Below are 123,789 nucleotides of genomic sequence, written 5' to 3' on the forward strand. Positions count from 1 at the left end.
TTCTATAGTATGTTGACCGATCAAGACCAGTCTATCCCAACATCACCAAGTAGGGATTTAAGGAGATCTCCGAGACATATCAAATCGCCGTGTTTACCGTCTTATCAATCAACAGAACAGACACATCTTTGTGACACTACAGTCACAACCTCTCGAAAAAGACAACATTATGACCAGATCTATAATAACCGCATCCAACATAAGGAAGATACTTCCGCCAAATTTTCAACTGATGCATTACAGAAGAAAAATGCTTTACATATGGAATCACCTATACCGAAAGTTACATCGATCTCGAATCCGGTGTATGCAGCAAGTCCCGATACACAGAGATGTAGCTCCACAAAAGTAGGATCTTCTTCAAGTATATGTTCTAGCATAAAACTTATGGATAATCCCAGCTGTAGCCCAAGTCATCAAACACCAAAGCATTCTGCTTCCGTACCTTACGAATGCGCACCACGTTCAAGCTTTGACGATATAGACCTCTGGTTTTACAAACAAAACCCGCCGCTCTCTAATATGCAAAGCACGCCATCCCGTGCAACATTTCACAGTCGTTTGACCGAGAACGACAACCAGCAATACAACATGCATATCCTGACATCACAAAGTAAGACCGCCCGAAGATCTCCGCGACATACCAAAACGTCATGTTTGCCTTCTTACCAATCTGCTGAACAGACTCACCAAGATGCAAATCCAAACGAAAATCATTCAACTGCAACTAATTGCCGGACAAATTTGACACAAGAAAATAGTCACCATGACAAACGCAGCAGAACCATACTTTATTTTGAGGTAATCCTCTCTGTGTTTAACTTCAAAGTACTTAAATTCTTAATTTCTACTTACTGCTGAAAATGTTTAGCCTTAAAAATGTATACTTAACATCAGCTTACTGAAGTATATTAAATTACTGTCGGTACTGTGTGATATCAATTTGCAATAAGTATAATGTTATAACAGTATTTCAAGATGTTAGCTATGGTTAATTAATAATAATATGATGAATACGTATATAGACGTTTCGGCTTTTTATAGTTTACTAAAATTCGAAAATTTTAGAAAAAAGGCTTCAGAAGGTTTCCAGCGTAAATAACCTTGAGATTGAAGTCTAAATTACTATTGCAATCGAATAAGTCGACTTTTACATTTAGATTTATTAACCACTAAGCATTCTATTGGCCAAATTTCATAAACTGCGACCGTTACACATTGTCATTTCTTTTAATAAGGAATCAAGTACAGACCAAATATCAACTGAGGAACAGAATGAAAAATATCCTATACTTGGTAAGCTGTCATCTATTAATTACAGAGTTCTCTTCATAACGCCTATTTTGAAAACAAGTAAAATCATTTCCGGACTGGGCTTTTACACGTTTATCTTATCTTACTGAATACACAAGTTTGAAATTCTTTTATTCTTGGTCACTTTTACCATTACGTCACTGTGCGTTAATCACTAATGTCTATATATTCAAATTAGTTAACAATTACAACCACATCTATTGAATGTATAGTTACAACAGTTGGATTTATTTTCATATTCTTGAAGACTTCGTGCATATCTCATAATCATAAATTTGTATACAAACATATTCTAAAACAAAACAATATAGAGAATAACGATTGAAATATTTCTCATTGCAATATACATGTAAATCCAAACTGTTAAAAGGTATTAACTTGCTTGTGTGTATCATATACGTATAACGTACAAGTCAATTTCAAAGACGAGGACAGATCATATTGGATTTTCAACTCGTTCGCAGATTAAATCAAGTGTCCATGAGGAGCATGTTCAAGGCATAATGTTGTATTTGTAGAATTAAAGTATTATATAGTAATGATAAGTGAAAGCGTATTCCTATAGGTGACCTGCACTCATGAATGCTTGTCAAACACCAGTCCTATGTTTGTTTATTTAAACGCAACGTGCATTATATAATTTCAGACGAAGACAGCGAACTAAAGATACATGTCATTCTTGAGTCGCTTATGTGGAATGATACAATTCCCGAAAATGGAGGACCAATCTTGTCCAGACAAATCCTAGCCGCGCTTGTGCCAGAAAGCACACTCGTCCATAGTTCAGTGGCAGGAAAGACGTGCAGACCGATAAACAAAACCATTTTATTACGAATAAAAGGTATGTTTGTATTATGATCCGTCGGAATCATAGTGTAGAAATTGGCTCTGTTTGTTTACACTAGTGTTACATTTTCGTAAAATGTCTTGATAAGTGTTTAAGAGTACAGCTTAAGTGTCTGCTTTGAAATGCAACGCGCCGCATATGTAATAGCCTTCAGATTTCTGTTTCATTAAATTTTATATTTTCGTGCGACTTCCGTGTTTGTTATTGCTACTGGTACTAAATGTTCTGTCTATTGGATACCGTTTTCTGTTTTTATAACAAGTTTTTTTTTTCATTTTTTTTTCATTTTGCAATTACCCTTTCAGTACGAATTGAGCATGTTAAATTTATATATCTCTTAATTTTTGAAATTTATTATTAAGTAGCTTAATCGAGAAATTGACCATGGAGAAAAAATGAGATATTAATAACTGCGTTGTGTGTGTTGCTACGTTTATCGTTATATTTGTACGATCTGGAATGTATCAAATACGTAGATTTTTAGGAGTTTTATTTGACAAAATATGCCCTTACTCTTCTACCTCTTTTTGTTTCGCTTTTAGGAGCAGTAAGATATGTTTACGGCAAAAGAAGAAGGGGGCGTAAAGAGTTCGAATCATTGTGGTCAAAATGTTTGACATCCATTGGACACATGTGTAAAACTCTGAGATCCAAACAGATAAAATCGGAAATCGACGGCACAAAGGTCAGCATCACAACAGGAAGCAATACTACGTTAAGTTCATAGTCTTTTAGATTAAATGTTTAAATTAAGGACAAGAAGCTATTTTCTTGGTTATATTCAGGAAAGAGAAATTAATGTGTTATATTCAGGAAAAAGAAATTAATGTGGAACTTGTTACAATTTTGTTTTTAATTGAAATTACCGATTACTTTTCAATTTGTTTAAAGTCTAGCCGTAAAACAGTTGTTTTCATTCTCGGCTGTATGGAGCATTGGTCGTATTTCGAGCATAAATTGATAGTTCAATTCAAGACTTAAATCAAAAGAAACTAAACTACTTAAGGGTTATTTTAAATTTAAAAAAAAAGAGCAAAATTTAACAGACGACTTCACTGTCCCGCTTATTTCATTCTATCGATACTTACATCTAAAACAATAAAAAAAATGGCAGTGGGGTAATTAATAAGTACAGATATTTTGTAATTATTTTTTTTTGCCATTACTTGAATAAGGATTGTTTCATTTATTCATGATTCATTTAGTCTTTAACTTGATTATCAGTGTGAAAGTTTGACTGGCACTCGCTAGATTTATGACTGGCCCCCTATGGTTCTGGGACGATCTGTGTATGAAAAGAATTGGAACCACTGCCTTACCCTTGCATGATCGTAAGAGGCGACTAATAGGGTCTTAACACTTGGTTTTGCTATAACTCTGTGATTCCAGCAGGTATGCAAATTTCGATTCCATACCTCATGTTTTCATTTCGATGTAAATGAAATATGAAATCAAAATTTGTAGTCCTGTTTGGCGCCATATAACCTATACTGTAATGGTGCGCCGTAAAACCCAAATAAATAAATAAATAGATCTATAACTGTATCTTTAATTTCCGCACAGTTGAAGGAAATGATGGCTATAATCATTTTGTTTTATAGGTTTTACTTATGCTAGAATAATTCTAGTGCAATAAGTTTATTTTCAACACAAAGCAATGTTGCAGAACTCTAATGTCTCACGTTAGAATGTAATAATTTTACTGCGCTTTAATACATATATACGACATATATACTACATGTATAATTCATTTTGCAGTATTTCTTGAGTATTAACTTCATCAGTAGTTTAATACTAAGTCTGTCTCAATAGACTGGTTTACATCGTTTGAACTCAAATTGTAAAAATATACACCAGTTGGTTCGAACAAAAATATCTAGAGGAAGCCTTTTTATTTCATAACTATTATGATTATCATTATTATTACTTTTTTATTTCATTATTATTATTATTATTATTATTATTATTATTGATGAAACACACGTCTTGGAAAAACAAGATGTTTTGCATTTCCTCATGGGCGGTGATGCGTTTCTATTTTAATGTCATTATAGGCACTGAACGTTACTAAATCATAAAAAAGAAATTTCCTGCTTTTGGTTGAGAGATGCAATTCATTGAAAAAAAAAATTAAAAAATAACTTGTAGATATTTTTAAAATTGTTCTGAAAATTTAGGTTTTTATAACTAAATTTCTTAATTTTGTTAAAGCAAAAATATAAATTTTAGCCGATGTAACCCAGTTGATGGGGCGATGGACAGACGGTTAAATTTTATACCTAAATTTGGATCTTTACATTACTGTCTAATGTTTAATTTTGATGAAATAAACTTATCAAGCAAATGTGCTTTTAGTAATAATATCAGTGACTTGAACTTTTTTCCAAACTGTTGCAGATTTTATTTATTTATTTGGGTTTTACGGCGCACCATCACAGTATAGGTTATATGGCGCCAAACAGGACTGCAAATTTAGGTTCCACATCTCATTTACATCGAAATAAAAACAGAAGATGGAAAAAAAAAAGCTGCAGATTTTAGCGGAAAAACCCTTTTTTGACAGTAAAAATTTGGGGTTTTATATAACTGAAGCTGACAACTGTTAAAAAAAAATATAACAATTTTTTTAAATTCAAACGTAAGTCAGAAAGAAAAGGGTTTGTTTATTGTATTAAAACAACCTCACGTATTATTTTTTTTTGAACGATATTGCTAATTAAAAACCACAAAATTTAGCTTTAAATTTGTTCCTGTAAACTGGGATTTAATGCAATTCTATAATGTTTGGCTATATTAAAAATGAAAAATCATCTTGGCTTTTTTAAAAAAGAGAAAACACAACGACTACATTTTTTTTTTTCTGTGACAAAACTAATCGATTTTTTTGAAACTAAATAAAACCAATTTATGATAACGAAAAGTAACAAGCAAAAGCATGAAATAACTTCTGTTTATTGTTTTAAATAGGGATTAGCAACATTGAGAGAATTCTATAAAAATATTATAAACTTCACACAAACAATGCCAAAGAACTAAAAAATGCGAAGGAAAGCATGCAGAAAAGCATAGGCAGTATCATTATAAAAGCCTATTTCTGGCAAATACATGAAAAAATCGAAAAAGAATTTTTGAAACAAATTTTAAGGCCGCAACCCTTCCCACAAATTACAGACAAAACTTCGGCTTAAAGTTAAATTTTTAAAAAAAAGCCCCAAACATAGAAAATATTAATCTTAAAACAGATACAAATTTTGATTCAAGGGCAAGGAGTTTACCGCCGTGAAAAAATGATTTTAGGAATCAACAGAAGACAAAAACATTTAAACGGAAATTCTTGTAAAAAGTCAAGGGTCCGAAGAATATTTGCAAGAAAAATTTTTAAAGAAAGGCGATTTCGTTATTGAGTAAAAGGTTTTTGCAAAAAATTCGTTTCGAAAATTTACAGAAAAACGCTGAAATGTATACAAAAAAAAACGACTGTCGTATTGTTTGAATTCTGGAAAGGAGAAAAATACGTATTGATGCTACCCTTTTATAAAAAAATATTCTCGCTTGAAAAATCATGTTCGACATCCCAAATCTAAAAATTGTTCCGTCCTTAAAAAAAATCAACCATGATAAAAACCGAGGATTGAATTTTGCAAACAAAGTAAAAAGAAGGCGAGAACTGTTTTGGAATTTTTTTTACTTTTAACCCAAAAAGGGTTATTTGATCACACAAAAAACGCCCCGGGGGTACGAGGATTTTTTCATATTTTAAAAAAATCTAAAGGGCCATTTAAACCCCGAAAGGTAAGGGAAACCAGGAGCGGTATTTTTAGCTTATGTTTAAAATATCGAAGGGGTTTCCAACCACCTTATATCCGAAACAAAAATTAAAGAACAACCGAACGTAAAATATGATAATGAACGCAAGATTTCTTATAAAAACCCGCCCAAAAATCCTGACAATATTGATAAAAATCCCAATTATGTTTGCCCTGGCAAAAAGGTTTAAAAAAAATTTTCAACACACTTAAACCACAAAGCAGGGACTGTCAGAAGAAACAGAGCAAGGCATGCGCGAAGAGAAAAAAAAGGCCCGTCAAAAAGAATTAATTTTAGGAAAAAATGAAATAATAATGACAGTAATTTTATTACTTTTATACAGTATTAATCTTCATTTTTTAAAAAATAAATTACGAGGGGCGTTCAGTAAAAAATGTTACCCGTGTGAAACCAACTGCTGTTTTATTTTTGAACAAATTTATTGGGAACAAAAAGTAAAAAACGAATAAAAAAAATCGGTACACAAATAAAGAAAAAATCATTTGAGTAGAGTACTCGGGTTTATTCCCCATAGTAAAAATAACTATAATTTAAATTTTTTTCCGGGGCCCGGGGTCTAAAAAAAGAGTAACTTGAAAATCACAAAGTTATATATTTTTTCTACGAGATACAGCAAACGTGATGAGTCGGGTTTTTTTTTTAACTAATCTTCTTTTTTTCTTTTTTGCAAAACAGCTAAAATTTCATTACTCGGGGTTGTTCCATCGGGAAGAGTCCGAAGTGATTAATCAAAGTTAAAACAAAGATTTTTTCGCACTTACGAATTAAAAAATTGGTATACCCTTAAAAATACAAGATTTTTTTTTTCAACGATGAACCCGCCCCTGCAAAAATTGAAGAGGCTTACGTACTAAACTTTGTCTTTTTTCGATAAAAATATACAAAACCCCATTTAATAGTGATCAATATGTTTTTTTTTGGGTTTTTAAAAATGATTATGTAAATCGATGATTTTTTCAACTTTTTAAACTGAAAACTGAACTGCGTTATATTTTAAAAATTTAAAATATCAAGAAAACATATTACAGTCCAACATTTTGGACATAAAATAATCCAGTATACCAGAGTACCCCTCACTCAAAGTTTTAACTTTTACTTTAACCCCGATTTTATCACTCTTGGGTTTTTTTTTCAAAAAATTTTACTAAATAATTTTCCGAAATTCGCTTTTTAAAAAAAGGTAAAGGAATTCTTTTTTGATACGGGGCTTTCTAAAACCATGAATCTTGGGTCACAAAAACATGTTCCAATAATATTTATAAAAAATTACAAACCGAAGAGAATGGTAGGCTTAGATAGCAAATAAATATTCAAAACCAAAAAAATAATTTATTTTTAATGTTTTTATTGTTTAAAACTTTTTTCAGAATGAAAAGAATTACCAAAGCGGGGACTTGGTACATTACCAATAATGCCCCTTCAAAAATAAGTCAGAACTGATTGACCACTCGAAACAAAATTGCCACGTTTAGACAAATATCAAAAAATTTCAATTAAAAATCGAACAATTGAAAAAAAATTGCCCTTTATATCTTAATCCCCAGTACTTGAAATTGTGCTAAAGTCGGGAAAGATGTAAACAGCATTCAAATTTTTTGGAAATACCATTAAATATTTAAGCAACTTTGTGGAAAGTAATGGCTTGATGCTTGCCATAAAACATTTTGTTAAACAAAAATTCAAAAAGGCTATAGTAATACTCTACAAAAAAGAGTAAAACGAAAAGAGGTACAGCGTATTAACGTAAAAACCTTGTAAACCGTAAGCTAAACGCTTTTTACAATAAAAAGGTAATTTACTTCATCCCTAAGACAATTGTAAATTGTGATTAACCACCCAAAAAGAAAAGCCAGCTTAGAAATATACAGAAAAGTTAAATTATTAATCGATACAATGAAAACAACTACTGGGGAAAAATTTTTCTTTATTCTCATCCGAGAAATTGTGCTCAAGTGTAGAAGATGTAACAAATTTTCAACAAAAGACCAGAAATATTTTAAGCTCCCAACACTTTTGAAAATAATTAGTTTATTTCCTAGTTAACCATTCCATAATAAAATAGCCTTTCTCAGAAAAATATCAACTACAGGGAAAATTTACTGAAAATAACACATTATGACGAATTTTAAAGAAAAGGCTCTGAGTAGAAATGATCCACTCAAGCCCCTAAACGGAAATTTTTTTTTTTTTTTGAATAAAAACATCAAAAATATTTTTTTTCCAACCGCGTTAGGGGTTAGAACTTTTTATATCAACATTAACACAAGGGGATTTTCACATAATCGTTTTGCATGTACAAGCTTTGATTTTTAAAAAAAAAATATAAAGAAATAAAAGGAAAAGTATCAACATTCACTAAGGTATTTTCACATTATCTGTTTTGTCAAGCTAACTTTGATTTAAAAAAAAAAATATAAAAGTTAGTTTGGGGACAGTATCATATTTTAAAACTTAAATTTTTTATGTAAACTGCTATTCTGTAATCCTACTTAACTTTTAAAATGTCAGTATTTAATAAAACATTTAAATTCATTATGTTAAAAGTATGAAAAAATGTTCATTTTTTTGGGAAAAATTTCAAAAGCATATACAATATAGGATCTACATGACATTTACTTTTTTTTCATCATAAAAAGAAAAAGTTCCCCAAATTTTTTTTCCCCGCTAAAGGGGCCGTGTTTTTTGGGTTTTTTATGCGTGTTTTTCTTTTTCACACATAACATTATGTACTTTTAAAAGCGGTTAACTATAGCAGGGAATGGTATAGGAAACAAATTAAAAAAAAATTTTTGTATAGCGAGTAACATCTTGCGGGGGCCTTTTTAACGAATATATAACATACTTCTGATTTTTTCACATAAATGCACGTTTAAAATACATGTATTTGCGAACCATGCTTTCAATAACTTTACTTTTAAATCAAAGGGGGAAAGGCACGGTGGTGCGTAATTTCATGTATAGTTTATGAAACCAAATACTTCTGTAAGTACTACAGTAAGTTACAGTGTGAATTAAACAAAATTGTTTTTACACATATTTTCTTTTTCAACTGTATATTATTTTTTTTCACTTTCGTATGTTTTTGTTCTTTGTCTTTATTGACTTGCTTTTTTCTGCTGTATATTTAATTTTTTTTACTTTTCGTAATGTTTTTTTTGTACTTCATTTTTGTACTTTGTATTTTTCCAGTTTCAGTTTTAAAAGGATAAATTCTATTACGGGCAATTCAAACACCAAAAAAAAACAATAAATTAACACACTACACCACGCCTTTTACAGAATTCATGTATTTCTTTTTTGATTTACAATTATTATGTTGTTTTTTTTTTTACTTAATTTTTGTACTTTGTATTTTGCCACTTCATGTTTTAAAGTGGGATAAGTTTTTTTACGGGCAATTCATTTCATTCCCAAAAAAAGCAAAATATTTTAAAACACTTACAAATTTTCCTTTTAAAATTCATGTTAAAACACGTGTTATTCCTTTGTGTAAAAAGGTCGAAAGGGTCCTTTTGCAGTCGGGCTATTTTTTGTTTAAATATTTTTAAAAATACTTTTAAAAATTCGGAAAGTGTCAAACAATTATCTAATGTGTTTCCTACTACTGTTTTACAGGTCACAGGTCAGGGACACACGAGAAAGTTGTTTTTTTTGCTCACCTGTCACGAAGTGACAAGGTGACAAAAGTGACCGCTTGATGTCCGTCTGCTCCCCTACGTCGTCCTCAAAAATTTGTAAAAAACTTCTTATGAAAACACGGGGGAGAATTACACCAAAATTCCAAAATGACCTTGGATACCCCCTTTCAAAATTGTTCAAAGAATTTAATTCCATGCAGAACTCGGTTGCCGTGGGAAACGAAAGGAAAAAAATTTTAAAAATTTTTCCAAAACCACAGGGCCCCGGGCTTTGATATCTGGGGTGTAGCACATCTGTGGGCCTCTACCAAAATTGTTCAATTATCCCCTAGGGTCAAATAGGCCCCGCCCCCGGGGGGCACAGGTTTTTTATAGTTTATTAGGGAAAACTTTGAAAATCTTCTATCAAAACCCCACTATTGTGACCCTTTATGTCCTCGTACTTCGTCCGTCAACAATTTGTAAAAAATCTTCTTTTTGAAAACCCTGGGGAAATACACCCCAAAATTCACAGAAAGACCTTTGGGTGACCCCCTTTCAAAATTGTTCAAAGAACTGAATTCCCTGTAAACTCGGTTGCCGTGAAAACGAAAGGGAAAAAATTTTAAAAAAAATTCTTGTCCAAAACCACAGGGCCTAGGGCTTTTATACGGTTGTACATCATTTTGGGTCCTCTACCAAAAAATTTTTTCAAATTATTCCCCTAGGGCAAAAATGGCTCCGCCCCGGGGGCACATGGTTTTTAAGACTTAAATAGGGGAAACTTTTAAAAACTTTTTATACAAAACCACATGCCAGGGGTTTGGTTTTTGCATCATCTATGGTCCTCTACCACGATTTTCAAATTGTACCCCCAGGGTCAAAAATGGCCCCGCCCCCCGGGGGGCCCAAGTTTACATATACTTTATAGGAAAAAGCAAAAGGGGGGGGGGCCCCCAGGGTCAAATATGGCCCCCCCCCAGGGGTCCCAAGTTTTACATAACTTTTTAGGAAAAAAAAAATTTTAAAAAACTTCTTTTTAAAACCACAACACTTTAACCTTTTTATTTGGGTTTTTTTAGCTTTTCTTAGGTTTTCAACCCAAAATTGTTTCAAATTTTACCCCTTGGGGGAAAAAAGGCCCGCCCTGGGGGGCCCCAAAATTTTATAAACTTATAAAAAGGAAAAAGCTTTAAAAATCTCTTGTCTGAAAACCCTAAAAGACTTTTGATGTTTTTTGGGATAGCATTGTCTAGTAGTCCTCCTCCAAAATTGTTAAAATTTTGCCCCCGGATTAGAGGGGGCCCCCTCTTGGGCACTTAGTTATTTTTTGGGGTTTTAAAAGAAAAAAACTTTAAAAATCATCTGATCCTATTTCCAAGACCTTGACTTTCTGGTATATTTCTTGTTTTTTTTTTTAAAATACAGCCTTGACATTTTGAAACATACACAGTTTTTCGCATAAAAACGTAAAACTGAATTTTTATTTACCATAATAGACCTACTGACTTTCTTATATTTTACCATCAGTTTGATATTTGAAACTGTAGCTCATATACTCAGGTGAGCGATCCAGGCATATAACCCTTTGTTTATGGAAAAGCAAAAACCAATCCTAGACTTCTGCGCCAGGGTTCTGGGGCTCCCCTCTTTCGCTGGCCTGAGGTTCCCCTCGCAAGTTTTTCAATAATGTTTCCCGCTCTTTTAATTCTGCTAAATACCTGATTTTTTTTTTTTGCTAGGTCTCTAATTCAAAATGGGTTTCTGGAAAATAAAGTGCAAGTAGCCCCTCCGATCCATTTTCTTTTCCCTTTTCTTAGTGAGAGGAACACCTGGCGTTCCCCAAAATCCGATTTCTGTTTGGGTTTGGCCGCCATACCTCTTATCCTTGCAGGGGTCTGTGATGAATGACCGGTTTTTTCGTCGTTGTTTTAGTTGTGCGCCATGTCTTCACCTCGTACAATAGCACATACTTCACATCCTTATCTGTAGTGGAGGAGGAAGCTGACCTGTGCGTTCCCAGAAGTCCTGATTGCTGATTCGGTCTGGCCACCATACCCTCATTATCCTGCGCAGGTGTCTGTTGATGAATGACTGGATGTGTCTGTCTGTTGTTTTAGTTGTGCGCCATGTCTCCGACTCGTACAATAGCACATACTTAACATTTGAATTAAAGATTCAAAGCTTGGTCTTAGTAGCTATTTCTGCTGACCTCCACACCTGTTGAGGAGGCTGAAAGTTGTCCTTGCTTTGGCTATCTTGCCTTGATGTCTTCTTGGGCTCCCGCCTGTATCATTGACGTTGCTTCCTGAATAAGTAAAGATCCCACTTCTTCTATCTCTCCCTTTGCCAATCTTATGCTGTTGTCACTTTTGGCATTTATCCTCATAACTGTGGTCTTCTCCTTGTTTATTCCCAGTCCTACCTTTGATGCATTAGCTTCTTAAGTTGAAGTCTTGTCTTGCATCTGTTGTTGGGTGTGTGATGGGACAGCGAGGTTATCCGCAAAATCTAGATCCTCTAGACTAGTGCCACAGAGCCCACTGAATACCATTTCTCTTGTCTTTTGTTGATTCCTTCATTATCCAGTCAATGGCCAATAGAAACAGAAAAGGAGAAAGAAGACATCCTTGTCTAACTCCTGTCGTCTTGATGCTGAATTTTTCCGTGGTGGTCCTTCCATGCAGAACTTGCCATTCCTTCATAAGTGTTCCGTATGATGATAATGTACTTCCCTGGGATCCCATAGTGCTCCATCAATATCCATAGTGACTGTTTGTCTACACTGTCAAACGCCTTCTCAAAGTCTATAAAGTTGACATATAATGAGCTATTCCATTCCAGTGACTGCTCTATGATGATCCTCAGAGTGGCAATCTTGATCAGTGCAAGACCTCTCTTTCCTAAAACTTGCCTGCTCATCTATAAGAAGGCTATCAACAGTTTTCATTCTATCAAGTAGAATTCTGTTAAATACCTTCCCCGGGACAGATAGTAGCATTATCCCTCTGTAGTTCTTGCACTCACTCAGGTCTCCCTTCTTTGGTAACTTAAAAATGTACCCCTCTTCCTTCTAGTCATGCGGTATTTCTTCATCTTTCCACATCAATGACGATAAATTTCACAAAATCATATTTTAAAAAAAAATGTGTCAATGATCAATGTATTAAATACGATTAGAAGCTTCCCATTTATCCATCCGACAGACACTCACATAATTATAAGAATATTAAAGTGAATAAACAAACAGCAGCAAAACGAAATAATAATAATAAAATAACGTCATTATATGTAAAAAAAAAAACTGTAAAAATATAATTATTCTAATGATAATAAAATAACGGACATCATTATATAAAAAAACTGTAATAATATAGCACTGTACTGTAACATGAACAAATGTCGTTTTGTATTATTTTTGAATGTTTGTAATGTACTTGATTCCTTAATTTCAGCAGGTACCTTATTCCAAATATTAACGCTGAAGTACGAGAACGAATATGTAAGATCTTCTGAACTTGGTTCCAATACAGATGTGGCCAGTTTGGTATTCTCTGTATTACCATCTGGAGACACCCAGGTTATTTTGTGAACATCCTTGTGTGTGAATACTGATTCGCCGATGACTAAATTGTTCTCTGCACAAAAATCTGCTAGCATCTGGCCATTCTGGTTCATGGTACCTAATCCGCGTCTTCCCATGACTGCTGTATAACCTTGGTTGTCCTGCCTTATCTTTGCGTTGACCCCCCCCCCCCCCCCCCCCCATAAGAATGACCAGCTCTCTCTCTCATGTCTATCTTTTATCACTGTCTGAAGTCTATCATAAAAATCCTCCTTTACCTTCTCCTCTGCGTCGTTTGTTGGGGCATAACACATGATAGTGGCGAGTGTGATTCTCTTGTTGGATGTCCTGAATTTTGCGTATAAAGGTCTTTGCACAAAGTTCGATTCGAGTAATTACATGAAAAACGCTGAAATGTATACAAAAAATAACGAGCTGTCGTATTGTTTAGAATTCTGGTATTGTGGAGAAAAATACTGTATTGATGCTACCCGTGATTATGAAAAAAATATATCTCGCTTGATAAATCATGTTCGACATCCCAATCTCAAATTGTTCCGTCCTTTAAAAATCAACCATGATGAAAATCCGAGGATTGCAATGTTTGCAAACAAAGATATAAAAGAAGGCGAGGAACTGTTTTGGAATTATTTTTCTACTTTTAACCCTGCAAAGTGTATGTTAGATCACACAAAAAACGCACCCGGGGTACGATGGATATTTTCATATCTTACAAAATCTGGAAAGGTGACCATTTAAACACCGAAAGGTAATGGGGCAACCAGGAGCGGTATCTGTAGCTTATGTTTAAAATATCAGAAGAGGATTTCCAACCACCTTATATCCGTACACAAAATTAAAGATACAACCGAACGTAAAATGATGATAATGAACGCAAGAGTTCTTATGAAAACCTGTCCAAATCCTGACAATATTGATAAAAATACCAATTATGTTTGTCCTCTGTGCAAAAAGGAATTAAAATATTTACTAACACACTTAAACACAAAGCATGGACTGTCAGAAGAAGACAGAGCAAAGGTCATGCGCGAAGAGAGAAAAAGGCGCCGTCAAGAAAGAATTAATTTAGGAAAGAAGTGAAATATATAATGACAGTAATTTTATTACATGTTATACATGTATTAGAGTCGTTTCATATTTTAAAAATAGAATTACGAGGGGCGTTCAGTAAATAATGTTACTCCGTGTGTAGTTCCGTAACTGCTGTTTATTTTTGAACAAATTTATTGGGAACAAAATGTCAAACGAATAAAAAAAATCGGTACATTCAAAGTAAAGATAAAATCATTTGAGTGAGATGTACTCTGGTTTACTTCACCATAGTAAAAATAACTATAACTTAGATTTTTCCTGGGCGTCCAGGGTCTCAGAAAAATAGAGTAACTTGTAAAATCACAAAGTTATATAGTTTTTCTACGAGATACAGCAAACTGTGATGAGTCTGGGTTTGTTTTTAACTAATCATTGCGTTTTTCATTTTGCAAAACAGCTGAAATATCATTACTCGAGGTTGATTCCATCTGGAACGAGTCTCGAGAGTGATTAATCAAAGTTAAACAAAGATTGTTTCGCACTTACGAATTAAGAAATTGGTATGACCTTAAAATACAAGATTTTTTTTTTCAACGATGAACCTCGCGCCTGACAAAATTGAAGAGGCTTACTGTACTCAACTTTGTCATTTTTCGAGTAAAAATATACACACACCATTTAATAGTGATCAATATGTTTATTTTGGTTTTCAAATGATTATGTAAATCTGATGATTTTTTCAACTGTTTAAACTGAAAACTGAACTGCAGTTATAGTTGTAAAATAGTAATATCAAGAAAATGCATATTACAGTCTCAACATTTTGGACATAAAATAATCCAGTATACCAGAGTACACCTCACTCAAATGTTTATAACTTTTACTTTGAATCCACCGATTTGTATCACTCTTGTGGTTTTTGTTTCAAATAAGTTACTCAATAATGTGCCGAAATTCGCATTTTAAAAAAGGTAAAGGGAATTCTTTCTTAGATACGTGGCTTTCTAAAACCATGAATCTTAGGTCACAAAAACATGTTTCGCAATAATATAGTATAAAAAGTTACAAACCGAAGAGAATGGTATGGCTTAGATAGCAAATAAATATTCAAGAACTCAAAAAAATAAGTTTATTTTTAATGTTTTATATTGTTCTGAACTTTTTCAGAATGAAAAGAATTACGCAAGCGGGGACTTGGATACATTACCAATACATGTCCTTCAGCAAATAAGTCAGAACGTGATTGACCACTCGATAACAGAAATTGCCACGCTTAGACAAATATCAAAAAAGTTCAATTATGTAATCGATACAATTGAAAACAAATTGCCTCTTGTATATCTTAATCCCTCAGTACTTGAAATTGTGCTCAAGTCTGGAAGATGTAAACAGCATTCAAATGTGTTGGAAATACCAGTTAAATATTTAAGCAACGTTTGTGGAAAGTATAGTGGCTTGATGCTTGCCATAAAACATTTGTTAAACAAAAATCAAAAAGGCTATAGTAAGTACATTCTACATATAAAGAAGTACAACGAAATAGGATGGTACAGCGTAGTTAACGTAAAAACCTTGTAAACCGTAAGCTGAAACGCTCTTTACAATAAATAAGGTAGATTACTTCATACTAAGACAATTGTGAAATTGTGATTAACCACTCCATAAAAGAAATAGCCATGCTTAGAAATATATCAGAAAAGTTAAATTATGTAATCGATACAATTGAAAACAGACTTACTAGGGAATTTCTTTATTACTCAGTCCGAGAAATTGTGCTCAAGTGTAGAAGATGTATACTATATTCAACGTAAAGACCTAGAAATATTTTAAGCTCCAACACTTTTGACAATAATGTAGTTTATTTCCTAGTTAACCATTCCATAATAGAAATAGCCATGCTCAGAAAAATATCAGACATACATGTGCAAGTTACTGAAAATAACACATTATGTACGAATTTTAAAGAAAAGGCTCTGAGGTAGAAATGATCCACTCAAGTCCCTAAACGGGAAATTTTATTCTTTTTGATGAAAACTATCTAAAATATATTTTGTTTCTCAACCTGCGTTAGGGCTTAGGAACTTTTTTATATCAACAGTTATCACTAAGGTATTTTCACATTAAGTCTGTTTTGTCATGTACTAAGCTTTGATTTTAAAAAAAAGTATAAAAGTATAATTATGGTACAGTATCAACAGGTATCACTAAGGTATTTTCACATTAGTCTGTTTTGTCAAGTACTAAGCTTTGATTTAAAAAAAAAGTATAAAAGTATAGTTATGGTACAGTATCATATTTATAACTTAATTGTATATGTAAACATGCTATTCTGTAATCCTACTTAACTTTAAAATGTCAGTATTTAATAAATTCATTAATATTCTATTATGTTTAAGAAGTATGTAAACATGTTCATTTTTGGAAAAGTTACAAATGCATAGTACATATATAGGTATCTACATGTGATCAGTTTACTTTTACATCATACATGTAAATGTTTCCGCAAATTTTTATTCCCTGCTAAAGGAAGCCGTGTTTAGGTTTTGATGCGTGTTTTTCTTTTTCACACATATACATGTAGTGTACTTGTAACAGCGGTTAACTATAGCAGGGAATGGTATAGGAAACGAAATTAAAAAAATTTATGTATAGCGAGTAACATCTAGCTGGAGGCCTGTTTAACTGAATATAGTAACATACTGTCTGATTTTTGCACATAAATGTCACGTTAACATACATGTATTTGCAGAAGCCATAGCTTACAATAACTTTACTTTTAAACGTCAAAGGGTGAAAGGCACGGCTGGTGTCGTAATTTGCATGTATAGTTTATGAAACCATATACTTCATGTAAGGTACTACATGTAAGTTACATGTGTGAATTAAACAAATTGTTTTTACACATATTTTCTTTTTCAACTGTATATTATTCTTTTTGCACTTACGTATGTTTTTGTTCTTTGTACTTCATTTGTACTTGCTTCTTCTGCTGTATATTAATTCTTTTTACATTTACGTATATGTTGTTTTTTGTACTTCATTTTTGTACTTTGTATTTTGCCAGTTTCATGTTTTAAAGAGGTATAAGTTCTATTACGGGCAATTCATAACTATTCCAAAAATAACAATAATATTAACACACGTACACCTACGCCTTTTACAGAATTCATGTATTATTCTTTTTGCATTTACATATTAATTATGTTGTTTTTTTTTGTACTTAATTTTTGTACTTTGTATTTTGCCAGCTTCATGTTTTAAAGTGGTATAAGTTCTATTACGGGCAATTCATTACTATTCCAAAAATAGCAATAATATTAACACACTTACAAATTTGCCTTTTATAGAATTCATGTGTATACACGTGTTATTCCTTTGTGTAACAAGGTCGAAAGGGTCCTTTTGCAGTCGGTCTATTTTTGTCTAAATATTTTAACAATACTTTTAAAATTCTGGTAAAGTGTCAAACGTAATTATCTAATGTGTTCACTAGCTACTGTGTTATCAGGGTCACAGGTCAGGGACACACGAGAAAGTTGTTTTTAGCTCACCTGTCACGAAGTGACAAGGTGAGCTATTGTGACCGCTTGATGTCCGTCGTGCGTCGTACGTCGTCCGTCAACAATTTGTAAAAAATCTTCTTATTGAAAACTACTGGGCAGAATTACACCAAACTTCACAGAAATGATCCTTGGATGACCCCCTTTCAAAATTGTTCAAAGAATTGAATTCCATGCAGAACTCTGGTTGCCGTGGCAATCGAAAGGAAAAAGTTTAAAAATCTTGTCCAAAACCACAGGGCCTAGGGCTTTGATATCTGGTGTGTAGCATCATCTAGTGGTCCTCTACCAAAATTGTTCATATTATTCCCCTAGGGTCAAATATGGCCCCGCCCCGGGGGTCACATGGTTTATATAGATTTATATAGGGAAAGCTTTGAAAATCTTCTTATACAAAACCACACTATTGTGACCGCTTGATGTCCGTCGTGCGTCGTCCGTCAACAATTTGTAAAAAAACTTCTTATTGAAAACCACTGGGCAGAATTACACCAAACTTCACAGAAATGATCCTTGGGTGACCCCCTTTCAAAATTGTTCAAAGAATTGAATTCCATGTAGAACTCTGGTTGCCGTGGAAATCGAAAGGGAAAAGTTTAAAAATCTTCTTGTCCAAAACCACAGGGCCTAGGGCTTTGATATCTGGTGTGTAGCATCATCTGGTGGTCCTCTACCAAAATTGTTCAAATTATTCCCCTAGGGTCAAATATGGCTCCGCCCCGGGGGTCACATGGTTTATATAGACTTATATAGGGGAAACTTTGAAAATCTTCTTATACAAAACCACATGGCCTAGGGCTTTGGTGTGTAGCATCATCTAGTGGTCCTCTACCACGATTGTTCAAATTGTACCCCTAGGGTCAAATATGGCCCCGCCCCAGGGGTCCCAAGTTTTACATATACTTATATAGGAAAAATGTTCAAATTGTACCCCTAGGGTCAAATATGGCCCCGCCCCAGGGGTCCCAAGTTTTACATAGACTTATATAGGAAAAAAAGTTTAAAAATCTTCTTGTCTAAAACCACAACACTTAGACCTTTCATATTTGGTTTGTAGCATTGTCTTATGGTTTTCAACCAAACTTGTTCAAATTGTACCCCTTGGGTGAAAAGAGGCCCTGCCCTGGGGGTCCCAAATTTTATATAGACTTATATAGGAAAAAGCTTTAAAAATCTTCTTGTCTGAAACCATACGACTTTTGATGTTTGGTATGATGCATTGTCTAGTAGTCCTCCTCCAAAATTGTTAAAATTATGCCCCTGGGATTAAGAGGCCCCGCTCTAGGGTCACTTAGTTATTATGTGAGTTATATAGAAAAATACTTCAAAAATCATCTGATCCTATTTCCAAGACCTTGACTTACTGGTATACTTTCTTGTTTTTTTTTAAGATACAGCCTTGACATTTTGAAGACATACACAGTTTTGCGCATAAATCGTAAAACTGAATTTCATTGACCATGAATATGACCTACTGACTTTCTTATATTTTACCATCAGTTTGATATTTGAAACATGTAGCTCATATTACTCAGGTGAGCGATCCAGGGTCATCATAACCCTCTCGTTCATGGAAAAGCAAAACCAAATGCTCTAGACTTCTGCGCCAGGTGGTTCTGGGTCTCCCTCTCTTTCGCTGGCCTTGAGGATTCCATCGCAAGGCTTGTCAAGTAATGTTGCCCTCGTCTTTATAAGTTGCTGCTAAATGACCTGATTCTTTCTTTGCTAGGTCTCTAGATTCAAAATGTGTTTCTGGAAAGATAATAAAGTGCAAGTATGCCCAGTCCATATCCATTTTCTTTTCCTTATCTGTAGTGGAGGAGGAAGCTGACCTGTGCGTTCCCATAAGTCCTGATTGCTGATTCGGTTTGGCCGCCATACTCTCATTATCCTGCGCAGGCGTCTGTTGATGAATGACTGGATTTGTTTGTCTGTTGTTTTAGTTGTGCGCCATGTCTCCACCTCGTACAATAGCACATACTTCACATCCTTATCTGTAGTGGAGGAGGAAGCTGACCTGTGCGTTCCCATAAGTCCTGATTGCTGATTCGGTCTGGCCACCATACCCTCATTATCCTGCGCAGGTGTCTGTTGATGAATGACTGGATGTGTCTGTCTGTTGTTTTAGTTGTGCGCCATGTCTCCGACTCGTACAATAGCACATACTTAACATTTGAATTAAAGATTCAAAGCTTGGTCTTAGTAGCTATTTCTGCTGACCTCCACACCTTGTTGAGGAGGCTGAAAGTTGTCCTTGCTTTGGCTATTCTTGCCTTGATGTCTTCTTGGGCTCCCGCCTGTATCATTGACGTTGCTTCCTGAATAAGTAAAGATCCCACTTCTTCTATCTCTCCCTTTGCCAATCTTATGCTGTTGTCACTTTTGGCATTTATCCTCATAACTGTGGTCTTCTCCTTGTTTATTCCCAGTCCTACCTTTGATGCATTAGCTTCTTAAGTTGAAGTCTTGTCTTGCATCTGTTGTTGGGTGTGTGATGGGACAGCGAGGTTATCCGCAAAATCTAGATCCTCTAGACTAGTGCCACAGAGCCCACTGAATACCATTTCTCTTGTCTTTTGTTGATTCCTTCATTATCCAGTCAATGGCCAATAGAAACAGAAAAGGAGAAAGAAGACATCCTTGTCTAACTCCTGTCGTCTTGATGCTGAATTTTTCCGTGGTGGTCCTTCCATGCAGAACTTGCCATTCCTTCATAAGTGTTCCGTATGATGATAATGTACTTCCCTGGGATCCCATAGTGCTCCATCAATATCCATAGTGACTGTTTGTCTACACTGTCAAACGCCTTCTCAAAGTCTATAAAGTTGACATATAATGAGCTATTCCATTCCAGTGACTGCTCTATGATGATCCTCAGAGTGGCAATCTTGATCAGTGCAAGACCTCTCTTTCCTAAAACTTGCCTGCTCATCTATAAGAAGGCTATCAACAGTTTTCATTCTATCAAGTAGAATTCTGTTAAATACCTTCCCCGGGACAGATAGTAGCATTATCCCTCTGTAGTTCTTGCACTCACTCAGGTCTCCCTTCTTTGGTAACTTAAAAATGTACCCCTCTTCCTTCTAGTCATGCGGTATTTCTTCATCTTTCCACATCAATGACGATAAATTTCACAAAATCATATTTTAAAAAAAAATGTGTCAATGATCAATGTATTAAATACGATTAGAAGCTTCCCATTTATCCATCCGACAGACACTCACATAATTATAAGAATATTAAAGAGAATAAACAAACAACAGCAAAACAAAATAATAATAATAAAATAACGTCATTATATGTAAAAAAAAAAACTGTAAAAATATAATTATTCTAATGATAATAAAATAACGGACATCATTATATAAAAAAACTGTAATAATATAATTATTTTAAGCACTGTACTGTAACATGAACAAATGTCGTTTTGTATTATTTTTGAATGTTTGTAATGTACTTGATTCATTAATTTCAGCAGGTACCTTATTCCAAATATTAACGCTGAAGTACGAGAACGAATATGTAAGATCTTCTGAACTTGGTTCCAATACAGATGTGGCCAGTTTGGTATTCTCTGTATTACCATCTGGAGACACCCAGGTTATTTTGTGAACATCCTTGTGTGTGAATACTGATTCGCCGATGACTAAATTGTTCTCTGCACAAAAATCTGCTAGCATCTGGCCATTCTGGTTCATGGTACCTAATCCGCGTCTTCCCATGACTGCTGTATAACCTTGGTTGTCCTGCCTTATCTTTGCGTTGACCCCCCCCCCCCACCCCCCATAAGAATGACCAGCTCTCTCTCTCATGTCTATCTTTTATCACTGTCTGAAGTCTATCATAAAAATCCTCCTTTACCTTCTCCTCTGCGTCGTTTGTTGGGGCATAACACATGATAGTGGCGAGTGTGATTCTCTTGTTGGATGTCCTGAATTTTGCCATTAAGATCCTCGAGTTGATTGGTTCCCATCCAATGAGTGCTTGTGCTGCTTCTTTTGACATCACGATTCCGACTCCTTCTGTGTGTTGTGCGTTTGCCTCCTCGTGGCCTGAATAGATCAAGGTTTCCCCTGTTCCAAATCTTGTTTCCCCGGAGTTAATGCACCTGGTCTCACACAGCCCAAGCACCTGCAAATTATAACTTCTCATCTCCTTTGCTACATTTGCACTTCTACCTCCCTCGTACATAGTCCGCACGTTCAACGTGCCAAATCTCATCGCCTTCCTTGTCAAAAGGAGATTCTGTCTTGTAGCGTACCGAAGGCTTTGACTAGTTGACCCCATAGTTCATCTTTGAGAGGCTCCTTGACGCTGGTTACCATTTAAGTTTTCCTCGATTGTTAGCGTTCCTGTAATCGGTTGAATCCACAAACGGACGATTGGCCCCCCAGCTTCACCAGTGCCCTGTTACCAGCATTACCCGTTACCGCCTCCCACGGCGCGGACGTACGGCTGGACTTTGGGAAGACGCTTTTTTCAGTGACAATTTAATATTAAAGATCTGCGTCACTCCTTTTTTAACCTTAAAAGGCAGGACTTGAGCAGGTCTTTAAAGGCCCATCTAGACGGTACTCCTTGCTGTATAAACTTTGATCTATACATCAAAGTTAACCGTGTAGATGTGGTCTACTACACTGTTTTATAAACCTCTCTGGGAGTATACAGCAAGTTTTTTAGGGTAGAGCATGTTCTATTTCTGTAAACCTTGGCTGTGTCAATTTTGTTTATTTTATCAATTACATCGAATTAAAGCGGATTAAAGTGTTGTTGTATGACATTCCAGAAGTATTGAGAGTATGAAAGTGTACAATTAATGAATTTATTTGTGATTATATACAAAAATGTTGGCTAGTTGGAGCATCGCAGACAAAAATTAATTGAATATTATCATGGGGAAGAAGAATTATGGAATATAAGAAATCCTAATTATTCTAAGAAAGACTGCAGACAAAGAACACTTTTGATAAGGGGTGTGACTAATTCCAACAGTTCAAGAAATGAAGGTCTGTTCATGCGTATAAAGTTTTTAAATGCTGTCGGATCTTCAGCATCAATGCATGTAACAGTGCATTATATGCACCAAATTCATCCCTCCTGGCTATCCATGACCTCACCCATTGTCTTCCTATCAAATTATCCCTTCTAATTTTCTTAAGAGTAACACAAATTATTACTAAACAAACACACAACAAAAGGTCTTCTTCAAGCGTTTCCATTATGCAGAAGGAATGTTGGAGAGAAATTAAATAAAGGATAATGAGTTGCATAAACCATGATTTGCCGTGTAGATATACAAGGTGTACTCCTTAAAAAATGTACACCTCAGGTTTATACAGCAAGGAATACCGTCTAGATGGGCCTTAAGATTAAGTAGAGTTGTATTCACATGCTTTTAGGGTTGTTTTCCCATAAATTGTAACAAATGGAAGCAAAAAAAAATGCGATTATACATGTAGGTTTATTCAATACAATATGTCCACATATAATACATATTCCTATGTAGTAAGCCTCCTATGCATGGACCTTGTTGAAGAGGCTGAAAGCTGTCCTTGCTTTGGCTATTCTTGCCTTGATGTTTTCTTGGGCTCCCGCCTGTATCATTGACGATGCTTCCTGAATAAGCAAAGATCTCACTTCTTCTATCTCTCACTTTGTCAACCTAATGTTGTCGTCACTTTTGGCATTTATCCTCATAACTTAGGACTGGGAATTGGTCTTCTCCTTGTTTATTCCCAGTCCTATCTTTGATGCACTGGCTTCTAAAGTTGAAGTCTTGTCTTGCATCTGTTGTGGGTGTGTGATAGGAGAGCGAGGTCATCCGCAAAATGTAGATCCTCTAGACTAGTGCCAAAGGGTCCACTGAATACCATTTCTCTTGTCTTTTGTTGATTCCTTCATTATCCAGTCAATGGCCAATAGAAACAGTAAAGGAGAAAGAAGACATCCTTGTCTAACTTCTGTCTTGATGCTGAATTTTTCCGTGGTGGTCCCTCCATGCAGAACGTGACATGTTATTCCTTCATAAGTGTTCTGTATGATGTTAATTTACTTCCCTGGTATCCCATAGTACTCCATCAATTTCCATAGCGACTGTCTGTCTACACTGTCAAACGCCTTCTCATAGTCTATAAAGTTGACATATAATGAGCTATTCCATTCCAGTGACTGCTCTGTGATGATCCTCAGAGTGGCAATCTTGATCAGTGCAAGACCTCTCTTTCCTAAAACTTGCCTGCTCATCTCTAAGAAGGCTATCAACAGCAGCTTTCATTCTATCAAGTAGAATTCTGTATAATACCTTCCCCGGGACTGATAGTAGCATTATCCCTCTGTAGTTCTTGCACTCACTCAGGTCTCCCATCTTTTGTAACTTAAAAATGTACCCCTCTTCCTTCCCGTCATGCGATATTTCTTCATCTTCCCACATCATTTACGATAAAATTCACAAAATCATAATTAAAAGAAATTTATTTCTGAATCATATATTTGTAGGTACTTGAAATGATGAAAAACACTTACCATCTGAAGTAATTAAAGTAACTGAGCTGGTGTTTCAACACAACATTCCTCATCGTTTCTGCCGTTAACTCCAGGTTTTCGCACAAAATAATCCAACATCTGATCTTCTTCAACACTAGGACCTAAACGCACTTCATTGCATAATAAACCAGTTCCTCCTTTTCTAAAACTTTGTTCATCTGAGCACCAATTTTGGGGGGATGATCATGATTTTCAATGTCCCGTTTGAGATTCGCGAATAAAACGGAAAATGTGATGACGAGAATAACAAAAGTTAAGGCTAAAACAGCTGCCAAACCGATCATGTACCTCTTCAACTGACGAATTTGTCTTTTAATCCCCATTTGAGAATCCGCGTGTAGATTGTTCATTTTTCCATTATAAAATAACGGACATCATTATATGTAAAAAACTGTAATAATATAATTATTTTAAGCACTGTACTGTAACATGAACAAATGTCGTTTGATATTATGTTTGAATGTTGTAATGTACTTGATTCCTTAATTTCAGCAGGTATCTTATTCCAAATATTAACGCTGAAGTACGAGAACGAATCTGTAAGATCTTCTAAACTTGGTCCCAATACAGATGTGGTCAATTTGGTTCTCTGTATTTCCATCTGGAGACACCCAGGTTATCTTGTGAACATCCTTGTGTGGGATAACCGATATGCCAATGACTAAATTGTTCTCTGCATAAAAATCTGCTAGCATCTGGCCATTCTGGTACATGGTACCTAATCCGTGTCTTCCCATGACTGCTGTATAACCTTGGTTGTCCTGCCCTATCTTAGCGTTGAAATCCCCCAATAAGAATGACCACCGCTCTGTCATGTCTATCATTTATCACTGTCTGAAGTCTATCATAAAAATCCTCCTTTACCTTCTCCTCTGCGTCGTTTGTTGGGCCATAACACATGATGGTGGCGAGTGTGATTCTCTTGTTGGATGTCCTGAATTTTGCCATTAAGATCCTCGAGTTGATTGGTTCCCATCCAATGAGTGCTTGTGCTGCTTCTTTTGACATCACGATTCCGACTCCTTCTGTGTGTGGTGCGTCAGCCTCCTTGTGGCCTGAATAGATCAAGGTCTCCCCTGCGCCCAATCTAGTTTCCGAGGAGTTAATCAACCTGGTCTTACACAGCCCAAGCACCTGCAAATTATAACTTCTCATCCCCTTCGCTACATTTGCACTCCTACCTCCCTCGTACATAGTTCGCACGTTCCACGTGCCAAATCTCATCACCTTCCTTGTCAAAAGGAGATTCTGTCTTCTAGTGTACCGAAGGCTTCGACTAGTTGACCTCATATATATAGTTCCTCTTTGAGAGGCTCCTCGACGCTGTTTACCATTTAAGTTTTCCTCGATTGTTAGCGTTTCTGTAATCGGTTGAATCCACAGATTTATACATGTAGGTTTATTCAAGTGTGGCATTTGGTTAATCCAGCGAATTAATTTTTAAATATTAGACGCCCATTACATGAATTATGTCCGTTCTTTATGTGTAATAGTTACATGCTCTTAAAGACTGTCTTAGGTCCATGACGATTTTGTTCTTGTTTATATATAAAATAATTATATTTTTAATGTATTTAATTAAATGTGACAAACAAGCAGTTACCATAAGCACTTATATCGCTGTAACGTATCTTAAACACATAACTATAGCGAAACAAGAGGACCATGATGGTCCTGAATCACCTATCCCCACATGACCTAGTGTTGAACTAAGTATGACGTCGTTATTTCTAATATTTGACATAGTGACCAAGTTTTTGAGCACATGTGACTTAGATATCATCAAGATAAAAAATTCTGACCAATTTTCATGAAGATCCATTGAAAAATATGACCTCTAGAGGTCACAAGGTTTTTCTATTATTTGACCTAATGACCTAGTTTTTGAAGGCATGTGACCCACTTTTGAACTTGACCTAAATATCATCAAGGTGAACATTCTCACCAATTTTCATGAAGATCTCATGAAAAATATGGCCTCTAGAGAGGTCACAAGGTTTTTCTATTTTTCGACCTACTGACCTAGTTTTTGACCGCACATGACCCACTTTCGAACTTGACCTAGATATCATCAAGCTGAACACTCTCACCAATTTTCATGAAGATCCATTGAGAAATATGGCCTCTAGAGAGGTCACAAGGTTTTTCTAATTTTAGACCTATTGACCTAGTTTTTGACCGCACGTGACCCAGTTTCGAACTTGACCTAGATATCATCAAGATGAACATTCTGATCAATTTTCATGAAGATCTCTTGAAAAATATGGCCTCTAGAGAGGCCACAAGGTTTTTCTATTTTTAGATCTACTGACCTAGTTATTGATGCACATGACCCAGTTTCGAACTTGACCTAAATGTCATCAAGGTGAACATTCTGACTAATTTTCATAAAGATCCCATGAAAAATATGGCCTCTAGAGAGGTCACAAAGTTTTTCTGTTTTCAGACCTACTGACCTAGTTTTTGACCGCACGTGACCCAGTTTCGAACTTAACCTAGATAACATCAAGGTGAACATTCTGACCAATTTTCATGAAGATCCTTTGAGAAATATGGCCGCAAGAGAGGTCACAAGGTTTTTCTATTTTTAGACCTACTGACCTAGTTTTTGACCGGCCGTGACCCAGTTTCGAAGTTGACCTAGATATCATCAAGGTGAACATTCTGACCAATTTTCATGAAGATCCATTAAGAAATATGGCCTCTAGAGAGGTCACAAGGTTTTTCTATTTTTAGACCTACTGACCTAGTTTTTGACCCCACGTGACCCAGTTTCAAACTTGCCCTAGATATCATCAAGATGAACATTCTGACCAATTTTCATGAAGATCTCATGAAAAATATGGCCTTTAGAGAGGTCACAAGGTTTTTCTATTTTCAGACCTACTGACCTAGTTTTTGACCACATGTGACCCAGTTTCGAATTTGATCTAGATATCATCAAGATGAACCTTCTGACTAATTTTCATGAAGATCCATTGAGAAATATGGCCTCTAGAGAGGTCACAAGGGTTTTCTATTTTTTAAACTACTGACCTAGTTTTTGACCCCACGTGACCCAGTTTCAAACTTGACCTAGATATCATCAAGGTGAACATTCTGACCAATTTTCATGAAGATCCAATGAGAAATATGGCCTCTAGAGAGGTCACAAGGTTTTTCTATTTTTAGACCTACTGACCTAGTTTTTTACCCCATGTGACCCAGTTTCGAATTTGACCTAGATATCATCAAGGTGAACATTCTGACAAATTTTCATGAAGATCCAATGAGAAATATGGCCTCTAGAGAGGTCACAAGGTTTTTCTATTTTTAGACCTACTGACCTAGTTTTTGACCCCATGTGACCCAGTTTCAAACTTGACCTAGATATCATCATTATGAACATTCTGACCAACTTTCATAAAGATCCCATGAAAAATGTGACCTCTAGAGTGGTCACAAGCAAAAGTTTACGCGCGGACTGACGGACGCACGCACGGACGACGGACGCCACGCGATCACAAAAGCTCTCACCTTGTCACTTTGTGACAGGTGAGCTAAAAAGTATATCAAGAAATCTTATTACTTCCCTTTAAAAGCACACAAAAAGCTAGTATTTAAAAAGTTTGTTCAATGCATTCAGAATGATACATTTTTGTTGCATATTATTTGTATGCGTTTCACTTCGCATATTTTTTCCGGGCTTCACTGAACAATCTGTATTGGGTCAGTGGCATTATTCACATTTCCCCTCCACCACCCACCCGAGGCAACAGCTCATTTTGCTAAATAACAAAATGACAAATCATCTTTAAATAAGATTTCAAAGAAAAAAAAACTTCTGCAAATACAAGTTTGTGTCTATGGTATATTTTCAGTGTGAAAACATTTTGAAAACTCAATTCATGTAGTCTCATGAAAAAGGGTTAATTGCTTAATTTAAGGGTTAATTTGAAATAAAAAATAAACAAAAGTGAATTGCCAGATTTAGAGTTTTATCATTGATAAACATGAGATGGGGTCACTTTCACTGCTTTCGAGGGTGTACTTAAAAATATGTACATTACTTAAAAATGTCTGTGGTGACCTTAACTTTTTATCTATGTTCTGCTTATTCATGTACATTTGTTGTCTTGATGTGATCTTACATTTTGTATGCATTTATGGATCTATATTTAAATCCTAAATACAATAAACGATATATAGAGGATAATTGTTGGTTTCGGTGTAATATCACGTTATAATTTCACCGAGTGGGCACCAAAAGTGATATTTTCACGAGTGGCGCAGCCACGAGTGAGAATAACAACTTTTGGTGTTCACGAGTGAAATTACCGTGATATTACATCGATACCAACAATTTTTCTGTTTATTTTATTTCTAAAACTCTACTTTTGTTGTGTTTATTTCAATAAAATGTTGAAATTTGCGGGAAACTTTATCAGGAAGCATCGCAAAGATGACGTCATTTTAACGACGTCATCGTCATATTGTTTCCGGCTTTCAGTACGCTCGGTAAACTTTTTGACGTTAATCCGGGTATCAGATTTGATCATTTTCACTGAGTGGCCAGTGAGTTTATCAGGATATAATTCACCGTTATATTTCGATAAACCACCGAAAAACATAAAATAAGTTTTGTTCTTTTATTGTATTATAGTGAAAATAGAGGCAAATGTAATTTGAGCTTTTATTGTAGCTTATAGTGAAAATAGAGCCAAATGTAATTTGAGCGGAATCTGTTGTTTTCATTTTGCTAATAAGATTTTTTAAGACTTGTCATGTTTTCTCTTTTTCAGTGTGTGTCCGGTTTGTATGAGTGTGTGTGTGCAAGTGCGTATATGTGTATGTTTGCGTAAGTGGCTGTCATGTCGGAGATGTACAAATATAGTTCGATTCTAAAGTATAAATACATCTGCCATTATTGTAAATATGCAGGATGTTCTCCTGCTCTTTTTATCTATTTATTATCATCTTTCATTGTATAACATTATATTAAAATTCTTGAAGTGGAATCAGACAATCTGATATTCCCTAAAATGTAAATAATTTAACAAAAATAAGTGCACATAACCCATTTTTGCACCAGTAAATATTACACAGTATTTAGATTTATTGGAGCAAAAACCCAGTAAGTGCTTTTATTGAATTTTTTGCACTAAACAAATATTTATATAGAGTTAAACCATTTTTGCAATTTTATCAAAGTCATCATTTTTCATTGGACATAATATCCAATATTTTTTCAGTTGATGTATATGTCTTTTTTGAAGCCAAAAATGTAAACAAGAGGGCCAAGATGGCCCTAGGTCGCTCACCTAAGAAACACTCCATAACAGTGTAAAACATGTTTGACCTAGTGATTTCATGGAAACAAATATTCTGACCAATTTTCATTAAGATTGGACCAAAAAATTGGTCGCTTGCGATAAAACAAGCATTTTCTTAGATATGACCTAGTTTTTGACCCTAGATGACCCATGTTCAAACTCGACCTAGATTTTATCAAGGCAATCATTCTGACCAAAATTCATGAAGATCAACTGAAAAATACAGCCTCTATCACATACAGAAGTTTTTTCTTTGATTTGACCAAGTGACCTAGTTTTTGACCTCAGATGACCCATATTCAAATTCGACCTAGATTTCATTAAGGCAATCAACCTGACCAAATTTCATAAAATATCAACTGAAAAAAACAGTCTCTATCGCATACACAAGATTTTTCTTTAATTTGACCTAGTGACCTAGTTTTTGACCTCAGATAACCCATATTCAAAATCGACCTAGTTTTCATCAAGGCAATCACTCTGCCCAAATTTCATGAAGATCAATTGAAAAATACATCCTCTATTGCATACACAATGTTTTTCTTCGATTTGGCCTAGTGACCTAGTTTTTGACCCCAGATGACCCATTTTCGAAATCAGCCTAGATTTTATCAAGGTAATCATTCTGGCTAAATTTCATGAAGATCAGTTGAAAAATACAGCCTCTATTGCATACACAAGGTTTTTCTTTGATTTGACCTAGTGACCTAGTTTTTGACCCCAGATGACCCATTTTCGAACTTGGTCTAAATTTCATCAAGGTAATCATTCTGACCAAAATTCATGAAGATCAATTGAAAAATACTGCCTCTATCGCATACACAAGGTTTTTCTTTGATTTGACCTAGTGACCTAGTTTTTGACCCGAGATGACCCATTTTCAAACTCGGCCTAGATTTCATCAAGGCAATCATTCTGACCAAAATTCATGAAGATCAATTGAAAAATACAGCCTCTATCGCATACACAAGATTTTCTCTTGATTTGACCTAGTGACCTAGTTTTTGACCCGAGATGACCCATTTTCGAACTCGGCCTAGATTTCATCAAGGTTATCATTCTGACCAATATTCATGAAGAAGATTTGAAAAATACAGCCTCCATCGCATACACAAGGTTTTTCTTTGATTTGACCTAGTGACCTAGTTTTTGACCCGAGGTGACCCATTTTCGAACTCGGCCTAGATTTCATCAAGGTTATCATTCTGACCAATATTCATGAAGATTAATTGAAAAATACCACCTCTATCACATACACAAGGTTTTTCTCTGATTTGACCTAGTGACCTAGTTTTTGACCCGAGATGACCCATTTTCGAACTCGGCCTAGATTTCATCAAAGTTATCATTCTGACCAATATTCATGAAGATTAAATGAAAAATACAGCCTCTATCGCATACACAAGGTTTTTCTTTGATTTGACCTAGTGACCTAGTTTTTGACCCGAGATGACCCATTTTCGAACTCGGCCTAGATTTCATCAAGGTTATCATTCTGACCAATATTCATGAAGATTAATTGAAAAATACAGCCTCTATCGCATACACAAGCTAAATGTTGACAGACGATGGACGACAGACGACGGACATCGAGCGATCAGAAAAACTCACCTGAGCATTGCTCAGGTGAGCTAAAAAGTAATTTTTGTAAAATTTGGAGTTAGACCGTTTCTGCGCTAAGGTGACGATTTGAGCCTAGGCCTGCATGAAAACTCGTCCTGCTAGACAACAATTTTCACAAGTTATGGGAGTAACAGATACCTTGAACTCCTTTTCGGGATCAAGTAAGTCAAAATATATTTCAAAGACAGATAAATGAAATATCTGAGGGTCACAAGGGTTTCAGCAATAGTAGACAATACATTTACATACCATAAAAGCAGAGAAGAGCATGTGCCCTGACATTCTTGTGAATTTTCATCATTATCTATGATGCGTATATAATGACAAGAGGGTCAAGAAGTATTTTTTCCTATATAACTCCTATAACAGGTGACCCCCAGTGCACTGGGCCTCTTCACCCCAGGGACATAATTTGAATAATTTTGGTAGAGGACCATTAGCCAATGCAACATACGAAATATCAAAAGCCTAGGCCTTGCAGTTTCAGGAAAGAAGACTTTTAAAGTTTTTTCCTATATAAGTCTATGTCAAACTTGGGACCCCCTGGGTGGGGCCTCTTTTCACCTCAGGGACATAATTTGAATAATCTTGGTAGAGGACCACTAGGCAATGCAGCATACCAACATCAAAAGCCTAGGCCTTACAGTTTCAGACAAGAAGATTTTTAAAATTTTTTCCTATATTAGTCTATGTAAAACTTGGGACCCCCAGGACGGGCCTCTATTGACCCCAGGGTAATAGTTTGAACAATCTTGATAGAGGACCACAAGACAATGCTACATACCAAATATCGAAGGCCTAGGTCCTTTGGTTTCAGACGAGAAGATTTTCAAAGTATTTCCTATGTAAGTCTATGTAAAACTTGGGACCCCCAGGGCAGGGCCTCTTTTCACTCCAGGGGCATAATTTGAACAATCTTTATAGAGGATCATTAGATGATGTCACGCTAAATATCGAGGCTCTATGCCTTGCGGTTATTGACAAGATTTTTTACGTTTTTCCTTTCGGTGGGCAACCAGAGGTCTGAATGGAATTAAATTCTTTGAACAATTTTGAAAGGGGGCCACCCAAGGCTCATTCCTGTGAAGTTTGGAGAAAATCTGCCCAGTCAAGAAGATATTTTTTAGAAATTGTTTACGTACGGACGACGCACGGCTAACAACGGACATCGAGCGGTTGCAAAAGCTAACCTTGAGCCTTTGGCTCAGGTGAGCTAAAAACACTTATCTACCAGACAGCTTTATAATGCATCGGATGAAGTTCCGAGCAACCCAGTCAAGTGCTGCATGGGACAAGTACTTGTATCTGTGTAGAACCACCACTCTACTTCAAGCAAGCTTGATCACACCGATTTGGGAAAGTCAAACTAACTTATCTATGGACTTTCTACGGCACTAGGAAAGGTTGAAATGAAAACGATAACAAAAACCTCTTTTAAAAAACCCTAATTATATTTCCCTAAAAAACCTAAATAACAAGAAAAATACATTAACAGTTATAAACATTAAACAAAAACCCATGTTTTAACACAGAATGACATGTAAAGAAAAATAATATTTCACCTAAAAAAAGTCATTTAGTAGTAGCATAAACTTCAAAAATAGTTAATTTGTTAAGTTTAACATAATGCTGTATGTTGTAGTAATATAACAATGAATTAGTCATGTAAGATAACCAGACAATCTGACAATGAGAACATTATATGACAATAATTCAGCCTTTTTTACATCTTTTTTCAGTGAATCAATTAAAACTAACTGCAAAACATTTGTGTTCATTTCACAGTGAAAGATATCAAAATATACTTGTCACTGGTTGGATAAAATATGGATGACATCACTGAAATCATATGAAGTATAAGAAAAATAGTTCCTATGAATTACCAAAATTTTATTATTTTTTCCATGTTCCCATAAATAAAAGCAAGAAAATCTCTTACTGTGCCAACTATCAATTTTTACTTTATAGAACTGTTGGCATATTCATGATTATAAGAGTCTTTTCTAAGGTTAAGCAAGTAATTCTGGGAAAGGTCAAGAACCACAATTTTTTTCTGTGAGTATTTAAAGATATATTCATACTTGCACAATCAGAAAAATATTTCTTTCAATGTATTGAATGCATTCACAGAGGTTTTTTTAGAAATTAAATATATTTAATTTTCTTATCCACTGCTGAAATATTAAATAACATATTATTAATGAATAGTTGACTTGTTAGGACAATCTGTAATTTACGTTACTTTGGCTGTTTTAAACGGTACTGAAAGCCAGGTTCCAGTATGAGACAACAAAATGGCCACAGAATGCCTTAAAATAGAATATGGAAATACAAAATGGCACAGAAATTGTCGAATGCCATTTCAGGTCTTCTACCTTATCACAGTAAAGCTTTGTGGTGTAATGTGCATATTTAATATTGTGCAGCATATTACAGAAAAAGGCTTTGAAAGCCTTTAAATTATTGATGCCCACTGCATCACTTATAGATAGTGTACCTTAATGGAACAACAATTTTCAGAAACAATGAATAAGTATTAGGTCTCAGTAAACTACAATCTAAGTATTTGGTGAAATAAAAGTAAGCTTATAAGAATATGGCCTCAGAAGATGGCATACAGATGTTGAAAAATGTATACCTTACATTAAATAAAAAAATCTAGACAACTAAAATGAATAACTACAAAAAGGAGCAAAATTAAGTTTTTCTACATTTAAAAGAAACTTAGTGGCGCCGTTGTTACTTTTAGTCAAAAAAATAAGTTTTCTTCTGTTGTTTTGTAAAGAAATTATTAAGAACTCATAGGTCAAAAACATCACCAGAATGCTGATCAAAAAAGTGATTTGAAAAACTGGAAAGATTATGAGATCACAGTGTGCCTAATGCATGAGACAGAAAGTTTCCTTAAAGTTTACAATGGTTATAATACATGTATATTACCTGTTTAAGCAGTATACATAATCGGAACAAGTTACTATGTGTATTGTACAAAAATATGTTTAAGTATATATGTTATAGATAGTTCTACTGTGCAAAATAAACGTGTGGTCACTAAAATACTGCATGTATAAACCAGTAATATTGTACAACTTCAAATCTGAAAATAAATATTTGGCACTAATACATTTAAAAATCCTGCACATTCATTACAGCAAACTCACTTTAAGGCAATGTCATTTTATATAATTACTGGAAAAATTGATATTTACCTTTTAGAATAAAACTAATGCTGATACCAGTAATGTTTTGTATAATCACAATATTTTTAACTACTACGGTTTTAGTCCACCAATACAATTTTTTTAAACACAAAACATGCCTCCAGCATCAATTGATCTTAAAGGACAAGTTACATAATTCTAACTTACATTTTGCTAAAATTATGCCCCTTTTAAAAGTTAGATATTTCATTTTGGCAGGTACATGTATCTTTGAATTAAGGGACTAAAGAATGCTTTCAAACTCTTCACATGTCTTCTGTATCATGCAATGACTGTTTTTAAGGCAGGTTCCATTACTCTGACCCACATTTTACAAAATAATGCCCCTTTTTCAACTCAGAAAATTTTGGTGAATGCTCTTTGATATAAGCTAGCATTATGAAGAAGGGTCTCAAACAGTCGAGCAGCTGTTTCATATTACATTCAGGTTTTCAGGTTTTTTGTAGAAACAATTCAAATAAGAGTAGGCAGTATGTTTCATCATTTGTTTGTGCAACAAAACAGTACATGTAAAATTAAAACAAAAAGTCCATAAAAATCATATACTGCATTAAGTCACTGCGGCCAAAAAAGATGAATGTTTCCATTTAAAGATTGGATAAGAACTGATACTAAGCATTAAATTTACAACATCAAGTCAATTGTGTATCATGACAAGTATTTTGTCAGTGTTAAGTTTGACAAATATCAGCAACAAACAATATGAGTGCTGCTGTGTGAAAACCAATGATAGGGCACAGAATCAACCAGCAAGGATCCAGATCAGTGTACATCTAAACTGTCCGGTTATCCTCATATCCATACTGTTATTTAAATCAATTTTAGCAACTGATTTGGGAGCAGTATGGATCCAGATCAGTGTATGCAGATGTGCAGGCTGATCTGGATCCGTACTGGTCACAAAGCCCTAACGTTGGTTTTTAACACAGCAGGGGCTTATATGGACATGAGACTACACGAGACACAAACTTTTTTTGCTGTAGTGGGTGTCACATACACACATTTTCTTCATTAAAAGATGGTGTTGAAATGATAATTGTTTAGTATAAATGTGTCGCCAACGACTTGCTTAATGTTACATTAGACAACAACAAAAATCTTGTTATGACATAGTTACAGAAAAATGATCACAAAAAAATGGCAAATTAGTGGCATTGAACAATTAACAAAGTAAGTTCAAATACAAATGTACAAAAAATACATCATACGTAAAGCACTTTTTAGGAAATCATGAAAATTACATTTTCATCACTCTGAATGTTGTCAGAAGTGTGAGAAAAATTAAACTCTTTACAATCAAACGGATTTCAGTTCTATATCAAGAAGGATCCATGTTTTTAAGAAATGGTATACAGATTTACAATAACCCAATGAATTAACATTTTACTGGGACAAGCAGTAATCAAAATACAAAGTAACACCCTGTTCTTGCATAGAATTCATGACAGCATAACTGTGTATATCTTTGGTACGAAAAATATTACAATGTATACAATAATTTTAATGCTATATAATATATTTTGGCAAATATATCACAGTAAACTGGGTGTGAATGATGTGAAAAACTGTTATTAGCAAAGTAGATTTCAAATTCCTGAAAATATAATATATCTAGACTCTAGTTCTTTTCTTTTCCGAGCAGTCTCTACACTTGTAAAGCACATGAAATGAAAATGATGGTTAAAACTCATTTTTGGCATAAACAGGTATGCCTTGATTAGCTGATTCACATTTCAGTTACCCCGTATAAAGAGTCATACCTGGTTGAAGGTTGACATAATTAAGCTGTTTATGTTCTGTTATATACATGTTTTCCTTTATGTACAGAAACATTGTCATTGTTCAAAAAGGGACTTAATTTGATATGGTAAACAAAATTCAATTTAGTACCATTTCATATATTTATTACTGCTGTAGGCACTTCATTTTTTAATTACCCAAACAAAAACAATAAAACTCTTACTGTAATATGTTCATTTATTACTTCATTTTAGACTTTGCAATGGGTACATTTTTAATGGGTTTATTACTACAATAATATAGTTTTAGTTCTTGTATAACAAATTCTATTATTTTGATTGGATTTTCACTTAAGCAGAGAGGAAAAGATTACCACAAAACATGTAACATGTTTTTCCTTACTAGTCTAAAAAAAATCTGGAGAATGACTCTTGTATAATTAAAAATGGGTCATTAATTTAACAGAAGTTAAAAGAAAGGCATGAACATTTCGTAAGTCTTTGAACTTTTTCAGAATTTAACTAAACTTAAACAGTACCATGAATTTTCTTTACTTAGCCCTTAATTTTCTCAGTTCAAGGACATGTTAATCTTTGCGATAAGCAATATAGGCTATTAATTAATCAATCAAGTTTTCTGACAAGCTTAATGAAGGCTGTGCATCATTTTATGTACTTTAAATCATACAAACAGGATCCTATATCACGATACAATGATGTAGACTGGCAGCATAATTTTCTCGTTATCAGAATTTTCCCGAACATTATGAAACTTTCACACCTATCACACAACACACGTCCCAAACCATGAGGCGCTTTTGGCTAAAAATGAAGGCACTAGAAACATTTAGACTTCAATTTTGTCATTCCTAAACACTTGAAGTATCATCATTTCTTTTTCTTTTTCCCTTTTTTTCCTTTTTTCCCTTTTTTACCACCACCTCCGTCTCCTTCCCAGCCGAACCCTCTCATATCGAGAGCCTGTGGAGCGTCATGTGCAATATAATACAAATTTTCCATGGCAGCTTGACTTAGAATGTCTACTTCAGTCTTCTCTCCTTTTACCGCCTTTGCTGATCCCTTTGCTGACTTCTTTCCCTTCTTTCCTCCCTTCTTGCCGGACTTCTTTCCTGACTTTTTACCCTTTTTTCCACTTTTCTTTGGCTGTAACAATGTAATAAATAAAACTTAGTCACACAGCTTATTAACATTAAGAAGTTCCCAGTTAACAAAAAGAAATTATTCACATAAACAAGAGGACCATGATGGTCCTGAATGGCTCACCTCTTCCCACATGACCCAGTTTTGAGTATGACGTTGTTTTTTCTATTATTTGACATAGTGACCTAGTTTTTGAGCTCATGTGACCCAGTTTTGAACTTGATTTAGATATTATCAAGATAAAAATTCTGATCAATTTTCATGAAGATCCATTGAAAAATATGGTCTCTAGAGAGGTCACAAGGTTTTTTCTATTATTTGACCTACTGACCTAGTTTTCGAAGGTACGTGACCCTGTTTTGAACTTTATCTAGATATCATCAAGGTGAACATTCTCACTAATTTTCATGTAGATCTCATGAAAAATATGGCCTCTAGAGAGGTCACAAGGTTTTTCTATTTTTATACCTACTGGCCTAGTTTTTGACCGCATGTGACCCAGTTTCGAAACTGACCTAGATATCATCAAGGTGAACATTCAGATCAATTTTCATGAAGATCCATTGAAAAATATGGCCTCTAGAGAGGTCAAAAGATTTTAATAATTTTAGACCTACTGACCTAGTTTTTGACCGCAGTTGACCCAGTTTCAAACTTGACCTAGATGTCATCAAGATGAACATTTAGACCAACTTTCATACAGATCCCATGAAAAGTATGACCTCTAGAGAGGTCGCAAGGTTTTTTTATTATTTGACCTACTGACCTAGTTTTTTAAGGCACATGACCCAGTTTCAAACTTGACCTAGATATCATCAAGGCGAACAATCTGACCAATTTTCATGAAGATCCATTCAAGGGTATGGCCTCTAGAGAGGTCACAAGGTTTTTCTATTTCAAGACCTACTGGCCTAGTTTTTGATCGCAGTTGACCCAGTTTCAAACTTGACCTAGATGTCATCAAGATGAACATTTAGGCCAACTTTCATACAGATCCCATGAAAAATATGGCCTCTAGAGAGGTCAAAACGTTTTTTCATTATTTGACCTACTGACCTACTTTTTGAAGGCACGTGATCCACTTTCGAACTTGACCTAGATATCATCAAGATGAACATTCTGACAAATTTTTATGGAGATCCATTCACAAGTATGGCCTCTAGAGAGGTCACAAGGTTTTTCTATTTTTAGACCTACTGACCTAGTTTTTGATTGCACATGACCCAGTTTCGAACTTGACCTAGATATCATCAAGATGAACATTCAGACCAACTTTCATACAGATCCCATGAAAAATATGGCCTCTAGAGAGGTCACAAGGTTTTTCTATTTCAAGACCTACTGACCTACTTTTTGATCGCAGTTGACCCAGTTTCAAACTTGACCTATATATCATCAAGATAAACATTCAGACCAACTTTCATACAGATCCTATGAAAAATACGGCCTCTAGAGAGGTCACAAGGTGTTTTCATTATTTGACCTAATGACCTACTTTTTGAAGGCAAGTGACCCACTTTCGAACCTGACCTAGATATCATCAAGGTGAACATTCTGACCAATTTTCATGAAGATCTCATGAAATATATGGCCTCTAGAGAGGTCACAAGGTTTTTCTATTTTTAGACCTACTGACCTAGTTTTTGACCGCACGTGACCCAGTTTCGAACTTGACCTAGAAATCATCAAGGTGAACATTCTGACCAATTTTCATGAAGAGATTTTGAAATATATGGCCTCTAGAGAGGTCACAAGGTTTTTCTATTTTTAGACCTACTGACCTAGTTTTTGATGGCACGTGCCCCAGTTTCGAACTTGACCTAGATATCTTCAAGATGAACATTCTGACCAACTTTCATAAAGATCCCACAAAAAATGTGACCTCTAGAGTGGTCACAAGCAAAAGTTGACGTACGGACGCACGGACGACGGACGCTGCGTGATCACAGAAGCTCACCTTGTCACTATGTGACAGGTGAGCTAAAAATTATATGAGTCAAACTGCTGCTTTACTTAAGAGCAACTGGCACTCGTAAGACTTTTTAATTCACCCAAATTTCATTCAAAATATCTACGTTTTCTGCTAAAATTCATTTTGTCCAAGGATAGCTTTAAAAAAATGAGGCGACAAGTGAAAAGTGAAATATCCCCAATTCTTGTAAGGGGGAATAATTACTGATCATCAATGCTCAAAATAAAACCATTTTTATTATTATTATTGTTACTATCATATTGTGCTTTTCAGTGAAATACTAGAATAAAGCAGTAAAATAAATTTGATAATTCTGCTGTTCCGAAGTGGTAAAAATACATGAATCATTTTATTTTTTGCTGGTAAGGAACTTCACTTGAATGCAATATGAATTATAAACAGTTGGAAATTATTTCCAAACTATACTTCAATAAAGAAAGTAGCTAGATGTATTTAAATACCCACACAAATGTGAAGACTTACCCTCTGTGATATTTAAATGTGAAAGAAATCTGGAAAGGTATATAACTATAACTGATTTTGACACAGACATTGAGATTGCATCATCATGCAATTGACTTGATGTTGCATGTGTAGATTGGATATAATTTGTATCAGTAATGTTTACAACAAACAGACTTGTAAAGCTGTTACAAAAATCAGTTTTCACTTATACAAAATATCATTTTCTCGACTGCAACTTGTCTGGAAGTTGTTGTATAGTACTGTTAAATCTGGTATTTCCAAAACAACACAGTTTCTGTCTGCCCTAGCTATTCAATGATAATTCAGTATCAGCTTTTCCTATAATTTCTACTCAATAACATGTTACAACAAGAGCTGTCATAGGAGACTGCACGCTTGACTAATTTGATGCTGAATAGTGAAACTGGGCACATCTGAGGAAACTGGAGCTGTCACTGCAGTGTTAAATGACTCCAATGGTGGATGAAGATATTAGAAAATAGCTTGAGTCCTAGTCAAACAAGAGGGCCAAGATGGCCCTAGGTCGCTCATCTAAACACACCATAACAGTGTTAACATGTTTGACATAGTGATTTCATGGAAACAAATATTCTGACCAATTTTCATTAAGATTGGACCAAAAATGTAGTCTCTTGAAGTGTAAACAAGTATTTTCTTCAATTTAACATAATGACCTAGTTTTTAAGCCAAGGTAACCTACATTCAAACTTGGCCTAGATTTGATCAAGGCAATCATTCTGACTAAATTTCATGAACTTCAATTGAAAAATACAGCCTCTATCGCATACAAAAACTTTTTCTTTGATTTGTCCTAACGACCTAGTTTTTTATCCCAGATGACCCGTATTCAAAATTGACCTTAATTTCATCAAGGCTATCATTCTGACCAAATTTCATGAAGATCAATTGAAAAATACAGTCTCTATCGCATACACAAGGGTTTTTTTTATTTGACCTAGTGACCTAGTTTTTAACCACAGATGACCCATATTCTAACTTGACCTAGATTTCATTAAGGCAATCATTCTAACTAAATTGTATGTATATCCAGTGTAAAATGCAGCCCCTATTGCGTACACAAGGTTTTTCTTTGATTTGACGTTGTGTCCTAGTTTTTGACCCCAGATGACCCATATTCGTAACTGGCCTAGATTTCATCAAGGCAATCATTCTGACCAAATTTCATGAAGAACAACTGAAAAATACAGCATCTATTGCATACATAAGGTTTTTCTTTGATTTGACCTAATGACCTAGTTTTTGACCCCAGATGACCCATTTTCGTTCTCAGCCTAGATTTCATTAAGGTAATCATTCTGACGAAATTTCATGAAGATCAATTGAAAAATACAGCCTCTATCGCATACACAAGGTTTTTCTTTGATTTGACCTAGTGACCTTGTTTTTGACCCCAGATGACCCATTTTCGAACTTGGCCTAGATTTCATCAAGGTAATCATTCTGATCAAAATTCATGAACCTCAATTGAAAAATACAGCTTCTGTCGCATACACAAGGGTTTTCTTTGATTTGACCTAGTGACCTAGTTTTTGACCCCAGATAACCCATTTTCGAACTTGGCCTAGATTTCATCAAGGTAATCATTCTGACCAAATTTCATGAAGATCAATTGAAAAATACAGCCTCTATCGCATACACAAGGTTTTTCTTTGATTTGACCTAGTGACCTAGTTTTTGACCCTAGATAACCCATTTTCGAACTTGGCCTAGATTTCATCAAAGCAATCATTCTGACAAAAATTCATGAAGATCAACTGAAAAATACAGCCTCTATCGCATACACAAGGTTTTTCTTTGATTTGACCTAGTGACCTAGTTTTTGACCCCAGATGACCCATTTTCAAACTCGGCCTAGATTTCATCAAGGTAATCATTCTGACCAAATTTCATGAAGATCAATTGAAAAATACAGCCTCTATCGCATACACAAGGTTTTTCTTTGATTTGACCTAGTGACCTTGTTTTTGACCCCAGATGACCCATTTTCGAACTTGGCCTAGATTTCATCAAGGTAATTATTCTGATCAAAATTCATGAACCTCAATTGAAAAATACAGCTTCTGTCGCATACACAAGGGTTTTCTTTGATTTGACCTAGTGACCTAGTTTTTGACCCCAGATGAGATATTTTCGAACTTGGCCTAGATTTTATCAAGGTTATCATTCTGACCAAATTGCATGAAGATCAGTTGAAAAATACAGCCTCTATCGCATACACATGGTTTTTCTTTGATTTGACCTAGTGACCTAGTTTTTGACCCTAGATAACCCATTTTCGAACTTGGCCTAGATTTTATCAAAGTAATCATTCTGACAAAAATTCATGAAGATCAACTGAAAAATACAGCCTCTATCGCATACAAAAGGTTTTTCTTTGATTTGACCTAGTGACCTAGTTTTTGACCCCAGATGACCCATTTTCAAACTCGGCCTAGATTTCATCAAGGTAATCATTCTGACCAAACTTCATGAAGATCAGTTGAAAAAATACAGCCTCTATGGCATACACAAGCTAAATGTTGACGACAACAGACAGACGATGGATGCTGGACATCGAGCGATCAGAAAAACTCACTAAAAAGCTAAAAAGTAATATGAGACATAAGGATAAAGTGTATCAAAACATTAAATAAGTATGAAAAGAACATGGTGAAAAGGCATCAAAATTAAACTGAAATTTTAAGCAAAAAAGGGACATAAATTAAGAAATATTGGTGCAAGAGTGGTGGCCCTTGTGTCAAATAATGTGGGTGATGATATGGAAAAACTACTTTAAGTTTAAATCAAATCAGTTTGGTAATAACTGTGATAGAGTGAAATTAACCTGAAATTTTAAGTAAATAGGGGGAATAATTCTTAAAAGACTGGTGCAAGAGTTATGGCCATTGTGTCATATGATGTGAGTGATGATGTTGAACAACTATTTTAAGTTTGAATCAAATCCTCTCTGTAATAAGGGAGATATAGCGAAAATGCATCAAAATTAACCTTAAATGCTAAGTAAAAGGGGGGGGGGGGGGTGCAAAGTCATGAAAAATTGTTGCCAGAGTTATGGATTGACCTTGTGTCATATGATGTGGAACATCTATTTAAAGTTTGAATCAAATCCATTTAGCAATAGCTGAGATAGTGTGAAAATGCATTAAAACTTTAACCTGAAATACAAAGTAAAAAGGTTGGATAATTAATGAAATGTTGGTGCAACAGTTATGGCCCTTGTTCCATATGATGTGAGTGACAATGAGGAATAACTATTTAAAGTTTGAAACAAATCCATCAAGTAATTACAGAGATAAAGAGAAAGTGCATCAAGACTTTAACCAAGGTGCAGACATGGAAAGACACAGATGCGGGCGATGCCATGTCAAGTAGGACAGCTCTCCATACTTCATATAGTCCAGGAAAAAATTATCGGACCAATCAATTTTTTTCAAGCATTTACCTGGCAAGAAAGACTTTATGTTTCATAATTAAATAGACATATCAAGATCTTACCATCCTAGATTCGTGACTTGTTGGGCGAGTGTTGAACTCATCTATTGACAAGGCCATAGACCCTGATTACACGCCCTGCCTGCAGCCTACAAAGGAAACAAAGTCCTTCGTAGGTGCTCCCACAGTTAATGTTCTTCACTAACCAAACGCAGTCAAATTGATTACACATGAACAACCTGAAAATAAAATAAAAATCAAATTTTGAGACTCGTCAAAATTACAGAAACATTCTATTTCAGAAGTTGAAATCACCAGTAATGTAAACTCTCCTGGCTGTTCTCTTTGATTCTCATTTTGCAGTACTTGTTCTCTTGAAGTAACTGAAAACTTTCCCGCTTTGTTGCTAGTTGGGAGATAGACAAAACCCCTCCTTACAATTTTTGATGAAGTGAACAAACCACTCCCACTGTTATGCAGGGCAAAACCCCATGTGGTAAAATTAACCCCTCCCACTAAAATTTCAAACTGGACAAAAATTAACAGATAGGACAAAACCCTCCTATCATATATGAATAACCCTACAGCATAATGGTAGGTTTTTTTTTTCCTACAGAAAATCTGATACTGTGGTGTATATATACATGTATTTTAAAGGGACATAGTCTGCTTCAACAATATGATACATTCACTTCAACTGTACGACAACACTAAAATTTCAACTAAAATTTGAAATAAAATTGAAAATTTTAAAATTATACACTGTTTATCCAATATGAATAACTTTAACTTAAAGAATTAATCGTACACTTCACGTTTCTTATTCATTCATAAACTCAACATTATCATATTATCAGAACCAAACAATTAAACTTTGCTAAATCTACTTTTAAAATATTGTATAAAATCATTCAATGAAATTAACACTGAACTCTTCATTTAAAGGAGGTTATAAGCCTTTTGAGCTAGTTTTTTTTTCTCCTTAAAAGACATCATGGCTTTAAATTATTATTGTAATAGTTTTTGTTTACCTCAAACATCCAAAACAACTATGACAAAACAAACTAAAAATCAAACCTTTAAAATCATGCAAGGTTTATTCAATATATATAAACTTTACTCTAAAATATTTTATTCTCTAAGATTTTATGGTAAACTTCACATTTCAAGCATTAATTTCATAAACTCAACATTAAGATGTTATCAAATCCGATCAATTAAAACCAGGGCCAAAAGTTGCCTAATCTAGTTTTAAAAGTTGTATAGACTATCAATAATTCAATGGAACATTGAACTCTCCTTTTAGATGAGATTACATGCCTTTTGTGTCACCAACTTTTTTTTTATTAAATGTCACATTTTAAATTAACATTTTAATACCATTAAAGCCCTTAAACGATTCAAATGGAGTGGATATAATTCATCTGTGCTGCTTTAATTTCTTTGAGGTCTTTCAGAAAGGAAGTACATTATTAATTACAGAAGTAATATGAAAATGCTTTTATGTTAAGTACAAAACATGAAAAATTTCTTTTAATACTAACTTTATTAAATATATAGATTAATTTATGTCTTAACAGCCAAAAAAAAATCCATTATATACTAACAAATGCACAATAATTGTAACTACAAATAAATAAAATTCATTACTGAAACAAAAAACGAAGAGAACCAGTTAAGTATTTTTTGAAAAGCAAATGTAGTTGTAATTTAATAAGCTGTGATATTTCAATAAAATGTTATACATGGTGTAAAGTTTCATATTATTTCGCTTGAAAACTCTGGTACAGAAAAAGTATTCACCTAAAAATGAAAGGGTCATTGTAAAAAATTGGACAATACATTAAGACCATACAGTGGCATGTTGTTCAATTTCACACAGGTGTAAAGTCATATTAGTTTTGAATATTTGCATAACTCCAAATGTATATATATTGAATGGCCCTGTTCAAATTTACATTTATATTAAACATTTTACTTGCCTTTAGGTGGGCAAATATGAAAACAAATTAAGATTAAACCATCAAAAATTGAACACTGATATCATCAAGAAATATATCAGGTTTTTCTAGGGAAAGGATAGAAATAAACATTTAGCACCAAAATCATGAATTTCAGGATTTAGCTTGTATAGATATTTTTTATAATCATTAGGACTGTCAACATTAATTGCAATATAATTGTTGAAATAATATTGAGAAAAAGGAACAAAAACAAGATCAGCATCACTTGTGGGTGCCAACACTTGTTTAAGAAGTTACCCAGAAAAGTATTTCAATATTATGCCATTTATAAAATTTCAAAGGGCCATAACTCATAAACCAGGCACATGGTACATATATGTTAGATATTAACCACAAGTTCACTTAATAGTAATACTTTTGTGAAAGTTTGGGCCAGAGTCTTAGAAGGTGGTTAATCAGATTTTGGTCAAATAATGGATTTGTTTTAAACTTTTGCAACAACTGCTGATCATTTACGCTTACTTGTGATAACTTAGTGCTCTATATATGTTAGATTTTCACTGGAGGTGTTTTTAAAAGTTTATTTTCCTATCCTGGTTGCCCAAAGGTCATTTTTAGCATAAGTATAAATTCAATAAACCACACTTTGCTTAAGGAATTATATGAAAACAAGAATGAATGTATTACTTCTGTCACATTTATAACAAAGTCAAAATTCATTAGAAATGCAAGTTTGGAAAGTTATTTAATTACCTCCCTTTGCCTATCTTGATGCAATTAAGACAGACTGGAAATTAACGAATTCAAAAGATATGCACTGCTTTAAAACTTTTTGTTCTTAGTATCACAAAATCTATCAAATACAAATGTATAACTTGACATTGCATTGAAATCAAAATAAATAAACCACTTTTTAAATACTTTCAATTAAAGGGAGGTAATTACAAATTTCATAAACAACAAGAAAACATTCCTTTCTAACAGGAATCTAATGTTTTACCTCTAACACTTTTTTTTTACATAATAAAGGAAAACTGAAAAATGTTATAAAATATTGCTTAAATGTGACTGACAGCTGTTAAAAGCTATAAGATGACCTTAAGGGAGCCTATATCAAAATTGGACAATATACAGCATTCTGTAAAATTTTAAAATGAAATAATTCTAAAACTGCAGGAATAAATTTGGTCAAGGCTTGTATAAGTACAGCAATATGAGCAAGTTCATATCATAGCTATATTTCTGTAAGTTTAAACTGTGGGACAAAGTATCTGGACAAAGATTCTGGGATGGATAAATGCACAGATGGACAACTTTAGAATATCAGATCAGTATTGACCAAACCGCCCAACATTGTGGACAAGGGGGCAACTATATGCCCCCACATACATTTGTTTGTTTTACATAGGCATTTTTACAAAGTAACAAACCATACTATTAGCAACCCTTCTTTGCTATACTTTTTAAATAAAATTTCAGGTATTTATTACCATAGTTCAATTTCTTTTATGAATTTTTCATTCAGGAATTTCAGTAATAAAACAGTTATGTTCTAAAGACGAATCAAGGTGCATTTATCATTGTTATAAAGTGCAAATAGAGTTAGCACCATGTCAAGATAATAAATGTTTAAGACAAATAAATCTCCCACAATCAATAACCTCTTATCTCAATGTTGTATATACTGGTAAAGTAATAAATCCATCACATTCATGATTTAGCTACTATATTTGATATTAATATGTGTCATATAAAAGTGAGGCATTTCATTTTTTGGTAAACTTAAGCCAGTTCAGAAGTTCTAGAATCCATTTTAATTTGTAAAAGGGGCAGTCTGTGTTACTGTAGCTTAATTACTGATGTTTTTTCTTCAACTTTGAAAGTATAACATAAACATTTAATGAATGTTTCTGAAGGAATGAAATTTTGGAGACACTTCCATATGATAAAAAAAAATCTAACTTTATAAAATATTTGGTAGCTGGTAAGTTTGAATGCCGTAACACTACCTTAAATGTTTTTAAAGAGAAACAAGATGAACGTCCAACATTATTTCTATATTATGGACCATAATTGAGATCTCTGTACATAATTCTATACAAAGTGTTCAGTTCATAATTTAGACAAAATGTTCAAAATGTGAATAATCTTGTTTTAAAGGTAAATTCCTTTTTTTAATGTCACATCAGATGAATGTTAATTTTGGCAAAATGCACACTCAGAAAATCCAATGATCTTACAAAATTAATGTTTAAAAATGCTGAATAAAATTAGCCAGTGATAATAAGTCTTGTCTTTTTGCACTGACTAAAAATTTCTTTATGACCCATGATTAGTTTGAATTGGAAGCATTTAAAATCATAGTATAACTGATCTAATTGTGTGACCACACAGTTGGAAAAAAAACTCCTTTCAAGGGGGAAAAACATGGTAGAGTTTATTCAGTTAATTAAAGTGTTAATAAAACAAATACTTACTGAACTGTTAATATTACCTTAAAAAAAAATCGAAAAAGCTCATAAAACACTGTTGATTTCAACTAAGTCAATATGATATTATCAGGAACTGTTCTGAATGCTTATGGTGTCTTATGTAACTGAATATAAAATGGGACAATTTTAGTGGGTTTACTGGTGTTAAAATGAGAATAAAAGTTACAAGCTGTAGACAATATTATGATATTATTATTATCCTTTCAAACAATGTGCTCTAAACTAGCAATCATTCATTCCCAACAAATTATAATTGGGCATATTCATCCCTGCATAAAAATGCAATGCAAAATTGGATGTGGGAATAAAATGCATTTTAGCAGTCCCTGTAATAATAGTAGTGACTTGCTGAGCATGTGCCCTGTAAATTTCTGGTAAAGTTCACTCTATATCCTAAATTTTCCCAATGTCTGTACGACACAACCAACTAACTGGACTATGTTTCTGGAAGTAGTTACTGGTAGAGTGTATGTCTGGAAGCAGGGGTTTTAGTTTAAATGTTATCAGCATAACATGATGTAGAAGTTACCTTCTTAATCTAAAACAGCCTGGTCCTCATCAGTACCGCAATAAGATAGCAATGTGTTAACAATAAATTTACCAACAATTTGTTGTTGTATTTCTACAACATTTGTAGTCATCTCCTATGAAACTGCAGCTGAAATTTCTAATACAAATCATTGCTTCTACTGCTAAAGTATACCTGGTCATTTAAAGAGTATTCAAGGGTGTCAATTTTGGTACAGCAGTATTTGGAGCAAACCTTTATGGAAGGGAATCTCCGCCAGGACATGCATGCTGCTAAATGACATTGCTATGTTATTTACTTACATATGCGTTCTGCAACATTGCAACTGCATTTTAGTTTCTTACATTTGCCTTACAAAAATTCATCTTTAATGCTTCTTAATGAAGAAAACAGTCCTTTCATGAATATCGGTTATTCTTGCATGTAATTGACAAGTGCGTTCAACCTTTTTGTTTGCTTACTGCAATATTGAAATGTATACTCATGCTATTACTGTATTCTATGTTTTCTTACGCGTATTTGACGTTGTTGCTACTGAATGTAATGAGCTATTAGCAACGTTGTGACTTGTGAATATTCCGAAATTTTCATAACTTGATTGTTACTGCTTTTTGAATTTAACATTAGTGATGCTTGCAACCACTTGGTTCTTGTTTATATTACAGTTTCCCAGCAAAAATAATATACTAAAACACATGGCTTTAATAAATATTTAAACTTGCAGTATAACAAAAATTTAGGCACGGTAGTGCATTACAACATTACAGGGAACCAACAAAAAGCGCAAATTAGTATACACGGGAGACCAATCTCGACAGCAAATTCATGTGTTCGGTAGTTTCCGTAGGTTAAACGGTGAGAGAGTCTAAACTTACCCGTGTATACTTGTGTTGTTTTCGGTGGAAATTATGTCGCTGGACAGCTGGAAATTATGAGTACTTTTTGACTAAAACACCAATCATGGTTCACTGATTTTACGGAAACTGCCGGAAATTCTGGTTCCCAGCTTTCTACGAATTTCATATTACAAATGTTAAAGTCGCATTTGATTAACTTCATGCTGCTTAGTGCTTACCTAGCACTGTTTTCGCCTTGCATATTTCAATCATTGCAATACCAAGAATCCATGAATTTAAAGTAGAGACCTACACAGAAAAGGTCTACAGCCGGGACCTATAAAAAAAATTATATCAAAAACAAAAAACAACGGGCAACAACTAAATGTTAACATGCATGTGTTAGTTTTATATAATGGAGGAACGATTAAATCAATTTCAGAAAGTAAAACGCACAAAACACTTAGACCTTGTTCACATAAACATTTTTATATGCCACACAATGGATGCATTTGCCATTTACACGCAAGAATATGCGTTTTACATACATGCAGTGACGAAAGATGCAAGGTATGTGCCACTAACGGATGGAAGGTAACACAAAGACACATGGATCGATGTTGCATTTAGTTTAAAATGAATAACACAAGGCAACATGCATTTGTCATTTAGCAGCATGCATGTCCTGGCGGAAATTCCCTAAAATGCAGTTGCAGTGTTGCAGAACGCATATGTAAGTAAATAACATAGCAATGTCATTTAGCAGCATGCATGTCCCGGCGGAGATTCCCTTCCATAAACCTTTAGGAGCAAAACAGTATTAAACACAACTGTCAATAAAATCCTTTTAAACAGTTTTCTTCATATTTCACCTTAAACATTTTCTTTTGTATATTTAACATTTGTTTCATAAAAACATTTTAGAAAGTTTATTTCTATCAATAATCTACATTAATGTTAAATGTACTGACTTTTAAATTGTGCTGAGTTTTGGCAGTACCTTTGAACCACTGTTTAGTATAATTTGTAAAAAAATATGAACAGTGAACCTTAATCTTAGCCACTGTCATATACTGTAGGTTTCCACAGAATAAATGTTTTCTTGCTTCCAGAGCAAGACTGTGTGGCCTTACCAGATGCATGTCAACACAACCAGAATGTTCCTGGTGCAACCATGCTAAAATAATGGAGTTTAAACAGTACATGGTGTATGGTCAGGTAAAAATTTGTTTGGTGGATTTGAATGTGTTAGGCAAGATATAGGTTGAACCAAAGAACTATAAAATACACAGAATGGCAACTGGCTGTAATCTCACGTGATCTCGTGTCAGAGCGTGAATTGGCATTATCTTAGTAAAAACAAACATCGGCGAAAATGGAGTTACAATTTGTCAGCATGTGGTGCTCTAATCAAAAGACTGGAAAAGTACAATACTATGGCACAGCCTACAACACAGTACCGGCAAGGACTGCTGTATAGTATCCTGATAAATTATCCCGGCACAACCAGTTTTCAACCGCTTAACAAGTTTTCTGTGCATTTTTATACAAATGCATGTCCAAATCTTTGGTTTATTGTCTAACACTTTCTATCAGCATAAGTGCTATAAAAGCATACCATTTAAGTTTCAAGTTTCTAACTGATCGAATCCCTGGCAGGATGATTTTGAAAGCCATCAGTAGGAAGTCATGCTGAAAATTTACAACCTATATTCAGGGTTGGCATAAAAGCGGGAAATACTAGTTTTTACCAGGACAGCGGGAAATACAGGAAAATAGTGGGAAATACAGGTATTTCCTGGGAAAAAAGTGGGAAATAGTGGGGAAAAGTCAACATTTCATTGTATGAGCAGAGACTTAAACAAATGTAATTCAGTTAACATAAAATATTTCTCTCAATTAAAAACAAATAATATAAATATTCTTTTTAAACACTAAATGTACTAAAATCAAGTCCTAAATTTTTATTTCAATTGTTTTTTTTTTCTTTTTTGTTTACCAAAAATGCCTATTACTATTGAGAATCAGAGCATCACATTGTGATGCCTAATTATACGTTATTAACACCTTTTCACAATAACTGGGACTAATACTCTTTTCACACTATGTTGGCCCCTCAGTTGTCATAATCAGTTACCTGTACAATGTATAGGTAATCTATTAGCCTGAAGCTGTATTTGTCTGACTGGTAATACAATGTAGCTTCAGCTCTGCTGATTTCTAATCATGGTCACTAATCGTGGTCTGACGGTATCTCACTCATATCACATAACCAGTTAGATTTTGTAAGTGAAAGGGTAAACATGAAGAGGTTCAAGCCAAAGGATCCAGTTTGGGATTTTTACGATGTTTTTGAAGATGGTTCTAAAAAGACTGTGACTTGTAAAGACTGTAAGACAGTTGTAAGTGGCAAGAGTGACCGTTTAAGAGCACATACAGCAAAATTGAGTGTTCCACTCCTAGCCAGTCAGACCATGCATGTATTGAACTAGCATACATTTGTTTACTTCTAATTTATCGATGTGACTAAAATGTTTGCAAATTTATTGAATTAATTTATATTAAAAAGTAAATTTTCATGCCAAAAATGTTCAAATATTGAGTATTTCCCACTATTTCCAACTTTTGTGAAATTTAGATCATTTCCCGGGACAGGAATTACCGGGAAATACCTGTGGTAATTCCCGCCCCCGGGAAATACTTGCCAACCCTGCCTATATTCGAACACGATGGTATTTTCCTTCCAGCAAAATGAAACAGCACTAAACTTTTACTGTAGTTTCATTACAACATGGCAAACATAATACACCCAAAATTCAAGTCTGGCAACAAACACTAAAACCAACATGGCAGATCAATATACTGTAGGTACACTTGCCTAAATTGGCACCTAAATTACAGGGGGTAGGGTAAATTAAATGGCAGCCAAAAGTTAGTGCATTGTCTAAAGAACTGTATCATGTGCTCACTTACTCAAGAGAACCAGGGTGTCACATCTGCTACATTGATAGCTGTCACATATGACAATGTATTATATAATTGCTAAGCTTTTGACACTCCAAATATTTCAAATTGCTTAGAAAATGAAAAAAAAAAATGTTGCGAGGACAGGCATCATGACTGCATTGTCAAAATAATTTAATAATAATATGCTTCACAATTCTGGCAGTAATCATCTGTTAAGCAATAAACATTTAGTGCAAAAGATATATAAATACTGATACTGGCTTAAGCAAGAATAGGTAGTAGACAAGGAAAGATGCTGGTTTTTTAGTAATAAGAAAAACCTCATGAAAACATAGTACTGCTACATAAATGGAATTTATAAAATTTTCTAAGTACCAAAACTGAAGGTGAATAGGTTCCTAACATGTTCTGTCTCTGCTGTAAACAGTGAAACAATCACAACTGATAAATTTGGCTTCTAAAGATTTTTATCATACAAAGTCCTAGGTGGTCGAAAATAGGTTGTGTTTGAAAATAGGTTGTGTGGGGATAAATACAGATATTATTTATAATTTATCAACTGCTAAAAGTTGTATCCTGTTTATTCAAAGTTGTGCCCCTTAACTGAGGAAGTACGTTTGTTACATCAAAGAGGTAAAATGCAGGTGATGAAATAATGACAGTCATCACCTTACAGAGAACAGATCAAAAATATATAAACAATACCCTCGCGGAAACATATGATAAATCGAGAAATATTTAGAAAAGTAATGTTTTACAAAAAAAAAAAATGTTATGACTGCGCATAATAAGAAAATCATATTAATTAAATAATGCTTAAATCAATTTAATTTTGTCCTATAGACATTTTCTTATTATCATATACCATTTTAATCCATCAAAATCAATGAACTTTAGCTCCAGGAAGTGTATATGTTGTCAGTAGTAACAACTACTTCCTCTTATTTGGACTGGTGCGCTATCTAAGAACAAATCAAACTAAAAACCAGTCTACTTTCTGTACATGCGCATTACAACTTCCGATGTTCCAAATTTGGGGGAACATTTCAACGTAGGAATTTTCAGATTTCCTTCGATTGCGTACATTATTCCAGAAAGGTGACTAAGCCATCAGTTTACTCATCTAATGAGATACACAAGTACATATGTGTTTCTGGTAAAATCAACAATCCCAAAGAGTTTAAAAAGAACGCCCTTCTACCTACAACTGACAGCTCAAAGTTATCTCCCGTGAGTTCGTCCCTTGTAACTTGTTATGCTTTTTTTCTGTAAAACCGAAAGTAGAAAAAAGTAGGTCAATTTTTTGTGTAAACAAGCTTGAAGTTGTTTTTTTTATATTTTATTGGTCCTGTAGAATCTTCTTGAGTTCTGGTAGCCTTACTCATGATTTGACTTACCAGGATGGCTTAATTCCACAGGCACGGGTCCAGTGTTATTTTTTGTTTAACCCTTTTCCACACAAATATACTTTTTATATGTTAGTCAAATGAAAAAAAGATCGATGACAAAAAATCTGGTCACAGTATCATATAACATTGAAATAGTTGGTAACACAATGAGCTGAGTGTACTGCCAGTTACTGGGTCAAAGTACTTCAGGAACATATAGTGACTTATTAACCACAAATTTGGATATTAAATTCACCTGCTACTGCCCCTGATGATGCCTTCGAAACAATCAAATGAAGTTGCATTATTTATGGTCTCGTTAGTGAAATTGAGTCTCCAGGAGTCTATAAAGGTTCCGTAAAGAATAGTGAAAAAGCTACATTGCAATTCTTGGTACTGATAAAATTATGAAAGATTGAAAGGTGATAATTTCCTACGGTAGTTGTATGGAACACTCGCAACTTAGAATCTTCCAATGAGTTATAATTTCAGGACATTCATGACGGCAAAAAAGGAAGTGCTATTTCGCCCTAGAATACGCATTTTTTACGGTTTCATAAATATGTCAGTTGACTATCCACTTTGTTACATAAACAAACACTTTAATACAACGAATTGATTGTAAGTGTAAAATACTTATTTAACTGAAATTTGTCTTCTTAATAAATCTGAAAACGATTGTTGGTTGTACAGATGTAGATCTGATGTAAATACATACTTTATTGATATAGAAACACTAAAAATATTGACCAAGTGTTTTCAACTAAACCAGTTAGAGAATCATTGACCTATGTTTTGTGTATATACATGCAAATGTTTCATCATGTTTGCATCAATTCAGATCTGACATTTTTTTGTAACACAATGACCAAATGTGATTACATGTAATTTCCGAAAACGGTTGAAAATATATCAGTTGATTGACTTGAGTACCATTATGTATTGTAATACAAAACTGCCATAGAAATAGACATCTGCAGGCTTTTCACTATTCTTACGGGAGAGCCGTAAGAATAGCCTCCGAGGCTATTCCTACGGGACCGTAAGAATAGCCACTTCCAACATTTAAAGCCTTCCATAAATACTACACTGACCCCATAAATTGCTTTGAAATATACAGCACAAGTCTCTACGAACGAAATATTTCAGTTATCCTCGGTGATTTCATTCCAGATAGCGGACGTGATCCTGGTTTTTATCACTTCGTTTGGCAGCTGAAATCACCGAGGACAAAGAAGTATAAATACACAGAATGGCAACTGGCTGTAATCTCGCGTGAGCTCGTGTCAGAGCGTGATTCGGCGTTATCTTACTAAAAACAAACATCGACGAGCATGGAGTTACAATTTGTACCTTTAAAACTACATTTAAAATACATGTTAGCTTCTAAAACAAAATTAGTTTAATTTGAAATGGTCTTAAGACACAAAGTACACGGTTATTTTGCCATCAAAAGAAGCGTGGTCATACGGTGATAATTATTTTACCGATGAATAATTGCTTTCGCATACAAAATGGCGCGTGGAGAAAGCGCCACTTCCGGTAAACGAGATCTCGTTTTTTTATCACGGGAGGTCGGCGAGATTTGCTCTATATGCCTTTCAAGTTGCCAATCTATTTATTTTTATAGCTCTTTGCCGAGGATAACTGAAATATTTTGCTCGTAGAGACTTGTACTGTGTATTTCAAAGCAATTTATGGGGTCAGTTTAGTATTTATGGAAGGCTTTAAATGTTTCGAAGGTGCGATCATGCAGGTAGCAGCAGCAAGTGTATAAACTCCGATTTTGGAATGTTCTACAAAATTTGTTTGCTGAGTAGCTTCCCTGATAATAGTGTTGCGCTGGCATAGTTCACCTTTTCAATGTATATGGTGCTGTGACCAGATTTTTTGTCATCGATCTTTTTTTCATTTGACTAACATATAAAAAGTATATTTGTGTGAAAAAAAAAGGATTTTTTATATTAAACAAAAAATATACACTGGGCCCATGCCTGTTCTTAATTCATTATCTGTTGTATTCCTTAATCAAAATAATTCGACGTTCAGATTGTTTTATATTTGTGACTGGCAATCTAAACGTCAAAACTTTAAAGGACCAAAATAATGGAGGATGAATCACAGTACACAGTCATGTAAAATTATTGGTTTTATCGCTTGTGCATATTGGCGTGTATACAGGGTAAATGTTAATCGTGTACTGTACATACACCAAGAAATCACCAGAAAATTCGTAATTTTGGATATTGTTTGATAATTTTTACATAAATTAATGAGGAATTGAATCCCCTTTTGATACATGTAAGTTTTATTTGAATTTATGGCCAATTCGTGAAATAATCAGCATTTAAACCTATAGCATGTAAAGTGTCGGCAGCGATGAAAATTTCATCGGAAATTGTTTCAACTATTTTGGTCTTTTGAGTCTTTGATGCGAGTGAGGATATTGCCCATATGAAAAAATTATCTCGATATTTCCCTAAGGATCACGTCAAATTAGTTGGACTATTGTATTCCTTTGAACAGAAAGAAATCATTGTACTAGGGCACGTAATTTGATTGTTCCAAAGAACTTTTAAAAAAATGGTAAAGTTTTTTGTTTAACACTATTAGTCGACGAAAGTACCCACCTGAATTTCCAGGCGAACCCAGGGCAGGCATCATTTTTACCTCCCCAGCATCCAGTCTATAGGCCGATACTGCTGGAAACAGTACCAGTTTAAGTAAACACCCAGCACTGAACACTAGTCGGGATTACAGCCACGACTGGGAATCGAACCCGGACTGCTGATGTTGTAGTCCAACCTGCTTACCACTGTGCCACTGACTCCATTAAGGGAACACTTTCAGGTTTCTTGGGAGAAAATAATGTTATCTGTCTGTCTGCAATGTTGGGTGGTTAAAACCGCCCCCCAGTTTTAACCAGCGGTTTTAACCGGTTAAAACTGCCCCGGTCAATACTCCCTGAAGTGGTCAATACCGGTCAATACTGGTCGATTGGTCAATTAGTCAATACTGACTGTTAAGATATTTTGCATCTAGTTTATGAACAATTTAAATACTAATCCCCAATGATAACGTGATTCCCGCCGAAACGCGAGGACGAGTCTAATTCATGATAACTGATGTAATAACGGTTCATAATGCTTGCACATTACTGTCTGTCTTCTTTAACTTGTAGAAAAGCTTGATAACACTCCAAAGGCCAAGTTTATGACCCTGTCTTCATGAAACTTGGTCAAAATGATGATCTTCATGATCCTTAGCCCAAGTTCGAATCTGGATCATCTGGGGGTAAAAAAAAATCAAAGAAAAACCTTGTACATGCAATAGGGGCTGCATTTTTCATTTGATGTGCATGAAACTTGGTCAGAATGTTTGTCTGCATGAAATCTCAGATGATTTTTTATCTGGGTCATGTGGGGCCTAACACTAGGTCAGCAGGTCAAATCAAAGAATAAGCTTGTTTACACCCTAGGGGGCACATTTTTAGCTCGACTATACGAAGTATAAGGAGAGCTATCCTACTCGCCCCGGCGTCGGCGTCTTTCCGCGTCCCCACCTTGGTTAAAGTTTTGGTGCACTTTCTCTTTTTTCAACATATCTCTGTAATTACTTGATGGATTTGATTCAAACTTGAAATACTTATTCCTCATCATCATCCACATCATCTGACATAAGGGCCATAACTCTGGCACCAATATTTCACGAATTATCCCCCCTTTTCACTTAGATTTTCAGGTTAAAGTTTTGATGCACTTTCACTCTATCTCTGTTATTACTGAATGGATTTGATTCAAACTTAAAATAGTTGTTCAACATCATCACCCACATCATATGACACAAGGTGCATAACTCTGGCACCATTTTTTCATTAATTATTCCCCCTTTTTACTTAGAATTTCAGGTTAAAGTTTTGGTACACTTTCATTCTACCTCTGTTATTACTGAATGGATTTGATTCAAACTTAAAATAGTTGTTCAGCATCATCACCCACATTATATGACACAAGATGCATAACTCTGGCACCATTTTTTCATGAATTATTCCCCCTTTTTACTTAGAATTTCAGGTTAAAGTTTTGGTACACTTTCACTCTACCTCTGTTATTACTGAATTGATTTGATTCAAACTTAACATAGTTGTTCAACATCATCACCCACATCATATGACACAAGATGCATAACTCTGGCACAATTTTTCATGAATTATTCCCCTTTTTACTTAGAATTTCAGGTTAAAGTTTTATGCACTTTCACTCTATCTCTGTTATTACTGAATGGATCTGATTCAAACTTAAACAATTGTTCAACATCATTACCCTTATCATATGATGCAAGGTGCATAACTCTGGGACCAATTTTTCATGAATTATTTCCCCTTTTTACTTAGAATTTTTGGTTAAAGTTTTGATGCACTTTCACTCTGTCTCTGTTATTACTGAATGGATTTGATTCATACTTAAAATAGTTGTTCAACATCATCACCCACACCATATGACGCAAGGTGCATAACTCTGGCACCAATTTTTTTATTAATTATTCCCCCTTTTTACTTAGAATTTTAGGTTAAAGTTTTGATGCACTTTCACTCTGTTATTACTGAATGGATTTGATTCAAACTTAAAATAGTTGTTCAACATCATCACCCACACTATATGACACAAGCTGCACAACTCTGGCACCAATATTTAATGAATTATGTCCCTTTTTGCTTAGGATATACTTATATAGTGTTTTGATACATTTTATCTTTACCACTCTTATTACTTTAAGTTGATATTTTTGACACAGACTGAGCATCTATTGTGCAATATCTTCTTCCACAATTGGAGTCATTAAACACTCCAGTGACAGCTCTAGTTTCCTCAGATGTGCCCAGTTTCACTATCCAGCATCGAAATAGTCGAGCACGCTGTCTCCTGTGACAGCTCTTGTTTATTCTATCTTCATAAAACTTGTTCAGAATATTTGTTATCATGAAGTCTTGTATGATATCAAATCTTGGTCAAATGGGGTCAAGAACTAGGTCACTAGGTCAAATCAAAGGAAAAGCGTGAATACACTCTAGAGACCATTTTTTTTGCTCCAATCTTCCTGAAACTGTCAGAATGTTTGTTTTCATAAAATCTTGAATGACTTCTAATCTGGGTCATGTAGGGTCAAAAACTAGGACACTAGGTCAAATCAAATGCTTCAGATCAGAATCAGAATATTTGTCTCTATGAAATCACTAGGTGAAACATGTTTACACTGTTATGGTGGGTTACTCAGGTGAGCGACCTAAGGCCATATTGGCCCTCTTGTTTAAATACTAAAGAAAACATAAGTTTATTATTTTAAAACTGATGTATGATCGAGCAACTTGAGCAGTCAGATTGGTAAATACAGCTGAAATGGACTTTTTGGTCTAATTACATGTTAGCAGCCACCTGCCTTATCTTAAATGCACAGATTATGTTAATACCTTGGCTGGCTGCTTAATACAGGTTTGACTGTACATTTTCACATTGGTGTTTTATCTACTTTTCAGACTGTCAGACATGCGGGAAACATTACTAATAGGGATCATGTTACTGTGATTCAGAATGAGTCAATACTCGCTGGTAGATGATTCCTCTACGGCACTAGCCATGTTGCCTCAGGATGACCGGCCTACCAACCCTGCCAGTACCAGTACCAGTGCCAGTATCCTTGAAAAGAAAACAGACTTCAACATTCTAGAGAAACTCAAGTATTTGAGAGATAACAAAAAGTTCTGCGATGTGATTCTTGAAGTGAGGGGAGTTCAGTTTGTAGCCCATAAGAATGTCTTAGCCTCTTGGAGTCCTGTTCTCGGATCAAAATTGTACAGTGATGATCCAAAAGTGTATAAAGATCATATAATAGTGTACTATGATAACAGTGAGGTGTTCTCAGATCTACTTGACTTTATGTACAATGGTTATGTTGCACCGAGAGAAACAAATTTTCTACAGCTTCTCCATTTAGCAGTTAGTTTTCAAATCGAAACACTGAAAAATTACTGTGAGGAATTTCTAAGATGCAATCTCCACTTGGGAAATTTTGTCAGTACATATTTTCTGAGCAGAAAGTTCAAACTGGAGACTTTAGAAGAATATATTGTCGGATTCTTGCAGCTAAACTTGTCTGATGCTGTTAAGCAAGGAGAGTTCCTTTCACTGAAAGCGGAAAAATTCAACACGTTTTTATCAGAAGGTTGGATGAAGAAGATTAAACCAGAGATTAAGTTGTTCCTGATCATAAGTTGGGTGGGATATGATGTTCAGGAACGTGAAAAATATCTTGTAGTCCTTCTTGGGCATATTGACTGGTCCACTGTTGCCAACGATTTTCTCTTGGAGATCAACAGAACAGAGAATTTCTTCACTACCCATGAATCTAGTCTCTATTTACTGCTACAGACATTGTTTAGTGCTGGAATCCCATTAGGTCCTTATAAGGAAGTGTTTCCGCAGCTGAGACAAAATCATTCCGCCATTTTGAAAGAAGTGGTACACACAAATCTGTTGAAAGTTGACACCGAGCAGTTTAACCCAGTTACAATATCCGTTAAATTTAGGCCTTTTCTGAAAGATTCTGCTATAAATACTGACACCTCGCAGCTTCCATGCAATCTTAAAGAAACTGCAGTTAATACAGATGTAAACAGTCTCCACTTTGAAGAGTCTGAAAAAGAAGTTCAACCAGTTGAAGAACAGTCAACACTCATTGAAGAACAACCTGTAGTCAGTGAAAGTAGTAAGTATGAGCAATTTGAAACATTAGGAGATTTTATCGAAGCAGAGATCCATGAGATAAACCAAAAGGAAAAAGAAAGACTAATTTTAAAGGAGCACCAAGAAGAAATTACTGAAACATTAGTAGATCTGAAGGAAGAAAAAACTCCAAAAAAAACTGACAAGAAAACCACAAGAAGGTCAAGTCGTCAGACAAGTAGAAAAAAAGCTACTGGATTTTATAAAGATTTTAATGATGAAAATGACTTTGAAAGTTCAGCTGTGAAAAGAGATAGTGAAGAGTTTGAAGTAGAAGAAAGTTCTGAGAAAATTGTTCAGAAAGTAGAAGCAGAAGTGTTTGAAGTAGAAACCAAAGCAAAGTTTGAAGAAGAAGAAATTACCTCTGAAGAATCAGAGGAGAGTTTAAGTGAAGATGATGATGAAGAAAATGAGGGGAAGAAGAAGATAGAGAGGAGTAGGGTCAAAGGGAGACAATCTGGGAGAGGTTTGAAAAGGGGAAAGAGAAAAAGAGCATCAGATGCAAATGTTAAAGTCATGGGATGCAAATACGATGATTGTGCGTATATGACAAAATTCCCAACAAGAATGGAGAAACATATAAAAACTGCACATGAGGCTTCGTTTGATCTGAGATGTAATCTGTGTCAATTTGAAAGTAAAGAAGTGAGAAAATATAACAAACACATGAAAGAACATTTTCCAGGACCACCTTTCAACTGTGATTATCCAAGATGTACATACAGTTCAGAGAAGATACAGCCAATGTTAACACACAGGGCGGTGCATTCTGATGAAAGGCCATATACCTGTCACTGTGGTATGAGATTTAGAACCAACAACACACTCATTGCCCATAAGAAGGTTCATTTAGGTAAATATTTCTAAATGTCTCATTAAGGGGTTTGAGCAAACTTTTTGTTACATCTCTTGCATTAAGTTTAAATATTTATAATGTTAACAAAAAAAATCATTATCAAAAGAACAGTTATCACTTTTCAGGACCCATAATCATCAATAGAGTTTTTCTTAATCTTGTCAATTTTGAAAAACCTTTTGCAGTAATTTTTTGTGTTGCTAGATGAGTTTATTTGCCAAATTTGATAGAATCTGTATTATTTTAATGATTTTAGCCATTCTCGGACTTATAGTGTATAACATTATGGATGTATAGCATGGATTTATATGCATCCTTTAAAAGTTATAATCCTGAATCACTCATACGGTGTTACATACATGTTTTTTTCTTGCCTATTAGGTCGTAGTCGGGAAAGACTCGGTTGTCTGGATAAAAGGTCACCTTATCTTTTCTTTAGAGAAAATACAACCTGTACATTATGTATGTTCACAAAGTGATGTCAAGATAGGACATCAGAAACTGTATGAGTGATTTTTAGTTTACAATATTGTTGAAAATGTTTCAGTGATATTAACAATAAGCAAGAAAAATTATCTAACATGTCTGCCTGAAAAAGACAGGTTTTTTCCATTCCATGCTATCCCTTAGGTTGGAAAAACATAGTCTTATATAGGCAGGCATTTAAGATCCCTGTAGTTGATCTTCAGGTTGCCCTTAATAGTGATTGATTGTTTAGTGCATTAATTTGATTTTATCAGTCATTTGCAACATTATGCGCCCACATCTTACAATGTTTGCTCAGTTTAAAATTCTGTTTGTCTTGATTTGCATTTGAAACTATTTCATTACTACTAGTATTCAGTATAAAATGTTACAGCGGTCAGTTTACCTGATCATTGTTCTTTCAGTCTTTACTTATATTTACCCATTCCATACAAGTAAATGGCAATTTCCTTGAATGAATCAGAAGTGGAAGGCAATTGACTTGTTCAAGCAATGTTGTCAGAGTTGTCAACAGAGACCGTTTGCCTTGCTTGGAGCTCAAACAAGCATTTGCTTGATTTATAGGCTTGTCAATGAACTTCCCTTGTACTGAGCTAACTGGAGTGGGGAGGGGGTTTTTATGCTTGTGCTGTAACAGGGTAAGTAGTACTGTTGTATTGTTGTTTCAGGTAAGAAGGAGTATACCTGTCCAGATTGTGGAATCTCATTTGCCACGAAGAACACGCTAAGTCAGCATAGTGTGAAGCACAGTGATATGCGGCCCTATCTGTGTGATCTGTGTGGATTTTCTACCAAGTTTCAGTCACATCTTATTGCTCATAAACGCATACATACAGGTATGACATATGTATCTGTTTTAAGTTGTATATAAGGGACTCTGTCACCAAGTGGTTAAGGTCACAGACTTGAAATCTTTTGCCCTTGTCCTCTATGCTTGTGATGTAGAATTCTGTCACATGAGGAAGCCATCCAACTGGTTTAGGAAAGGTAGGTGGTTCTACCTATGTGCATTCCTGCAACTGAAATAATGCCAGTAAGGGTAGCTCAGGGTTTCAGAAATCTGCAAATTTATTGGTAGCCCATTTGGCTACCAAAATTTTAATCTGGTAGCCCGAACATTTAAGTTTATATGGCAATGGCCATTTCGGTTTATTTACTATGTGCTTCTATACTACAGTGGATGGTATGATTAAATTATTAGAGGTTTCATAATTTTAGCCATACGCGCATTGTTATAAATTTTGTTCTCTTTAATAGCAATTATCATTACTCCTTTTTTCTCATTTTAAAAGACAAAACTACATGCATTTAAACTGAGAAATGTTATCAGGAGTACTCCTGATAGTTATTGCAATGAAAAAGGAATGCAAATCAATTTTTATAAACTTGCAAATTCCTTAGAACGTACTAACTTAGAGCTGTATGAAATGTAATTTATCTCAAAATTATTTAAAGCTGATTCTGTCTGATTCTAAACATCTTTCTGGTTTAATAAACGGACTAGAACCGTGTATATAACGTCTCTCAGTTTCTTGGCACTGAGTATTCACTTATCCGAATTTATGTTTGTCCAAAATTCTGTATAATTTCTGATATTTTGCTAAATCATGGTCGATTTTGATTGCATGATAGGCAAGTATTTAAACTGAAAAGCATAAACAATCAGTGTAGGCACTAAACTGCCTCAATATCAAATATCTGTTCTTTCTGATCGCTTCATAAATATTGAGGTCAGCGAAACTGAAAGTACACTTTGGCAGGTGGCGCTAAAATGACGTAGTTTTAAGACTGGTTTGCATATTGTTTTAAACAATACCAATCAGCGACTTTGATGTTATTGAATCAGTCTAAAATCACTCGTGCACATGTTTTTGTAAACATTTGCCTGTGGGTACGATTAAACGGTTAATTGTTTGCTCATTGTGACAGTAGGTGGTAAGATAATTAAAGCCTCGGGGTGTATCTCTTGATAAACAAGGGTATTATAGACAACTATCAAAATTATATTTGAAGACTCAAGTATTGATTTCCAGGCTACTCGATACGGAGTTTCAAGGTAGCCCGGCGGGCACGCTCTGAAAAAATTTAGTAGCCCGACAGAATTTTCTGGTAGCCCTCGGGCTCCGGACATGGGATTTCTGAAACCCTGGTATCTGGAGTCTTTCTTGACCATTGAAACCTGGAAAAACACCCTATGTCCTAAAGTTTCTGCCTTAAATGATCAACTAAAATATAGCAAATGTTAGCAGTAGATTATGTGCTGATAAACTAATTGTCCTGTATAAGACTTGGAGCAGTAAGATTTTTTTCCCCATTTATTCATTGAATTCTGTAAATTTCATAGACACTGTGGGGAATCACATGATCAAAATAATCTCTAAACCAAAGTTTTATTTTGAAGAACATGAATAAATTTCCTGTCATGATAAGATATGAAATTTACATAGCCTATCATATGACTAATGAAAATTGTTAAATTAACATGGAGTTGACAATATATATGTAGTTTTAGGATACATGTATGTTGGTGTATGATAGGCTGTATCTTAGATTTACAGCAAAAGATTCTTTAATATTATCCAACATTATTCATAAATTTATTTTCGTTTAGAGATTATTTTGATCATGTGATTACCCACAGTGATAGAACTACATAGGATGATGTGAAAGATAATTTTGGTCTTGCACTAAAAAGAATAAATATTCTCCGAGCATATTTTACTTTCCTGAAATTAACTGTTGCTCTATAATTAGTCTTGTCTCGAAGAATGCTTTGAAAAGGTGTCATTTTATCTAGCATTGAATTTTTACTATCACTTTTAAAAAAGGAATGAAAGTGAATTGAACAAAGGTGATGTCCTAACACAAACTGTAACACAAAATTGTAAGGCTTAGTTTTGACATGATTTTCTGATAATTGTCCACAATACAAAGCCTTAAATTTTGTTTCAGGGTCAGTATTGATCACTGTTTAAAAAACTTATTTTTGTCATTTGTCAGTTCTGTGTAATATTAAAACAGCATTATGCTTTGTCATGAGATAGCAATATGTATACCCAGTCCTGCTTATTACAGGTACAGCATATATTCCAGAAGACTATGTCTAATGAATGGGAATAGTATATTGTTAAAAATCAGGAAATGTTGTCATGGTTGTGAGGGATTTATGTGCCCGAAGGGACGTATTATGTTATGACGCCGGTGTCCGTCTGTCCGTCCGTTAGCAATTTCGTGTCCACTCTTGAACCCCTTGAAGTATTTCAAAGCCACTTGGCACAAATGTTCACCACATTGAGAGACGACATGCAAAGCGCATGTTTCGGATGGCTCGCTTCAAGGTCAAGGTCACACTTAGGGGTCAAAGGTCATATGACTTTGTTTCGTGTCCGCTCTGTAACTCTTGAACTGCTTGAAGGATTTTAAAGAAACTTGGCACAAATGTTCACCACATCGAGACGACGTGCAGAGCGCATGTTTCGGATGGCTCACTTCAAGGTCAAGGTCACACTTAGGGGTCAAAGGTCATATGACTTTGTTTTGTGTGTATATTGCTCTGCATTGCGATGCTCTTGTTTTTATTTGGCAGATCCTTTTTTGTTCACTTACTTCCCTTTTATGTTACTATAAATAGCTTATTTTGTAACTTTTTTATTATTGGCCGTAAGGAAAAAATGAAACCACTTTTCTGTAGTACAACATGGATGGTACCTCCAAGTTTTAGGTGGTTTTTTTTGACATATTAGATTTTTTTTTCTGTCAACTTAGAATTATTTTTTTGAATTTCTACCCTTTGTTTTTCCTGTCCTTTGGGCTTCAGCAGTCAAGTTCTTTAAATTTTGCTCCCATCCTCCTCTGAAATAACCCTTTGGGCGTATAATGCCCCGCTTGGCGGAGCTCTTGTTTTCATTATATTTGCTAACTGTCCATATTAGCGAAAGAACAAACATCGTGAACATGCTATTGTTGTTATGAATAGATCTATACAAATTGTGAATATTCTACTGCACCAAACTACTCTAGTGGTAAATTTAGCCTTGCAAAAATATCAGATTTTATGGTATGCATGGTTCCTGTTAGCACTTAGCCTGCTGGTGGCAAGTGATTCTGCCTTCGCAACCAGTGCAGACTAAGATCAGCCTGCACATACGTGCAGTCTGATCATGGTCTGCACTGTTTGCCATTCAGTCAGTATCTTTTTGGTAAGCACACCTTTTAACAGTTAATGGTACTGTCCAAATTGAAAGATGGACAAGTTAATAATAGAAATTTAGCAGGGTAAGGGTTAAATAAAAGTGTTTCTATCATTTATAAATGTGGTCTTTTCTTTTTGTTACGTTACAGGGGAAGTTTTCAAGTGCCAGTTCCCAAACTGTTCCTACTTCACTCCGAAACGAAGCCAGCTAAAGGCGCATATGCGTGCTCATCTTGGTATTCGCGCTCATGTCTGTGAGGTATGTGGGAAAACGTTCATAGAACGAAGCCATTTGGTCCGTCATGAAAAACTTCATACAGACAGCAGACTGCAGTGTGAAAAATGTGAATACTCAACAACAAGGAAAGATAAATTGAAAGATCATATTAAAAAGCACCATAGTGGTGCTGCAGCCCTAAAACCTGTAAAGAAAGCAAAAATGATCAGTACAAGTAAATCAAAGAAGTCTGCTGCAAATGATAATGATAGTATTATTAAAGAGGACGAGAGTTTGGAGGTGAATACGCCACTCATGGTGAAATGGGATCATGGTAGCTACTCGTTAGCTCAGGATTCACAAGACTCGCCAATTCAGGAAGGCGATACAGAACCTCTGCTTAACACGGAAGGCGACTATTGTGTTCTTAGAGAGCAATTAGGAACTGGCGAACCTATGCAACAAATTTTAACAATAGATCAAATTAATGGGTCAATTAGCGTTGCTAAGGCATTAGACACGTCTAATATTGTGGTACAAGCTGCAAGTCCTATCGTCAACAGCGAAGCTTCACTGCAAAATCAAGCAGTGACTGTCATTTCTTCTAGTGTTCCTTGCCTAAATATAGTGTCGAGTCCGGATCATATTAATTCAGTTGTGAATGGTTCTATAGTGTCGTCTGGAGCAGAAACAACAGATCAAAATTCACAGACTTACACAATTATACAAACACCTGCCGGGACAGCAACACAACAAGAATATGGGGGCCTCAGTGCATTCATGGCTTTGTTTTAGACACCAATTTAAACCGAGTAGTACATTTTCTTAGCGAAATTATTTTTATTGAACATACTTTATTTATAAGAGAATGCATTCTCATATCTAATTTGAGCATAAAATGCTATTATAACAGACTGCTGATAATCAGAGGCTGTCCTTACTTCCTGTCATTAACACTTTAAAGGTGGTCAATCAGATTTGAGCATTTTATGACATTTTTCAGATTTTGTATGTTCTTTTTGAAATTTACCTAAGGAACAAAACTTTAGACATGTTACATAGAGTTAGATCCCTATTGGAAATGTGTATTTTATGAAATTTTGAAATTACCTCCCTTTAATATAAAAGTATTTAAAGAGTATACTATTTCTATTGATTTCAATATAATTTCTAGTTTTACATTTTGTATTTGATAAATATTGGAATATTTCAATAACTCGAAACAAATGCAAGTTTTAAAACAGCATGTAGCTTCGGAATTCATCTATTTTCAATCTGTCCTGGTTGCGCAACCAAGATAGACAATAAGTACTTATAAACATTAGTGCTTATATTCATATTCTAGCATAAAACTGCTGTTCTTGTCACTTTTTGGGTGTGTTTTAACAAGAGAGAAATCGTATATTAACAGAGAGAATGATGCACGCGCTCACATGCTGTTATAACACCTTTTTAGCTCGACTATTCATAGAATAGTAGAGCTATTGGACTCGCCCATGCGTCGGCGTCCGCGTCCCGATTTGGTTAAGTTTTGTATGTAAGCTGGTATCTCAGCAACCACATGTGGGAATGGATTGAAACTTCACACACTTATTCACTGTGATAAACTGACTTACATTGCACAGGTCCCATAACTCTATTCTGCTTTTTTACAAAATTATGCCCCTTTTTCGACTTAGAAATTTTTGGTTAAGGTTTTGTATGTAAGCTGGTATCTCAGTAACCACTTGTGGGAATGGATTGAAACTTCACACACTTATTCACTGTGATAAACTGACTTACACTGCACATGTCCCATAACTCTATTTTGCTTTTTTACAAAATTATGCCCCTTTTTCGACTTAGAAATTTTTGGTTAAGGTTTTGTATGTAAGCTGGTATCTCAGTAACCACTTGTGGGATGGATTGAAACTTCACACACTTATTCACTGTGATAAACTGACTTACATTGCACAGGTCCATAACTCTATTTTGCTTTTTTACAAAATTATGCCCCTTTTTCGACTTAGAATTTTTTGGTTAAGGTTTTGTATGTAAGCTGGTATCTCAGTACTCACTAATTGGAATGGATTGAAACTTCACACACTTGTTCACTGTCATGATCTGACATGCACAAAGCAGGTTCCATAACTCTATTTTGCTTTTTTACAAAATTATGCCCCTTTTTCGACTTAGAATTTTTTGGTTAAGGTTTTGTATGTAAGCTGGTATCTCAGTATCCACTAATGGGAAAGGATTGAAACTTCACACACTTGTTCACTGTCATGATATGACATGCAGTGCAAAGGGTCAATAACTCAACTTTGCATTTTACAAAATTATGCACCTTTTTAAACTTAGGAGTTTTGGGTTAAATTCTTATATGTAAGCTGGTATCTCAGTACCCTCTAATGGGAATGGATTGAAACTTCACACACTTGTCCACTGTCATGAGCTGATAAGCACTATGCAGGTTCCATAACCCTATTTTGCTTTTTTTAAATTATGCCCCTTTTTCGACTTTCGTATTCATTCAGTCGACAAGGCTGTTGAATAGTCGAGCGTTGCTGTCCTCCAACAGCTCTTGTTATATTATATTATGCACGTTCTGTGGCAAAGCGAAAATGTATTATGGCCCCAAAATGGATAATTCAAATGGAAATGACATCAATGTGAAAAAACAACTCCAAAATTCCTGCCCATTTCATGGAAATTTAATGACGTTGAGGGATAATGTATTCATTTATTAGTTTTTTCGCATTTTATGCTAGAATAGCGTTAGCGCATGTTCATTTCATGTTATAACATCTTCAGAATCCCGAAAGATCATTATAACATGAAAAAACATGGGTTATCCCTACATTATTTCTTAACCAAAATATGTTTATTTAATTTATGCTAAAATAATGCTGTCTCGCATATTTTCTCACTTCGAGGTGAGATATATTCAATATTCACGAAAAACAAACAAATTTTTCTTTTTATTTTATGCTCAGTTACGTTGAGATGTGCATTTTGCAACAGTTTTTAATCTCAGTGCAGGAAACAGACGCGCGTAAACAGATATGACGTCAGACATGTGACGTTAGAAAGACGCACACAACATAAAGTTCCATTTTATTTTATATTTTGCTGCATAATGTTATGAAATTCTCACTAAGTAAAATAATTTGAATCGAGAAATATACTACAAGAACAAAGTGTGACTACAATTTTCATCCTGTTTTAAGCAAATAATATAAAATTCATACACAGTGTATGAGGGGGCGGAGCTATACCTCTCACAGTGTGAAAATATTGATTTCATATTTTTTCACTGTTAGTGATGAGATATAAAAATATTTAACTGATAGAATACAGTATTTCATTAGTTAGCATAAAATAAAATAATCAGTTGGTTAAGTTTAGAACAAATCCATTAGTTGACAAAACAATTTTGAATGAAAATTTCCCAAATGACTGTTCTATTTATGGGATTTTACTGTTTTTCAGTTGTTTTGCTACATCATATTAAGATTCCATGTGTTTTTAGATTAAGTAAAAAGCAGTAACTTATTTTTGAACAATTATTAAAATGCCATTCCACAAATTTTCTTAAATTATCTGTTTGTTGCAATTTTTCCCACTTTAAAGATACAGACATTCTCAAATTTATGGAAAAGGGCATGAATTGTGTGTGTTTTAAATCTTTCATTATCAGTTATAAATACATTGTTCTGGTGTTAACATTTTGAAAATTCACTAATTTAGAGATGATTGAGAGAATTTTTTCTTTATTATGCTGAAATTATTGAAGATAACGGATGACAGTATTTTAACCAGTACACTTTACATTAAATTTATCAATAAAATTTAAAATCTAAAAATTGAAGCCCCCACAAAACAGCCATTTTGGCCAGACCACAAATTGTAGTGCCCAGAAGATTAAATTTTGGTAAATACTTGCTTATTCAGCTGTGTAAAATACAACTAAAGCCTGCTAAACTACTATTTGGTTCACACCAACAGAGGGATTTTGCAAGAACAGTTTCCTTATTTTGCAAGAACCAAGTATATCATTGTAAGTGTATCTTGATATGATATATAATTGTATTTACGGGAACCTTCTGAATGTTAAAGAAGTCTTGAATCAATTTAATTTTACAGATAAACTTGGAGATCTTGTAAAAATAGTTTGTCAAAGAAATTTTGTCCCTTTTTCACATTTACAGATAACTTAGATTATAAGGAGAGATGCAGTTTTAACCTCATCAAGACTTAAGCCTAAGATATCTTAGTGAATTGAAAACACCTTTGATTTTCTTACTTCGCTTAGGTTCGAAGTATAAGTCAGTTTCAATCAAATTTACAGTATTAAAGTATCATGATAATTGAATTTGCCCAATATCCTTGATTTCTTTGTTAGAATTTATGAACATTTCCTACTTCTGCTCAGAAACAGGTGTTGAAGAGTTAAAGGTATTAAAAAGTTGTTCCAACCTTGTTTCCATTACTGTTTTATTATGAACATTCATTTTTAGCTCACCTGTCACAAAGTGACAAGGTGAGCTTTTGTGATCGCGCGGTGTCCGTCGTCCGTCCGTCCGTGCGTCCGTCCGTAAACTTTTGCTTGTGACCACTCTAGAGGTCACATTTTTCATGGGATCTTTATGAAAGTTGGTCAGAATGTTCATCTTGATGATATCTAGGTCAAGTTCGAAACTGGGTCACGTGCCTTCAAAAACTAGGTCAGTAGGTCTAAAAATACAAAAACCTTGTGACCTCTCTAGAGGCCATATATTTCACAAGATCTTCATGAAAATTGGTCAGAATGTTCACCTTGATGATATCTAGGTCAAGTTCGAAACTGGGTTACGTGCCATCAAAAACTAGGTCAGTAGGTCTAAAAATAGAAAAACCTTGTGACCTCTGTAGAGGCCATATATTTCACAAGATCTTCATGAAAATTGGTCAGAACCTTCATCTTGATGATATCTAGGTCAAGTTCGAAACTGGGTCACGTGCCATCAAAAACTAGGTCAGTAGGTCAAATAATATAAAAACCTTGTGACCTCTCTAAAGGCCACATTTTTCATGGGATCTGTATGAAAGTTGGTCTGAATGTTCATCTTGATGATATCTAGGTCAAGTTCGAAACTGGGTCATGTGCCTTCAAAAACTAGGTCAGTAGGTCTAAAAATAGAAAAACCTTGTGACCTCTCTAGAGGCCATATATTTCATGAGATCTTCATGAAAATTGGTCAGAATGTTCACGTTGATGATATCTAGGTCAAGTTCGAAACTGGGTCATGTGCCTTCAAAAACTAGGTCAGTAGGTCTAAAAATAGAAAAACCTTGTGACCTCTCTAGAGGCCATATATTTCATGAGATCTTCATGAAAATTGGTCAGAATGTTCACGTTGATGATATCTAGGTCAAGTTCGAAAGTGGGTCACGTGCCGTCAAAAACTAGGTCAGTAGGTCAAATAACAGAAAAACCTTGTGACCTCTCTAGAGGCCATTTTTTTCATGGGATCTGTATGAAAGTTGGTCTGAATGTTCATCTTGATGATATGTAGATCAGTTTCGAAAGTGGGTCACGTGCCATCAAAAACTAGGTCAGTAGGTCAAATAATAGAAAAACCTTGTGACCTCTCTAAAGGCCATATTTTTCATGGGATCTGTATGAAAGTTGTTCTGAATGTTCATCTTGATGATATCTAGTTCAGGGTCGAAACAGGGTCATGTGCGGTCAAAAACTAGGTCAGTAGGTCTAAAAATAGAAAAACCTTGTGACCTCTCTAGAGGCCATACTTGTGAATGGATCTCCATAAAAATTGGTCAGAATGTTCACCTTGATGATATCTAGGTCAAGTTTGAAACTGGGTCACGTGCCTTAAAAAGTCTCCCACAAAACAGCCATTTTGGCCAGACCACAAATTGTAGTGCCCAGAAGATTAAATTTTGGTAAATACTTGCTTATTCAGCTGTGTAAAATACAACTAAAGCCTGCTAAACTACTATTTGGTTCACACCAACAGAGGGATTTTGCAAGAACAGTTGCCTTATTTTGCAAGAACCAAGTATATCATTGTAAGTGTATCTTGATATGATATATAATTGTATTTACGGGAACCTTCTGAATGTTAAAGAAGTCTTGAATCAATTTAATTTTACAGATAAACTTGGAGATCTTGTAAAAATAGTTTGTCAAAGAAATTTTTCCCTTTTTCACATTTACAGATAACTTAGATTATAAGGAGAGATGCAGTTTTAACCTCATCAAGACTTAAGCCTAAGATATCTTAGTGAATTGAAAACACCTTTGATTTTCTTACTTCGCTTAGGTTCGAAGTATAAGTCAGTTTCAATCAAATTTACAGTATTAAAGTATCATGATAATTGAATTTGCCCAATATCCTTGATTTCTTTGTTAGAATTTATGAACATTTCCTACTTCTGCTCAGAAACAGGTGTTGAAGAGTTAAAGGTATTAAAAAAGTTGTTCGAACCTTGTTTCCATTACTGTTTTATTATGAACATCCATTTTTAGCTCACCTGTCACAAAGTGACAAGGTGAGCTTTTGTGATCGCGCGGTGTCCGTCGTCCGTCCGTCCGTGCGTCCGTCCGTAAACTTTTGCTTGTGACCACTCTAGAGGTCACATTTTTCATGGGATCTTTATGAAAGTTGGTCAGAATGTTCATCTTGATGATATCTAGGTCAAGTTCGAAACTGGGTCACGTGCCTTCAAAAACTAGGTCAGTAGGTCTAAAAATACAAAAACCTTGTGACCTCTCTAGAGGCCATATATTTCACAAGATCTTCATGAAAATTGGTCAGAATGTTCACCTTGATGATATCTAGGTCAAGTTCGAAACTGGGTTACGTGCCATCAAAAACTAGGTCAGTAGGTCTAAAAATAGAAAAACCTTGTGACCTCTGTAGAGGCCATATATTTCACAAGATCTTCATGAAAATTGGTCAGAACCTTCATCTTGATGATATCTAGGTCAAGTTCGAAACTGGGTCACGTGCCATCAAAAACTAGGTCAGTAGGTCAAATAATAGAAAAACCTTGTGACCTCTCTAAAGGCCACATTTTTCATGGGATCTTTATGAAAGTTGGTCAGAATGTTCATCTTGATGATATCTAGGTCAAGTTCGAAACTGGGTCACGTGCCTTCAAAAACTAGGTCAGTAGGTCTAAAAATAGAAAAACCTTGTGACCTCTCTAGAGGCCATATATTTCATGAGATCTTCATGAAAATTGGTCAGAATGTTCACGTTGATGATATCTAGGTCAAGTTCGAAACTGGGTCATGTGCCTTCAAAAACTAGGTCAGTAGGTCTAAAAATAGAAAAACCTTGTGACCTCTCTAGAGGCCATATATTTCATGAGATCTTCATGAAAATTGGTCAGAATGTTCACCTTGATGATATCTAGGTCAAGTTCGAAAGTGGGTCACGTGCCGTCAAAAACTAGGTCAGTAGGTCAAATAATAGAAAAACCTTGTGACCTCTCTAGAGGCCATTTTTTTCATGGGATCTGTATGAAAGTTGGTCTGAATGTTCATCTTGATGATATGTAGATCAGTTTCGAAAGTGGGTCACGTGCCATCAAAAACTAGGTCAGTAGGTCAAATAATAGAAAAACCTTGTGACCTCTCTAAAGGCCATATTTTTCATGGGATCTGTATGAAAGTTGTTCTGAATGTTCATCTTGATGATATCTAGGTCAGGGTCGAAACAGGGTCATGTGCGGTCAAAAACTAGGTCAGTAGGTCTAAAAATAGAAAAACCTTGTGACCTCTCTAGAGGCCATACTTGTGAATGGATCTCCATAAAAATTGGTCAGAATGTTCACCTTGATGATATCTAGGTCAAGTTTGAAACTGGGTCACGTGCCTTAAAAAACTAGGTCAGTAGGTCAAATAATAAAAAAAACGTTGTGACCTCTCTAGAGGGCATACTTTTCATGGGATCTGTATGAAAGTTGGTCTGAATGTTCATCTTGATGATATCTAGGTCAAGTTTGAAACTGGGTCAGTTGCGGTCAAAAACTAGGTCAGTAGGTCTAAAATTATTAAAATCTTTTGACCTCTCTAGAGGCCATATTTTTCAATGGATTTTCATGAAAATTGATCTGAGTGTTAACCTTGATGATATCTAGATCAGTTTTGAAACTGGGTCACGTGTGGTCAAAAACTAGGCCAGTAGGTATAAAAATAGAAAAACCTTGTGACCTCTCTAGAGGCCATATTTTTCATGAGATCTTCATGAAAATTAGTGAGAATGTTCACCTTGATGATACCTAGGTAAAATTCAAAACAGGGTCACGTACCTTCGAAAACTAGGTCAATAGGTCAAATAATAGAAAAACCTTGTGACCTCTCTAGAGACCATATTTTTCAATGGATCTTCTTGAAAATTGGTCAGAATTTTTATCTTGATAATTTCTAGGTCAGGTTCAAAACTGGGTCACATGAGCTCAAAAACTAGGTCACTATGTCAAATAATAGAAAAAACGATGTCATACTCAAAACTGGGTCATGTAGGAAGAGGTGAGCGATTCAGGACCATCGTGGTCCTCTTGTTGATTGAAATCATTATGACACGTTTTACTGCCTAACCTTGAAGCATGACTCTCCTCATAGATATTTGTTAATATAGATATTTGATATTTGGAACATTGAAGACTAGTGTCAGTTCACAAGTTCTGTGAATTTGGAATCATAAATGGAATAATGCTAGAATAATTTCATTATTTGTTTCATGTTTCTATTTTTCACTGACTCTGTTTGTGTGATTAAATTGCAATTTGTTGTTGTATTATGTAAATAGATACCCTAACTTATTAAAGTAAACGATTCATGAACTGAATATTCTTCTTTATTTACTTTCTCCTTAGACTGTTAAGTATTAAGTTGAAGATGGGTTTGGACTAAACGCTTGTTGCAATAAATTCTTAATTCTGTTTGATCCGATTTTGGCTTGCATTCTCGCTATAGTTAAATTTCATACCTACAGTAGTTAAAGTTATAATGTTGATTGCCTGTGGTGAGTAGATGAACCCTATTGTGTTAGGGGTCAAGGTCACATTGACATTGAGACTGTTTTTTTTCTGCTCAATAACTAAAGTTCCATTTGGGCAAATGTCAAGGTTGCAACATTCAAAATCATACTTACTTGCCTCTTGAATGGCCATTATGGGTCATATGTCTTTTACAAACAGTTCCTTATCTGAAAGTATGGTTTTCTTCGCTCAAAAATTATGTTTTGCCTATGACTTCCAATTGTACAAAACAAAATGATCTCAGACGTTTAAGTCAGTAACATACTTGTCACCTGTACAAGGATAGGGCCTGTTTATGACACTAACTACCCGTAGTTAAAGTTACAAAGTGGGACAATTTATTAGCTTGACTATACTCGACCCGGCGTTGGCATCCTTCCACATCCGCACCTTGGTTAAAGTTTTGATGTACTTTATCTCTGTATTTATGTCTCCCACCACACAGTGGTGTGGGAGATATATTGATCTACTGCTGTGTGTGTGTCTGTCTGTTACAAATCTTGTCCGTGCTCTAAGTTGAACCGTTTTCATCCGATTTTCACCAAACTTTAACAAATGTGTTCACCAAGAAGTCAACGAGTTAACGAGCCAAATCGCCCCAGGCACTTCAGAATTATGGCCCTTGAATTACCGAAAATCGCTCTGTACACAAGTGTTGTCCGCACTTAAGTCGAACATTTCTTATCAGATCTTCACCAAACTTTAACAAAATGTGTTTGCCAATAAGTCCTCAGCTAAGTTCGATAACTAGCCGAATCTGCTCAGGCACTTCAGAATTATGGCCCTTGAATTACCGAAAATTGCTCTGTACGCACTTGTCCGCACTCTTTAAAGGTGGTCAATCACATTTAATCAACATTTAATGACATTTTCTACTTTTTGTATATTCTGGTAGAGAATTATTTAAGGAACAAAAAGACCGATTACATAGAGTTAGATTCCTATTTGAAATGTATATTTTAATTTTTTTATAAAATTTTGTAATTACTCCCCTTTAATATGAAAGTATATAAAAAGCTGGGTATTTCTTTTGATTTCGATACAATGTCTATATTTACATTTGCATTTGATAGACATATCAACTATTGAACAATCTGAACCAAAATGCATGTTTTAAAGCTGTGTGTAGCTTCTGAATTCATTTATTTCCAATCTATCTTGGTTGCGCAACCAAGATAGGCAAAGGGAGGTAATAATAATTTTTCAAACTTGCGTTTCTAATGAATTCCATCTAAATACATAATTTTTAATGCAAATATTTTACAAATATATTACAATATGTCTAATATTTATAATTTCCTTAGGCAAAGTATGTTTATCAAATTTATACTTATGATAAAATAACTTTATCTTGGTTGGGCAACCAGGATAGGAAAATGAAATTTTAAAAATACCTCCAGTGAAAATCTAATTTGTATTAAGTGTTAAGTGAACACAAATGAGTGTAAATGATCAGATGCTAAAGTTTCGAACAAATCCGTTACATGGCCAAAATCTGATTATCCACCTTTAAGTCGAACATTTCTCATCAGATCTTCACCAAACTTGAACAAAATGTGTTTGCCAATAAGTCCTCAGCCAAGTTCGATAACTAGCCAAATCGGCCTAGGCACTTCAGAATTATGGCCCTTGAATTACCGAAAATCACTCTGTACACAGATGCCAGTGATACATGTATTGGTGCATGGTTGACTCAGATAGAATCTACGTAAATATTCAGATGATTAGGCAGTTGTGGGAGACATGTGCTTTTTCTTAAAAGCAGCTCAAGTTACCTGATGGACTTGTTTCAGACTTTAAATAGTTGTTCCGCATCATCACACACATCATATGCCATAAGGGCCATAACTCTTGCACCAATACTTCATGAATTATTCCCCTTTTTACTTAGAATTTTCATGTTAAAGTTTTGGTGCACTTTCACTCTATCTCAGTTATTACAAAATGAATTTGATTCAAACATAAAATGATTGTTCCACATCGCCACCCACATCATTTACACATCGACCATCCACTACTTTATGAATTATGTCCCTTTTTACTAAAAAAATCAGGTTAAAGTTTTGATGCACTTTCACTCTAACTCTATGATTTCCACATGGATTTGATTCAAACTTAAAATTATTATTTCACATGATCATGCGCGTTATATGACATAAGGGCCATAACTATTGCACCAATATATCATGAGTTCTGCCCCCTTTTTACTTAGAATTTCAGTTTAATTCTGATGTTTTTTCACCATATCTCAGCTGTTACTCAATTCACCACATTGGAGTCATTAAACACTCAAATTTCCTCATATGTTCACACTTTCACTATCCAGTATCGAAATAGTCGAGCGCGCTGTCTCCAGTGACAGCTCTTGTTTGTAAACTCAGTCGAGTTGATCAGAATTCTCGAGTCGAAACTTCAGCAGTACGAAAGAAAATGCTTACCGAGTTGCTCTGGATTACCGGGCCTGAACTTTTCAGTCAATTTCATCCTCATTGAATTTAAACGTTGAAAGAAGTATGAGCCTTTGATGCTCGTTTAGCCTTCGAACTCACGTTTCGATTGCATAAATTCACCATTTCTCTAGTTTAAACCACTACCGCCCGGATTAGAGACAGTTTGCAGCTAGCTGATAGCAGAACTGCATAAATGTATGCATACATCAAGCAATTGGTTATAGGGAGTAGAATGAAATGTAGAAAATAATGATTATACATATGTTGCACATTTTACAGCATTATTATTTATGAAGTACAGTCAACCCATGTTAAGGGGTCAGCCAAGGGAGTGACACAATTTGGTTGTTAAAGACAGGTGCCTGCGTTAGACAAGTTGAAATTAGAACAAAAGATCGATTTGGGTAGTTAGCTGATTGGCTGCTTAAGGCGAGTGACTGTTTAATAAAGGTGGACATGAAGACAGTTTTGACTATGATTTTACGTTTGTGTTGGCGTTTGAAAACGGGTCACAGTGAATAATAACTTACATAGCTTTTGAATTTTATACTCTCACCGGTGACACATATAACTTAATTTATATGTTCTCACGGATATTGTGTACAGTTGTCAGCCTTGACCGAGAACACAGTATCACTACTTGTAACATATAAAAGTAAGTTTCATTAGAAAGTTTTAATAAACAACATTTTCTCTCACATCTGTTTTAAAATGCAGTTAATGCACAATTCCTTCATCGCTAATGGACATTAGATGTTAAATATGACACACTTTAAGGTAAACCGCGTTATATGAAATTTAAGGTGAACCCGTAATGACAATGACTCGGCAATATACGTATGGTTACGTACTTAAGGTATTGGACCCCTAATAGTAGTGTTTAAAAAATGGCATTTGCTTGGTATATTCTTAAAGTTGACCATATTTCACACTGTGTTGCAAATTTTAAAGAACTTTTACCGTGCCGTTTTTTGTAAGTTTTGTATAATTTATGGTATTTCCTCACGCTCAAGAAGAGACAAAATTCAATGTGATGGCCACTATCTAAAACGTTTGCAGAGAATTCATTACAGCATTAATTTTGATAAAAGAAACATCAAACTATTGTTAAACAGTTATAAAACACAAAATAAAACTGTAAAAATCATTTTTGTCTAGGGTGTCCCAAGTAAACAGATTTAATGAAACAGAATTCTAACTTCAACATTGAAAAATTAAGGTCGAATCCTGTGGGTCTGTTTTGAATTTTGCACACTTCATTAAAAAATAACCTTGGGGCAATAGTAAAACCTACCTGCATTTCTTCCACAATATGTAATCTAAAGAATGAAGGCAAAATAGAGAACTTTTACCGCACGTAACTCAGTATTTTTAAAGATGTCTAACTCTACCCCTCCTGATTCAGAGGTAAATTCACTTTGAACAGCAAAAAATCGCTTATAAAATGAAAATTTTCCACTTTTGTACAATTCATCCATAATTAATCTTGAAAGAAGTAAAAACTAACTAGAAAAAAAGGAAAGCATGGAGAAAAAAAATTTGGTCCCAGTGGGGTTTGAACCTACGCCCCCCTGAAAATTGCAGTCAAACTAGGTTTATGGTTGGAATTGAATACTCTTCAAAAAGGAGATACTCTATTACGGGTCCAATACCTTAAGCAACTCGGTATTCTTCGTACATGAGAATACCGAAATCGCATATCGTAAGAATACGTAAATTGCCGAGTGCCATTACGGGCCCACTACCTTAAATTGAAACCCACGAAATTGCTTGTGACTAAATAATAAATAGGTTTACCCCATTGTTTAAGGTACTTTTCTCTTTTGGCATCAGAATTCGAAACAGACCAGAAGTCGGATTATTGGCTGGGTGAAAATGGTGGACGTTTTAGTTAAAAAGTGGGTATTTGCAAAGAAATTTGAAGGTGATGCGAGACAGGAAAATTTTAAACTGATCGAAGAAAAACTGGAAACAAACATGAAAGATGGTGGTATGTATAAGAATATCTTTCATATTATCTTAAAGTTTATAAATATAAAAACGAATTGAGTAACCAGCGTTTTATAAGTGGTAGTATTTTAAAGTTCTTGAAATTATCTTTTTAATATTCCAGTTCTACAACAGTGTTTTGTGTCCATAAATTCGGACGGAAAGCGGTCTGAAAAATCGCAAATAATTACTTACGATTTATTTATTTATTCATTAATTATTTATTTTGTATCATGTAGTATTCGAAATCTTCAATGCATTATTGTTCATACTGGACGGTACATCAAACGATTTGAGCCGCGCCATGAGAAAACCAACAGTGCGTTTGCGACCAGCATGGATCCTGACCAGCCTGCGCATCCGCGCTGTCTGGTCAGGTTCCATGCTGTTCGCTAATGGTTTCTCTAATTGCAATAGGCTTTGAAAGCGAACAGCATGGATTCTGACCAGACTGCGCGAATGCGCAGACTGGTCTGGATCCATGCTGGTCGCAAACGCACTATGTTGGTTTTCTCATGGCGCGGCACATTTCACTTTATATCAACATATTTTTTCTTGTAAACAAGAACTTTGTAATATATGGTTCAAGACCAAGTATTGTGATTGTTGCACGTTTAGTATAAATGTTCCTTTGAGTAATGAATGAGATTTCTTCTTTTTTATTTCAGAAATGTTCACAGAGGCCGAGTTTATTGCTGTAGATCCATATCTAAGGTAAAAAAATAACGTATACAAATATTTATTTTATGACCCCGTATGTAATTCACCGGTCCATAGTTTATGCTATAGACCGGTCATTAGTTCAGAACAATTGAAAAAAAAAACTTGTCATGTTCTGAAACGGTTTCTGAATGGCTTGCGAACGTCCTGCAGACCTCGGGCAGATAGTGTTCTCCTACTGAATGGCTCTCGGACCTCTGGCAGTATTTTTAAATATTGACCGAAATGCCATTAATCCACAACTTTAGGTATGGACTATTTTCAGTCGAGTTCACGACGGATATCATATTTACCCAAGCATCCAGTCTAGGTCAGCACGGTCAATACAAATTTATGTAATCACCTAGCACGGAACACTAAACTGGACTCCAGTCGCAGCCGAAAATGGAACCCTTGTTGCTTGCACTCTGGTTCAGCCTGCTAATCACTGAGCTTTATACTGGGTGTTTTGTTTTCATATCTAAGTACTGCATGGAGTTCACGTAGTTACTTTGTTTCACCTTTTAATGAAATACTCCGAAAATAACAGAAATACACGTGCCGTTTCAGTCTGTTCATTTTGTCCATTCGCAGTAAGATCCAGCTCATTTATTTATTCAAGAACTTAACGGTTTTAGGGTAGAGCAACTTACAGAAGAGGGTCATGATACCATTTTGGGAACACAAGTGGCAAAGTATGTTTTTTAAATCATTTTGCTTTTTTTGCACATTTCAGTTTATAAGTATTGTGGTCACCATTTTTAAAATTTGAAATTTTGAAGAAAAAAAAAGATTTAAAGAACAAAATATAACTTTACTTTTTTCACAACTTCCGCTTTCGTTAACACTATCTTAGGCAAGGGCATTGGTTAGGAACTAGACAATGTTCATAACCAATAGGCAGAAAAAGAATCGTAGTTGCCATGAAAATAAATACAGGTCAAATTCCGAATGCAGAAAAGAACCACTACAATTTACAAGTACTCGTAACAAGATTGTTATCTGTGTGGCAAAGACAGGTTGGTTGGTACGGTCAAACACCAGCAGTTTGACACTGTATTCCAAACTGATTTTAGGGTATTGGAGAGCAAATCAAAAGCATTCTCAGTCGGAAGTTACGTAATGGGTGAGTTAGGATGGCGCACGAACACAATTTGTGACGAAAGTAAAGTAGAAAACCTTCCGGAAGTGGGTGACCTGCCTGTGTCGTCTGCTTTGGGTATATATGGTATGTCAGGGTACGTTTGGTCTTCTTGTCTCTGAATAAAGAGTTTAAATATAACTGCGGGAGTACTTTGAAATTTGATTGTTAACTTTTTTTTTTGACGAACTATGAACATAATGCAAAGGTTTGAAAAACAGGGGTATAATTTTTGTGAATATCCGCTTCCATCAATAGAATTTTGACAATTAATAATTTGATGCCATTCATTAAATAATAATGTTAATTTCAAATTTATAAAGGAAGACGCATATCAAAAAGATGTACAACAAAAAGTGCTAGAAATATCTAATAGAAACAATCCTAAAATTTTCGGGAATATAATCAAAAGCAAATAGGATTAACTCTCGATTACTATGGCTAAAAGGAGATTTTTTTGTTCAACCACGTTTTTGACCAGTAAAATTAGAAGACGTAATTCTTTACAAATACTTTCAGCATGACGGCATACTTTGGCATACACGACGTCCTTGACCCCAAATCAGGAGAAGTTTTCTTTGTGTCGTCGGCTGCCGGATCCGTTGGCAATTTAGCCGGCCAGATAGCAAAAATAAAGGTTTAATTTTACATAATATTTACTCGTCAGTATGACATTCTAACAAAATTTGGAAATGTTGTTGAAATTAAACTATGATAAGTTCACGTTTGAATGTATAAAAGCGTCGTCATACTAGAAAAACACCTGGCAAATGTTTAAGCACTGCAACTGCCGAAAAGTCAAAGATGTATACATGCACTTTACCATATTTTGCAGGGATGCAAGGTGATTGGTTCCGCCGGAAGTCAGGAGAAATGCGATTGGCTAACAAAGGAACTAGGTTTTGACCACGTCTTCAATTACAAAACAACAAAGTTGGAGGATGCTGTTTCAGAGTTTTCTCCAAGCGGAATCGACTGCTACTTTGATAACGTGAGTATTTATATTCTGATGTTTCTCATATGTAGACAAATGAGGGACTTGTCCTTCGTCCAGTTACTTATACTGACCTACTTTCTGCTGGTGCCCTATGCCTATATGTACCGGAGAACAATACCATTGAATACTCATGAAGATCGATTGAAATATGTTTTTATGTGCGCCTAGAAGATCCACGTCTGTCACGTTTTAATTCATAACAGCGACACAGCAATTAGGGTCCAAGGTTTTGGGACAAGCTTCTAAATACTGTCCTGCCATTGGTCAATTTCAATTAAATATTTCAGATTTAGAGCTGGTATCAGAACAAATTAGATTAATTAATTTAAGTACGTATTTTCAGACTCCTTAAACTTTCCATGCGACCAGTGATATAAATATTGGCGGGTAAACATTCTTGTCGGTGGCGTTCTGTCTTGTGACTATATGACATTTATTCTAGGTATAATATATGTACATAAATATATGAGAAACATGGAATAAGGTCGCGCAATATCTCCGCTGCAGAAGTTTTGCATGTTTCTTGAAACGTGTTCATGACGTTATATGCATCTTGTATCGATATGTCGAGAGTCTTGCTTTAGAGATATTGCGCGACAGAATGACTAGTGAATAATATACAAATTAATTTATCTTGTCATTACGTAGTTATACATTTTCTACGCTGTAATAGATTTACAATACAATAATTGCAAGACAAGTATCAGAACAGATATATATGTGAAATTGTGACGTCTTGGGGAGGGCTGTCGCTAATGTTGTTAAAACTTGTAGCCCGACCCATTTGCACTATATATATTTATACATATGTATTGTTTTCATTCATGTTTGTAATAGTTGCAATAAAATATTATTAAACTAATAATATAAAAACGTCGTCACACAGTCAATATAACATTTTTTACACGTCAATATTATGAAAATACGGAGAAAAATTAATGTCTACGGTTCCATTTGAACGGCGATTGAAAATGCGTATACATGCATGTAATCATAACAAGTAAATTTACAATATGCACATATTTTCAGGTTGGTGGTGAATTCACAACTGCTATGATACGCCATATACGTCCAAATGGACGTATATATTGCTGTGGTTCCATAAGCACGTACAACGACGATGAGAACCAACCTAAAGGTATTGGTCAAAGTACAATAGTTGTATTCAGCTCACATCCTGATTTAGGGCTATATCCGTGATATATCGTACATAGCTTCATTAAGTAAGTTACATTTGTTCAAGCATTTATATTTTAGGTCAGTATCCATGGTATCATATAACATTACTACAAGCGCATGTATTTTAGGTCAGTATCCATGGTATAATGAAACATTACTACAAGCGCGTGTATTTTAGGTCAGTATCCATGGTATCATATAACATTACTACAAGCGCGTGTATTTTAGGTAGTATCCATGGCATCATGAAACATAACTACAAGCGCGTGTATTTTATGTCAGTATCCATGGCATCATATAACATTACTACAAGCGCGTGTATTCTAGCTCAGTATCCATGGTATCATGAAACATTACTACAAGCGCATGTATTTTAGGTCAGTATCCATGGCATCATATAACATTACTACAAGCGCGTGTATTTTAGGTCAGTATCCATGGTATCATGAAACATTACTACAAGCGCGTGTATTTTAGGTCAGTATCCATGGTATAATGAAACATTACTACAAGCGCGTGTATTTTAGGTCAGTATCCATGGTATCATATAACATAACTACAAGCGCGTGTATTTTAGGTCAGTATCCATGGTATCATGAAACATAACTACAAGCGCGTGTATTTTAGGTCAGTAGCCATGGCATCATATAACATTACTACAAGCGCGTGTATTTTAGGTCAGTATCCATGGCATCATGAAACATAACTACAAGCGCGTGTATTTTAGGTCAGTATCCATGGTATCATGAAACATAACTACAAGCGCGTGTATTTTAGGTCAGTATCCATGGCATCATATAACATTACTACAAGCGCGTGTATTTTAGGTCAGTATCCATGGTATCATGAAACATAACTACAAGCGCGTGTATTTTATGTCAGTATCCATGGCATCATATAACATTACTACAAGCGCGTGTATTTTAGGTCAGTATCCATGGTATAACGAAACATTACTACAAGCGCGTGTATTTTAGGTCAGTATCCATGGCATCATATAACATTACTACAAGCGCATGTATTTTATGTCAGTATCCATGGTATCATAAATTATAACATCACTACAAGCGCATATACTTTAATGACCACGGTATCCTATACAATTTCTGCGCAAGCCTATATATTTTATGTGCATGTCCGTGATATTGTAAAATTTCTACCAGCACATGTATTTTAGGTCCATGTCCATGGTAAAATGTGTAAAATCTCTACAAGCGCGTGAATTTAAGGTCCATGACAACAGTATTGTATCAAATTTCTACAAGCCTATGTATTTTAGGTCCATGTCGATGTTATAATAAAAATTTCTACAATTCTATGTATTCTAAGTTCATGTCCATGGTATCATATACTGAGTAACATATCTGCAAACCTATGTATTTTAGGTTCATGTACATGGTATTATATAACGTATCTACAAGCGTATATACATTTTAGGACCATGTCCATGGTATTATATAACGTATCTACAAGCGTATATACATTTTAGGACCATGTCCATGGTATTATATAACATATCTACAAGCGTATATACATTTTAGGACCATGTCCATGGTATTATATAACATATCTACAAGCGTATATACATTTTAGGACCATATCCATGGTATTATATATGTCAGCAAAATATCCGAATTGAAGGAAAAGACGTGAGGAGTGTGAGAAAAGACAGATATATACAAGCACAGCAGCAGATGCTGCAATGGGTGCAACAGGTATACAGTTATGTGACAAGGTTCTTTCAATCACACATAACAGAGCTATTATTGTGACTGCTTAAATGAGCTTCTGCAGTTCAGCCGTTGCTAGAGGTTATAGAAACACAGGGTCTAGACTCGCAGTGCCCTTGCTTAAATCGTGGATAATATGAAAACAATAACAATATTTCTTCCCATCTTATAAATATTTCACCAACCGTTTTTTTTTTTAAAAACCTATACATTCATAACTGATTTCTCCTTATAGCTTTACTTTTTATATAGCCCAACCCCATCCGCAACTCACCATCACCCGACATTTTTAGTCAAATATGTAAATGTTTAAAGGGAAAAGCATTTATAAATCGCACATTTGTGTGCAAAATTGAGTATAAGCAACATTTGTTATTTCGTCACCCACTCCTAACACTTGGAAAACACCCGTCGAGCACAACCCTAAAGGCATCAAATGAAGATATCATAATTTTTTTGTATTTCTTTATTACCTTTGTAGCATTAGTAAATCTGAGTTACATTATTTTTTCAGGGAAAGCTGAAATATCGTGAACATATTACCACTGGCTTTGAAAATATTCCGACTGCATTTTTGGAGTTATTTCACGGTAAAACAATCGGAAAAGCTGTGGTGAAGGTGTGATTTCGTGCTAGACTCCAAAACCAAATGTAGGATAAATGAAAAGACTATGTACAACCGTGATATAAATTCATATTTTTTCATGTCATGCTGTAATTTGAATTTAAGAGTTAGAAGCTTATGCAGTTGTATTTTTCTGTTTTCTAAATACGCCCTGTTTTAATTACATTGTAAATCTGCCAGTAATGTTGATTTGAATCAAATAAAATAAATAATTAAATGACATAACGGATTACAAAATGCATGTCGATATGTGCGCTGCGTGTCGAGTAGGGTCTTCAATTTATTACTTTAGGGAACTTCCCAACATTCACAATGACCACTTGTTCTGTCAAGTACCCTTACATGACCATAAATTCACTCGTTATCTTATGGGCTAACTCAATAGGGTATACTCATTTAGAAAAGTTAGCATGTCCAACGTAAAGAGTAAAATGTTCAACTTGACTGGCTGTTGTAAAAGAATGAGAACAACCTAAATATATTAGGCGGGTCCAGATTAGGGCGGATCCGCTCTAAAATATGTCATTACCTTAAAATAAAGATCTTGGTCGATATTAAACGAAATTGGAAGTACTATTATATAGTAATATATATTTATTTGGTCAGAACTTGGACGTCTGAACTGCAGATACAACTCATTTGAAATTCAAAATTTTAAGCAAATATTGGATAACATGAAAGGCTGTATGTTCGTGCTCATATCTAATGCGTGGCCTCTTAACTTTTTGCTGCGTGTATATTATCAGCATAAGCTCAGTTCGTACACGAATCGTTAATCAGTACAGTGTGTTCATACAGCCGTTGGAGGTGTAAATGTATACAAAATGTCGGAAAGTTCACAAATTGTCCAAGGTTTAACAGGATTTTCATGGGATCTCTACAGAGCTGCGTCACAGAAAGGGGAAAATTTCCTTATTTCTCCCCACAGTGTATGCTCTGCTTTAATGTTAGCATGTTTAGGTGCCAAAGGAAACACAGCAGCGCAGATCTTCAAAACTCTTGGCATGTGTGATACGGCATCCGATGAATATCATACGGCCTACAGCGGGTTAAATGAAAACTTGAAGAAACTCAGTAACGAATCAGATGGCGTTTCTCTTAACGTTGCAAATAAATTGTTTGCAGGAAATGTTATGAAAGTTCTCGAAAAGTATGTGCAGGAAGCAAAAAAGCTTTACACCAGCGGCATAGAAACAATGGATTTTGCTTGCAAGCCCGAAGAAAGCAGACAGCTGATCAACAAATGGGTTGAAGAACAAACAAATGACAAGATAAAGGATCTGCTTAAAGAAGGTACAGTTGGACCAGGTACTAAACTGGTGCTAGCGAATGCTGTTTATTTCAAGGGGAAATGGGACAAACCATTTAAACAGGAAAAAACAGAATCAACCGACTTCCATGTGTCGTCTGCAGTGAGCGTCAAAGTTGAAATGATGCGCGAGAAATTTGATTTACGGTATGTAAGAAACGAAGAAGAGAAGTTTTCTGCTGTTGTCGTGCCTTATCAGAATAATTACTTTTCTATGGCAGTAGTCCGACCAGATGATGTAGAAGGACTGTCGCAAATCGAAGAATCTCTCAACTCTGACAAAGTTGTATCACTCGTGGCAGATATACGCCAGTCGATGAAGTGCAAGGTCGACATTGGTCTGCCGAAGTTTGCCTTCTCACAGGCATCCGATCTGACACGCATACTCCCAAAGCTTGGTGTCGAAGATCTTTTTGATCCAGCGAAATCTGACCTAAGTGCTATGACAGATACGTCCGATGTCGCCATCAGTGACGTAATACACAAAGCATTCATTGACGTCAATGAAGAAGGTACGGAGGCGGCGGCAGCCACGGCGATGATCTCTCGCATGATGGCGATGCCGATGGGAGAAATACAGTTCATTTGTGATCGCCCGTTTCTCTTCATGATGATAGAAAACCAGTCCGGACATATTTTTTTCATCGGGCGCTATGCAAAACCATAATAGAGAAAAACTGGTGGATTCATTTTATAAATTGGATGGGCATGCTCGAATCAAATGAGGAGTTTTTCGCATGTTCTTGAAAATCTTCAGTTACTCTGTCTTCGAAATGCGAAATTGTGCTGCATGTATATTGTTTTCAGTCTAGAAGAAATCTTATCTTTGCTTTTGAAATGTGTTTATAATTATCATTTTAGCAGATAGCGACGTTTATGAAATTCATGTGTAAATATTTATCTTTGCTCATGGAATAAAATGATTTAACTCCTTCAGTTGAAGTATAATATCATACACGTCGTAAAATACGAACGTCAAGCCATTTGTTCTCTCTATTTCTTACGTTTTATACGCCGTTTCCACCAAGACAGTGGAGGCTCAATCATCAAAGAAACATCTATTTTATGTTTATATATGTTTTGTATAACACTAATTGTTTATATTTAGTAAACGCTGGCATACACTTCGTATTTTTATCGATATAAACATACTTACATGTTCATTGATAAATTATAAGTTCGTTACGTCAATAACGTTTGATATGGCTTGCTGTATTCGGTTCAGAGTTCACATGGACTCGATATGACTTGCAGTGTTCGGCTCAGTTCACCATGACTCGATATGGCTACCTTTTATCTTTTTTTGCTATATTCGGCTCATACGAAATACGGAATCGATGCAATACGGATTTTCATTTCTGTAGGGATAACTATTTAATTATACCTTAACAGTCAATTCATTTCGTTAAAAGTTGCTGATTATGTACTTGAAATAAATACAAATTCTTCGATATAAGACATGCAAAAACTAACAACATGGATATCCCGTTTTCTTTTAAGACATAAGATATTTATTTCGGAGTTCGTGTGAAATGAATGACAGGATAGGATCGGCAAATCCTTGTTTTATTTGCCAATCATAATTATTATGTCGATCATTTCGCATGAACTCCGAAAAAAAAAAATTTGTTTAATTCATATTATATTTCCTTTTCATTTTTAAATAAGGTTTTATTATAAATTGCGCACAATTTGTTGCATTTTAACATTAAAATCAGCTTCCTGATCACTAGGCGAAACAACTGCGACGTCATCTAAGATGTTTTCCCTGACTATCCGCGGACGTCCTGTTATCACATTAGAGAGTTTGAGATTTCAACCTTCACCTTCCCCTTCAACGTCTCTTGCAAAGTTAGAAGTTGAAGTTCGATTAAAATTCCTTGAGATTTCAAACATTAGAATGAACCTTACTTCTTTTAATCCGCCTATTCAATTTATCCGTAATTATGATCTTTTTTTTTCGTACATTTTGATCCGAAAGGGCAGGAATTTTACAAGAGGTTTTAAAAATGAAAAAATGAAAATTAAATATAAAAAAAAACATTTCAGTTAATATAATCACAGCATGGATATTAGAGCGATTACCAAAAAATAAAAAAATAAAATAAAATAAAACGATAAAACAATGTGAACAATGTAAAAACTCGTTAGTCTTGCAGCTGAGCTCCAAACATTTAGATTTTATATAAAATTATGTCAGTATAGTCAGTATACAATGCACGATTGTAAATCATACATGAGAGGAAATAAAGTTGATTATTACATACCTAAAGTTATTTTCCATTTGGTTTCAATGGACCGCGATCGTGCAATATGTTTTCATATCATGACGTTGAACGCTTTCATATCGGACTAGTCCCAATCCGCTACTCAAGTTACCTCCCCTGACGGTCCGTCCATTGCGGATCTCGTTTCTTTAGATTTTTATTGCTATTGTGTGTTTGTTTAAGGTAGTTCTGCATGTTAAGATCGAAATTTTTTCTACAATGTAGAATTTGATTAAACTCTGACTTTTTAAAACTTCGGAATATACTAAGAAAATTCAGCAAATAAAAAAGGTAGGGTCGTGTGCTTGATTTTTTGCTACACTGATTTGAAATATTTCGACCTCATGCAAGTTTTCATAATGGGAGTCTATGGAAAAATCGCAAGTTTCGTAGCATTTTCGCAAATAGAAATTTTTCAACAATGTAGATTTTAATGAAACTTCTCACAGTCGTAAATTAATATATGGCCTATAATATGGTGAAATAAAATGTATAGGTCCGTGTGCTTATTTTTGAGATATTTGGCTGTGATTAAAGTGAATCGCCTATTTTAAGCTAATTTTAAGACATTATTTTGAATAATTTAAAGTGTCAGATGTTTTAATATCATATTTTAACTTTATAAAGATATTAACAGTACCATTTTAATAAATTTACTCACTGTTTGCCATTAATTCATAAAATGATTTTCGTTTCCGTACGCCGAATTCAGACATTATTCTACGTTTTCCGGATAAATGACGTTACGCCATGACTTCCGGTTTATCAAACGTGCAGAACTACCTTAATTTGTAATTTATGCAACATTTTGTTTACTTTTACACTTTGATTAATCTGACCTTTTAGATACTGGCACGTAGTAATTTATCAGACTGAAATGAAAGAAAGTTATAATTACGTCATGAGTTGGACTTATATAGGACGTGGAATGTTTTCTTAACGTTGTAATGGAAAGAATCGCGTGACGTCCATGGCGTCCGCGCGCACGCTGCGACAACAGGTTGACGTCATTTTCGCGGAAAATATTAATGCGCATCAATTTTATTTGTTTCATGATTGCGTTTTCGGAGAATTTTTTTCCGTATTTTTCCTGTCTTTCGCGACAGAACGATAATTTAGATATAAATTAATCACTTGATAGTGGATGTGTAATAAAAAGGTTATCAACTTTGTATGTGGATATGTGCACTCGTTCTTTCGCGGACAATATTGCGCTATTTCCGCTGCAGAACTCGTGCATATATCCACGTACATACAAAGTTAATAACCTATAATGATCATATCAATGTGATAATGACACTCTGTATGACTCTGTATAATGCCAAACTCTCAGACAGCACAATATGATTTTAATATACTATTTTATAAGTAAAGCATCTGCGGATCCAGGAATTTTGGTTAGAGGGACAACAACATTAAAGAGGGGGACTTCCTTTGACCGACTTTCATTGTAAAATGTAAGAATCAAAGGTTGGATTAACCCACAATGTCCCTCAGCCAGGCTCTTGTTCCGTGCATTTAAAGAATGGAGCTATCCCATAAGGCTAACAGGAAACGTCTCTCATCATGATATCATAGATCTGAAATTGTCCGATACTTCAGAAGAAGTTTCCGTCTTACTAGTACCATTTTATGTTTATAATTAAAACGCAATTGTCGTATTAAGTGTCCGACAGAAACAGATTGATTTTATTTCGATGTGAAAATAAAATGTTCCACCAAATGATAATCGCGCGTAATTATTTATTTTTCAAGTAAAATGACTGTCATGCCATGTGCCTCCATCCAGATTTCAGTCTTTGATGCCGAGTATGTGGACAGAGTAGATGTAAAAAGAATGAAGTTTCGACTTTCGTGATATCACATCTTCGGACGTTCAAAACTTCACTTCATACGACAAAAAGGTCCATCTGGTAAAATCGATACCACCTGGGGACACAAATATGCCGTAGAAGTTAAAGTTTGAACAAAATCTCCAAGTTTCTCAAATTCAGTTGATAACTTCATACTTCCAGGTTCTATTCAATGTATTTAGTTAAAATCATTAGCCATACAAAACTTCTTTATTCTTATACCTATTGATAGTGTTCCGCATCAAATTTAGTCTAATTATATATATGGATAATCAAATAACTTAATAAACAGAAATCCTGAAACAAAGCTTTTTATTTCGCATAGTAATAAAGAGAAGTCTTAGGCTTACGTGATATTACATGGAAAACTTTAGTAGCAACGTGTGATATTAATAAAATACACGCATATCGGTGACGTTTTACCCGAAATGTATATGAGAGACGTTGAAGGGGAAGGCGAAGTTTGAAATCTCAAACTCTGCAATATTGCAGCGTTGTCGTAACTTTGGCGCCTTTCCTTTGGCTGTTCATACATAATAAACGTCATAATTTTCAATGGAAAATAATGGGGAGATTCTAAAATTTTAATTTTATTACATTAATTCATTATTTTTACATGAGTTACAAAATCACTTAACAAGTATTTAAGCACGTATGTGTTCATTTTTGTATTCTTGTGTATATCCATCAATTATTGTTGAACATATATGAAAGGTGACTTAGGCCAGAAGAACGTTGGGCAGTTTAAAGTACGCTGATTTAAAAGAAAATAAGAACGAAAGGTTTTTCGAATTAAGAAAAATGTGTAATTTTGTTTTATTCAAAATTGTATGTTTATGGATAAAGCTCGCATAAAAAAAATCAGGATATGAAAAGTTTTTCGTTCATTTTTTTTAATTTTCAACCAAATACCTTGTATTCTATGAATTCATTGATGTTTTGCATCTTTTTATTACCTTGCACATGGTCTCTCTTTTAGAGGGCCTGGATTTCATTTATCATTTTTATGCACGGATAAAGTTAAACATTCTTTCCAGTTTCTACAAATGTAACATTCGCCGCAACCTTTATTTTTGTCTGTTGTTTTTTGATAGTACATCTATAGAAAATATAGAGTAATTGCAATTCTGAGGCCTTTAAAAGATGCTGTTAAATAGGAAGTAACATCATTAATTTAAATCTTATTATTTATAATCTTACAGTGACAACCTGGAGAAGTCTCCTTTCGGAATACATTGTTGGCCCTGAAAAGGGCCGTTTGTTTATAAATATATGTGTCGTGTTTCGCTTGTTCTTCGCTGTTTGTCTTCAGCGTCCGTGTCCAAAGCCTTCAACAATGAGCAAATCCTGATCAATACGTCTCTTCCTAAGTTCTGCTGTCGTCATCTGCTCCGTTCCGTGATATTCGTAATATGGTTCCGCACACCTCTAACACTGCTAGACGTAAGAGGGTCAGATTTGAACGAACGGTTGGCCAGTTTCTGTTGCCCGTTTTGTACGTCTGGTAAGACATGACGTATGGACGTCATTGAGTGAATGACCTGCCTGCAGGACCGAGTCAGCTTTCTTTCAGTTTCACGTAGGAGAAATCAGTTCTCTGTAAACGACGTAACGTCTGCACGGACTCGAAATTTGTCTGCAGAAGCCTAGCTCTTGAACGCGTGATGATCATCGTGGAGGGGAATTTTGTAATAATGTTAAATTTTATGCAAAAAATCATTTTATTTTGTTTCCTGTCACAACCTAATTTCAAAAACTCCGCCTCTTTTGATCGGATTTCACACCTTTTATTTTGACATTTGTTTTCCTGGGGTATTGTTATCGACTGGATTTGCATTAATTTCCTCACCTTGAAGTGACATTTAGAAGCAAAGGCAAATTGTTACAAAAACAATGTCACTGGGTGACATGTTTGGACAAAGTTAGAAAAATTACCCAAATAATACAGTTGTGTATTCTGGAGGTTAGAGCTTTTGGTTTTAGGACTTGGACTTTTAAAAATCCCCATAAAGAAATGAGTGTATGTCAAAAATCCCTTGATCAAAATCCCCTCCAACTGAAAAATGACTGGGAGTTACAAATTCCACTTCATACTTTTGCTGGGGGTATCATATCCCCTCTGTGATTGCATTTAAGATGTATAGATATCTGTGCCCCAAATTTAATTATGTTTGCTAATAAGGCATTGTATTTACGTGCTTTATGTTAACAGACTTTTAATAAACTGTGTATAGTTGTATTTGATTCTTGATGAATAAGTTTAAAATCACGAGGGGATGATGATACCCTGCAAAAAGTATGAGGGGGATTTTTGCAACTCCTGTCATTTTTAGTGGAGGGGATTTTGATCAAGGGGTTTTTGATTGTTCTCCCTAAAGGAGTAGAGAAACGTGGAAACTTCGCAGGTCGTCAACACGGCCAAAACGAAAAATGTTGCCAGGCTCGGTTTGATTGAGACTGTTCATGGACGTGTCGGAAAATGCAGGACTACCGTCACGCCCTCTAGCCCGGGTTGAGCACGAACTCAACATTTTAACATGCTAAAACAGTACAATTAAGTCTTTGAAATAAGAATCTATATGAAGTTCCTTTGAAGCATTCAATGCGACAAATATAATAATAGCCTCGGTTTGATTGCGACTGAGTTTGTTCAGAGAAGTAATGAAAGGTAAACATCTCGCACGCCCCTAGCACCGGCTTTTGCAGTAGTCATCATCTAAGAGTGATCATCCTAACTTATCTAAAAAAGGCAGCCATTTTTAAAACATATTCTATCAAATCTTTACTATTCGTAACGACTTAAAAACTCTCAGTATTCTTGAGGTTAATACATTAGTATATTATTTCAAACTGTTTGAAATTAGTTGAAAAAGTATTCAGTATGTGTGGTAAAATTCCTTATTTACGTACTTTAAAACTGGTCATGGTAACGGAAATATCCTAATATTTGATGTGAGATTAAAAATGGAATTATACGCATATTTTTCAAGTTAAAATTCAGCTGATATAGATGTCTGTGTTAAAAGGGTGGGGGGGAAATTATAGTTTTTTAAATCCCAATAACCAAACTTTTCCTGTTACCAGTAAGTAATAATAACATTTCCAAATGTGACTTTTTCTCTATTTTGCTAGGGCAGTCTTTTTAAGAAAAGTCAAACTGCACGCAGGAGTTGCTGCCTTTCAACGTCAGAAATTTTTATCTATAGGTAGATTGTAGATAATATGCGTTGAATATTGAAAAAAAGAACTATTATTTTATTACGTCCGCCCCCCCCCCCCCCCCCCCCCCCCCACATTTATTTTTAAAGGAACAACTTCGATTCTTATTGCCGCGCAACGAAAATTAACAGCGTTTTATAATATATTTAACTGGCTCAAAACAACACACTTTGTGCAGTAAGATGGTGCATTATGTCGCTTTTATATTGATACCGTACTATTCATTTTCCCATTTTAGAACTTTTATAAATGTGTAATGAGCTGTAACGGTGGCATATAGGCCTATTGGGCAGGGTTGTTTGGGCAGAATGAGGCATTTATTATAATTATGTATATACTGTATGGGGTTCGTACTGTATATTAACACATTGTGCACGTTATTAATCAATTTACTACTAACTAAAGGGGTAACTTAAACTTCCCCTCGCAGGCCTCCCCCACTTTCTAGCCCCTTTGATTTTGTTTAACAAAATACTGAAAATTTAAAATGATCAGAAATTAATTAAATGATTTTTATGTTTCATTTATCATTTTAATAGATCTGATAGTGAATAGATTGATATTAGTGATTTGAATAACTGAAGATTGTGTGTATGTGCGTGTGTGTGGGGGATGTGGGGGTGGGGGGTGGGGGGGGCGGGGAGGGGTATTGGAGTTGGGGTAGGTCCCACAAGATTTTGGCGTGCATAGCATGAGGGGGTGCCCGGAGGGGAATGTCATTAGGATCTTCTCTCTCCACCTGCTTCAACCCACCCTTACCCCCGACAACACGCCACCATGTTCAATACTAACAAGACGTTACATTTGTTTTAATTATGCCCTGATTTTCATTCCGTTTCATTCCACACGTTATGTGTTCATGAAAATAGGTGAAACATTCTTCAATATATGACATTTAGAAAAAAAACACCAATAATTATTAAATATCCAGTTTTTTCTTTAATGATGTTAATAACACTATTCATCGATTTTTTATGGATTACGAACAAGTATTTAAGCACTGTCTGTCATTATTTTATTCTTCTTGTGTGTGTATTCGTAATTTATTGATGAAGTAGCTTACAAGCTCGGTGGGCCGGGTGTTCACAAACTTATAAAGTTTTATACGAACATTGTACATATCGTATTTTAGAAAAATCTCCAGACCAGATTTTGCACGATATGGAACCACAATTTATTTTTGGCCAAAACGTCCTACCCCTCAAAAATGCATGGCCAAAACATCCTAGCCCGAAAGTGCCAGGCCGAAACGTCCGGCCAAACGTCCGCTGGCCAAAACGTCCTACATTCCGATGGCATACACATGCCACTAGAGAACTCTTGCATAATTTTCCAGACTATCTCTCCTCTACTTACTCCCCTTACACATGCAAGCACAGTGTTTTACCTTTTTATTTAAATACGGTTATAGAGTTTAATAAATTAAAAACAAATTTTTATTTGTTCTAGATGCTATTCAAATTGGAAATAAGTCATTTATTTACTGATTTCATGGTGATTCAGTGACAATCCGAGAAGTGCTCCTTTCGGAACAGTCTGTTGGCCCTGAAAAGGGCCGTTTGTTTATATATTTATGTGTGTCGTTCTACGCTAGTTCTTCGCTGTCAACATCGTCCGTGTCCGAGCCATCAACAATAAGCGCATTCTGATCAAACAGTTCTCTTCTAAGTTCTGCTACTTTATCAGCTCGATCCCGTGCATATTCGTAGTACTGGTTCCGCACACCTTCAAATACTGCCAGACGGAGAAGGATCCGATACCTAAGCGAACGGTCGCCACGTTCTCGTGCCCATACGTAACGTCTGGTAATATGGCGTATGACGTCATTGAGTAGAGTGTAGGACAAAATCCCCTGCGGACAAAACCCCCTTCGCTCATTTTTGCATAGGGCGGACAAAACCCCCTTAATCTTTTTTTTAAGGAGGACAAAACCCCCTCGCTGAATTTTACAAGGAGGGGACAAATAACCCCTTCGCTTGTTTACAAGGAGGACAAAACCCCCCTTGCTTTTTTCACAAGGAGGACAAAAAAAACCGCGAGGGGGGGTTTTGTCTCCTTGTAAAAACAGCGAAGGGGGTTTTGTCCGCTTGTAAAATTCAGGCGAAGGGTTTTTTGTCCTCCTTGTACAAAAGATGAAGGGGGTTTTGTCCGCCTATGCAAAAATGAAGGAAGGGGGTTTTGTCCGCAGGGGATTTTGTCCGGATCCCCATTGGGAGTAGAATGACCTGCCTGCGTGATCGAGTCAGCTTTCTTTCAGTTTCACGCAAGAGGAAACGTTTCTCTGTAAACGTCAAATGCCCTATACCAAATTCAGCAGTTGCGGACGAAACTGTCTGTACGGACCTCGTATTTGCCTGCAGAAGTCTAGATCTTGAACGCGTGATCATCATGGATGAAATTTTGTAATAAAGTAAAAAAATTTGCAAAAATCGGTTTTTTTTCTTCCTGTAACAATCTTATTTCAAAATCTCCACTTCTTTTCATCACACTTCACACCTTTTTTGACATCTGTTTTTCTGGGGTATTGTATCGACTGAATCTGCATTAATATCCTCACCTTCAAGTGACATTAAGGGGCAAAGTCAAATTGATACAAAAACAATGTCACTGGGTGACACGTTTGGACAAAGTTAGAACAATTGCCCCTGTAATACTCTGGTGATATGTTTGTAGTCACTGCCTTTTAAATATCCCCATAAAGAAAGTCATTGAAATAAAATATGTAAGAAGACCCTTTGGAAGCATAGAACGCAACCAAATAAAATAACAGCAACTCCGTTTGACTGAGTTTGTTCATAAGAGATAATGAAATACGAAACACTCCCCACACGCCCCCTAGCACCGGTTTTGCGGAAGTCACGTCAGAACATCCTAATTTGTGAAAAGGAACGCCATTCTGGAGCACATTCTATCAAACCAAACTTCTCGTAACGACTAAAACTCTTCAGTATTCTGAGGTTAATATATACATACTAATATAAATAAAATGTGTTGAATATTTATATATATCAAACCGTGACAGACACCACTTGGACATTTCGAATCGGTATCACTGTTGTTGGATCACTTGTACTCTACTCAAATCTCTGATTGGACCTAAATGGAGGGACTATTCAATTCGGTCAGGGGGTGTGAGCGTTGTGCGTTTCGCGAAGCACGTCTGTTGTAAATGGCGCTGTCCATCAAGAGCGGTCAACAATTAAAGTAGTATCGGGAAATTAATTCTATATTCTTGAGAAAGCTTGGAAACTTGATTATTGACAGACTATATGTTATGGAAACACGAGACTGAATTAGTTGTTGTTACTAATTTTTATACTGAAAATCGAAAAGCGTTTGTAAGGTAAACTGTCTTGATTATAAATACGTAATAGTATTTACCACGGGTTATTCATAGTTGTCCGTGGCAGTTTTTGTAAATACAGCTGAAATTTGTTATAGCTGCGGCGGCCCGAGTTCGATTCCCGACGCGGGCATCTCTTTGTTTTTCTTGATTTGGCTTTGTTTAAGATAGTTTAGAAACAAAAACTCATATTCTGATGTTCAAAATATGACTAAACATCAATTTTAAAGAAAAATCATTTGAGCCCAAATCTGGAGGCCTGTGCCGTTGAATGAAATGCCCTGTACCCAGTGTTCGATTGGATCTTGAGCTGTATATATTATATGTATAATAGCGTGAATGTCAGAACAAACCCAACGTCCCATTTTGGACAAATTGCCATCCCTCTGAACAACTATCAGTTGGGCCGAAAACCCTTCTATGATTTGGTTGAATTAAAACTTTAAAACAATAAGGATATCAAGTGAAACTGAAAAAACTTTGTAACAATCTATTTAAAAAAACGACAGGGGCGGGTATTGTGCGGGATAATCCCTTGATCATTCAGCTATGTAAAGTTAGTGATAATCGGAGATTTATTGTACTGTACCCCATATGCTTGTTAATGAGTGTGTGTTGACACATACATGTTTTATCTAAAACAGCTAGCCAAGACCTGTCTCCGTATTCTTCTCATAATGCTATTCCATATTGTATCTTACCGCATTTTCTTGCACACAGGGTTTTGTTTCTCATTTATTCAGCCTTACAATAGATTTTATTTTTGAAGTTCACTGTCTACACTCACTGCATACACTGAACACCATACCACATACTATAATTTCATTACTTGAACACCAGTCGCCTGTCTTTAACCGTTTGTTTTGGTGGTTTTCCATCTCTTTGAGAGTTTCTTAACTTTTCTAGTGTTATCTTTTTGTATTTTAGCCAATTTACTCTTATTTGTAAATTTTCTTGAAGCTCTTCGTCAGTCGGAAATGGAGATGTCTGAAAAATATATAAAACGTATGTAAAGATTCAGATCAAACTTCATTCACTGACGATGCAGCGTTGGCAAAAACGCTAACAGTTTGTTTTTAAATAACTTACCCTTTACCTTACCCTTAAATTGTAACATGGAGTTTTCCGAGTGTATGACTGAATCACTCCTGTAACACCCAATGAATTTGACCAAGCAGGACACAGTCCTCCATTGAAGTTGAACTGTAATTTTATTTTGGAAGACGGCCTCTTGGGCCCCTTCGGCTTAAGGCATGGGCGGGCAGCTGAGCAGAACCACCGACCTCCCGTAAGCTGGCTGAATGGGCTCCTCAAGTGAAGAATACTACAGCCCAAGCGTGGCTTTAAGTCTAAATCAGCGATTTTAGCACTTGGCCCCGGAGGTCGAGTGTAGGGAACTTGCAAAGCAACTGTATATGTATATAGTACCTGTTGTTTAAGGTTCTGCATCATATTCGGATCTATATGTTCCTTGTAGAATTTTTTGTTCAACATAACACACTCGGCACCGCCGCTCACCAGGATCAAGCTTGGCTGATTCTCAATAAGTGTGTGTTGTATGCCCTGTGTTAAAAATGTAAAATTTACTTTTTAGTTTTAAAATTATCAAAAACATTAGGACTATCTATTGTAGAATGATGTTAAAAAAGGGACATAAAATTGTAGTTCCCAGTTAAAGGGGACACTTAAACATGACAATAACGGAATACGGACCAATTACTCGGACACAAAATTCCACTGCTCAAACTAATAAGAGGTTGGACTTGAAAAATATATCGTAATTTTCAATTCGTTTCGTTTAAATATTGATAATTATCACTTAAAAGTCTTAATTTTTTTAGTTTATGTTGATATTGTTTTTATATGCGGATTATGCCCGCCCTGTAGCAATTGCGCAGAAGGGTTTTTATCCAGCATTCTCCTTCGACGTAACTTGTTATATTTTATTGCTTGATTGCTAATGCTTTCAAATGATATTCTCAATGTCTAGAATAACCAGTATGAGACAATCTGGTAAAATCATCTCAAAACACTGCGCATGCGCCAGGAAGATCCTGTCATATACCAATACTTATTTTTGCGGATCAGTACGAATAAAAAACATTATACCAAACAGTCGTCCGAAAACAGAACAAATTTTCATTAATATAAAAAATTAATTATTGTTATTTTATCGGCAAATTGTACTATATGGCCTGAAAATCAAACTTACGAATGCCTGGCCTTTAGTTAAAGTTTGTACAAGAACAAATTCAGGATCAAGATCTGCGGCAGTTATTTCCTTCTTCTGAAAAGTAAAACAACAACTTTCTATTTAAGTCCGTAGATAGAACATTACAATAATTATACGCATACTCTACGGAAGATTTACTGGCTGAATAGCGAACAGTGCAGACCATGCACAGACGTGCAGGCTGATCTTGGTCTGCGCAGAATCACCTGCCGCCAGAAATAAGTTTTATTTCAAGATGTCACAAATAAAATTCTATATTCTTTTTCTTGAGTTTTTTTTTGTCTAGTATTGAAACTATAGATCGGTCAATAAACACCAACTAGAACCGGCGGTTTATTTAAGAATTCATATAATTAGTCACAGGGTGAGAAAATGTGCACAGCCTGACCGGGAACTCGAACCGGGGCCTTGGGTATACGTTCCGTTCGCTCTACCGACTGAGCTACCCGGCCGCCTACATATTTTCTTCCCGTTTAAATATTCAAGTTATATACCGTGACATAATAAATAATTTTGTCGAACATATAGCTAAACCCTATTTTTATTCGAATACCTTGGCTTCGTCATGTAATATACACCCCATACATCCTCCCGCCAACGAAAAAACAATGAGAAAAGAACTCGTCTCCTTTTGAAGAACAAAATAGAGAAAAGTGGAAACTTCACAGGTCGCCCAACACGACAAAAACGAAAATGTTGCAGGCTCGGTTTGATTGAGCCTGTTCATGGACATGTTTAAAATTTACCCCAAAAAGTAAAATACTAAATTCGAAACCAAAATATACGAAAAAGAGGCCTTACTACGGTTGTCCATGGGTAATGTATTTCTAAAACATGCAAAACTTATAGGTGGTACAACAGTGCGTGATGTAAACCATCAACCATAACGACAGCAGGTGCAGGAAAAATAGTGCACGTGCAATACCTTCTGCTGTAACAAATGTGTGACTGTGAGCTAATAACAAACGTTTGTTTGATAGACATTGTACTGTAATCTATTCCGAATATGAAACCAAATTTGATTCAAACATGTCAGGACTTGTTTCTTAAAGATAAAACATTTCTCTATTTTTTGATGCCACTGATACAGAAACATTGGAAATCCAGTCTTAAAGTTAATTTGTTGTTTGTTTTTCCAAATAAATATTTCAGTTTAATTTATGTTTTTTTCTTTCTTTTACTAATCAGGAATATCTTTCCTGGGTGAAACAACGTCAGCGTAATTACACATTTTATATACGTTTCTGAAACAAGAATAGCTGACAGAGAAACATCAAATCGTAGAATTTCTGAAAGCAGCAAAACTCATGCAAAGTGGTATCTGTGTGTTTTGATTTACCATATCTGTTACAAATACGTGATGACGTGTGCTGATGGCGTTTGGGTTGACGTCAGAATGCATTTGTACACGCACACCAGACGAGTTACGTTCTGACGTAAGTAGCTTCTTTTCATGTTCTGCGTTCTTTTACAAAAACAACATAAAATATGCGTATAGTACAAATCATATTGCTAAATATTAAAAAAAAAGTGAATATGAAATTCAATATTGAATGATGGCCAACATTCAAATATAATTCATTGTCAAAATTTAATAGTTAGAACATGTTCTGCGCATGCGGACCAAGAAAGTAATCAAAATAAGAAGGAAAAAGGACTTACCTTTCCAATCGTGAACGTGCTTTCAAAGTCATCCATTCAGAGTTCTCTTTCCTGACTGAATTTCTGGCGTAGGAGCTGATAAATCTGAATATAGAAGCATAGATGAGTTGATGACTTGAGTTAGAAAAAGTTCAGAGAGGCGCATCCATATCTCTAAACATTAAACGTAGGTTTAAATATTTATTTCGTCTATGTTATAGTTATGAGCATTGGATTAAGTATGAAATATATAGATAAATGCACGAGAAATTATGCCGAGTGTGACTAGAAGATTAAGTGTAGATATAGACAGACCAGTTATTTCCAACTACTGCAAAGTCGCGAGTTCCTGTTTCATAGTATCATACTCGAATGCAGAGCCACTTTCAGCACAAACTCTTTTTTGCCTTCACCAAGATTACAAAACATAAATATTAATATAGAACTTACCTAGTGTTGTATCTGACGTGCTCGCAGTAGAGAAAGAAGAAACTGTCCTCGGTGTTGGGGGCTTGAGCTTTAGTAATAAAAGTACAGGTGTAAGAACACAAGCATTGTCATGTACTGTAGACTGGATATATTTTCTGTTCCGATCTGACAGACATTAGACATTCGCGAGGACAAGAATTCGCTTTCTGACAGACATTTGACATACTCGCGAGTGCAAGAATTCGCGATCTGACAGAAATTAGACATATTCGCAACGACACGAATTTCTCTGTGATCTGATAGATATAAGTCATATTCGCGATAGACATATTAGTTATATTCGCGATGACAAAAATCTGCGATCAGACAGACATTAGACATACTCGCGATGACAAGAATCTGCGATCAGACAGACATTAGACATACTCGCGATGACAAGAATCTGCGATCAGACAGACATTAGACATACTCGCGAAGACAAGAATTCGCGATCTGACTGAAATTAGACATTCGCAACGACAAGAATTTCACTGTGATCTGATAGATATAAGTCATATTCGCGATAACAGGAATGCGCAATGTGATAGACATTACTCATATTGGCGAGGAAAAGAATTCGCGATCTGTTAGACATTCGACATATTCGCGATAATAAGAATTCGCGGTATGATAGACATTCGACACACTTACGAGGATAAGAATTCACGACATGATAGACATTCCTATTGTTTGAAATGTTTTTCTTTATTGTGATGCTTTGCTGTTCATTATGTTTGAGGGCCTAAGATTGAAAAAAAACAGGTGAATGTTGATGCACATGAATTTATGGGGCGCCCATTTTTACTATATTATAAGAATTTTTTGATATCAAGAATCATTTTTCATGATATCAACAATGCCTAGAAATAGTTTTTAAAACGGCCGCCCCATAAAAATTCTCGGATTTATTGTTGGTATAGTAAGCTTTTAGGTTCATTGCAGCCTAAAAATTCTTTGTGTGTGATCTAAATTTCGAGGTTTTGCTCAGTTCGCAAATATTAGCGAAATAAAACCATTGCGAATAATACCGAATCTACAGTACCCATATTATCATATACCACTCTAAGAGTTATGAACTCTTACATACATATTAAATATTAAAATTTAAAAGTCCCAAAAAGGTGTGAATACTTGACGCAGTAACTTGACTGTAACAATTAAGTTGTTTTCAAATGCTGGTGAACATCTATAATCACCTGTAATCTGGCACCATCGCTCTTTGCAGACTGTATATTTCTTTTTGTTTTACTGAATTTAGAATGTCCATACGTTGCTATGACACCCCCTGTTGCTGTCCTAGGCCGGATTACAGAGTTCCAATCTCTGCATCAACGGTTTAACGCTAAGCAAGTTTTCACTTTTCCTCTACGATACAACCCGTCTAAGAAATTGAAAATAATAAATTGATATATCTAACACTAGATTGTCGCTGTCTTTACCTCTTGCAGCCAAAAATGAAATGTTCTAAATAGTCCGACGCTTCGCTGAAACGAAGTTAACTTGCTCGCCCCCCCACCCCCACCCTCCAATAAAGAACTTGAAATGATTACTGAAAGAAAGGTATGCCACCACAAAAAGACACGGAAAGTATATATCTTTAAAGAATTTCCAAAATCGATTATCAGCTTGAATTACTTATATGATTAATTTACTTGACAATGTTAACAGCGAAGTCTAAAAGCGTCTTTTTGATCTGGAAACTCCCAGTTACATATTGCTCATACTTTAAATATGACACATGTATGGTCCTCATCCTCGGAGTCTGTATCCGGCGACAAAGGTGGCGGCAAGTCTACATGATTGTACATGGCATATCGATGGTACTCGGACTCTTGACTCATAAAACAATGGTAGCCGTCAGTGTTAGCCAGCTCTGTGTAGTTACCCGTCCGCTTGTTCACAGTTGGGTAACATTTCTTTAACTTTTTGTAGACCCGTAGTGAACCCTAGAAAACACTCATACAGAAGATAATCTTTTTAATGTTTACAACGCTGAGGGACCCAAGTTGTCCATTGTGGGCACAATATGGCACCTAGGTAGAATCATCACCGACATTCAAACGATAACTAAAGCAGGACTCAAACCCAAAGAGTTTAGGGGAAAGTTGATCAAAATCAGCGCCCTTTACCACTTAACCACGAAGATTCCTGCTTCAGCCTTCATGGATATGCGATTTTGTAGACCTCCGCATACCTTTTAGAACATACATTTTATGAAATTTTGTACCATTTAAGGCGTGTAGATACAAATGAATATTTATTCTTTTAAATTACGTGACAATACAGTTGATAAGTAGGATGGGTGTTAATCCAGCCATGTTCCTGTAAACTGCTGTTGTAACAAGTGAATGCACAGTTTAACTAATATACACTATGGTAGCTGATTGAGGACGTTTCATTATGTCGCGTTGGTGAGAGCGCAGTTAATTTAGCTCATTTCGTTATGTTGTCCTGACGCGCGTGCCAAGGCGCCATAACGAAGCTTTTAAAGGTTTCTGTGTCGTTTTTGGTGCGGGCATTCCAACGCGACAAAACGAAATAAACAACGCGACATAACGAAACATAAAACGCGACAGAAGGAAGCATTTCAATTCGTCTTGGTGCACGCGCCATCAGGAAATGTTTTGTGTTGGCGCGTTGGTACCCAGGCCAAGACGAAATGAATTGTTGCGTTGTTTTGCGATGGCGTCTGCGCCATTAACAAAGATTTTCGTTCTTGCGTGCGCGCTTAGACAAAATAAAATGTTTCATTGTCTCGCGTTGGCGCGGACGCCAGGACGACTCTACTAAATGTGCTACATGGCGGTGCATACGCCAACACGACATAACGAAATATTGTATTACGTCTTGGCAGGCAAAAAGAAATTCTTGTTAATGCCCAAGTCATGGTGTCACATGTTGGCCGCCACGTATAGATACGTTTGGAAACGTGGCTACAACATGGCAACAACGTGGCGAGAAAGTAGTACAACGTATTATAACGTAGCAAAAACGTAACAGAACGTAAACATAGCGCGTCCGGCGGTCGATATAATATGTCCTAGTCATAGTGTCACGTTTTGGCCGTCACGTAAAGCTACGTTGGTATTGAGGTCAGTCAGCAAGCCAATGCGTGACGAGGTTTAGCTGCACGTGGTTGCAGAGTGCCGGCAGCGAGGCTTAACAAAGCACAGCGAAGAACAAAATGGCGACAACGAGGCGACAGTGTGGCGGCAGCGAGGCATAACGCGACTTTGACATCAATTGTCACCTGTCAATAGTGTCACAACGGGACTACAACGAGGCAACAGCCTGGCTAGCGCGTGGTGACAACTTGGCACATAGTGACACCCGGCTGACATTGCCAAAAACGTGGTTGTCAGGGCACAACGGCGCGGCCATAACTGGGACATAATGTCGCATACGTCAGCGCGTAATAAATTGTTTCATTCTGTTACGTTTTGTCGTGCTTGCGCGCGTGCCTAAACGACAGACAAAAATTTTGCTATTGCCCGTTGGCGCGGGCGCCAGAACGATACAACGAAACGGCTACAAAAGCCGCGCACACGCCAGCACGACATAACGAAATGTCCTAAATCAGCTACCATAATGCACAGAACTGTTTTAAAAATGACTGAACGATATTCGAAAGGAATGAGTAGTTCTACATTTTTCACTATGATAAATCTTTCAAAACTACCTACCGATTTGACAATGTAAATCCAGTCAGACATATTACTGTCTTTTACCATAACTGTATTTCTCCTGAAATAATCAGAAAAAAACATAAATAACTGCATTCTACATGTATTAAACCAAGTATTGGTTTATTCCCGATATTGAATCTCAACCTTTTGGCAATACTTTCGTGTAATTTTGCACGAGTCAAATATGTTGTCAAAGATTTCCTGAGTGATGTGCTCTTTGAATTCCAGAGATATTATTAGTCATTTAAATTTTATGATAAAAATGTTGGCTTCTTATATTAAAATCTTGTTCAAATATCTGGCCGATGAGTAGTTCAAAACCCTTTTTAATACTCTATTATCAGCCGAGGGGAGGGAGTGAGGAAGTTGTTCTCTATTTATCACGGGTACAGGGACACATTACCGCAAAATGTCCCTTATAATCATCTTAGAAACGTTCAAAATGATTACCTAAAATAACAAAATTCCATGGCTTTTGGATTTGTTTGAAGTTTTTCCAGAGGCCAGTCTCGGAGAAAGTACATCGACCTGTGATAGTGAAACTAGAATTAAAAGGGGGTTAATCAGATTTTAGTCAACTTATGAATTTATTTAAAACTATATCAACTGATCATTTACACTTATTTATGTTCACTGAGATCTTCATACTCAACAATTTTCCACAGGAATTATTCTTAAAATTTGATTTTCCTATTTTGGTTGTCCAACCAAGATATCATTATTTTAGCATACGTATTCATTGAATAAACACATTTTGCCATAGGGCTAATATGAATATAAGCACTACTGTATTAAAGTTGTTAATGGTAAAAACATATTTTGCCAAAATCATTTAGAAATGCAAGTTTATAAAATTATTATTACCTCCCTTTGTCTACCTCGGTTGCGCAAAATAGATGAATTCCAAAGCTACATGCTGTTTTAAAACTTGCCTTTTGTTTCAGGTAATTTAAATATCTCAATATTTAGCAAATGCAAAATTTAATGTTAAACGAGAAATTATACTGAATTCAAAAGAAATAGACCACCTTTAAAATACTTTTGTACTAAAAGGAGGTAATCACAAAATTTCAAACAAAGTTATATACAATATACATTTCCAATAGGGATCTAACTCTATGTGTTCCTTAAAATAAGTCTCTAACAGAACATATGAAAACTGAAAATTGTCATATAATATTGCCCAAATGTGAAAAAGCTACTAAATGTTAGACACCATATATATTTGAACAAATCTGTATTTTTTTCTATGACCTTGTTTCACTACAAACCTCATAAAGTTGTTATGGTCGGGGTCGTGTATAGTTTTAACTCCACCTGCCATAAATATGTTCTCATAAGTCTGAAAGCAACAAAATCTATGTAGAAATTAATCAGTAAGGTGATTCAGTCAATTGTTTTAGGTGTTACAGTCGATTTTCTTTTTGCAAAATGCATTAAACTGCCAGTAAAGATTTTAATAAATATGGTTTGCACACAAACTTTCAGTTAAACATACCATATTGAGCCTATATTTGCAATAACCGTGTTTTTTTACACGAGTCCCAAATATAATTTTTCTTACAGAAATTTAATGTATAACAATAATGAAAATATAAGTGATCAATAACATGACATTCCATAATTCACAGCGCGAGAACGGAAAATAAACAACAACAACAACAGGAACAACAACCAACTTACATCACAGTCTATGGTTAGGAACTCTGTATATTCCATCGTCAATACCGTTGATTGTCGTGGTATTCTGTGTGCTATTGCCAGCTCCTGTAGATCACAAAATATTTGTTACCACCGACTCATGAAATACAGAGTGTACTAACACTCTCAGATCAAATGATGTAATATGATGATCTTATGAAATAAAAACCGTTCATCATTTTATTTGCTTCTTGTTGTTACTGTATATTGTTTTTAGAAAAAGGTGACATTTGTTAACACTTTCATTTGATGCAATGTTTACTAAACACCAAACCTTCTTAGGGGTAACAACGCATTACATGTATTGGCTTATTGTTTCCTAAAATAGTGTGACCTTGGCATTTACATGGCCTTCCAGAAAAAATTATCGTAGACAAAAGGCACATTACATAAATATTTTGATACAACATAGATATAGCCGTGAGAGAGAACATATTACAAAAAGTCTTTTAGCAACTAGCATTCCTGTATGCAAGAAAAAAAATATATATGCAAAAAAGCCTTATTTTTATTCGATCTTATATAGTTTACGGTGCATGCTGAAAAGAAGAAACCGAGATATTGTGCTAAAACACTCCAACAACGTACACACAGTGACCAGCATTTAGAAAATTTCTTTTTTATCATCTAATACAGAAATAAGTAAAGTTGAAGGGACTGATTTTAATATGAGAAAGTACTTTTGAAACAGAGTTTTCTAGATCTCAAAATTGTATATGAACGTAATTTTTCAAAGGCACATTAACCTTTATATTTACAAGAAAGTTCACCTTTTGCAGTTAAAATAATTTCTGAAGTTAAATCAGTGTGCTGCCATGGCAGAGTTAAATTTTGTCGAGACGTAAAACAATCGCTCTTGCTTAATTGTATAAGCATTATTTAAAAAAAAAAAGCATTTGTAAACACAGCACTCTATATACATATGTAGTACTTACTTCTGCCTGGAAACGGTGAAAGTAAATTCATAAATAGTTATCAACATTCGATGTTTGTATTAAATTTTTATTTATATGTGTCTATCTGTAAAACATAGGAGAGTCAGGAAAAATCAATTTTGCACTTTCAAATAATCAACTAATATTTTCATCCAACAAAGGTGCAAAGAGTTTTGCAAAACCTGCAAAGTAAATAGCAAATGTGCATGTAAATAGCATCGGAATCGAACCTTAACACAGTATTAGGACTGTCTCGTTTATAGTGAAAAATTAAAAGAATGTCTCCTTTCAGTTCTCCAATTAAAAAATGCGGATTCAAGTATTTTTTGCTTATTTTCTTTTTGCTTCACCTACCCCGAAGTTTTCTCCTCTTCTCAATGTAACCCTCGTCTTTGCATACGGCTCCCCGCTGTCCAACGTCGCTACGACAACTAAGTAAATAGTGCAAGAATAATCAATAAATAGAAAAAAAAACACACACACCAAAAATGCAACAGAAGCACAAATATGACTACTATAAAGCAAAGGAACTTTTGGACAGTTCCTGACTGGTGGTGACTGGTGGTGACCTATGCTTCCAAAGGAACTCAGCAGTTTTAAAGTGTCGTGTGGTAGTCGTAGAATGTCGCCCGCATATTGCCTCAGTGCTGTGATTGGATCGTGGAGTCCATTTTTTCATCATAACAGAGTTCCGTTAAAGCCGACGCTATACTTGTGAAGGGTATTGCACGTTTATAACTGCCTCTCATAAACAGATTCAGTAGAACCGAGTGTGCTATTACATGTATTTTACTCTGTTGTGTTCTTTGCTTCCAGGGGATCTGTTATAGGTTTTATTATGTACGTAAAAAATCACCCTTGATTTTTTTGTTTAAAACTAAACATTTTAAAAGGGCATGGACTCTTATTCACGAGGAAACATATTTACTATTTATTAATGATTTTAATAGATATCAGTATCAAAATACCTGTTCCATACAAAATGAAATAAAAGTAGAGTGGCGGATGTCCTTGCTTTACTATAATACGTTTCGGATCAAAGCTGAAATCGAAAAAAATAGCACAAAGTTTATGAATTCACTCGATTAAAACTTATTTTAGTTTTTAAGTTCATTTTTTTAACCAGAAAGACGTACTTGGAAGATACAAATTCTCAAACATATGACTGGTAGTGATCAAGTACATTCTATAATTATCATGATTAGTTAAAAACAAAAACCACTTACTAAAAGGCTAGAAACATTGGGCCCTCGGTGGCCGGATGGTTAAGGTTCGCTGACTTTGAATCAGTAGCTCTCACCTCCATCCCCACATCCCCTTATATGCGGGTTTGAAACCTCGATTGGGGTTCAGAATTCTAAAAATGAGGAAGCCATTCAGCTGGTTTACGGAAGGCCGGTGGCCACCTATGCCTATAACAGTGCGAAGAGGGGCACCTGTGGTATTCATAATTGTATCCGTGTGACGTTAAATCCAATATCAAAATTATAGAACCATAATACTTAATACTTCTTAATTAATTGTACGTCAGTGCTTAGCTTTAACACAGTCTTGCATATAAATAAGCCATTCATTAAGATTAAGTATTAAGAAGTTGATTTATTGAATATATCAACATCTTATATTAATTAAAACAGGAGTAGAAGTGTTAGATCATGTACACTTATTGTTACCATTGAAACATGCCGTGTCTGGCAAGAGCTTCTTGCATTCTAAGTGGGTAGTCGGCTATACAATCGATACCTCGCAGCGCAATCATTGCCTTGAAAAGAAATGTGAAAAACAGAGATAAGAAATCACGTCAAAAATCGATCAAAAAATGTAAATGCAAATGGTTCTTGCACTCATTCTGTAATGTGCGCGGCGCAGTGGTTAGGATGTCGGCCGCTCATCCGGGAGGTCAAGGGTTTCAGCCTCTTTATGATTACGACCAGATTTTCTCATATGACACTTTTTTTCCAGAAAGCGGAATCAAGAGTCATTCGAATAAGCTTTAAGCGTTCATTACTATGGAGCTGAAACAAGTGAATGAAGTATTGCCATGCAATACAAAGTTGCTTACTTGAAGGCAACTAATTTTCTCTACTTCAGTATAACATAATGGTCTGATATATGTCATTGATTTATAAACAATATTGTACGATATCTAGAATATGTTATAAAGTTTGGATTAAAATTTGCATTATTAATATGTACAGGTATTGATTGCTTATAACATCTATAAACATTTTAAAAAATCAATTTTAATTTTGATAACATTTCATTTTGGAATTGCAGGAACATATGAGAAAAAAATGTAAGAAATCGTCATATTAAGGGAAGTAATTTTGAAGAACATGCACCAACATTTTTAATTGGGTTCATATGACATTAGAGCTTTAAAGACTGGATAGAAAAAGATCAATGTTGCCATTTGACCTTTAAGTGTGACCTTGACCTTTGTGCTCGGGTTCTTGTTATTGTGCAGAACATATTGTCTTCATTGGAAAATATCTGTGTTGAGTTATATTAAAATCCCTTAATAGATGACAAAGTTATAGACCAGACTGGAAAAAAACTACTGGATTGTTGAGTTACAGCCGGGACAGGAAAATATCCATCTTGAACTTTGACCTCCAAATGTGACCTTGACCTTTGAGCTAGGGATCTTCCTTTGCCCACTACAATTCTTCTTATTATTGGGCACATTTATGCCAAGTAATATTAAAATCCCTTTATGTATTTTTGAGTAACAGACCGGGCAGAAAAAAGCCCTGTATAAATTTAAATTCCAAAGGTGACCTTGACCTTTGAGCTAGGGATCCAGGATTGCGCATGACACGTCATCTCATCCAGGAAAATATTTACGTCAACTATTATTTAAATCTTGTTTTGCATGACAAAGTTATGGATTGACTCTGCTGACCTTTGATCTCCAAGTGTGACCTTGCCTTTGAGCTAGGGACCAGGATGTTGCGCATGAGACGTCGTCGGATTATGGGGAATATTTATGCCAGGTAATAATGTAATCCTTTGATGGAAGACAGGGTTCTGGACCGGACAAGGAACAAACCCTGTTCATGCCATGCTAACATTTGACTGCCAAGTGTGACTTTGACCCTTAAGAGTCTGAAATTGTGGATGACACATCGTCTTATTATGGGGTACATTTATTTTTCGTAGATATTGAATTTTACGGGATCGACGCAACCGCTAAATGCACGAAAATTAGTCCCCAACCTATATTAATTGCTATACAGTATACTGTTAGTGATCTCAAACTGGAATAGTTTTCTAAATATGTTAACTCACGTAATATACTTCATCTTTAGACCTGTCCTCAGGGTTCATAGTTAATATTCGCCTGGCTTCTTGGGACATTCGCATCTGAAAAAAAACAACTTAAATTGACTATCTCGCAGTTGCTACACATTACCTTAGGCCTGTACATCAGCACCTTAAAAGGGGTAATCAGAAGCAATAGATTACTAACTGAATAAGTGTTCAAACCTCTGGCAACTACTGAGAAAGAATAACGTATGACAGCCACATTATAAACAAAGTTAAAATGAGCCTTTAATCTAACTGCGTTTTTTCCTTTTCTTTGATATCTTATCATCAACTCTTCAAGATGGAGATCAGTGTTTGACTAAGAATATCCTCCCTTTAAATAAATAACCGTATATATTTGTATGTCAAAAAGTATCACCTGTTTGTTTGCCTTGAAATATGAGGCCTTGAACTCAATACCATTTTCTGAATGGGTTTCCGAGAGATCATTTATCATCTGGTACTGCATATAGAACGGGTGTGTCTGGGATACCCTGAATAAAACAACATCAAAAGAAATTACAAAACAAGTACAAAAACAGTATCAGGCAACATATCAGCAGCACACAAAATTATTCATTTTTTATTATTATTTATTGCTTCATTGGCTTCTAATGGAAACGGGACACTTGAATAAAATCTCAGTCGGTCCGGAAGTGTATATATTAGTCTGACTCTTTCGGAAGCTTGGCGATCATGTGAATCTTGCTCAAGTCCGTCTTCTTGGTACAAAAACACTGCTGATGTCTTAAAAAGTACATACGGTCGCTAGCTATTGACGTTCGAACCCACGACCTATTGACAGAGTGGTTGGCAGCTTATTAAATACACCATCCTCCATTTTGCCAACGAGCTATCTACCGATCGGTGAAACCAACGCGATATGATCTTACACACAGATTCTTTATTGTTCTGTAAGATTTTTTAAAATTATTCCGCCGGAACATGTCTCTTGAGAATATATAGGGCAATAATATGCGATGTATTTTAAATCTAAATGGAGAATGTTTCAGAAATAAATAATGAAATTGAAATTAGAAGTAGTAGAATGCTACTTTTATTTTTGTTGCCAAATATAAATATAAACAGATACATACGCAGTGTGACTATGTTTTCTCCACCATCTGTAAACCAGTAAACTTAGACGGACAATAAACTTCATCTTTGTCATCAGTCTCTGTTGGAAGATAAAATTTAGCACTTTTTTCATGGAAGGTGTACATACAAATATTTGACGCATGTCTATGCCAAAGGCTACATTTATATGAATATTACAGAGCTGTATAGAATCACATGGATTCCACGAATTAGTTCCGGGATTTTCTACCGTAATCGGGGAATATCTTATCTATTGAAATATTCCATTTCCAGTCATGACCAAATTAATGCAAATCAATAACTATTTGAAAAGTAAAAAAGTATATTTTTTGTCTTATTAATACTTAATGTTTCATTTATTACAGTGAAATGACATGGTAACGACATAAGTTCAAACTAGATAACGAGAGCACTGCTTAAAGAAGATTCCCTTGATCTCAGATAAAGTACTATATATGTATTTTGAATGTCGTTACGGTGAGATTTCTTTTTACGGGTACAATAACTACAGTGCAACCTCTCTACAACGGCCCCTCCATTGAGCAGCATCGTCTCTATATCAACTCCCTTCAACTCACAGAAAACCACAACAGGCCAAGTGTGCGGTTCTAAAATATTTCAAGATTTTAGATGACTACTTTATACATGGAAACATCTACTTCAAGATGCTTTTCCTGTTGCGGTTGGTTTGTTCGAGTCGTGTTGCAGAATAGGAAGTTTGATTGCATGGATTAACACTTTTTCTTCAAATTGACAGGCATAGTTCATTATACCAACAACAAAGTAACTTCTCATAATTGCGAATATAAAGAAAGGACAATCCTACCCGTTTAAGAACTTCCTCTCTTACGGCCATGCTTAAAAGACTTGAATTTGATCTTGGATGTGCCATTGTTGTCCTTGTTTTTTCAGTTTCCTTCACCGCGGAGCCGATTGACTGTTTCCGCAAGTTACCCTGACGTTGTGCTGTTGCAGACGACCGGCGACGCCGGAAGTCACGAGTGACGTCAGCAACTGTACTGCGTCTCATATTCAAGTCGAATTCTTTTTCTGGAGGCTTTTGTTCGTGATGTGATCTGTGTGTCCAGTCAGAAATATGCCCGTGATGATGTCGGTCTTCTTCCTTATGCTTTGAAATCAAGTCAAAGTGAGCATGAATGCACAGTGATCATGAACAGAGAAGGCTGACCTTCGAATGCAAAACAGACGGACCAAACCTCAAGATAACTGCAGAAGTATTCTAGATCTACTTATTTCCAGTCATTCCGGGTCTGTTCATTAAAATACGACAGTGTCAACCATCACATAGTGTTAACAGTCTGCGAGATATATTGTTAGCTGAAAACGGAATTTTTATTATCAGTTTGCTTCATGGTTTATATCTTTAAAAATGCCGGCTCTGGTTAGTTTATTTATTTACCATCTGCTTAAAACTTAAGCAGGACGGTCTTTTAGAATGACTTTGAAAAACTTTCGTTCTGTCCATCTCACATAAGCAAAACTGGATTTACTGAAACATCTTCAATTTTTAATGAACACACAGAATTTAAAAAAAAGACTTATGAAAGCAGTAGAGTAATGAAAATGGAACCTTTGAGACCTCCGTGCTCAATTTTACAAGTCTTGCTACTGTTCTAAAATTCAGTCGTCTGCCTCGCCGGCCGGAGGAGGATCTATCTGTGCGCTCTACACTCGGTGTCGTCCGTGCTGTATCTCCTGTAAACAAGTGAGACATTTAATCGCTAATTTTCCTGTTTTTTTTAGGTCCTTCAGTGTGTTGGAGCTACTCCAGACTTCCAACTGTATCTAGGATAAGTACTTTCATTTACATCTGCATACACTGTTAGCTCAGTAGGTAGAGCGTTGGTCTACAGATCACGGGGTCGTGTGTTCGAAGGACGACCGCGCTGGATTTAAAAATAAAACAATTGTTGCCTTTTATACGGTGTCCCGTTAGGGCCATCGCCGCATATTGTGAGTTCGAAACAATATAAGTACGCTACTAAGGTGTCGAAAAGTCGAAATGATGACACTTGACTAAGATGATGAAAAGTAACAATGAAACTACGTTGGTGAAAGTCGACATTATTTCGCACTTTTATCATCGTACTTTCAACTTTTCACTTTTGTAATTTCGTTGTGTCAGTTTTCAACATCGTAGTTTTATGTTTTCGTCAACGTGGTTTCGGCTTTTGCTTATCGTAGTTTCGTTTATTGGACTTTTCAACATCTTAGTAGCGTTGAATATGCGGTCATGGTTCTAACGAGACACCGTACTTTATATTTGGTCAAAATGAGGATTTATGGACCTGGGAAAGGTACGCCCTCGACATATATCATTTTTTTTCAAGTTCGATAAATCCTGTCGACCTCACTAAACTGCAATATTTTATTGTTATTCATAAACTTATTATACTAGTATACTTAAAAAGACAAATTGATTAGAAAATGCATTAAAGTACCACGTCGAATGCATGCATGAGTTTAAATGTAGAAGTTGAAAATTATTTCTGCTATGTATAACAGAACAGAACAGAACAGAACAACACGTCGAAGAATAGAAAAATTTTCCAAAGATATATTATCAGGAATGATGGAAACGGATATTTTAGCATCAGACAGAATGCCGAACGAGGTATAGTTAGTGTCTCGAGTATTTCAATACTCCAACATATTTACACGTGCGCTTTCAAACACGTGAACAGTTTAAAATTGAAGAGAACAATGCTTTTCATTATAATGTTAATCGAAGGACAGAAACCTGAAAATATATAACTTTAACACCTGTTCGCGTTAATGGTTATGCATACATCAATGCCCGATTGGATAAATTGACAAATTGACTTAACTCTATAATTGCTGATTTTTCCTACATATATTCGGAAGAGTATGTATGAATAAATTATTTCAGACTATCTGTAAAGTAAAAGTGGTTTTAAACAAAACAAATATTGACATATTTCAGTAATATGATAGGGTGTCGTATAATTATAAACCGAACAATGTCCCAGTGTTTTGTATTGAACTAATCATATGATAACGACCAAAGTCTTAATTAATTAAAGTACGAACATTACAATAATTACACTTTTGTGTTACAGAATGTTTTTTTCATGAAATTTAATTGGCTGCGAAAACTATGACTTGAACGTTCGTGCTTTTGCTGTTCCTCCACAATAATAAAGAAATGTCTAATGTGGAATAGTGATTTCATGGCACACAGTGAGAAAAGAATGGCTGTTGAAACACTGAAATACTTTCAGAAGTGTGCATGGTCTTAATCTTTTGATATACAGTAACTCTGACAAATGAAACTTAAATGGAATAGTAGAAACTAGAGTTGCAAGAAGACTCGTTGTTTCTAAACACAGTCTAAAAACTACATTTTCAGACCGGTCTGTAGGCACCAGCTTCCGGCAGGCTAGATATAGGGCTCCACATGTACGAGTGAGAAGACACAGTGTCTTAAGCGTAACCTAACGAATTCAGTGCATCCTCTAAAGTTATTTTGAATAAAAAATGTATGTGTTGTATCTATAAATTTTATAACGTAGTTCAAAAGATGCCATTGCCGTGGAGTTCGTAAACTAGAATCACAGATTATGTTTTAGTCACGCCATCACTCGCATGAAATTTTACCTTCTAGATCCATCAGTGTTGAGTTTTCTGTTTGAAGAGATAATCCAAAGTTTACTTCCCCAGAGGCAGAGGGAACGGAGAAAATCCTGCCACGAGGGCTAGGATCCTTGTTAATTCCCTTTTCTTGTAACTGACCGATGATATCGTCCGAATCCGTAGTCTTCATTATGCCAGTATGATCTTGTGTATGTATACGCGATCTTATTTTTGTCAAATTGGCGGAGTTCGTATAAAAGACAGTTACAATAATTTTAGAGCGTAACTTAACAATGTGATCGTTTTTGTTTATCAGAATCAATATCCATCTTGATTACTTAACACTGGAAAAAAAGTGAAAACTTAACATTTTCAAAATCCATTTCATTGTACTGGTACACACTTGTGAAATAAGAGTAAAAATTTAAAACAATTAATAAATGTCTGTAAAAACAATAACGTCATTTTGTCTAAAACAAAAGACTATAACCTAACCGGTCTGTTGATTCAAAAAGGAGTTAAACGCCTTTATATCACTGTATGATTTTGGTTTGACTCATAAAAATATTTTACTTATTAATAGGGAAACTTCAATTTTAAACACTTTCAAGATAGTAATTATGATTTGATAATTGTTTTTCTTTCTTTCTGTTTTTGAAGTATCCAAATTTAGACATAAATAGACATAAATTAAGGACAATATCGCAAATTTCTATTTTCTTTCATGTGTACAAGTTTTCAAAAGGTGTTTTGTGACACGCGATCAGTGAACTTACAACGATATTCTTTTCCTTAGTCATTAAAAATTAAAGTGTTTAAACTGATCGTTTCACAGTAAGTTTGACATTTTCAAGAGTATCAAACCTACTGACAAAAAGACACATGTTGGGTGGGAGCATTTAAGATGATTGTTTATTCACAGACTGACATTCGCATCTTTTGTGAGTGGCCCATCTTGTTGATTTTTTCTTATTTTTGAAAAATAATTTCTTTGTCAAGTGCTTGAATGTTGGAGACATAAATCTGTGTCTTTAGAAAAAAATGTGAAAACACCATATCAATATGAAGACACTTTTTTGTAAATATACAAATATAAGACACAAAATATGTCATGTTAGGATATCTTCTAAAACTAAACTGCGAAAGAGCACGACCAATACAAAGTCATAAAAAATCGGAAGAAATGTACACCGGTGATTTTTTTATCAAAAATTGAAATACTCCCTTTAATAAATAATCTCCCAAAACGATCTTCAATGTCAAAGAAAGAAATCAATTGGGCAACGAGTCATCATTGCTTGAACAAAAATTATAACCCGGGGGAAACAAGTAAATATCTACGAAATAAACAAATGATTTCATTTGATGTTATTAATCTGTTTAATGCCATAATGGACTACGCGGAAATGAAGTTTCACATGCGACCTTAATGAAATCACGACAGGCAATGCAAAAATCGAAGATTATAATGGATTTTTCTCATAAAGAAATGTTCTAAATTAATACCATTCAAGACGGTCACGAAAGCATGGTTTTGTCTCTTACTTTCTCTCTCTCTATATATATATACTGTTTCAGTCAAACCTATTTTCAGTCAAGCACCGGAAGCTCTTATATGAGAACTCATAAACACGTTTTAGTTTTTTAAAAAGGTTTACTTCAAATGCAAGTACAAGTACAAAGTGAAAAAGCAGAAATACAATATGAAATGTACGAAAAAAAAAGATAAAGAGTCGAAAGCTGATCATAACTCTAGCAAGAAACGTAGACTGTCATTGGACAATTTGATTGCATTTAACTAATGTAATATAAAAACAACATAAAATATACACATTTATAGCTTTAGAAAACGCAAAAGATGCCATATCGTCACGAAAAAGGCTCGTTTGTACTTTTAACGATATATTGTAAAGTTTATATCATACCTTGTTATGTTTTGAAATGCAGTGGTTAAAGAACCCATTCACAAAAGTGCATAATTTTCATCCCATGTTCTCTCCAAAGTATGGAATTTTGAAATATTTATTTCATAGGAAATGAATTACATCATTTTACAATTAAGAAATAATTGATAGCAAACCGTGTTTTAACACTGTTTATGCACGATGGGCGGATATACGTCGGGCGTAATAATTTCACGAGGGCGCAGCCCGAGTGAAATTATTTGTACGACGTATTACCGCCCGAGCGTATAAATAGTGTTAAAACACGGTTTTGCTATTAATTATTTCAATTCTAATATGCCCTTAATCTAAAACAGTAGATAAAATATAGAAGCGCTCTTTCTTCAGTGCAACAAAAACTTTGACATCACCGCACGTTAACGTGACGTCACTCTAGCGTAAGAGTGTTTTAACAGAGACAAGCATATTAGAATCATTTTTAATTTACTGATTTAATTTTGAAATGTCATCAATTTATTTTTATGTCATAATGATACCTTTTTTGTTTGACTTAGTTCTGAGGAAAGCCAGTACTACAATGTAAGTAGTTTTTTCACGGGCCCCTCTTTTCTTCCCGGGCTTTATTTGGCTATTTTGATTTCTATCGAGTCGCGACAAATGTACATAGAGTCCAAAAGAATTGAAATCAAAACGCACTCTATCATGCTCGATAAACTTTTTATTAAGGTTCAACATTTCACTTGCAAAATACTTTTTTTTCAGAACGAAATGTTTCTTTTCTTTTGTTACATACGTTCAATTTTGTATAAAAAAGAAAAAAATAGCAAAATAGCAAACAAAAATTGAAATTCCGTATAGAATTAATTAAGTAATTAACTTACTGAAGCAGCAGCAGCAGTATAAGTATTAATAACGTTTCAATTTCTCCGTAACTAAATTCAATGAAAAATACTATTATATAATTCTAAAAGAAACTTACCACATTTTCAATCGTGCCCATGTACAAATCCAATACATATAATTGTATTTTCAGATTTTAGAAAATAGTCCCATTAACACAAAAAAATTTATTTCAATATCTCTTTTTTCCGATATGAACACCCGCGCATTTATTTACACACTTTATAAATCTTTGAAATTGTAAGAGACAGTAAATAACCCGTTAAGAAGTGAAATTTAGAAAAATTCCTTAGACAAATAGTGGCTGTTAAGTAATTATTTATTTTTCTTATCTCAATGTACTCATCAACTACCCAAAGATCCAAACAGATGGATTAAGACGTGATTTTAATAATACCCTGGACATATATTGTACTTTTATTAATGAAGGGTTTGCAAATATTGGAAATATCGGCTTTACAGAGTAAAGAAACTTGGGGCTATGTAAATCAAATTTATACAGCAGACAGACTTATAAGCATGTTAATGAGATGAAATGTAAATGTTTATATTTCCTTTATGAAAGTTTTGAAAATTTACCATTAAAAGGTGCATTTAGTATGTAAATTATAAAACAGCGGTCATTAATGTGATTCCGCTACGAGGGGGCTTTGAACCCTTAGTTTGCAGCTGTTGGAGAAAAGTAGGCACTAAATAAACCATGAAACATGTGGGATACTGAACCAACCCGGAGAGGGGCTACTAAACTAAGAGGAAGGTATTAGCCTTGTGAGAGAGCCCGGCGAGGGGCTACTAAACCAAGTACCAGCCTTTTGAGAGAGTCCGGGAGGAAGTGAACCATGATGGTATCAGCCTTGGGAGGGTTACTGAACCAAGAAGGTATCAGCCATGTGAGAAAGCTCGGGGAGGAGAACAGAACCATGATGATATCGGACTTATGAAAGAGCTCGGGGAGGGGTACTGAACCAAGAAGGTATCAGCCTTGTGAGACAGCCAGGGGAGAGGTACTGAACCATGATGGTATCAGCCTTGTGAGCGAGCCCGGGGTGGAGTATTGAACAAAGAAGGTATCAGTCTTGTGATTGAGCCCGGGGGTAGGGGGGGGGGGGTAATGATCAAAGAAGGTATCAGCCTTGTGAGAGAGCCCGGGAACGAGTATTGAACCAAGAAGGTATCAGCCTTGTGAGACAGCCAGGGGAGAGGTACTGAACCATGATGGTATCAGTCTTGTGAGCGAGCCCGGGGAGGAGTATTGAACAAAGAAGGTATCAGCCTTGTGAGTGAGCCCGGGGGTTCGGGGGTGGGGGAGGTGGGTAATGATCAAAGAAGGTATCAGCCTTGTGAGAGAGCCAGGGGAGGAGTATTGAATCAAAAAAGTATCAGCCTTGTGAGAGAGCCCGGGGAGGAGTATTGAACAAAGAAGGTATCAGCCTTGTGAGTAAGCCCGGGGGGGGGGTTACTGATCAAAGAAGGTATCAGCCTTGTGAGAGAGCCCGGGGAGGAGTATTAAATCAAGAAGGTATCATCCTTGTGAGTGAGCCCGGGGAGGTGTATTGAACAAAGAAGGTATTAGCCTTGTGAGAGAGCCCGGGGAGGAGTATTGAACCAAGAAGGTATCAGCCTTGTGAGAGCCCGGGGAGGGGTACTGAACCATAGAAGTATCAGCCTTGAGAGAGAGCTCGGGGAGGAATATTGAACCAAGAAGGTATCAGCCTTGTGAGACAGCCCGGGGAGGAGTATTGAACCAAGACGGTATCAGCCTTGTGAGACAGCTAGGGGATGAGTAATGAACCAAGAAGGTATCAGCCTTGTGAGACAGCCCGGGGAGGAGTATTGAAGTAGGAAGGTATCAGCCTTGTGAGACAGCTCGGGGATGAGTATTGAACCAAGAAGGTATCAGCCTTGTGAGAGAGCCCGGGGAGGAGTTTTGAACAAAGAAGGTATCAGCCTTGTGAGACAGCCCGGGGAGGAGTATTGAACCATGAAGGTATCTGCCTTGTGAGACAGCCCGGGGAGGAGCATTGAACCAAGAAGGTATCAGCCTTGTGAGTGAGCCCGGGGAGGAGTATTGAACCAAGAAGGCATCAGCCTTGTGAGAGAGCTCGGGGAAGAGTATTGAACCAAGAAGGTATCAGCCTTGTGAGACAGCCCGGGGAGGGGTACTGAACCATGAAGGTATCAGCCTTGTGAGAGAGCCAGGGGAGGAGTACTAGTATTGAAGTAGGAAGGTATCAGCCTTGTGAGACAGCCCGGGAGGAGTATTGAACCAAGAAGGTATCAGCTTTGTGAGTGAGCCCGGGGAGGAGTATTGAACCATGAAGGTATCAGCTTTGTGAGAGAGCTCGGGGAGGAGTATTGAACCAAGAAGGTATCAGCTTTGTGAGAGAGCTCGGGGAGGAGTATTAAACCAAGAAGGTATCAGCCTTGTGAGAGAGCTCGGGGAGGGGTACTGAACCAAGAAGGTATCAGCGTTGTGGGAAGCCCAGGGAGGAGCATTGAAAAAAGAAGGTATCAGCCTTGTGAGAGAGCCCGGGGAAGAGTATTGAATCAAGAAGGTATCAGCCTTGTGAGAGAGCCCGGGGAGGGGTACTGAACAAAGAAGGTATCAGCCTTGTGAGGCAGCCCGGGGAGGGGTATTGAACCAAGAAGGTATCAGCCTTGTGAAAGAGCCCGGGGAGGGGTACTGAACCAAGAAGGTATCAGCCTTGTGAGAGAGCCCGGGGAAGGGTACTGAACCAAGAAGAGAGAGCCCGGGGACGGGTACTGAACCATGAAGGTATCAGCCTTGTGAGAGAGCCCGGGGAGAGGTACTGAACCAAGAAGGTATCAGCCTTGTGAGAGAGCCCGGGGAGGGGTACTGAACCAAGAAGGTATCAGCCTTGTGAGACAGCCCGGGGAGGAGTATTGAACCAAGAAGGAATCAGCTTTGTGAGAGAGCCCGGGGAGGAATATTGAACCAAGAAGGTATCAGTTTTGTGGGAGAGCTCTTGGAGGAGTATTGAAACAAGAAGGTATCAGCCTTGTGAGACAGCCCGGGGAGGGGTACTGAACCAAGAAGGTATCAGCCTTATGAGAGAGCTCGGGGAGAAGTACTGAATCATAATGGTATCAGCCTTGTGAGTGAGCTCTGGGAGTTGTACTGAACTAAGAAGGTATCAGCTTTCAGAGAGATCTCGGGGAGGGTACTGAACCATGATGGTATCATCCTTGTGAGAGAGCCCGGGGATGGGTACTGAACTAAGAAGGTTTCAGACTTGTGAAAGAGCTCGGGAAGGGGTACTGAACCAAGAAGGTATCAGTCTTGTGAGAGAGCCCGAGGACGAGTACTGAATTATGATGGTATCAGCCCTGTGAGAGAGCCCGGGGAGGTGTACTGAACCAAGAAGGTATCAGCCTTGTGAGACAGCCCGGGGAGGTGTACTGAACCAAGAAGGTATCAGCCTTGTGAGACAGCCCGGGGATGGGTACTGAACCAAGAAGGTATCAGCCTTATGACAGAGTTCGGGGAGAGGTACTGAACCATGATGGTATCAGCTTTGTGTGGGAGCTCGGTGAGGGGTACTGAACTAAGAAGGTATCAGCCTTCAGAGAGATCTCGGGGAGGGTACTGAACCATGATGGTATCAGCTTTGTGAGAGAGCCCGGGGATGGGTACTGAACTAAGAAGGTATCGGATTTGTGAGAGAGCTCAGGAAGGGGTACTGAACCAAGAAGGTATCAGCCTTGTGAGAGAGCCCGGGGAGGAGTACTGAACCATGATGGTATGCAGCCTTGTGAGAGTCCGGGGAGGGTTATTGAACCAACAAGGTATCAGCCTTGTGAGAGAGCCCGGGGAGGGGTACTGAACCAAGAAGGTATCAGCCTTGAGAGCCCGGGATGGGGGGTGGGGGGTGTGGGGGGGGTTACTGAACCAAGAAGGTATCAGCCTTGTGAGAAAGCCCTTTAATCACGCCGTTTAGATTGCTTCCTCACAATAAATTCTGTACCCCAAACAAGGGTTCAAACTCACAGCGATGAGGAATAAGTAATTCATAGTTACCTTAATCACTCGGCAGCAGAGGACCCTGTGTAGATTTGAAAGTATGGTTGAAATAGATGTCTTTCTTTTTTACGCTTGAAGTATTGATTACGGGCTTGATTTGCGTACAGCATGTGAAACAGCGCCACCCTACATTTTGTACAAAGTATTTTCGAAATCATGTATGCTGAAAAGAACTAACAGAATGGACATGGAATGAGTCTGTACATCTAGTGTTACATTGTTCTCAAACCCTTTGCTTCAAACTATTCAAAACCCTGTGCTAACGAAGTAACAGTACGAAACAAGACACGAAAACGGCAAGAATTTTTTGATGTTGTAGGTGCTAGGATTTTGCCTTCTTGAAACTAATGCTACACACAGTCTTTCTTGCCCTACCGAAGACAAATCAGTAAAATCTGTAAGAAGATCATTTGGAAGCAAAGA

The 123,789-nt window shown here is 35.6% G+C and overlaps 7 protein-coding genes, 1 long non-coding RNA gene and 1 pseudogene across 11 annotated transcripts; 4 read left to right on the forward strand and 5 right to left on the reverse strand.

The window, feature by feature from the left end:
• The first annotated feature begins 13,483 nt into the window (after positions 1 to 13,483).
• LOC128547803 (uncharacterized) lies at positions 13,484 to 14,272 on the forward strand (annotated as a pseudogene).
• A 10,826-nt stretch (positions 14,273 to 25,098) lies between these two features.
• LOC123529108 (uncharacterized) lies at positions 25,099 to 25,743 on the reverse strand. The gene has a single exon (XM_045309315.2). It carries the CDS (start codon positions 25,741 to 25,743, stop codon positions 25,099 to 25,101), a length of 645 nt encoding a protein of 214 aa, XP_045165250.2.
• Positions 25,744 to 32,691: 6,948 nt separating this feature from the next.
• Positions 32,692 to 53,038, reverse strand: LOC123528582 (small lysine-rich protein 1-like). Its single transcript, XM_045308403.2, has 3 exons — positions 52,948 to 53,038; positions 43,358 to 43,533; positions 32,692 to 37,386 (listed from the first exon to the last, which is right to left on the reverse strand). Exons 2-3 carry the CDS (start codon positions 43,412 to 43,414, stop codon positions 37,111 to 37,113), a joined length of 333 nt encoding a protein of 110 aa, XP_045164338.1. The 5' UTR covers positions 43,415 to 43,533; positions 52,948 to 53,038; the 3' UTR covers positions 32,692 to 37,110.
• A 47-nt stretch (positions 53,039 to 53,085) lies between these two features.
• On the forward strand, positions 53,086 to 70,996 carry LOC123529051 (zinc finger Y-chromosomal protein 1-like). Of its 2 annotated transcripts, none has more exons than XM_045309238.2 (4): positions 53,086 to 53,180; positions 59,004 to 61,102; positions 62,260 to 62,427; positions 65,933 to 70,996. In XM_045309238.2, exons 2-4 carry the CDS (start codon positions 59,059 to 59,061, stop codon positions 66,793 to 66,795), a joined length of 3,075 nt encoding a protein of 1,024 aa, XP_045165173.2. In that variant the 5' UTR covers positions 53,086 to 53,180; positions 59,004 to 59,058; the 3' UTR covers positions 66,796 to 70,996. The 2 variants fall into 2 exon arrangements, with proteins under 2 accessions (XP_045165173.2, XP_053378427.1); XM_053522452.1 differs by lacking the exon at positions 53,086 to 53,180 and adding an exon at positions 55,500 to 55,771.
• Positions 70,997 to 78,048: 7,052 nt separating this feature from the next.
• On the forward strand, positions 78,049 to 86,039 carry LOC123529290 (prostaglandin reductase 1-like). Of its 3 annotated transcripts, none has more exons than XM_045309560.2 (10): positions 78,049 to 78,138; positions 79,294 to 79,473; positions 80,141 to 80,186; positions 80,810 to 80,866; positions 81,248 to 81,409; positions 81,832 to 81,949; positions 82,148 to 82,303; positions 83,339 to 83,447; positions 85,082 to 85,203; positions 85,733 to 86,035. In XM_045309560.2, exons 2-10 carry the CDS (start codon positions 79,359 to 79,361, stop codon positions 85,841 to 85,843), a joined length of 996 nt encoding a protein of 331 aa, XP_045165495.2. In that variant the 5' UTR covers positions 78,049 to 78,138; positions 79,294 to 79,358; the 3' UTR covers positions 85,844 to 86,035. The 3 variants fall into 3 exon arrangements, with proteins under 3 accessions (XP_045165495.2, XP_053378429.1, XP_053378428.1); XM_053522453.1 differs by having other exon boundaries at positions 78,055 to 78,138; positions 79,317 to 79,473; XM_053522454.1 differs by lacking the exon at positions 80,810 to 80,866 and having other exon boundaries at positions 85,733 to 86,039.
• A 477-nt stretch (positions 86,040 to 86,516) lies between these two features.
• Positions 86,517 to 88,088, forward strand: LOC123529289 (serpin B4-like). Its single transcript, XM_045309557.2, has one exon. It carries the CDS (start codon positions 86,668 to 86,670, stop codon positions 87,817 to 87,819), a length of 1,152 nt encoding a protein of 383 aa, XP_045165492.2. The 5' UTR covers positions 86,517 to 86,667; the 3' UTR covers positions 87,820 to 88,088.
• A 10,222-nt stretch (positions 88,089 to 98,310) lies between these two features.
• LOC128548071 (uncharacterized) lies at positions 98,311 to 101,549 on the reverse strand. Its single transcript, XM_053522455.1, has 4 exons — positions 101,407 to 101,549; positions 100,047 to 100,121; positions 99,263 to 99,397; positions 98,311 to 98,821 (listed from the first exon to the last, which is right to left on the reverse strand). Exons 1-4 carry the CDS (start codon positions 101,467 to 101,469, stop codon positions 98,660 to 98,662), a joined length of 435 nt encoding a protein of 144 aa, XP_053378430.1. The 5' UTR covers positions 101,470 to 101,549; the 3' UTR covers positions 98,311 to 98,659.
• A 198-nt stretch (positions 101,550 to 101,747) lies between these two features.
• LOC128548072 (uncharacterized) lies at positions 101,748 to 103,512 on the reverse strand. Its single transcript, XR_008366890.1, has 3 exons — positions 103,373 to 103,512; positions 102,159 to 102,225; positions 101,748 to 101,813 (listed from the first exon to the last, which is right to left on the reverse strand). It is a non-coding gene; the product is annotated as an uncharacterized LOC128548072 (long non-coding RNA).
• Positions 103,513 to 103,894: 382 nt separating this feature from the next.
• LOC123529394 (uncharacterized) lies at positions 103,895 to 116,883 on the reverse strand. Its single transcript, XM_053521006.1, has 14 exons — positions 116,545 to 116,883; positions 114,497 to 114,621; positions 113,732 to 114,034; positions 112,905 to 112,984; positions 112,187 to 112,301; positions 111,790 to 111,864; positions 110,172 to 110,260; positions 109,467 to 109,540; positions 108,853 to 108,929; positions 107,546 to 107,629; positions 107,134 to 107,204; positions 106,313 to 106,390; positions 105,860 to 105,920; positions 103,895 to 104,122 (listed from the first exon to the last, which is right to left on the reverse strand). The coding sequence occupies exons 1-14, from the start codon at positions 116,708 to 116,710 to the stop codon at positions 103,895 to 103,897; spliced, it is 1,626 nt and encodes a 541-aa protein (XP_053376981.1). The 5' UTR covers positions 116,711 to 116,883.
• Between the last annotated feature and the right edge of the window lie 6,906 nt (positions 116,884 to 123,789).

This window comes from Mercenaria mercenaria, chromosome 13, assembly GCF_021730395.1.
Source record: "Mercenaria mercenaria strain notata chromosome 13, MADL_Memer_1, whole genome shotgun sequence".
NCBI classification, from domain to species: Eukaryota; Metazoa; Mollusca; class Bivalvia; order Venerida; family Veneridae; genus Mercenaria; species Mercenaria mercenaria.

What these genes read in the sequence shown, in the direction of transcription:
- LOC123529290 (XM_045309560.2), top strand. Translation starts at nt 79,359, where the DNA reads ATGGTGGACGTTTTAGTTAAAAAGTGGGTATTTGCAAAGAAATTTGAA. An exon ending in AACAAACATGAAAGATGGTG is followed by an intron (nt 79,474 to 80,140) that starts GTATGTATAAGA and finishes TTTTTATTTCAG; the next exon opens with AAATGTTCACAGAGGCCGAG. An exon ending in TTGGGAACACAAGTGGCAAA is followed by an intron (nt 80,867 to 81,247) that starts GTATGTTTTTTA and finishes AACTGATTTTAG; the next exon opens with GGTATTGGAGAGCAAATCAA.
- LOC128548071 (XM_053522455.1), bottom strand. Translation starts at nt 101,469, where the DNA reads ATGCATTCTGACGTCAACCCAAACGCCATCAGCACACGTCATCACGTA. An exon ending in ACGTATTTGTAACAGATATG is followed by an intron (nt 100,122 to 101,406) that starts GTAAATCAAAAC and finishes TTTACTTTTCAG; the next exon opens with AAGAAGGAAATAACTGCCGC. An exon ending in TAACTAAAGGCCAGGCATTC is followed by an intron (nt 99,398 to 100,046) that starts GTAAGTTTGATT and finishes TTTTTAACACAG; the next exon opens with GGCATACAACACACACTTAT.
- LOC123529394 (XM_053521006.1), bottom strand. Translation starts at nt 116,710, where the DNA reads ATGAAGACTACGGATTCGGACGATATCATCGGTCAGTTACAAGAAAAG. An exon ending in TGAGCACGGAGGTCTCAAAG is followed by an intron (nt 114,035 to 114,496) that starts GTTCCATTTTCA and finishes TTGATTTCAAAG; the next exon opens with CATAAGGAAGAAGACCGACA. An exon ending in ATGGAATTTTGTTATTTTAG is followed by an intron (nt 105,921 to 106,312) that starts GTAATCATTTTG and finishes TGATTATTTCAG; the next exon opens with GAGAAATACAGTTATGGTAA.
- LOC123529289 (XM_045309557.2), top strand. Translation starts at nt 86,668, where the DNA reads ATGTCGGAAAGTTCACAAATTGTCCAAGGTTTAACAGGATTTTCATGG.
- LOC123529108 (XM_045309315.2), bottom strand. Translation starts at nt 25,743, where the DNA reads ATGCCACACTTGAATAAACCTACATGTATAAATCTGTGGATTCAACCG.
- LOC123528582 (XM_045308403.2), bottom strand. Translation starts at nt 43,414, where the DNA reads ATGGCCTTGTCAATAGATGAGTTCAACACTCGCCCAACAAGTCACGAA. An exon ending in CAAGTCACGAATCTAGGATG is followed by an intron (nt 37,387 to 43,357) that starts GTAAGATCTTGA and finishes ACATTGTTACAG; the next exon opens with CCAAAGAAAAGTGGAAAAAA.
- LOC123529051 (XM_045309238.2), top strand. Translation starts at nt 59,059, where the DNA reads ATGAGTCAATACTCGCTGGTAGATGATTCCTCTACGGCACTAGCCATG. An exon ending in CCATAAGAAGGTTCATTTAG is followed by an intron (nt 61,103 to 62,259) that starts GTAAATATTTCT and finishes TTGTTGTTTCAG; the next exon opens with GTAAGAAGGAGTATACCTGT. An exon ending in TCATAAACGCATACATACAG is followed by an intron (nt 62,428 to 65,932) that starts GTATGACATATG and finishes GTTACGTTACAG; the next exon opens with GGGAAGTTTTCAAGTGCCAG.